Source organism: Diadema antillarum, unplaced genomic scaffold, assembly GCF_040938485.1.
Source record: "Diadema antillarum isolate AM-2024a unplaced genomic scaffold, OU_Dant_1.0 seq00000191_RagTag, whole genome shotgun sequence".
Taxonomy (NCBI): domain Eukaryota; kingdom Metazoa; phylum Echinodermata; class Echinoidea; order Diadematoida; family Diadematidae; genus Diadema; species Diadema antillarum.
The window spans coordinates 190001-333355 of record NW_027271255.1 but is presented as its reverse complement, the minus strand read 5'-3'; the positions used below and the strand labels follow the sequence as shown (position 1 = coordinate 333355).

The following is a 143355-nucleotide window of genomic DNA, read 5'->3' as shown; positions in this document are numbered from 1 at the left end:
TTTTCCTCAAGCGTCCATCTGACGCAGACATGAAAAGCCATTTCGATTCGAGGTCGATAAATATAAACAGTGTGAGAATATGGAAACGTTTCAGACCATCCAATCGAATCTTGGAGACAAACGAGTTGAACATTAAAATCGTCAGGCCTCCAGGATTAGTGGTTGTCGTAGGGTATACGGACAAACTACACGTTGTAGATGAGCAGGGGCTTCATTAGTCGGCAGAGGGCCTCGGATTTCATACAGTCAGCGTAAACAAAAAACTACACTTCAGGTACCAATCCGCATCGTGCGTGCTGTATTAATGCATATCGCTTATCTTGACAGTCACGTTGCGGAAGACGATAGTTTTTCGTTACCAGGTAACAGGAGTGAGGTTAAGAGAGTAGACATCTGCCGTGCTCTCCCTCTTCAACCTCATCAGTCGAATAGGCTGGAGTGGAAACTGCATCATTTAATTGACTTTTCTTGAACGTGGGCTCCTACGAAATTCCTCGTCCCAAAATCATGACATAGATCATAACGTATCCCTTCATTGATCATAATGGTAATTTCTTTCACTGGGGCCAAAACCAATCAACTGTGGATGCCTTTTGTGGTTCTATGACATTTGCTCCTGCGACATTTGCTCCCATGAAATATTTGCGCGCTAAGCCAAATATGAAGTCTACCCACAAACATAACCCTAACCCTAATCCTAATCTCCACATCCCACTAAACCCGGAACCCTATCACAGCCCTAACCCTACGTCCTTGGAGAAAATAAGACAGGAGCAATTATCACAGGAGCATATGTCGTGTCACCGGCTGCTACATACTCATTCGAGATTCATTTCATCATTGCACGTGTAGTAGGATTCTGCTGCTCTAACGAATACATTGCTGTTACTCCACCATTGGCGAATGTCACTGAATAACAAACAAAACTGAAGAATATCAGTAAGGTTTGCAAGGTAGGTGTCTTGGTTTAGATCACTTAGTCTACATTAATTGATACTCTATATTACCTTGTCATTAGGCAGCAAGTTTTCGCACAAAGAAATGTGACTCTTTTAAGTGACGAAATTTTAAGTTACGGACGATAGAATCAATACAACTCTGCAATAACAGATCATATAAATATATGAAATGACATCTGTATGCAAGTGCGTGTGTATGTGTGTATGTATCATGACTTTGCGTTTTTGTTTTACCTATATTTCCGACGTCCAATTGATAGTGTTTGCAAGTTGCAATATTGTTAGTCTTTTTATTTATATCTATATTTTTTGTTATTTCTATTTCCTTGTACTTTGAAATTGGTATACAGTTTACAATAATGATGTCGTTATTACTTGCAATGCACTTAACAGCTATATTTTGACTCTACATGAATAGGTTATTCGACAGTTATAGCAGTGATTTCGTTCGGAACCGTCGCATTAAAATCCTATGTGTGTTTGCCTTGAAGGTGCTTCCGCAATTATTATTATGCGCATGTAATGCCATGGTGGGCTCGAGTGCGTGGTCACGTGTGACTAGTGGCAATGCCATCCCTGCTTTAGGATTGAGATGTGAAGGCATAGGAGCGTGACCAATCTGCACTGCAATGTACATACATTGTATTATGAATTATGAGCTGCGTTAGTATGGCATGGTGGAAAAAAAAACAAACTTGAAACGATGACATGCCTTAAAGGTGCATACTCTTCAGTTTGTGAAGCAGTGAATGCGACATGGAATTTGAATATCTACCTTAAAAAGAGGTATGTTTTCTTGTTTTACACGTCATTATAAGCCTATTCCTTAAAATGTCTTGTAGTGGCAAGTCGATGATTAACCAAAAACTGTATGTAAATCGGTCCATTCGTGAACTCAACAAAAATATCCATGTAAAACATACAAAATGCATTGGAATGTGTTACATCTAGGAGGTAGGCTTTAAGGCAAGCTTGCCTTGTGAATTTCATTTAGTGAATCATTATGCTAATGGAATTTTACTCAATGAATCCATAATGCTAATGGATTGGTTGAGATTATTTAGTGTTGAAACAAACAAAAAGTTAATTGTAACTTTAATCCTAGAAACGATACAATTTACGCATTTTGATTTACGGTTTGCGATAAACTCCGTCAGAATGTCGTGTTTACTTAAGGTGCATGCAATTTTTGATTTAATGGTTAATAACTCACATCATGTTTGAATACATGAAGTAAGGAACTTAAACACTTTGACACAATTCAGTAGTTGCTTATATTGGTAATTTGCGTATAAAACAACAGTTAACAGCAGATATATACGCCGTGTAGATCTGGCTGTGTTAATACCACGCAAACGGTTGATTTGTGTAACCGATGTTGTCATACTACAATGTTATGTTCGTATACATAAGCCCTATGTATCTGTTGACATTGACGCGATTGAATATCAAGATGATATTCAATCCGCCATCCGGTTGTTTGCGGACGACTGTGTTGTCTACCGTGAGATTGTGACTGATGATGACTTTCACTTACTACAGCATGACCTTCAACTACTATCGGTCTGGTCCCAAACTGGCTCATGAACTTCAACGTGAAGAAATGCGGCATCCTCTCAATAACTCGCAAACGCGCTCCCAGTATTTATCAGTACACCCTTTCCAATCAAGTAATTCCCAGAATCAACGAGTACAAGTACCTAGGTGTGACGTTTACGACTGACCTTCGGTGGAACAATTAAGCACTGCCAGACCATCAGGCACAAGGCAAGCCAAACCCCGGGACTCATCCGCAGAACCTTGTCTCCATGTACTAAAGAAGTAAAGACCAGAGCCTACACTGCACTAGTCCGCCCACAACTAGAATACGCCTCTGCAGTGTGGAATCCTCTTACTTTTATTAATATCAACTCACTAAAGCAAATACAAAAATCCGCAGCCCGCTTCGTCCTATGTGATTACAGCCCAACGTCATCCTCCACAGCCCTAGTAACAGCACTTGGATGGGACAGCCTTCACTCTCGCCGCCTTCTTGCACAATGCACACTTTTTCACAAAATCCAACATCACCTGGTTGCCATGCCCCTCCCACCCGATATCACCCCAGCTAACTACATTGGAAGACAAGATCACCAACTCAAATACACAATCCCTAGATCCACCATTGACTCCCACAAGTATCCATTCTACCCAAGAGCCATAAGACTATGGAATCGCCTGCCGGGACCCGTAGTAAGCACTGCCAACCCAACAATATTTCAAGGAGCTGCTTTACCCATCCTCAGGGCAATGCAGCCTCCTGCTGGATCTGCCACTGTGTAAGAGGATCGACGCTGTTTTTACTCGCACTGAGCACCTATACTCACATTTTATTATATGATAGTGAGACACCTGTACATACACTGAATGACACTCCCTCACGACACACAGTTCGAGTTCATCCCAGTATAGCTTCATGTACAAGCTGCTTCAAGGGATTACTACATCAAGGTATCAAGGTATCAAGGTTTGTTTCTGTTTCTGAGCAGTGAACCGCGCCGCATGCACGAGGTTACACAAGTCTCGTACACTTACAAGAGGGCGCAACGTCTCGCTGGTTTGTGTCATGTTTCCATGGCGATGGAGTGTGGAGGAGTGCTGGCCGCGTGTTCACGACGTTTGATCTAAAATGTGGAAAGTCAAAGCTACATTCTCTTATTGATTACAGATGAGAACATTATTGTTAATCTGTCATTTTATTCATTTACACAAGTGGAGAAATAAAACAAATGAAACTGAAACCGAAAACTGAATATTCATAACCATTTCAGTATTTTTTTCTTGGCGGCGATCAAATGTGACACTTGCTCTACACAAGGCTTGATATTCACCGCAATATTTCGCAATGGTTGTCATGTTTTCATTGTTAGAAGATTGAAACATTTAGGCCTATAGATTTCGCTCTGCGTGTTTTACGACAAGCTTCAAACATTGTCAGGAATGGACAAATACAGAAATAATATGACCGACCATTTTCACTGGTCTAACGTCTTCACCCTGGTTCGGAAGTGACGAATTAAATGCCCCGAGTTTCCTTTTAGATTGGTTTGACGATTGTCTTTTCTTTTTAATCACTTTTTAATTACGTGTCATGTCAATGATACATTTTCATTGATTTCCGAGGTGAATTCATTGAATAATTCATCCAAATCACCTTAACTCTACTCCGTGTTATGATGACATATATAAGTGAGCCTTCATAGCGACCTTGGGAAATGATTGATGATGGATGGAAGATGTTCCAAGATGACTGGATAAATATCTAAGATCGCCCACACAACCTCGACATATTTCACCAGGGCTGGCATATGCCAGAGGAGTGAGGATGGGCACCCGCTAGCTGCTCCACATTGAGTACCTTTTTCAAAGCAGATGATAACTATAATCCCTTCAGCCTTGTGCCTTCCACAGCGCTCTGCATGTCATTGGTGACCTAAATTTGAGCGAATGCTCGTAGCCTACCATACAGGCGACTTGGTTGTTCCGTCAACCTGAATGCGTGTATTGTTATGATAGTTCATAGTTGAACATTCACCTTTCCAGTTTGCTCCAGCAATACGTAAAACAATAGGAAAACAAAATGCAAATCTGTTAGGTTCCCGTGGGCAAGCTGGTTGAATACCTAAAATTGAAAGGCAACCTTCTATTCCCACTTTTTTTTTCTTGAGATTTTAAATCGGAGATTCCTGTGTGCATGTATTTTCATGGGTCTATAGCTCTAAAACTGCCAGTAGATATTCAGCTACATCATGACTTTCATAGGGTAAAGTGCAATTTTTCCTCATGTTTTAGTCGAGTTTTCTTCATTGAATAGTAAAATCATACGCAAGGGAAACGGAAGTACAGTGTAAGAGGATTTCAGAATTTCACACTTTTCAAAGAAGTAGCGAGTAATTAGTAAAATCCACTTTATCAAACTTGATGAGGTGATGATCTCAGTGCCTCTGAAATTTCCCATTCGCCTACACACAAATCTCCAGTTACCCAAAGAAGAAATCTAAAAATACTATCTACAAATACTAAATACATTTCAAAAGAAAGAGAATAATAGAGAAATTGTGATAGCATGACATCTTCAACTTGCTGATTTGAATATTTATAAGGACTGGTCATGAAATGTTCAGAAACAGAAAATATAACTTCTGAACATTCCTAGCTAAAGCAACTGGAAAAACAATTTTGAACCAGCTCAGTTACTTTTGTCCTTAGACCATCAAAGATTTTGCTCTGATTTAACCAGCCGTCCGAGCCAAATAGTATACGGAACCGTTTTTTCTGATCTTGCTGAGACGGACGGACAGACAACTCAAAACATAATGCCTCTGTCAACCTACGAGGTTGAGACGTAAAATTGTCTTCTTGGCACCAAATTCATTCTATAACTATATTGTAATAACAGGAGAATTGTGGAATGTTTACAGTTGCAAAACTACACACTCAAAACATAATTTTCATGAAATGTGTTTGAAGAAATCATCGAGAGGCTTGTGAGATGATTTAGATATTATGAGAAGAAGTTACCAGTCGTATTTCACAATTGCACACGTAAAAACTGTTAAAGGTATAAAACAGGGGCAATTATCAAAGCAGGTCGAGTGAGAAAGGCTTGCTAGTGAGAATGAAGGAGAATGTGGTGGAGTTTCGGCAACATGCACCAGGTCCTCGAAAAGTACCCCCCCCCCCCCCCCCCACACATACCCCTCAAATTGGCAATCAAAACCATATAAACCTTTCTCAAAAAGTTTGTGAGATTGTCGTAAACAATTAACAAGTTTATCTTTTAAAGCTGTCTTGCTGCTGCCCGAGAAAAAGAAAGAATAAAATTTCATTTTTTTTCTGTGAACTCCCATTCTAGAAAGTGCCATGATTATTGGTACAAGGGGTGGGGGATTCTGGAATATGTAATTCTCCTGTGAACCAAAATTTACCGTGAACCTCACACAGAATTCAGAATTTAACTGCGAACTGTATAAGGGATGACAGGCTCACCTGTCAAAATCCATGTCATTACCGGCCCTTGAACCAGAAGATGAATTGATTTGGCCATTTGCTGTGCCCATTAACTGAGCGATAACAAAGAAATCAACTCAAGCACATTTGTAGCCCAAAGATTTATTTACCATTCTGTTGCCCTTGGGTAATGTATATGTCCGTCAACAGTCACAAAATTTCTGTCGAATCCACCGTAATCCCCCGCAGATCTTTGTTCAACAAATTGCTCTCAGCTTGACTTAAATCCTGAAACCCAGAAGTCTTGATTCCCATTCCCGATTATTTGTAGCTCGAATGCCTGCCTAGAAGTAGAACAATGACGCAATGGTATATCGTCGCTGGGGTGACAAGACCTCGTATCTACAAAATGTCAAATGTTCAGGAGAGCAAAAAAACATGGCAGCCAAAGCACTGTATCCAATGGGATAGACATTCCTTCGACATGCAGTGGTGGCTTCATTTTTAGGGTAAGACATCTAGGATTTAGACAGGACATCACTTAACTGATTATCTGACCATTAATCCAAAAAAGTCATTTTCACCAAAATGGCAGATACAAGGTCTTGTCACCCCAGCGACGATATCCTATTTCTTTCTTGATATTTTTTTTTTCTTAACTTGAGAGGGTTGGGGTCAGTGTTTCTTATTTCTTTTGCCTAGTCGCCAATATCTTCTTTTAGCACACAAATAGTTTTCTAACACTCCAACTATCTTTTTTTTTGGGGGGGGGGGGGAGGGGAGGGGAGGTCTTCAGTCACTTTTGATATTCAACTCTTAATACTGTTCAGAGCATCAGTGAAGACGACTAGCATTCTGAATTTTCAAATGCACATTGCAAATGAGGGAAAGAGAGTTGGACAAAGACAGCGTGGGGGATATGAAATGTGCAACTAAAAGTCTAACCATTTTTGATATATAGCAAATCATTGGCCACGAACCAGAAGGGCGCTTTCTGATTTTATGATTTGAGCCTAAATAAAAACAAAACAATCAGTTTTTCATAAATATACAAAATTTATTTAATCAAAAGTGGATAGATTTATAAGCATTGTTCCAAATATCAGATGAAATAGGGCCCTTGTGGTTTTGATTTTTAACATTTTACTGAAAATGAAAATGATTTAAAATTAACACCATAATGTGGTGAAGATCGGGCTCAAAAATGTGATAACAATGATTCAGTACCCCTCAATGTTGCGATAACGGCCTTTTGGTTCTCATATCGGCCAATATTGTGAGTTTCAAGATTCTTGAAGTAGTAGCTTTGGACAGCACTTAACAGCTGGGTGTATTGATGATCCTATAGTGAAATAACATCTGTCCAATCAAGTCGTCAAGTGTGATGAAAGAGTCGGGGGGGGGGGCAAGGGTTTCCTGGATTGAAACAAATTTCTTGATCCAGGACCAGGCACAGCAGGATGCAAAGCTCCAGGTCTTAGATCTGACCCAAATACCGAAGCCCTTACACCCCCCATAGTACCTGTCTGACATCTCATTCGCCCCCATCTCCCCCTCCCCTTCACCTCTTCCTGGACCCCCTTTACCTCTCCCTCCTTCAGCTGCTCTTTTCCCTTTCCCCACATTTTGTGGATTATAGATGTGATTTTCTACCTGTCTTCTTGCTCATCCATTGTGTTCTTATTTTTCATTGTTCAATTTCTCTGTAGTGTGTCTTATTACCTTCTTGATCTGTCTTGGATGAAGTCTTTGTTGTTTGGTGAGGTTTGACATTTCAGTTTCAGTTTTGCTTTGTTTAATTTCTGCACTTTTTCAAATGAAATCATTATAAGAAATCAGCAATGTTCTCGTCAAAATGAAGATAAAAGTACTTAAATAAAGGGAAAAGATATAGTTATGTGTGTTAAAAGTACTTAAAGAGTCCTTTAAAGGGAAAAGATATAGTTATGTGTGTAGGCCTACACATTTTGTGTAGTCAAGTTGAATGTCTTGTGATTCCAGTTTGTGTGCATATAGAAGGGTCTCTGTTTCAAAACATACTTAGAACTGCCTGTCATAATTCTCCTCCCCCCCCCCCCTGCCATCCCATCCCTTCCACCCCCTGATGTTTGGGTGATGAACTTGGCCGACAGTGACATTAACTAGATTATGTGGGATCAGCCCACTTCACTGCGGGGCGGCCCGCCTTCCATAGCCGGGAGGGGATTGCTGCGGCATGCAGTGGCTGCGCTTTCTCCCGGAGCCGATACTTGTCGCTCTCAGCGGGGGGTGGGGGGTGACAGGCGACTCCATTTGGTCCTCCCAGAAAGTGGACGATGTTCCTTTCGAGGAAGATCTGTGGGAGACGGTTGAGATATATACTAATGCCATCATGTCGGAGACGGTGATAGCGATGATGGAGCAGGAAAGAGCATCTCCTTCTAGCTGCTTCTGGTAATTTCTTGGGACAAATTACCATCATTATTCACCAGATTGAAAGTCTGTGGGAGTCCGTCTGATTGGGCAAAAACCAAAAAAAGATTTCTAGATAGGAATAACGTTCAACATTCCATGCCAAGAGACAGTGATTAATTCCATCAGTAGGTACCACCAGTCCCAATTAGTAGATATATATAGATATGTAAATATATAGATATATAAATATAGATCAATATATAAGTATATAAATATATAATATGAATATATGACAATATGAATATATAAATATATGAATATATAAATATGAAAATATATAGATGTATAAGTATAAACATACAAATATACAAATATGTAAATATATGTGTGCATGCCTATATATCTATCTATTCATCTATCTATCTATCTATCTGTCTGTCTGTCCATCTATCTTTATGTCTATCTCTGATTGCATTCCAAGACACATATTCTACAGAAATCTATCCAGGCGCTGATATTGCTTCTGTTTTTTCAAGGTGCCGTGTTTTGCGTCAAAGACCGAATTGCGCCCACGCTGTCATGGCCAGGTGTATATCGTCATCCTGCATTAGCACCGTGCCCTGATGACCAAATTAGCGCATTTCTATTTTCCTTGTGCTGTATGGATTAGTTTAGCTGTCGTAATAGCCTGCGGCACCCAAATTCTGTTGTATGAAAGGTAAACAGGGTTTTTTTTCCCTTTCCATTGGCATGCAATTATTCTCATGTACTTTTTTTTTTAATAAGTCTTCTTAAGAGCATCATTGGCAGTTGTGTTAACTCTTGATGAATGTTCAGATGCCATAGTTTGTTTCTTTTCCAGCTTCCACAGGAAGGTAGCGATTTATGTCTCATGTTTAATTCTTTGTTACTCATTTTTTCAAGTATTTGATGAGTGCTGTAAAAATAGACTTCATACATTGTGTATCGATTAATGGGTGTAAAGTCAGTAAACATGTGTTATGAGATAAAATGGAATTCCATGCAAAAGAAGAGCAAACGAACTAAAGACATGCTCTTTCTTCAAATGGGTGCTTGGAAACATATTTAAATGCTTCCACGCTGGCTGCATAAATGCAATTAAACATACACACACACTGTGAAATTCATTACTTTGTTTTTGTGAATTATGATAGGACCTGAAAGCATGGTCACATTCAAAACCATTTCTTCCATATCATTTTCAAGATTGAGAACTGACAAATCTTCGCATATTAACAAAAATATTCATTTTCCTTTTTCATCTGAGGAATTGCTGTATGTGTGTCTGTCTGCATGTTTGTTATGTCACCCAACATAATCATGCACAACTGCCCAGAGTTTTCAAAGTATGGGGGGGAGGGGTTGTCTTTCTGAACATTCAGTAAAGTCCAGCAACTCATGGATGATGTGAACTTTGGTGTAACCAGTCAGAAATGTCAGGCATATATATATATATCTAGTCATGTGACAAAATACACACAAACATGGAGGGAAATTTGATAATGCTAATCTGCTATCCTGTGTTGACCATGTGTTTCTTTTACCAGTTTATACAGAGTTCCTAGTGGGGAGGAAATGCAGTCCTAACCACATTTTCCTTCTCTCTTTCTCTCGCATACACTGTCTCTTTTTCTTCACTTTTCTTGTTCTGTTTCATGAGAGAAATGTCCTGAAATAACCCACCTCACAAATTGCTAACATTATTTCAAGACAGGTGACATTTAACTCGCAGTTTGTGACGTCGCCACGATGTTTTTTCCTCTCCCTTCTCCCTCTTTCTCTTTTTTTCCTTTTTTTTTTGGGGGGGCTGTTGATTTCCTTGAGGCAAATGAAGCCTACATTTCCTGACCGCCGACGGTGTGTAACTCTGTTGCCTTGCTTTCCCGCTTTTTCAAGCTTTCCCGTAATACCGGCAAATGTTGATGGCTGACTATATAACACCATCTGCCAGTGGTCAGAGCGGTCAGAGCATTTCTCTTTGGCCGGATGTATAGCAATCAATATCGAGTAGATTCGGACTACCGGCTGACTGTTGCTATGGACATTTTTTTTTCTCTCTCTTCTAATTTCTTTTTTTTTTCTAATGTGAGATGGCAGAACTTTGTGGAGGGAATTCTAGCCTCCATTTTCTTCTCAGCCTGGATGTGCTAACACGGTTCTTTGTGGCTGGGACTGAGACTAAGACCTCTCTTCGATTGAGAAATATTAGATAAAGTATTACAGGACTGTGTCAAGTTTGTGGAGTTTGGATTGTGTACTATTCTGCTCATATGCAGTGTAGACATGTTTGTCCCTCGACTACGAATGTAATAATGTGATTGCCATTGGCATCTTCGTAATGTTTTTTAAGCGGCAGCTGTGACAAATTTTTTTTCTTTTGGTTTCTCTGTGGTTTCAGAGCTTTCAACAGTGTTTAGCATTCATAAGGGAGTTGATTGAGTTTGCCTTATGAATCAGAATGCTGTTGATGTTAGAATATGATTTCAAGCAAAGATCTACAACAATCTGCAGCATCTATAAACTAAGTGCGACCATTACCATATCATACTGTAACACAGGGTGAGGAAAGGAGCTTATCTGTGCATTCAGCGTCTTCTCGTTACAGATAATTTCCTTTTATAGAGGATCAAGTAACCTGCAGGATAGAAATTAGGAAGGTATATTTTTATTGGCGTTGATGAAACATATATGAGTAGTATTTATATAAACTAGACTTAGAAAAAGATAAATTAGTTATTGCAAAATGAAAATTATACCATTTGGATGGTTGTGAAAGACGTGGCAGGAAACTCCAGAAGCCACATTTGTATGATTTGGCACTTTATCTTTTTATACATTTGCTTTATATCATTTGTTTAATAGTATTTGTTTAATAGTAGTAGGTAAAAGAACTTGTGCTGTTATTTTTTATGTGGTATTGATATACCAGAAGTATTGAATAAATTGAAATTGAAATAAATTGAAATTGAAATCGAAATCGAAATTTCATAAGGTAAGGTTAAAAAAAATATCAGTGAACACTTTTTAAATCAATATCAATCAGCTAATGATATCAAGCAAATGGAAGTCACTTAAGAGTGAATCATGCAAAGGGGATGAGAAATAATAGAATTGACAAAAATAATGTGTGTTTTAACCCTCAGCTAAAAGCAGATGTCAATTAGACAGGTTGAGAATTTAGAGACATACCTTTCTGTGTTACCGTATACGTGCTGCCTTTGGACCATAGGTCTAGTGGGGTATCAAGTGGAGGTATTGTACCTTTAAGACGCATTTGATGTCGTTTGTTCACGGTAACGTGGAATAAAATATCGGAGGAGCAGAGGAGATGTCCGCAGGGTTTTGTAGTGACTGCTGTAGTGGGCGAGGGCTCGCTAGGTCGCACCGGCTGAATATTTACGATGCATCGGACTTGGGATAACAGAAGGGGGAGCGAGGGGGATAAAAGAAAAATTGAGGATGTTTAAAACATGAGACAAATCGTCTCTGGGCGCCGTCCGATGGTGTCCTTAAAGGCATGCACCGCGCTCGCGTGTTTTCAGGGCGTCTGAAGCCGAGTGTGTTGTGATAACATTTCGAGCCAATTCCCAGCGGTTGAAGTCAAGTTGATGCATTTTCCGTAGTAGTGATGCAAGCAAGTTACCTTCTATTATGCCAAGAGAAAGGGAAGATGTGGTAGAAATGGTGTTAAATTGCCAGTCCTGGGATATTAAGCCCTTTCCCATGGAGACTTGTGACTCTCCAAAGACTCTGGTAGGACTCGGCAGATACCACATAATAGCAGGGAGTTAACACCATCAGATGTTACTGAAAAATGTATAATCATCTCGGGAAGGTATGTGTCCTCAATGTTTGCAGTGTTTTTTCTTTTCTTTTCCCTCTCACTCTCTTTCACTCTGGGCAATTTTCCCCGCTTTCTGACCCATTCTTGTCCAAATAGGCACGGACAAATGCATGCATTCAATATCACACAGCTCTCGCAGGCATCCAAAAATGCTCCTCTCGTATTATAACCTCCAAAAAAAAAATGCATTCAATTATGAAGGGATCATGTTTGCTTCAAAATTGACTCTTTTTGCAATCCGATGGTCTCTTCGAATTCTGCGAGGGAAGCTTATTTGTAGATCTCCTCTCCTCTCTCTCCCTCTCTCTCTCTCTATCTCTTTTTCTGTCCAATGGTTATCCTCTTACCAGCTTGTATCTCGGCGTTTTCCTCGATACATTTGTCTAGCTATCTGTCCATCTCGTCGCCGATCACATGACCCGAGCCAAAATAGCGGCGGCCAGTTTTTGCTTGAGTCAGGATGTCTGCGTTGGCGAGTCCGCGTGGCTGATGGGGAATTGGCCGTCGACTATGAAATCGCTACCTACGCTGGCGTCGCTCAGATTTTAGGCCCGCATTTATGACTTTACCCATTACCGTCTTATTGTCCCCCCGCTTTTTTCTCGTCCTCTTTTTTGTCTCATGAATTCTGTTTGTCTGTCTCTCTTTCCATCTCTCTCTCTCTCCGTGCATAGCAGTTTATGTAAACTAACATATGGCACCTAGCATTTATTCCCCTTTTTCCTTCTCTGTTTTGTTCAAGGAAGAAAAAAAAATGTTCTTATTCTGAACCTTTCTCCCAGACTGCTACTCCTCAAAATTTACACATTGGATTTGCATTTGGTTATCACCTTTTAAAGCAGCAGAATACCGTGATACCAGTCCGGACTGGTGATGTTACTGTGCTTCCAGTAATTAACTGCATTAAACCTCCCAGGGATCCACTGGTCTCCAAAATGTCATTGACATTGCAGAGAGAAATGGTGTCAACAGTTTATAGGACAGCAAACAAATTAGCAAGAGTTGAACAAGATGAATGTGAAATTGGGGACGGGGGAGTAGGGATGGGTTACTGTCCGTGTCAGGAGTGGGAAATGCGAGTGCAAGAAGTGCATCTGAATTTAAAGCAAGATATTCTTTATTTTCATTTTTTTTTTGGTCTTTTTGTTATCAATTCCTAACTGAGGCTACTCATCTTTTAGAGGTTCATTCTACCATGTAAAGCTACAAACTTGAGTGCATGGCTTGCATGTGTGTGCTCATCTGGTATGACTCCCCCACCCCTCCCCCCCCCCCCCCATGATGCCTGCTCAAAGTCATACATTGGTGAAGGGCAATTACGAAATGAGGGGGTGTGATTTTTAAAAAAAAAGAAGAAGAAGAAGAAGAAAAAGGTCTGGGTTGGATGGGGCAAGTAGGAAAAGCTCAACTGTAGACTTATCACTTCATTTGTTTTCCTTCCCGCCATCTTGATGTAGCCATATTTAAGGAGTGGATGCACACTTTTGGAGACCTTCGTGCACATAAGTTGTGGCTTCTTGGATGTATTTGCACTGATCTGTAATGTAATCATGGTTTTTGTCATGAAACAATAGCAATGCTGGGCTCAGCTCAAATCATTTTTTCGAAAAGAAGCAGAGTATTAAAAAAACATGGAAGGATTTCTGTGATAAATGTTGTAATATACAACTAATGCTGATATATTATTATTTTGTTGCGCGTGCTGTTGTAGGAGGGGAGGATTTAAGTTTTTTTAACTCTGGGGGGATTTCTTTCAGATGACAATGCGATGATAGTAGATGGAAATTTGGCTCACAAAACTCGAAATACATCAACTTGGATTTTGATACCTCTCAGACTGGATTGAAGAAATTGATCTACGGGGGGGTTTTATGCTCATTAACCAGTTTTTCATAAGAGTTTTGAGCAACAAACATGGATCTTAACTGCCTATTTGGTTTCTTTTTACTACTAAATTTGGACTGAAATGCAAAGAAAAATATTGAAATCTCTCGACAAGTTATTATTTGCTACGTGGAGCGGCAAGGATTTCAACACGTCTTAAAGGCAAAGTAGGGGAAAAGATTAAAACGAAATGATAGCCATTTTATTCATCCCCTGGAAAATAATAGATGAGAAGAAGCAAAAAAGATCACACCTTTGCAAGATGATATTTATGGCATCAACATCTCACAATGAACAAGGTCTCCCAGTGTTTCTGGGGTGTACCTCTCTCCGTCCCGCGTCCTTTAAGGTTGATGCATATTTCAGCTTCCACCTGTCTTGTTATTTTGTAATCTTTCTCATTTCCGTGTTTGTCCAAACGAGGGAGCCACACAAAGCGCTAAAATACCATGTTTTCCCCCCGATGTTCCCCGATGCACCCTCTGGACAGCCTCCCAGAGTGGATGCGTGTGAGAGAGAGAGAGAGAGATAGTAGAGGGAGAGATGGAGAGGGGGAGCGAGCGAGATGTCAGAACGAGACAAAAATATCTTGTAAAAATCTCTGATGTCTTCTTTTTTTTCTCTCGTACGTTTTACAGCCCAGAAAATGGCACGGGGTCGCCAAAACGCAATATCGGCTCACGAGAGAGAGAAGGGGAGGGGGGGGGGGGGAGGAGGGGAATATCAGGCAAGTGACACGCATCTTATTCGAAGCTAAACAGGGGCAGAGTTGAAACTACATGAAGTCTTATCTTAATTTCTTCCCACTTTCGGATCAGTCATATGCTTTATAGTGCGAATGTTACATGAACCGTATCATCTTTTCCCTCAGAGAAGAAAGGAAAAGTAAATGCCATGGTGCAATTATGTTTCTCAGTTGTAAAAAAAGTCATTTCCATTCATTTGTTTTTTATTTCAAGATATTGATGAATTCTTTTCCTGATTTGCCAAGGGAAATATATCTGTATTTCTTTCTCCTTCTCTCACTTTCTTTCTCTCTCTCTCTCTTTCCTTTCATTTCTTCATCTGATACATCATCCAAATCCCCTCTTCTCATTCAACTTTCAATATCTCATATTTGTTCCATATGCCATCATGAAAATTTTGGGAGAGCAAGAAAAACACCACAAAAAGAAAATAGATATTAAATTTGAGAAGGCATTCCTTTGTATGGTATATTTTTCATTAAAGATGTCCCTTTTTATTATCTGCAAGGGCCATCCTATATCTTACACCGACCTTGATGCAGAATATCTTCCTATGCGGTGACATGCATTCCAGTAAATGCCAGGTTTGCCGAAGACATCACTGGCAGAAGGCTGCAAGTACGGAAAAAAAAAAGATCAGAGAGAGACGCATGACAGCGTGATTTGTGTGATTTTAGTACTTTGATTGCATAGTTGGTGGACGGGAGTTGGAACACCTATGGAGATATATGGTCCTAGTGGCACTTATGGGGTTAAGAAGAGATTCTGTGCACTTTTTGCCTCGATGGTGGGGGGGGGGGGTGGTGTAGGAGAAGAACCTGTTATCTTCTTGTCAATGCGATTGAGTGGGTGCTGTATCAAAACAGTGCCACAGGACTCTAGCTGTGACATTAACCCTACCTCTTCCAAAGTCCCCCATTTTTTTAAAGAGGCTGTCCTCCACCCGTGATGTCGAAGTCTTAAGGCCACCAAGACCTGGAGAGAGTGCCGGAGGGTTAAGGTACAATAGATGATCCAGACGGGACCCGGCAGGATGCCAGTAAAGCACCTCTGCGCTCCTTTGTCCATTACCTCTGCCAGCTCCACGGCTGGGGACGCGGCACCCTGGGAGGGGAAAGTGTTCCCCCCTTGGTTGCCGGAGCTCTGAGAGCGTGAGGAATCGATAGTAAAGCAATTATGTTGACACACTTGTTTGCTTGTAGGGCTCCGTTGAGGTGTCCGGAATAGCGTGAAAAACGCCCGCAATTTGGCCGCGTCACATGTTTCCCCACGTTCAAACTTTACGGAAGGGGGGGGGGGAGGGGATGATCGATGTGAGATAACGTGTGTGTTAGTGAGGGGAGTGCTTTCCCCGCAGTATCGCTAGATGGCATAACTCTTGTCTGAAACCCCTGTAACATCCCTGTGCTTACGCACTTCTTGAATGTTACACACCTCTTTTAAGAGTAGAGGGTAGAAGGCATTGATGTGATAGCTGTCACACTACTTTTTATGCTCAAGTAATGATGTGTTAGATCACCCCTGAATTAACAAGTCCATCTTTGTGTTTTTAATGTGGGCGTCATCCCTTAAGTGTGAAAAAGGCCCGTGACATTCCACAAAAAGCTTTATATCATTCTGCACATTAATGTCTGTCACAAACTGTATTCTTATTCATTTTTTGTTGTTCAAATTGTAGTTTAACTCTTTGAAACCATGACCATAAATTGTTTTCTCTCCCTCTAGATGCAAAGTGAAATGACTCATATTCTTATTGATGTATCTGTCAAAAAGAAATAGACATAATGGCACACACATTCATCTTGCCCATGCAAAACATAAGACATAAACCTGTCAGGGTTTTTGAATTTTTACATACAATTTTATGGAAATAGGAGTAGCCTTTAGGAAAGGGTGATAGAGGGAAAGATAGATGGACAGAAAGATATAAATGGTGAGAGATAGAGTCAATATATACAGTGTGAATGTATATATAGATATAATGTAAATATACACAAAAAGATATAGAAAGAGATATAAAGAGAGAGAGAGAGAGAGAAACATATGAGTATGTCACTATTTGGTGTTGCATATGCTTGAAATACACAGCAGGAAAAAGACTGCATAAAAAGATTAGACGTGAAAGCAGTATTTTTTGTTAACTTGATGGGGGAAAAAAGGTCATTTATAGATGATACTGCTTTGCTAAAAAAGAAAAAAAATAATAAGCCTTACTGTCTGGCCATCGCAGAAACGAAAGTGGTAAAAAAGAACATTTGGACAAAAGGCTTTGGAAATGTCAGATGACCTTGTGCAAGTCTTATCTCTGAGCATATTCAGTAGAAAAAAGACCTCCCCCCCCCCCACCAAAAAAAAAAAAAATGCTTAGCAAAGATCACATAGAGCTGTATCTGTTATAGGAGAGTACATTGAAGATGCGAGATATATGTCTGGTCGTAATACTCTTCTACAAAATTCTACAACCCAAGTTTGCTTGACAAGCTCCATGCTGTTGGGGAGCTGCATTCTATTTCTTGAGAGACAGCCTCGATCAATTCTTCCATCTTCTCTTTCTCTATATATATCTCCCTCTCCTTCTCTATATATATCTTTCTCCCACTCTATATTTTTCTCTCTCCCCATCTCTATATATATCTTTCTCCTTCTCTATATATTTCTCTCTCTCCATCTCTATATATATCTTTCTCCCTCTCTATATATTTCTCTCTCTCTCCATCTCTCTATATATTTTTCTCCCTCTCTCTCTCTCTATATATATATATATATCTCCATCTCTCTATATATATCTTTCTCCCTCTCTATATTTCTCTCTCTCCCTCTCTATTATATATCTTTCTCCCTCTCTATATATTTCTCTCTCTCCATCTCTCTCTATATTTTTCTCCCACTCTTATATCTCTCTCCCTCCCTAGTACTATCCTTTTTTTTCACCTAAGTCTGTCTGCGTCAGTGTTACACTGTCTGTGAATTTCTTTGTCTGCTTGAGTCATATTACCAAATTTAGTCATATAGTCACATTCCATCTTTATTTTTTCCAAAATATATGATTTTATTATCGTACACTCGGGGTATTGCGTGCAGATTGATCGACTCATGCATAAATTAATAACCCACAATGACACACGTGCTATGTAAACAATTGGTAATATGATCTCCAATGTTTCTTTGTCTTTACTCAGTGCTGTCCAATTATGTGTATAATTTCTTTTTCTGCTGTGGTCGTTTGCACTTTTATCTTTGATTTTGAAAAGAAGACATTTCCCACAAAATGACATTAGCTATGATGAAACGCTTTTTGTTTTAGTGAATTCTTCTTATAAGCAATTGATGACTTGTTAATGTACTGGTCTGTGTTCTATTTTTCATTTCAAATTATGATTACTGTAGAGTTGCATACGACAAAAGGACTGAAGTCAAATTACGTGAGCCTGAAATATGCCAAGTATGTTTCTGCCATTCAATGTTTTTTGTTTTGATTATATGACTTGTATTACAGAAAATTGGGAAAGTTTACATATGCTACCCATTTTCAAGCAGAGATACACTCATGAAAGAGGTGCCCCCAGCTCAACCCCTCTCTCTCCACCAGTTTTTCGTAGCTCCACTTTTGAAATCATTCTTGTGTACGAACTAACATGTGTCATGAGTGTAATGGCTGTGATACTTTACTGCGCAGCTCCATATCTTCAAGAGTTGACTATGGCTGGAGCGAGAGTCGTACGAGAGGAAGTTGGTTCTTGACCGTATCATTGGAATCGCTCCCCGGCCTTCCATTCATAGCCAGTAGATAGCCCTTGGCCATTCTCGTACCTTCCTCTTCCTTCTTATTTTTCAAATTGATGCTGTTGTTTTGTTTTTGCTTCCACCCCCCCCCCCTTTTCTTAGGCCGAGGACATTCATCAAAAGTTGAAAAGTTGAGCATAAAAGACAGCTGCAGTCGAGGTATACATATCACACGCTATGGCCAAGGGCATTTTAAGCAAGGAGAGAGAGGAAAAGGCCCCTGCCACATCAGTATTAAAGAAGCTGAATTGTATATGCAGCCTTGCCTTGAGTATCTCTTCTCATGTAATGAATGCATCCTACCTTAATATATGAAAATGCATGCAAAAAAAAAAACAACAACAAAGGAGAGAAAAAAACAGGAACACATTGCAGCTATCCAATGCACTGTTTTCCTATGCCATTGTGAGGTTGTGAGATGTTTAATTGATAACAAAATCCCCAATGGCTTTATCGTAACCATGCAGTATCCCAAGAGCGTCGTCGCTCGACTTGCCCCACGATCAGCTAGAGAGTGAGTTTCATTTTTGGAGCTGCTTTTTTTTTCTTCAAATATTGTTCACGAGCTTCCGTGTGAAGGATCCAGCCATTGATATGAAACAGTTACCATGTGCGTGCTGCTGATATTGAATCACGCCCGTTTTGTCGTAGTGTGCCGATAAACATCAAGGCATTGTTCTGCCGCTGAAAGTCAGACTCGATTCTGTAGATTGTCATTGGTTTGGAGAGCAGAGAGATTACATGCGACTCTGTGTATATTCCAATTCCCACCCCTCACCCCTTCCATGTGAGGGGAGGGGGCTTGTTCCTTTTTCTTTCTTTTTGTATTGGAGAGAAAAATTGCAATTTTATGCCCGCAAGCCCATGACAGTGGACCACATTGTAGGCTCGAGCCATCCATCATTGCGGTCTGTCGCCGAGCGACAATAGTGCATTATGATCGGCTGAGAATAACGTGGTGTATAGAAGGGCTGGGGCAGTGTTGTTGTTGTTTTTCATTTTCCTTCTTTTTTTCTTCTTCTTTTGATCCCGGCTTTGACTTCTCGCGGAAGAGTGAGCGCCGATTATGCCCTGCACCGTGTGTGCGGGTTCGCATTGTTGCCGCATGCACGTGGCACGCAGCTAGGCGCAACAGGGCGGCACAATGCGCCGTTCCTGAAAATGGTCGGGCCGCGGCTCTGGCTCCATTAGCGACTACTAAATTATCGCTGCCTTTCATGGCTACAAAATGGATGGGATTACTTGATGAAAATTGAATTATTTCTCTCCCTTGCTGTTTTTTTTTTTGTATCATGGTTGTATTTTTTGTTGTTGCTTTTGTATATATATTGCACTTTCGTATTGTGGGCTTGTGTTTCCTTCAGTGGAAATATTTTGTTTTCCTAAGCCGATATACGTCAAGCATTGAGATCATGTGCCATTATATGTTGGCAGGCATTCAGCGGTTTTATTGTGAGTAACAGTCTGCTATGGGAGGGATCAGTGCCTCTTTCAAATCCACACCTTTTTTTCCCCTTTGTCTGAGGCATTGTTTTGATTCCTAATTGTTTGCGTCATTTGAGTCATTGAGACGTAGTTGAATGCGCATACATTAATCACAGAAGCAGCCAGACTTCAGTACAATGTGTTCGTGGCATGCTCTTTGTTGTCCTATGGACTTAAAATGTTTAACGAGGGTATCGGTCTACAGTGAAAGCAACGCAATTGCAGACAGGTGTAATCTCATTCCAGACAGATTCGTAACTATCGAAGCTGCAGAGGGCGCCACCACTAGTTGGGAATGCACTAATGATGGGCATGACTAGTCTATATATCAGCCGCTCTCACTTTCTACAAGATGCTAAAGTACCCCTGCCCTCTCTACATCTGCTTGTGCAGTGGTTTTAATTTTCCTTATCACTATCTCCTTTCAATGGATGATCTTGAACACCAGCGAGTTTTTATGGTCCATTAGGGAGTCTGAACCACTGAGACTAACATTTGCATAAGAACCTCTCCTCGCTCTCCGAAATGGAAAAAGGCTTTCTGGCGAAAAGGGGGCGTGTGACCAGTAAAACGGGGATCAGCAAATGGCGGTGCGTGTTTGTACACCTGCGCTGCGATATCGACGGATGCTTTTCAAAAAATCAAGGAATGTCACTCTTTCTACCCTTCCGCAATTCCTTCTTCTTCTTTTTTTCGGGGGGGGGGGGGGGGAGGGAGTTCCTAAGACAGAATAGAGATGATATGTATGTTTTGTAAAAGGTCTATCAGGTTTGCGTGGGCAAATACATCAAATTTGTGATTTTGTCAAAACAAAATCGTGAGACATTTGATTCCTGCAGCGTAGAGTAGCCAACCCAGAAGAATCATTGACAATTCGCACGTTTAGAGCAGGACGGATCCCATGACACTGATGTAGTGCTATTTTTGTTTGAAGTGTTTACCTTTGGTTAACTTGGGGGTTTGGGAAGAGATCTTGAGTGCTTTATGATATGCCATCATAATTATAACAATTATATAGATCACTTTGCTACAAATCCCATAATATGAACATGGCACTCTGAAGATGAGGGGCAACTATTATTGTTTTGATCCATTAAAGAAAAAAATGAAGTTTGCCATGATGTTTCTGTTCTTTCTGTATCAGAGTGAAGTGTTTGTTCCCTTCTGTTAATCCTTTGAGCACCACTTACTCAATATGCCAGTGATGTTGTATACACACACATTGTCAGTTGGGCATGTCAGAGTTAATGTGAGAATTCAATGCTTGCTGTATGCTGGTACCGCTTTGTTTCAGAATCCACGGCAGATGTTTGAAGGTGAATATAAAGATTTCATACAAAAATGTGTTAACTCGGAATCATTCCTGATGAAAATTCATATTCTTCCTGTTGTTTTGAAACATTCTAAAAACAGCATGCCCTTGCTAAACCATGATAAAGATGAAGGAAATTGAAGGAATTTCTTTAATCACTACCTAAAGTACCAGTTCATTTGATAACTGGACTTTGTAGGGAGTTGAGGTCACTGGGGAAAAAAATGAAATTATTTAGGCTTGAATTGCATGAAGATCAGGACGAAAAAGTTGTACGAAAGGATGATATCAATTGTGATGTATTAAGGAATGAATAATGGATCAAGTGTGATCGCAAGTGTACGAGTTGAACCAAACAGCTACACAAAGATGACTAGTGTTTGAGCAAGCTGACGTATTAAAGGGAATATTGGAAAGGTCATCATCATTACACTGTTCCTGCAAATTGTGCAGCTTTGGAATGGATGATATAGGCGATATGTTTGAGTGTACACAAACTCCGCTCATCTGCACCCATTAGTGCCATTGGTTTGGTGGTAATGGATTATCTGATGTAGGGAAGTGTTGGAAGGAAGGAGAAGCGTTGGGCATGCATGACAGAATGTGTTCCATATTGTATGCCTCCTTGTGCTGGACCAGTCCCTGTTTCACCTGTCCTGGCAGTATATCAGGCAGCTCTCGGGGCGGGCTCTCTTGCCATTAGAAAGGCTGGCGGGGATTAGTCTTGAAATGCTCGACTGTACCGAGAATACTTCAAGAAGGAAATGCCGATTTGCTGAGGGGACCCTGTCCGTGTTTAGCGGCGGGTGATGTATCACTCACAAATTGTAACCTTGATCGCAGGAATTCCGCACAGGGATGAGAATCAATCTTCGATGTCAGTGCGCAAAAGGCGAAACTATTCTGCCGTTTTCCCTAATTGCATCCATCTTCCACCCCTCCAATTTAACTATGAATTGCCGCAGCAACGGTGTGTTTAGAAGTAGATATAGAAGTGAAGAAGGAGTGGGGATGAATATGCTGGGGGGGGGGTATTGGCGAGAAAATATGCGAGCGAATGAAAAGGCCATCTTTGTTGCTGCGACTGGCGACACCATGAAAAGGAGTTTGCCACATTCCGGCGTCGAGCAGCGCCGGCAGTCCACTTCACGCACGCAGATGGCAGACAGCTCGCGCGGTAGTTAGCCGAAGTTACGGGGGGATGAGTTTTGACATTTGTCATGTCACGCTTGTTGAACACCAGGGTTCCAAACTACATGTGCAGATGAGAGACAAAGTGGTGGAAGGTCTCTTCCCCTCTTCCTCCTTTTCTCATCTGGCGCTGATTGCACTGGAACAATTTATCAGTGGCAGTGCTTTCAGCTCGACTTTGGGATGGGGGCATCCACACTTGACTTTGATATCGTGAAATTGTCTCTGTCTCAGTCTCTCTCTCTCTTTCTTTCTGATCTCTCCCTCTCTCTTCAGATGGTTTCATGAGCTGCTAGAGGGATGATAAATAACCCGTTGAGGATGGACTGATTTTGCTACAACACGCATTTCCCATAGACACTTGCCCAAGTATACTGGGGACTCGTACTCAACGGGTTAAAGATCTGTAGTTGTCATTCTTCAGTATAGTGGGGAGTTACTGAATGCTAACAGTATTTGGATACTAATGTTCACCTCAAAATCACCCCATCCAACTTTTCTGGTGATATTACTCCACAAAGTCACTGGTGATGAGAGCATCTAGCTCTCTTTATTTCTCATTCTGCAGGATGATATATTCAGGTTAGGTTGCTCGGATCTTTACATGTGAGCTGATGTTATACATACATTGTAATCTGTAATTGTGAGTTTACCTATTGATCCATTTTAGGACAAGCTCATTTTGCTGTAACATGGATTTCCCTTGAATAGGCATCTGCTCAAGTGTACACAGGAATATAGTCTTAAAACAGTTGAAGGATCGCTGGTATATATCATACCGGTACTTGACAGGGGGATGATCTGGTATCTGTCATACCAGTACTTGAATGTATGTTAGTCATCTGTGTGTATGTACTTGTAATTCAGGTCTGCATCTCATTTTTGATTAACCCTCTGTGTGCATTGAGTGCTGATTGACACAGAAAACCCCATAGCATTGTACACACTGTCCAAAGTCCCTGGTATGGAGCAGGTTTAAGAAAAGAAATGCGTTAGAGAAGATATTGTAGCTGCATTATTCATACATTAGTGCGTAATCCTTTGCCTCCAGGCTATGATTAATCCCTGTGGAATTGGTACATGTGGCACAGTTGGTGTGCCATGAGCAGTGGGTTAATCTAGAATCAAGGACCTTAAACTTTACTTGACTTTATTGGAAATGACTGACTTGGCACGAGTATAATTACGGCAACATATTCCAGAATGACCCTCAATTAGGCATCGGAAAGAATACTCTTTTCTGAAAGTTCGCAAGGAAATCCATCAACTATGCTCCGTAGTTCCAAGTTCACCTTTGTCGTCACAGATTATTACGCCAAGATTTAGGTAAAAAGTAACAACAAAACACAGACAAGGGGGGAAAAGAATCCAGTATGTGTGCTATCGGTCACTGCGGGCTGAATAGCGCAATTATCGGGACATCTGGATTCTCGATTTAAAGGAGCATGGGAGGAGGGGAGGGCTCTTGTGACGGTTACGGTAAAGCAATCACCAGGGACAAACCCCTCCAATTACCTGGCTGTCTCTTCCGTGCCTCCGCGGAATCTGTTGCGACTTCTCGTCCCTTTTGAGCAGTCAAGGGCAGGTCTTCCGCGTGCCATCCCGTTTCCCCCCATCCATTCAGCCGACGACGGGAACGACGGCACGCGCCAATTAGTCGTTTTGTCTAAACCCCCGTGCCAGAGAAAGGGGCAGAGCGTGACGATTCCGCGAGCCTTGGAATGAAATTGACTGCATTCCTCAAGTTCATGTCAGACCATTGTTGCTGCACTGATCGCTCCGCCAGAAGTTTTGAATCGTTCGTCCTCAAACGGCTTTGTTCACACTGGATATCAAATCCAGGTGGACCTATCAAAAATGGCAGTATGGAATATTCTCTCTTCCATATTGTTTCATATTCGTCCTTCACATATGCTTGTAAATCATGTAATGTAGATATGATTCCAGGTATTCCCGTTTTCCCCCTGCCAGCATGGAATATAAAGTGCTATTTTCATCATCATTCCTTTATCCTTTGTTGCATTTTAGTATGAAAAAAAAAAGAATACAGGTTATGGTGCATGTACAAATGTCCACACATTGTTCCACCAGTTTTTATTTTCCAAATGCAACTCATTCCTAAATCGTCTTTTCTTGTTTTCTTTTCTCCTTCACATGTACTCTCCTGCCCCTGGTGTACGTACTCTTGTCGTGTCCGTCTACAGGTAAGAGCAGTGGTAACAGTAGCTGAAGTGTGCTACAGATTACTTGTTGGAATGATGGATGGATTGATAGACTGACTGACTGATTTATTGATTGATTGATTGATTGATTGATTGATTGATTGACTGATTGAGTGACTGATTGATTGATTGACTGACTGACTGACTGATTGATTGATTGATTGATTGATTGATTGATTGATTGATTGATTGATTGATTGATTGATTGATTGATTGATTGACTGATTAGCTGACCAATGGATCGATAGTTTACCAGCTTTGGATTGCTTCTCTGTTGATCTGAGTGAATGAAAGATTGAAAATTTCAGTGAAAAAAAAATGAATGAATGTATGAGTGAACGAACGAAAAAATAGATGAATGAATTTATTTGGGAAAGCGCAAGTGAAAGGCCTTTTTTTATTTAAAGCTAGCTTTAGAAGAGTACTCCGTCCATTTTTCCTCCTAAGGCACGTAACACTGTCATGAACATTAGAAATGTGCTCATGCCTTCAAACCAATGAAAACATAATGTCATTAATCCCTCATGAGTATTGAAAAAAATATAAGTGATGCCATTACAGTTTTCATCATGCTGTCTTCTTAACATTTAAGCATCATCAAGAAAGTTTTTCTGATACCACATGCCAAAACTAAACCGTACCCTTAAAAAAAGTGTGGTGCAAAGTCGACAAGAGTTCTGTGGCGGTGGGAATAACAACATCAGCCGGAGCTGGGAAAGGATTTAGTAGTAACAGCAGGAGACGAGACCAAGCAAGATAAAAAGGCTGTGTGTTTTTGTGATTTAGCGCGAGTCGACTTGCGATCCGGGGCTCCCTCTTTTCACACCTCCGTCACAGCTTCCATAAATCATGCATTGATTTCTGGCTCCGGCGTTCCCCCCGCGCGGCGACCGGCATACGTCTTTTGCCTCCCCCGCACGGGAAGCCGTCTTAAAAATTTCATGCGAGCTAAGTGCGTGTGTATGACAATTTTTGGCCCTGCTTCCCTGCACACGGCACGGCGGAGGAATCCCGTTTCAGCAGCATGTCGCTAGGAAGGAAAGAAATAGGAGAGCCATCCTAATTATTTCTTGTAGATGCATTATACATGTCGCACCGTTTCCCAGCCAAGCAATAAATTTAATGGGGATGTAAAAGAATAACTGCACCCACAAATGCACTTGACTCTATAAAGTTATGAGGGATTATATGTTCACAGTTCTGCAATATGGATAAGGGTGATAATTTGCAATAATGTATATTCAAAAAGAACTTGACATCTTAGAGCAATAAAAAAAGATTTTAGACTGTTGACTAGTGAAGAGTGAAAAATAAAATGCCGACAGAAAACATCATACTGTAGAGGTGGTTTTGAGGAGAGAAAACAGCCTTTCAATGATTACACCCAATATGTTTAAGAAATAGTAAAAGAGGTAGAGAGAATTTTGTGCAATGCCCCATTTCATACAACCAGCACCCAATATTTCAGTGTTATCAATTTGCATCATACTTTGTGGCTACCATAGCAACATGTATGCTCTGGATCCTCTTTACAAGGGACCAACAGGCTGGCCTTATTATTTTGTCAGAGTAATTCCAACTGGTGCTTTTCCAACCCCCATCTCCTCAGCCTCTGTTGCTGGTTTATTCGTATACAGTCAAATCTTTTATACATTGTAGATAGTGCTAGAAGCCATTTTGGATTCATCCTCCACATGTTTATTTATGGTTTTGAAGTCAATTACTGGCTGCACTGAATGGAGTGAAAAAAAAGAATAAAATTCTTAGAGAGAACAATGCATAAATTTTGGCTTGGTGGTGGATCTCGATGAATTGGGGATATCTGTTAGTAAATCGTGCTTGACAATATTCATGAGATTGCGAAGTTTTGTCGATAAGCCTCACATGACCCGCTGATCAGAATTATCACCAGTGCATTGTGATGCAGTTTGTGTCAGTGCTAGTCTCGTGACCAGGCTGTCAGGTGTATATATTCACTTCAGCTTCATGTTGTACGAGGAAACAGCCGTTTCAATTTTTTTCAGGTATCCACCATTTCCCCGGCGACCAAAAATATTGAATCAGAAATATTCTACTGTGACTTTTAGTATGGCATCTTCCTTGGAGCTGCGTGTTTTGTGAAACTTTGCTCAAACTTCTGCCCTCCTTGCATGCAAAGTATTGGCAAGGGAAGGAATAAAGTGAAGATGTGGTTTAAAAAAAAAGGAGAAAAATGGAGAAGGGGATGTGGATGAAGTAGGCTGGGGTTAAACCAATAAACAGGAGAAGATTGCTAGAGACATTTATGAAAGCAGGGGGGAAATGAGGTGGGAGCAATTAAGGCATACGATGACGCTCCTTCCCCATACATTTTCCCCAGCTCCAAGGGTGAAGATATCTCGCCGCGGCCAGTCGGCCAGTCCGGATGAGTTCTCTCTCTCCCTTGTTTTGCCGAGACTTGATATTCCCTATCACACTTAGCTCATTAGGGGTGTCAAAGTCCCTCCCCGCTCCTTCATCTGTGATGGATGAAGGGAGGACAGATAGCCACGACCGGACCTCCTCGCGTTTGGCCGAAACACGGGGCGACAGAGGAGGAGACTTGATGAATATCGTTTGCGAAGATCCGAACGGTCATTCCACTTAAATTGTTCCACACTCTCCTCGGCGGATCCTGTTTATTGTGCTTTCAGAGAAAGGATAAATACTTTGTGAAATTGAATTTGTGCAGCGAGCTGATGGAGCGCATTTCTTGGGTTGTGTTGGAGGTCGGAGGAAACACATCTACAAGCAAGATGGCAACAGAAAATCCCGTAATCTGCAGAGAATATGCTTGAAACAAGTTAACATGGCAAGATTAGACTGTCTAGATGCGCGAGTTGCCTCTAGATTCTTATGTGATCAAGTTTTTAGAGGCAACTTAAGAAGAAAAAAAGAAATGAAACATATTTACTCAGAACAATTCTATGTTGGCAAAATGGCAATACCATTGTGACTCGAAGGGCAAGAAGTAGGATTGCTTTTCTGATACTATCAAATTGTCGCAGATCCCCCTATTGTCCAGAAAGTGCCCAGTGTGCTCTTTTTCAATGAAGATGCCAGGATTTTTTTTAAAATGTGATTATGAGTTCTCTTCAGCGACTGTATCTTTCGTACATAGACAGTGCCGAAATATGGTAGGAATATATCTTGACTTGTCGATGCGACCCTGTCACAACAATGACAAGCACAAACAGATCGGAAGTAGAAAGAGAAAGAGCAGAAGAAATATTCACTTTAATTCAATATGGATGCAGGAATGTTCATCTCTCACTCTTTGTACAAGTTTTTTTCTCTCATCTTAAATGCCTTTCAAGCGGAGAATATGTTGGAAAATATTCTTGAATGTCAAAATATGAAAACAAATGTGCAGCTCCCTTCCCTGAGGGGAAAAAACCAATCCAGTGGAAGAAAGAAAACAAAGGAGAAAATTGAGAAGTGATGTTGGAGTACATATAAGAATATGAAGAAGAAGAAAGAAAAAAAAAATCACACACACACAAAAAGAAATACTGCCAAAATCGATTTGCCAACTTCTGCCAGTGTTTGTGTAATCTCCGCTCCGACCATCTCAGCTGCTGCCTGGCCAGTCTGTGCGGGGGAGGCCAAAAGCATTTTGGGGCTTCTTGTCGGCGTTCTGGTCGAATCCACTGCGGATTCGGTGGTGAGAATATGAAAACACAGATGCCGTGTCCACAAGTGTGATGCGTGTAAAAGGAGCCACTTTGCACGGACCAGTGTTCCAGAAAGTCTGGACAAAGCCAACAACATTATCCTCTTCCCCAACCTCCTTCCCTTCCCCACTTCTGTTTGGATACAGAGGGCAAAAAGCCTTTTCAACAGGTGCGATGATTTGCTGCCTTAAGAGTTTGTGGCCAAGAATTGAGAGAAGAGGGCAAAATAAGCTAGTATTCAAGCAAAGTTGTAAAAGTTACAGCTTTTTGCAAAAAAAAAAAGAGAATAGAGACCCTCTTGATGTTAAGTGATGTGAACAATCTAGCCAAGCTGTTCCAGTGAAAATAACGTATATGTAAAGGAGGTGTATCTACGTCAAATCTGAGAGGTTGACGTTCCTGACCATCCAGAGCATGTGAAGGTACAGCGCGATACGAAGTTGTATTGAAATTTGTCTTTGTCAAATTTGTTTGACAACAAATAAACCATAGCAATTAGAGTGCAAAAGACATATTTTCGGGATTAAGTGCTGTTTGCATTTATTGTTGTTGTTTTTTGTTCCCCGTTGTATGTTCGACGTTCCTGTAGGGGATTGCGCTTCTGCAAATCGCGATGCGCGCCGGTGTCAAACCTGCCACAAGAATCTCAAGTCAGTGCAAACAGTCAGCCTTTGCTGTTCGAGGTTTTCTCAACTCTTTTTTTCCCCCCAGCGAGTTAATTTGCTGAGTCAACATCGAAAATGGAAACATCATCAGTGGCATAATTCGGCATGTTGGCCATTAGCATTCCGGAGAAACGAAAATTCACTGCGTATAAGCCTCCCGCCAATTCTCCCAGTACCGCGGGACAGAAAAGGCAAAAAAAAAAAAAGGATGAAAAGGGGTCGTTTAGGGAAATTAGCATCTCCATTAGTTATGTTTATACAAACGTGCATGCAATCTTGATGAGAAGTAGAAAAGGAGCTCTAGAGATCTTCTGCTTGTGTTGGAGTTATTTTGTTATTCCTTCTGTGGTCATCTTGTGTCCATCTTCTCCCCGCTGATGGAAAAGAAAATGAATATCGCCGACGAACCCATGCCGATTTGTTTCTGCTCGTTTAACACCATGCATAGCCACATCTGCTCTGTGAAGGGGTAGACAGAAGTTAGAATGTCAGTTTTATGCTCAGGCTGCTGAGATGGGCATAATGATATACATGGTTTCGAGAGATCTGTATGATTGTGAATGGCAAGAGGGAGGGGATATGGATTTAACCCCCTCAGACCCAAGTCCTAAATATGCCATTGACAATGTGTGCAGAAAGTTTGCCAAAGGTGTTCGATAGGGCCACCAAAGATGACATATCAACTCAGTCAGTTGTATGTGTGAGGGAGGATATGAAAATGTGAAAGAAATATGAATCACGTAAGACATATGAAAATCAAAAGTATGATTTATGATTTATGATTTATGGAAAGGAAAGTGCTTTTAGTGCAGTGTTGGAAATGTGAGTCTTTTACCCCCTGAGAATCAATGTAGGAGTTATGACTCAAAAAAAAAGCAAGAAAAAAAAAATGGAAGTAACAGGGAAAAGTTATTAGGTGGAAATATCTCACAAAATGCAGCCCCTGTCATTTATCAATCCTGTGGTTTCTTGAACAGTGCAATTTGTTTTGGTGGCAATGCACTGAATATTGACTTGCAACTCCGCTATAAACTACCAGTTAGGGGAAAAGAAATAAGACCATGAAAAAAAAAAACCAGACAGGAGCATGAAGATGATGGAAGGCAAGTATATCCAGCATTTGAAATGGCATCTATTGTGCGAATTATGCACTTTTGACTCGATTTGTATCCATTAGCAGAAGTGTTGAAAGCTTTTGATGTATACATCAGTATGCTGGAAAAGAAGAAGAAGAAGGAATATTAAAGAGTGCGTGCCCGTAATCATGAGCCCATTACGAAAGCCATCAGCTAGCTGTGTGCAAGTGTCAAACAGTCAGCAAAATGTCAGGCTCACACGACCTCCTCTGGATCGATGTATTCGTACCACAATCAGAGGCAGAAAACAGTTTTTGATGGAGCTCAGTGTCAAGGCGCCGGACATTGTATTTTAAGTTCATTTAATTGTGTATTTCTCTGTATGAATGATACATAGCTTCCCCATCTTCGCAATGGAAGAAGAAAATATGGCTGAATTTTCAACTGTAGCAGCGGTTAAAAGGTTCACACTATAGAAAAGGAACAAAAAAAATCTCTGTGGGATGAATATCTGAATGTCAACATAATGCATGTCATCTTGGAAATTCGAAAACATCGTATTTGCCTGAACTCGTTGGAATGCACTTTCACCATAATTGTTCCTAATCGCAAAGAAGCATCGAGGAACAATCGTACGCACAGGTCGTAGTAGATGACAAGAATAAATATCGTTATAGCGCACATTAGAGCTAGTGCATCTGGAGTTTAGTGCATCTGTGATGATAAATTTTGGCGTGCTGCGTTGGCACGGGGAACTATTCCAGAATGTAATGAAAGCGGGGGTCTGCTCTGACAGCGAGCGTGAGGGGAAAAATATCAAAACAGAAGAAAAAACAGGGAACTAGGAATTCCAGTCTCAATCCCCTCTTATCACACATGCCAGCTTGGACTAAAACAAGTCGTTCCTCACTGTTCAGAAGGCGCAAATGTTGTCATCCATCACAGACGTATGTAGCCATGTTGTTCAAATTTCTTTTTCTTGTATGCTTTGGTCGATTATGTGATACCAGCCATTGTTGAAAAAGAAAGAGAAAAGAAAAGATGTGGAGGGATTCATTTAATTATTATATGCTGGTAGTTCAAGAGCTACTAGAGTACAGGTCAGAAGACGAAAGAAGCATCGAATCGTAGACCTCACTTGATACACGTCATAACATAACAACGGCCATACTTCAGCATAACGAAATGTAAAATCAAGGTAACGTATTATAGGATTATGTAACATCTTTCAAGTCGTTTACAAGGTTCTGACAAATGTATCGCACAAACAGCAGATTTTCACTCATATACATAACAAATGCATGTCCGAAACTTGGAGGATAGTTACGTAAATTCGGCATGATTTTTTTTTTTCATAAGATACTGCATTGTAGTCAAATGAGAGAGAAAAGAAAAATGGCTCAAAGAGTTTAAGTGCATTATTTGATATACACTATGACCACGAATTATGTTACTACATGTTTTATGGGAAAAATGGAAAAAAAAAACCAGCTCCTATTAAGAAGTAAAGAACTGTGTACACTATTGTATATCGCTTTCTCTTCTTCTTGGCTTTTCTCTGGGTATCTAAAGGGATTTTAGAAATGTGCGTGTGAGAGGCGGCATGAAAATGTTACCATGGCAATCTAAAGTCTAAGTGCATCAGCACAAAATGGGGGTGATTTGTGGGGAAGTGCGCTCTGTGGATTTTGCGCTTTGTCACTGTTCGTGCAGTGCCGGAAGCCAGACTTGCGCGGCATTAGCATCTCCCCCAGAAGATGTGGGTCTCTCTTTGGCGTTCTGTTGTTTTTCAAGAAAGGGAACTTTTTTATTTCTTTTTTTGTGTGTGATATAGTCTCTTTGTGATGAGATGGTGTAGAATTTTCTCACGGTTGAGGAAGAAGATCCCGTAATGTCCCACCTGAGCATGGTTGAGCCCCCGAACTGAAATCATTTTTGTTTTGACTCCTTGCTTCCCTCCCCGTGTGACTTGTGAAGGAAGAAGATGGAAGTTTGGCGAGGGTTACCATGGCGATAAGTGAGAAGATGAGAGGAGTGGTGAGGTAGGAGCAGGAGGAAGAGAAGGCAAGTGATGATAGCTTTGCCTCCATTGCTCATGGAGATTTGACCAGCAGTTTAAAGTGCTGCACAGAAGCTTAAATAGCAGGGATACCATTATCTCTTTCACCCCTCCCATTTCCTTCTTGTTCCTCTTCTGTCTTCTCTTCCTGTTCTTTCTTCTTCCCCTCTTCATCATTCTTCCTCTCAGACCTTGAAACTACTTTGAGAATTCAATGTCAACCACATCAGGCAGAATTCCCTCCATCGTCGTGGCAACAGGAAACCCCAATGGATGTTGGAGTGGAGCAGCCACTTATTGTTCTGGACACAGCAGTCCTTGCGATCAGCTCCTCCCACCCCCTGCGGAGGCTGTCTCAAGCCCAGGGTTTTGGATTGTGGTTGCCATGGCGATAAGGAATGCCAAATGCACCGGAGTGACCCACTTTTCCTGCTGGAGGTTTTCCACGGCATTGGGGAATGGGAGGGAGTTGACGATGATCACATTTGAACGATTACCTGTGGTGACGAGGAAAATAATCCGTCTGCATGGTATCATCTCGTCAGAATCCTGCATAATCCGCATACTAAGATATAGGCTACTTGTGGAGTGCTGACACAGAACGTATGATATGCATCGTTCCTGTTCGCAAGACCTTGGAGCATGTGTTTTTGTAATGAAGCAGAAAAGTCCTCTTATCCACTCGATTTAGTCAGCATTGCAGGGGTGTCATATCCAATGCATTTTTTTGGAGGGGTGCTATCTTCATGATTTCGAATAAATTCATGGAAATTATAATGATGGTGTTGTTGTTGTCATTGCTATACGGCTCAATACTAATCTCACTCCCCTACTCAGTATGTATATTGCCAGTGTTACTCAGTCACCTTGGTGTGTCATACAGACACACACAAACAGAAGATGATATTCCTTGTGTTGATTGACATTATTGGGCCTTTAATTCTGCCTTGTTTGCTTCTGCCGAAACATAGCTGACCATGAGAGTGGTAGGATGGGTCCATTTGTAACTCGCAGAAGTCGCCAAGAAGGCTTCTCGGTGTATGAAGTCCTCCGATCCTACCCTCATCCCAGTATATATTCCTCCTGCATGCTCTTAGCTTTGAAGACTTTGCTGATGTACTACCACCATTACTCCTAGAGTCTATACTTGCATCATCTCCTGTCTCAACCTCATTGTCGCCAAGGCAACCTGCTATTTCACAGACAGCACGCATTAAGAGGTAATCCAAGAGCTTCTAAACCAAGACCACAACTGTTTGAATACAAAGTATCTCCCACACTTGCAAGTTTTGTTTATTTGTGGAATCATGATATTACTGTAACAGCATGTAGGCTGGTAGCAAGGTTTGTACCATTTCTAAAATCTATAAACTCTTGTCTTGCAGAAGTCACTCACCTTTATGAATTTGTAGAGAAGTGAAATCTTCTGGCTTGAAGTATGACAGTTTTCTTTTCCTGGATTTCTCTACAAACAAGAGCAGATATTTTACTTGTTTCGGCACTTTATTTCTGTTTTGTTATATTTTTTTTTTCTTCTTTTTAACTTTCCAATGATAACAGTGAGAGTATTTTTCTCTTTTCACTCTCTGTTCAACCAATCCTTTTGTCTGCAAGACATTCATAATGAAATAAAGTTTTGATGCCCGCAAGCTATGCACCTTTCTTCTCCCTTCTCCTTCTGCGTAATTTCTCAATTATCTGATGATAGTCAAATGAAAATGGGGGAGGAAAAAAAACAACAACAAATATAAACCAGAGGAAAACCTCAGAAAAAATGGAAATGTATAAAAGTGAGACTAGGAATGAAGGAAGGGAAAAAACCAACAAGATGTTTTGAGACTGAATGAAATTTATCTTTGTCACTTGTGGCTTTCGTGTTGATTTCCCCTGCTTTCTGGTTTGCTTTGGAAAGCAGGGTAGAAAATAAGGGGAAAATTTGCAGGAGTAATCAACTCAGGATGCAAGTGTATGAAATACGATCGGTTTTTCCCCCGCATGATTGAGAATTCTGATGGTTTTTGCATCTCTCGTACCTTACGGGCAGTAGGGGGGAGAGCCGAGCGGCGGGCAGTGGAGAGCAGATGGGGGAATATCTTTTTTGGCCGCGGAAGCTGCGTTCGGAGCCTATAGAGAGAACAAGAGTTGGCAGTAGAGAGTGACATAGATATTTAAGAGTTCAACATCCAGGCTCTGTGTGCCAGCTACCTGTACGGGAGAGATGATACGAGCAAAGGAGGATGAGAAAAAGTAGGAGAGAGAGGGGGGATAGAAGAGAGTTAGAGAGAGGAAGGTAAGAGAGAGACAGTGAAGAAGAAGAAGAGAAAGGAAGAAAGGATAGTGGAAAGGAAAGAGGATAACATTGATAGAAAAAAAATCACCTTCGTTGGGTTTTTGAATGTAAGATACCTCCATCTCTGGAAGTCCTTGTGTTATAAACATGAGTAATAATCACCTAAGGAGAAAAAGAGAAAAATAGAGAGAGATAGAAAGATAAAGATATATATATATATATATATATATATATATATATATATATATATATATATATATATATATATATATAAATATATATATATATATATAAACAGAGGGAGAGGGAAAGAAAAGAAGGGAGAGAAGAAAAATTCTCTTCCTTGTTATATTCCAGATATAAGATCTTGATATTAAGCGATCTACACCTATCTCCCTCTTTTCTCCCTTTCTAGCTTTCTCTATCCCTGAAGAGACTCTCAAGAACCTCTTGTGGTATTTTTTCTAATTTTCAAGATATTTGTTCTGTTTTTTTCCCCTCAGCTCAGTTGTCACTTTTTTTCTCCCCTGAAACGTACAGATATCAGTAATCGTTTAAGTGCTGTATTTACCTTCCAGGTTTCGTGATGCATTTAGATGATATTTTTTTTTTTGCTGCGGTTAATGGAATTGAATATTTTGAGTTCTCTTGTAAACATACCTTCTCCGCTAGTTTCCTATTTGAGATTCTATTCAATTATCACCAAAACTCTTAAATGTCTGTGTGCTGGGGAATGGGGGCGGGGATGGGGCGAGGAGGATGGTTTGGATGAAGACAACTTCTTGCACCCCAACTGGGAAGGAAGAAAGAAAGAAGAAACTTGAAGTTCACTGCCATTCATTCTCGTTACCCTAACTATGACTAAATATCTCTGCACCATCTTCAAACGTTGGTCAACAGATGATGATTTGTTGCCATTTTATACAGTCCCCTCAGAATTGAATATCTCAAAATGTCAACGAGACAAAAAAAAAGAGGAAAAATCAATGTCGTGAGCCCCTTCAAAGAGATACAAAAGGGAAATTCTAGCAATGTATCAATTCATGTTAGCTGTAATTTCACCCTTGATTGGCCTGTAGTGATCGTTCTGTGACAATTCAGACGCAACTAGGATGAAGGGCGCTGCATTTGTCTGTGCCGCGAGAGAGAGAGAGCGATCGTCTGAGGAAAGTCTCGAGTGAAATTATGCATGAACCATTGTGCCAGACACGAACTCTCGTACTGCTGGCCTTGTTTTGAGAACCGCGTGACCAAAGAGATACAGGTTGCTTTTGTTGTTTCTCTTTTCTCAATATTTTCTCTCCCTTGCCTGCTAATGTCATGTCATCGGCTATAATTGACCCCAAAATGTCTGCTTCTTTTTCCTCATCTGCACTCCGTTCTTTACTCTTTTCCCAACTGGTTCTCTTCATTTGGTCATTCCTCATGTCCTTTCCTCCTTGCGCCACGTATCCTGTCGGAACTTGGTGGGCCTGGGTGTCGTAATCAGATTGCCGGCGTAATTTTTGAGCGTGGTCCTATCACTCGCTCTCCGCCAGCGCTGGAAATCATTGACAAAATTATGACGGGTCAGAATTCAACGGACGTCCGTCGGTGCCCTGGGCCCCCGGAGCGTAGAAACGTCCCCGTGGAAGCGTACAACCATCTGTGCAGTGTTCGTCCAAATCAAGCGCGGCCATCACCGTGAAATGCTATCTTTTGTTTACGGACATTGTCACAACGGAAGATGGAAAAAAATTGACGAGAGAGTGAAAGAGGCTGTGATTAAACCGGCGGTAAAGTCACAAGAGACCCGACCGTGTCGGCAAACACACCCAGCAATTTTGTGAAATAGAATCCCCAGGAAAATACCAGAGGGTGATAATTATGTCTGTCATTCAAAATATGGAATTTTTACAAAATTTGTACTTGTTTTTTTTTCTAAAATGAACACAATAATACATCTTCCTACATTATATTACATGAGTAGCTGGGGATACGGGCTTCTCATATTCAGTCTAGTTTTTCACAAAGTTCCAAAGATCCGCTAATGTATCCTAAAGCTGTGAGATTTAGTAAAAGCTTCAACACAGAATTATGCTGTCTAAAATCAGTGTGTACACAAGCGATGTGTGAGATTGTATACCAGCTGAATTGTTTAAATGCATTGATACACAGCAGTGTTCACTGTATGTGAGTAAGTGTTTGTTTTTTTGCGTGTTTGTTTGTTTGAATTTTGGAGGGAGTTATGCTAAATGTATGACACCCGATTTGTGAGATATGTCTGAACTGAGGGTGTTTTCAAATATTGGGTCCACATCTGTGAATATGGGAATGCCATAGCGAGTCGAAGTTTTCACCCTCGATATGACTGAAGAGTGTATTGGAAGATATTCTGAGGTCAAGGGGGGGTCAAGGAAATCCCTGTGCCACTATTCCCAGTCGAAAAAATGGCCCTGCGATGAAGATGGAGTTGGACAAAGTTGGATACATTTTGCCTCCTGGCTCTCAATATGCCAGGTGGTGGTGGTGGCATCCATCCTTTAACCCTCTGCATGTTTTGAGTGTTGATTGGTAAAGAAAATACCATAGCATGGTATACACTGTCCAAAGTCCCTGGCATGAAAAGGGTTAAATTATAAATTTTTTTTTTCTATCCCTGGGCTCTTCATCCTGCTTTCTATTTTCTCTCTATTTCTTTACTGTGTCCTCTTCTGTTTGTCTACTTGTCTTTGTTTTGCTAGTGTTGCTTTTTGATTTGTTTCTCTGTCTCTGTTGCTCTCTTCTGTGTATGTATGTGTGTGTGTGTGTGTGTGTGTGTGTGTCTGTCTGTCTGTCTGTCTGTCTGTCTGTCTGTCCTTTTCTTGTCTCTCAGTGATTAGACTCGGGGTCAGAAACACCTGATAAATCCTGTTGATAACCAGACTGGGCGCTGACTGCCATGCAGAGATGGTAATCTTGACAGTGTGGACAAAACACACATCTGTCGGCTGAATGTGATACTTTGAGAGAATATCAGACATTTCTCCTCATTTTATTATTATTTTTTTTTTTTTTGCATATAGATTTTTTTGGGGAGAGGGGATAGAGGATAGAGATAATTTTTATACTTGAAGCAAAAATCTTGCATGATTAATGGATGGAATATCCACAGGAATAGAGATTTACTAGAGTAGTAAAACTTGAATTTCTTTGTAGCCTCACTATTAAATGCAATGCTGAATGTTCAACAGGGTGTGAATATGGAAAGCTAAGGTATTTAAGTCTGACAATGTGAAGGTCTGAAATAACATTTCCAATATGTGCACATGGTGTGTTGTAATGTCCATGCTGTTAGGTTTTGATGCATTGAAGCAGACTTCCAAGCTTTAATGTGCAGTAACAACATCACATAGAACTGAGTTGTGTGAAATAACCTCAAAAATACACAAAAGTCTGGCTTTGTATGTGTGTTTTATCTTTTGATAATTTTAAGGAGGGTTCAGTTTGTTGTTATCTTATTTTTATCTCTGTTTATTTCGGAGGCGCGATGACAAAACACCAAAAAAGTGATTACCAATCATATTTCATATCAAGGTCTCTAATCCCCACCGCCGTATGTTTGTTCCATCAAGTTACTGAGCCATCCCCTTATCTCTCTCTCGGGAGGAGAACATGAGCACTCGCCTCACAAATATGAATATATTAAAGCGGAGAGATGGCTATATAGACCGATAAAGACAGATAAAGACAGATAGATAGTTTGAGAAAAAGGGAAAGAGATAGATGCATGAAAGATAAGAAAGATACAAACATAATACATGTGTATATCAGCTTATAAGTATATAATATATTTGTATATTTGTAACATATGATATATGTTCCATATATCATATGGAACATATAAACATATAAATGAGAGAGGGGGATATAGGAGAAGTGGGGCAGATATGAAGAAGAGACAAGACAGATTTGGACTGAGAGAGAAAGAGGGCAAATCTAAATTGGAGATATAGGACATATGGTAGACAGGAAGATATGAACATGATATGAAATGATATGTGCATTCTCAGAAAGAGAGAAATATAAAAGTAGAACGAAAATGAGGTACATTGATGGGGGTGTTAGCTGGGGAAGAGTGTGAATCATTCGGTAGGAGAGGGTAAGAGATGTTTGGGACAGATTTCTTTAGGGAAGAGGATGAGGAAATGGATGCTGAAGAACTTGACAATACCAACCTCAAAGAACAAAATGAAGTACTGAAAAAAAAAAACCAATTTAATACCTTTAAGGAGGGATAGATTTGAACTTTCAGTGAAAGTTCCAAAGAGATGAAGGGATAGAGAGGAAGAGAAGGAACAAGGACAAAGAGGAAGAGAAGAGAATGGAGACAACTAAAAAAAAAAGAACAAACGAGCAAAGTATGTGCAGGAGAGATTGATATGAAATATTTGGACAGGGTAGCTAGGCCTGCCTAAGCCCATAAATCGCCTGTGATGGATGATTTCCGAAGCCGGGTAGTTGCCAGTCCTGTGCGCTCGCGTTACGCCGGCGTCGGCGCACCTGTCGCGGCGGATGCATTGTGTTTTTGTCTTTTCGTTATCCACGAGTCTCCATGAGCGCTTGGCTCTGTATCTCCTGAGACTCCCATGTATCTCTCATGTAGAGTTCATTGTCTGCTGGCTTGATAAGCTCTTGCTTATTTTGTTCCTTTTTTTTTCCTTGATCATGTGACTTTCCCATAATCATGGTAGTTTATTACCTGATGCAGTGAGCACCAGATATTTCTTTTTGTTATTTATCGCCCTATTGCAAACCTTCTTCAAATGTTTGCCTCACACTAACACACCAGAGAAAAGGTTTTTTTTTTCCTTCCCTTCCTTTCCTTAATATTGGAATTTTCCCCTAACAATTATGACATTTTAACTTCTACCCTACTCTGGGGAAATCTACCTTTGACCCTTGCTCATGTATGGGCTAGTCTCCTTTGGACAGGCTTTTCTTTCGTTGAGGCTTTCTCAGCATGTTTGGGGTGTTGCGCTCTCCAGTTTCAGTGTGAAGATCAAGGTGAAGGGTGTTGAAGTCTACCAAGGGGGTAGGTACCCCAGTCAAAGAAGGGATGGGGACTGGGTTTGAAGAAGAAAGTAATTATGTTGATTTCCCACCAGAGGGACCATGTCGTAGTCACATGACGGAGGGGGGGGGGGGGGAACCAGACGGAGGAGCAACAGAGCAGGGACGAAACACCAGCGAGAGAACAAAATGGATAGGGTTACAGGGTTCAAATGGGTTCAGGAGCAGGAGAAGTTTAATGTGAGGGAAGGGGAATGATTACAGTTTTTATATATATATATATATATTTGGTGGGTTTTTTTTTAATGCGCCTGAAATATATTTCTTCTGACAACTCAGGAATTCGAGAACCTTGTGTCTTCTTGAAGTGAATGTCGAGAGTGAGGCGAGGAGGAGATAACTTGTGGTGAAAGTTATTCTTCTATTTATTTTCCATCTCGTTCTTCACTCAAACTTCGACCTTCTGTGCCAAATGTTCTTATGTGTCTGCTGGCTGATAGCGTATTCTGACTTGTTCTGTTTTGATATCAATCCCTTTTATCTTTTCTATGTATATGTGAATGTGTATACATATAAATATATATACACATATCGTGATATGAAAACTAAATTGAGTTTATGTGTTTTTCACTGAAAGCTTTAAGCTTAAAACTTCAAAAGGAATTGAAAACCATGACAATTAAAGGGATGGTACAGTATTGGTGGAGATGAGAATTGGGCTTTTAACTTTTTGCGAGATACCAAGAAAACACGTATGATATTGTACAGAACATACCATTTTAAGAGGAATTCAAAGTTTATTTGATGAAAATCGGGTTTGGAATGACTGAAACATCCAAAAACATAGTAAAACAAAGTGATTGTAATAAAGTGTGGGTCCCACACTTTATTAGAATTACTCTTTTAGGGATATCTCAGCCATTTCAAAACCAATTTTCATCAAATAAATGTTGAATTCCTCATAGAATTACATGCTCTTTCATATTTCATAAGATGTTTCTCGTTATCCCACCAAAAAATGTTAGAAATCTGAAATAAGGTCTCAACCAAAACTGTACAATCCCTTTAACTAAAGAACGTCACGTAACTGGTGTTCATGCATTTCACGTACTGATGGGTGAATAAGGAGTCACACCATCCATGCATTTGATATTAAAATTGATCATGCATCGCTTATGAATTTAAGAAGAATGCAAAGGATTAAAGAAAAAGAAAAATAGCGATTCACTGCAACATGCGATTAATTTCAAATATAATCTTGTTGTCATAAAATTTGTGTAAGTGTAGATGCATCATGCGGGGAAAAAAGTAAAAGGAAAGGAAGAATATATGGCAGAGAAACATATTTTATGTATTTCTCTTTTACTTGTCATTTGGTGTGAGTGATTGACAAACAATGCTCTCGAAATCCCCGCGGATGTGGACCCAGAACTCCGCCTAATGAATTGAAATGGACAAGAATCGAGGGTGAATAGAATCCCTTATTGCTTACAGAATTGTAAGCCAACCCAAAATCCACACTCACTGGAACAGAGATGGAAAAGAAAAAAGAAAAAGAAAGAAGAGTGTATTTGAGCAAGAGGCAGTGCAATCGGTTTTTTTTGGAGGGAAAATTGCTTAAACATTTGGCTTAGTGACTTCTTGGACCGCTCCACAGTTTGATGTGGCAAATACACTTAACATGAATTATTATTGTCATTTCACACAACTGATGTAGGCCAAATTGGGGTACAGGGGGCACTTTGGTTCCTTGTTGCCCTCCTCCGATCCTCCCCCCCCCCCCTTTCTCCACATGGTGTTTATAGTGGCAGGTTTGACTTCTCCAGCCTTTTATGGAGGGAAGGGGTTGAGGAGAAGGGGGAAGGAGGGGAGATGAAGGTGTAAGGGTATGTGAGAAAGGAAAAGATGAGAGAGGAAAAGGTATGAGAAAGAAGATCAAACGAACCAAATGTAGAATAGGAGAATATTTATTGACTTAACCGAGAATACTGCGGGATGCATGCAAATCTGGGTTCATGTGTAGTATGCGGTTAAACTTGTGGTATCTGAGATCTGATGTTTTTACATTTTATCGATTCTCTTTTCCCCCTGTACTTTATATGCTCTTAAGTGCTTGCGTAATTACAAGAGGGAGCAATTTTGTTCTTGCTGTCTTTTTTAGATATCATGTTCATTGGTGTATAGCACACTTTTGTTTACAGCATAACTGCAGCTTTGATGACTTGGCAATCAAGCACCTGGTCAGTTACGATTAGAAATTGCGATATTCCAAGGATAGTCCAATGATACTCCAGTGATATTCCAGTGAAGTGTTGATACCATGACAGAATAACAACTGCAGGATCCTCAAGAGTTAATGGGGTGGTGACATTTTTGAAACTGCCTACCCGTGGTAACATTAAGAATGTACGTGTAAGAGGAGGAACAGGTCTATCTGGGCGTGTATTTTCTGATGGCATCTCCATCTCGATCACTGAAAGTTGAGAACGTCCAATTTGAAGTGATGAAGATGTCAGCGGTTGAGGGCCGACAGAAACTCGCTTCGGTGGGGAATGTCTCTGTGCTTGTTCAAGAGTCATTTTTGGAGGTGTAAAGTTTTTTGGTTTTTTGTATCATATGAGGAGAAGGAGGAGGAGGAGGAAGAGGAGAGAAGGAGGGTGGTGGTGGAACATGAGAGGAGGATGGCAGAAGGGGGATGTAGGTAATGTTTACTCAGGGCCTCCTCCAGACCTCCAGACTCGGTAGGAGGAGGAGGAAGAGGAAAATGGAAAAGTTGTTCTCTGGCAGGATGGGGGTCAAGAGAGGTCAGCCATTCTGGGTCTTGGATGATTTGGGAACGAGGCAGGGATGGGGATGGAGGAGTGCTGATAGTGGCAAGGTAGGAGGATGGAAGATATAGAGAAGAAGTTTTCTCTACTTCGACTTCGACTTCCATCTAAAGAAGACCCGGTTCGGAGTTTGGTCAGGAAGATTTCTAAATCAAACCTGGGTTAGTTTTGGGAATAACATGAAGTCTCCTAATCCGCTTTGATATCACTGATTACAAGCCTTTGCAAAAGCATTAATGAAAGATCCAAGACTTGCAGATGATGTTAAATGTATTCTTTGCTCGATGCTTGACTCTGAGAATTAGTGAGAAGTTGGTCACAAAAATGAAAACAGAGTATTAAACCTAGCATGAGCTATGGGATACATGATCAATCAAAGCTACAATGATAAAAAGGCCAGATGTATGTTAGACATTGTACCCCATGCCGCATGACATTGATAAATTTGATTACATTTGTAAACTGGTTTTGTGGTACAAGCTGTCACATTTTCCTACATTTTCGCTCTTGCTGTATGTACCCCCCCCCCCCCCATCATCCCCAAGGGAATCAACTTTAGCAATCAACTATTCCCACAATGCAACTCCTCATTTTCTCAACATCTGCTGCATGTTGAAATCTACTTTGGCATTCAGAACATTCGCAGAAACAACCATCACCCTCCCTCCCTCCCTGTGTTGTAAACAAAAACCTGTCCCCTTGTTAATTTCGGGAGCTACTGAAAGTTTCAATCAGCGGCATTTCAGCAATTTCTCATTATTCTCGTTGAGCAGGGAGGAAAACTCGGTTGTGAAATCCAAATCGTTGACCAATCACACCCGATCATATCTGATAACGAAAAGTGTCGCTCCACACTCTACTTTCTATAGCTTAAGTCGTTGTGGATGTCATTTTCAGCACACTCTTTTTCCCTGCCAACGTGATGACAGGGACAAAATTGTTGTGTGATCATATATATCGGAAAAAGAAAATTAATTTGTATTATGTTGATTTTGTTTTTCTTCCTTTTCTTTGGGGGAAGAGGAGAGAGGTGGTATGCAAGCTCTGTGAGATTTCGTAAGCAATCACTGCCGATTGACAAACTTGGAATCTCTCTCTTTATCGATCTATCTATCTATCTATCTATCTATCTACCTATCTATCTATCTATCTATCTATCTATCTATCTATCTATCTATCTATCTATCTATCTATCTATCTATCTATCTATCTATCTATCTCTGTTAGTTGTCATCATGAATATGTTGTCCTAGAATACCGCTGGGGTTTCATTTTCTATATATTCCATCTATCTCTGTCATCGTCTCCTGTTTTTTCCACAATCATATTTTCTTTTCTCCCTCATATGCTGCCCTTTTCTGCCACTCCCCCGATCAATACTGCAACTTCTTTCGATTATATCATATTGAGATATACAATGCGGTTTAGAACGAATGTAGTGGAATTCATATATCTGTCTGTCTATCTATCTATCTATCTATCTATCTATCTATCTATCTATATTCAAATATATTCCTCTCTCTCTATCTTAAATTACTTAGCATGTCTTTCTATATATATATATATATATATATATATATATATATATATATATATTCAACTGTCTTTCTCTGTCTCTATCGTAAATAACTTAGCATGTCTTTCTATCTATCTATCTATCTATCTATCTATCTATATTCAAATATATTCCTCTCTCTCTATCTTAGATAACTTAGCATGTCTTTCTATCTATCTATCTGTCTATTTTCAGATATATTCCTCTCTCTCTCTCTATCTTAGATAATTTAGCATGTCTTTATGAACCCTAATCTGAAGTATCTGATAAGTGTACGATATTTCTTGCTCCCTTTCTCTTTATGTTTCTCAACGGCTGTTTTCTTCTTCTCCCTCTTCTTCTGCATCATCTTCTTTTACTTTTTTTTTTCTCTGCTCCTTCTATCATCCACCTTCCCCATTTTTCCCCCTGGTATCTGTCATCTCATCACCAGACTAGCTGCTATTGCTTCTCCTCCCTTTCCCCTCCCTGTGTGTCATTTTTTCTCCTCTTTGTTCGATCTTAGGGTGCATTTGGAATCCAAACACATCCCAAGTCATCTCGTCCCCCTCAGCTTGATGTCTCTCTCTCTTGCTCCTACGTTCCCCTGATTCCACAAATGGATTTTCTCCTCTCAGCTACGCCCAGTGAGCGAAATTAGTTTCTCAGGGTCCCCATTTCATATCCACATGTATATCCTATCTTTGTGTCTGGAATCATTGTCAAAACTTTTGCAGTTTTGTATTGAAGATGAATTAATTCAGTTACATGGAAAACCATTTTAAAAAAAGATGATGGATGTGCTGTGGGATTCCTTAGTTACAGTTTGCCATAAATTGTCATAAAAAGGAGAAATGCATAGTCTAGGCAAGTACTCCAGAGATTGATGGTGTTACCATGGTCCAATATAGGATTTATGTCAAATTGATCTTTTTTTTTAATTCTGTTTCTTGATCTTATAGAGCAAAAAAGTTATAGAAGAGTATTTGTAATTCTGTTTCTTGATCTTATAGAGCAAAAAGGTCATTGAAGAGTATTGTAATCAATGTTGTCCAGCAGACAGGGAACGCAGTTATGGAACAAACAATGAAACGTCCCAATGATGCCATACATGAGTAAAACCTTAATTGATTCTAAGTGTTTTGATGTGACACTATCAATCTTTGAGTAAATTATTGAATTAGACAATGATTATAAACCTATCTAATTTCAATACTTCAGATAACAAAAAAGAAGTGCATTAGTTAGCAAACTGCATTTTAGATATACAAGTTTCAAGTGCGCTATGATAATAAGTTGTGGGATTTCATGGGAAAAGCAAAGCACTCACGGACAGTGAGCATTGGTTGATTAGCATCGTCCGCTTTTCCTTTCCATCTTGTACTTTTAAAATCCCTGCTTGATGAAGTGGTCACACATTCACCTGTCGCTTCCAAGGCGGCCAATGAAGACGAGTGCGGCACTCGTTCGTGGCCGAATTTGTCTCAGTGCCTGTCGGTATTTGCACTCTGCAGTGTGAAGAGGGGCCCAACTAAGTATCACAATATTGTGTTTTGGAGAACGAGCGAGACGCACACGGGGGTGAGTCATGAGATGGAGATATAGAACGTCTGGCGGGATGAGGGAGTTGGAGAGGGGGGAGGGAAGATGAAGATGATTGGAAGAAAGAGTTAAGAGATGAGAGAATGAAGGAGGAGGAATTGGACAAAGGGAAAATGAAAGATGAAATGTCATGGTGGAGAGCGTAAAGGAAGAGGGAGGGATGGAGAGAGGAAACGGGAAAGGGGAGATGAAGAGGATGAGGATGAGGGTAAGGATGCTTGAGCCCGATACCAGTGGCTGAGACGTTAATGTCCGGGAAAACAACTGCCGGCTCTTTATCAAGATGATTAACCCAGAAGCCTGGGCATCCCCAAAAGAGCTGATGAGAGAATGGTTGGCCGGTTGGAGGATTTGGGTGGGGTGGGGGTGGGGAGGGGGTTAGAAGGGAGGGGGGTTAGGAGGAGGAGAAGATGAGATGAGGAGCGGATTGACTCGGTGGTCCTTTGTTCCTCCAGTGAGCGATGATGCCTTAGTCACCGACACCGGAGCTTGTTGCATCCTCCCATCCGAATTGTTGCATCATCGTTTGAAAATATCTGTAATGAGCATCTCGGAGGCAAAGTATGTGCATACTTGAAGAATTTGATGCGTTCATCTATGAAAAGATCATCTTCCAGTTACATAAGAGCCAATAAACCATCTGTTCTCCATGATGGCATTTAACCATAAAGATATAATTGGAATGAATGGTAAAGATATCTCTGTGTGTGTCTGTGTGTAATGTATATATATTTCTGAAAAGGATGTTTACCACAGAATTTTCGTAATCACTTTCTACACACTGTAGTTGCATCTATTTCTTGTGCCTAAAGGAGCTTGACCCTTTGAGGACGGTTTGATTTTGCTACAACATGCGTTTCCCATAGACGCTTGCCCGAGTATACTCAGGACTCGTCCTCAATGGGTTAATGCTCCTTTCTGGGCATTGATTAGATTTGAATTATTCAAAAGCCAGTCGAAAAAAATGGAAAAAAAAGAAAAAGGCCAACTTCATAGAAGGTGGATGATAGAGGTATCATTGCTTGGATGAGACTGAGTATATGCATGGGGGGGGGGGGGGGGGGGGAGTGGTGGTAACTACACTCTTATAGGTTAAGGTATGAGGAAATCGATACAAACATGATAACACATTTAAGGGGAAATGCGTGGGAAAAAACAGTGAAAATAATGCAGATGAATGTGAGAAGATGATCTTGTGATGAAATGCAGGTGAACCGTCTTGGGCAGGTGCAGTAGCAGCATGAAACAGTTGGATGTGATCGATAATGGTATGGTCCTTGGAGGGCAACCTCGTCATTATGAGAACTGTTTCAAGTCCATTTTCTCGGCTGAGCGTTCTACTTTTCCTTTTTTTGAGAGAGAGAGCTTCCCTTACATTTTCGATATTTTGCCATGGCAAAGACAAGTTTGCATACCCAAAACAAATAGAAGAAGCGTGTGGCTGGGTTGTTCAATATGCAGGCATATACGAACGCAACCCGTGTTTGTGTACTGAATGCATTCAGAACAAATTGATACAACGCAAGGAGTGTTTGCTTGCTCTAATTAAAAGTCTTGTGGCTTTTCACAGAAAAAAAAAGTTGCTTTGTACCCGCCTTTCTTCTTTCTCCTTTAATAGCTCAAAAAGGTATGAAGTCTCAGCAAACAAAGGAAACCCATTTTCCACTTCAACTGCTAGTACAACTGCTCCTCCTCAAAAAAAGAAAGAGTTTTGATGTTTATTCATCTTGATGATAATTACAATGTCAACATATGGAATGGAGATAAGATCTGTGTTAATCAAGCTAGTTTTTAACAGCAAAATGCCACAGCATTTTCTGCACACAGCCTTTCATTGTCATATCATTTGGCAAAGATGCTCCTTTTTTCTTTACATCATGTTGCAAACTCTTATCAAATTTAGTGGCAAGATTAGTTTGTTCAGTGGTTTTATAATTTTGGATAGCATAACAAAGCAATAAAGTTTCAGAAACCACAGTTGGCCTTGTTATTGAAACAATGATAATGGAGTACATATATACATATTTTTCTGTCAGAACTTTTCTATCAATGCAAGGAAAAGAGGTGAACCAAAAGTAAAATTCAAAGAGTCTGATGATAATGAATAGCAGGTACTTTGTACAGGGGATAACTTTGAAATTGACGCAGGTGATAATGTCGCAGAAATGTGTAATGAGCGCGATAACGGGGAGAGGAATTTGGCGATCAGAAAGTTTGCGAGTGTTTGAATATTATGTAAACGCCAGCCACCAGCATTAGAATGCAAGAACGTGGCGCGGGGAGGCTTCGCAAAATCAAATTTGCTGAGCAGAAAGAGTTTGTGAAGTGTTTAACTGCCCCAGTATTTGGGATGAATTTTAAACCAAGATAAATGTGGGAGAAATTGCCCCCCGGAGAAGAGTGCAGAGATGTACAGGAGTGCCAAGAGGGTTTCTCTCTCTCCTCCGCCTAGTCCCACATTCCAACAGTCCACACAGCCCCGAGATTGCACTTTTCTCCGCTCGCACCTTTTTACGTCGAAATCTCAGCCATTCCCAAACTTAAGTGCACACACACACACACACACACACACACGCCCAAAGCACGTGTGAGAGTGGTTTCTGAAAAAGCGAGAAAAAAAATCTAATTTTATTGTGATTTTTCTGAGATCATCTTTTAATCATCCCAATATCACATAACTCACTCCCCCCCACCACCTTGTGTTGCCCCTCCCTTTTCACTGCCAAACACATGCAGACGTGATGTTGAAAACAAGGAAAAAGAAAGACAGAAGAAGAAAAAAGAAAAGGTTCACACTGTCCAGCTCTTGCAGTTGTTCTGGCCCGACAATTTCTGATTGGTTGTTGTGATCGACGAATGAAATGGGAGAAGAAGCAAACACAATTAATAGGCTGCTAGGATGGGTTTCCGATCGAGGGGGGGGGGGAGGGGGGGCTGCCATTGAACTCACACCCCACCCCCGTCCCGTGTCGTGACCATCATGACGAAATGATCCCTTGCACGAGGATATGGACTTTTGACAGAAATGTAAAAGGCAGATAAAATGGAGGAGTTTTGAAAAAATCAAAATGTCACCTGCGTACGACTGCTCCCGCTCCGTATGAAACATCGACCATCGGGAAGGGCAAACAGCGTTTTGATTTCAACGCAAGCAAGCGCCCGCATCTCGCCGGGGCCTCCCTCTCCCCCTGCCAGGCACGGTCCAAATCCCGAAAATGTTTGCTCACCAAATTGCGCGGGGTAGTTATTGGATTCGCCCGCGAGAGGAAGGTGGCGCTCCCAGAGAACCGTGTAATAGATGTAACATTTGCCAAACCTGCCAAGCGCCGGGAAAAAGTGCACGGGCACCGCAGTAGCTGTGCCCATCTGGGGCTGCTAACTCTGCCCTCCTCTTTTTTTTTTTTTTTTTTGTCATCAGATAGAAGGTGAAATTTAACCTAATTTTTTGTTGTTGTTGTTGCTCCTTGAATCCGTGCCGGAAGTGAAATATGATGGTGTTGTGCATCTTGTAATCGGTGCCACCAATATACCAATGTTGTGTCTTGTGGTATCATCATACTCCATCTCTTAACTCCTCCTCTCTATCCCCCCCCCCCCCTCCTAGTGTTATCAAGAGCTAAGTTGGGTTTTTAATTACAGACTAGCCCACATTGAGAGGAGGAGAGAGATATGATGAACACTGGTGATGGTTGCCTGCAAAGTGTGCTGGGATTGAACACATCAAGGATTGACCGATTACGAAGAAATGACACTAAAAACTTTGAGAATATCTCAAAATAGATTAAGAGAGAGAGAAAAATGGAAGAAGGGAAGAAGAAGGAGAGAGAGAGTGGAAGAAATTGAGGAGCGAGATGGAAAAAAATAGGAAGAGCAGAGTTTTCTATCTGGGTATAGAAGGAGGGGGCAAATCCTAGAGTGGGGGAAATATACTCATGATCCTGACGGTGGAAGTTAATTCCGTAATTCCGAGTGGTTGTCTCGGACAAAGACGCTGCACATGTATGTCCACTTGGGGGTGAGAATGGAGAAATATCAGCTGCGCTAATTAAACATGATGAGGTCATCGTAACGTCTGCCCGCGAACACGAGGGCACCGATTGAGATGAGTAATCGCTGAACGGTCAGACGAAGGCATGATCCAGTAGTCTCACTCCGGTGCGACGTCGTCCCTCTCTTATTAATTTCACCGCTCCATCCTCCTCCCCTTTGCTATGCTACATCCTCCCCGCCTTACAAAGTCCAGGAGATGATGTATTGGAAATGATAGGTTGAATGAATGAAATGAGCGAAATAACATTTAGCAACTCTCCTCACCTTTAACAAAATGAAATGGAGCAGAAATGACAAAGGGGATTATACCAAGGAGATATTGATTGCACCCACTGGTATTTTGTTTTCAGTCTGCGAGGGAATATAATCATGTTTATTTTCGTGTCTCTCTTTATTTTGCTTTTCTTTTCCTTTAGTTTAATCATTTAATCTCATGTCTGCTCGCGTTTAGTTTCAGCAGTTCATCAGTTTAATGTAATCAAGTCGGGCTATTAGCATCCTGAAATAATGCCAGCATACGTGTGCAAAAGCAAGGCAGCAGTGTTGTGTATTAACGGAACAAAATGGGGATAGCTGTGTTTACACTGGGGGAAGAATCTGAGCATTTGCACCATCAAACTCTGCATGCGTTCTCATGTTGCTAAATGAAAGAACATGGTAGTAGTTGCATTGAGAATAGGTAGAAATTGGGGCCTGGTGTAGATGCTCCATAGTAGTTGTAGCAGTGTTTCTTCCTTTAATACCATTGTCACAGATTTGATTTGTGGGTTTTTTTTTCTAATCTATTGATTTCATCATGCAACTTTTAGTCAAGGGGATGAAATTATTGCTGGGACCGTGCAGATTTTGTGTTACATTGGATTATTGCTTATGGAACATGGTTCGACCTATTTTGAATCCGTAGGAATTATTAGTACTACTTCTGAGAAGGAGTGAGTCGATTTGATCCACCAGGGTCACCTTACCATCTGAACATGGGTCACATTCCTCTCATCTCCACGGCAACTGTACAGAAGTCGGTCACTTTGCACCGAAATTTGCTCAGGACGCTCTGCGATACCACTTGCATTTTAGTAAAGAGAGAAATATGCCAAAATTGCAGTTTACTGTATACATTACGGGATTATCCGGAGCAGCCATTTTCCGGCCATTAGAAGTGATCAAATTTGCTCCCGAACATTGCCTGGTCCCCGACAAGCAAAAGTCAGTTGGGGAAAAAAAATAGAATCTAAGCTGTGTCTCTATGCACGGGACAAAAAGGAGAAAAGCTGAGGAGTCAAATACGACTCAAGATATTTTGAATATTTGCCCGCCGTGTCAAATTATTCGAGGAACAATTAAAGGGTTGACTGCGTTAAGCTGTGCGGTAAGGAGCACGCTTTCATTTCAACCGAAGTGGCACAAGAGCAAATTTGTTAATGTAATTTGTGGATTATGATTGTTATGGAAACTGCGCTCCACTTTTCTCTGCCCCCTCTCAATCCTCTCCCATGACATGTTGGGCGTCGGTATTGGATGATGGGGGGGGGGGGGGGGGAGGAAGGAAGGAAAAGGGGGAGGGAGGGGGATGGAGGGTGGGTTGCCAGTAGTGGAAGCAAGGTCTAGTGTGCAGTATTAAAGAAAATGAAGAGTTTTGTGATTTTTGTATGCATTTCATAACCAGCCTTGTGATCATCCTATAAACATGGCTCTTTAAATCTTTGATTAAAAAACAACAACAACAGCAACAAAAACAAAGTGAATACATATCTGGGTGTGGGCATGTGTGCCCCTGTGTGTGTGTGTGCATGTGTGTGCACACTGCCATGTTAGGTAAGGCTGTAAGTCTTCACTACGATCTCAACTGCATGTTCGGTGTCCTGGTCGACCTCCCCATCCTACACACCACTGCCAAACTTTCTTGAAGAGAGCCTGCACACACACATATATACCACACACTTCATAGGGAATGCATCATTGATGCGGTTGAAATTTAAGCCCCCCATTCTTTGTCTGTGCTCTTCGCGCTGGCTGGACCCAGGGGTACGGCTCTCAGTCGACAATGTTTTGTCTCGACAACGGCCAATCGCGCTAATGGAGTGCACGTCCAGCACCCAAAGGGAGGGGGCGAGGAACGGGAGCGCGGAACGCCGGTGTCGAGTTTCACCCGCGCGACCACCACAGCCGAGGCGTCCTAATGCTGTCTTGCGGTGGTGTTGGAGGGGGCGAGATAAAATTTTGAAAGACCACTGCTACCACCCCCCCCCCCCATACTTTCTCCAAAAACTTCCTTTTATTCGCCCAGTCCCCTCCCAGCAGTGTTGGAGGGCAGCTCGCAGATCGCTGGACGTTCTAATCTCCTTTTTGACAACTACGCTATTAAGTTCGTGTCCTCTGGACACACACACAAAGAGTATTGGTGGACAATTGATATCCTGTGACAGAAGATAGCAATAATCTCTTGAGAATTAGGGGGGGGGGGGGGAGGGGGCATTGTAGGTACTATCCCAGACTAATAACAGAATATATGTATGACCAGTAATGGATTAGTGTACCAGGGAAGGCCTTCGAACAAGAGTTGTTGGGGGTGATATCCACTGAATGAAAATTATTATGATTATTTTTACTGTTTGTGGGGGGAGGGGAGGAGGGTTGTTAGATCATGTCGTAAGTTTTAGCAAAGGGCTGCATGATTCTGGCAGCACCTGTCACTTTTCCCTTGGCTTTCAGTAATGACCTCCGTCTCTGTGTGGGTAGGATGCTGTGATGATATACAATGTACGTCATTCGTTGATTGATATCAAGTTTCCTTTTACAGAAATCATCCCTCATCCATGCACTCTCCTGGTACCCCCCCCCCCCCCCATCAAAAAAAAAAAAATAATAACACATGAAACTGGCATTCCATTAAAGAAGAAAAAAAATGTTTAATGCTTTTCCAGCATATATAATACATAGATGATATAAACAAATGCTTACCTTTGAAAGAGTACCCACCTCTAACACTACCGCCAGGAATGTTTTTTTTTTTCTGTTTGCTTGCCTGTTTGTTTCATTTCTCTCTCTCTCTCTCCCTCTCTCTCTCACTCTTTCTCTATTCCCATCTCCTTCTCCTCTTCCGTATTCCCGCTCTTCGTAAATTATGCATTGATTTCTCTCGTTTTATAGCAGCGCAGCGGGCATTATCTATCCTCCAGGAGCGCGCTCAATTTGTCGTGGAATTACGTGTAAAACAACGGGGATATAGAGATCTACTGTTCGGTTGCCGGTGGAGTGTGTAGGGAGTCCATTCGTCTGCGTATACTCACTCCCAATCTCCCGACTTTCCTCTCCCTGTTCTATTTGTCAGTTTCGTTTCCATTCCTTCTTTCTATTTCTAGTTGTTCTCTTCTTATCATTCAATATATATATATATATATATATATATATATATATATATATATATATATATATATATTCATTTATGTGTATTTATTGATTTATCATATATTTTTTCTCTCTCATAATCATCTCTGGTAGCTTTTCTCTTCTCATTCAAATATATAAGTATTTAATATATATATATATTTATATATATATATCTTATTTTATCTCTTTCTGGTAGCTCTCCTCTTCTCATTCAAATATATAAGTATATATATATATATATTTATATATTTATCTCTCTTATTTTATCTCTTTCTGGTAGCTCTCCTCTTCTCATTCAAATATATAAGTATATATATATATATTTCTCTCTCTCTCTCACACACTTGGATATTGTTTGTCTCTTTCTCTCTCGCATTCTCTTACTGAGTCATCGAGTAGCGTCTTGATCAGTGATAACCACTAATTTTCTCATAGCTTCTGCTTTCCCTCGCCATTCGGGCTGTCCGCTTCTGTCTTCCGTTTCACCGTTTTGTGGCATTCAAGGGTAATCGAAACATTTATTTTTGGTGGAAATGTTAGATGACAGCGCCTGGAGGCATGAAGACACTAATTTGATTTTCTCATTTTATTCTCTCGCTCCATCTTTCCCTCCCCCCCCCCCCCCTTTCCTTCATAAACCTGTAGAGCTCAAAACTGTCCCACCCCACCAATCAGTGTGGTCATTCAAACACCATTCTGAAATTTGTCATTCAAGCCTTAGGGGTTTCTTCTCTCTTTTTTTTTGTTCCTCTCTATTCTTTTTATATCATTTATTTTTTTCCATCTCCAGTTTGTTCTATTGATTGTGTGTTGCGTTGATCTCAATCTTATCCTTCCTTTGAAACAAGGAATAATGCCTGAATCTGTTATGATAATAGTATTAAGGTAGTGGAGTGAAAAAGACAAAAAAATGGACTCCTACGGCTACCCTAATAGACATGAACGTGTGCCGAATATCTTCTAGTCATGTCAGGTGTATTTTAATTGCGGCTGTGGTGTCGGTGGCTAAGGTAGTGCTGTCTTTTTTTTAATGACATTTACATGAATTTTTCATTCCAGTTGTCGATGGGAAGGTCATTTTGAATAGTTGTTGCGTTCTTTTTTTTTTTCCAAATAGCTATTCTCACATGGCCTCGAGCATTTAATGTAGCTGTCAGAATTGTTGGTGCAGAAGTGAGTAATGCGTGCATAATTTGTTTGCGAGAGTCAACTGCGTATGAATGCCATGCGCTTTATGACAGACCTGTTAGATTTTTACTTGAACTCCCAACCTAGTGCCCTACCTGTTATAAGATGAGCAATTTTTTTTTTCTTTTTTTTTTAGCATGTAGTGCCTGCAATGCATTTAGGTGGTTGATGTGCAAATGTGATTTATTGCAACTTCTTGCTAGCATCGTCTGCACGCGATAGGTAATTTGTATTTCCCCGATATGATTATGCGCAGGACCTCACGCAACTTTGGTATGTAGCGGCAGTGTTGTGTGGGAGCCATTAAACATCAAAGACCATTATACTAATACACATGTGATATTTACATAGAAATAGACAAAGATATATACGTCATGAATGGGGATAAGTAGAATTTGTATTTCTATGGTTATTTTGGATGTTTTGTTCACTTTGTTAAGCTTAGATATCATTATCACTTTGCAGCCACTTTCCTTTCTTTCTCTCATGTTGTTTTTTACAATCTTCTATTTCATCCAATATTTGACACAATGCTTATAAATCTACCTATTTTCGATGAAATCGAATTGTTATTTCATAAAAATTGATTGTTTCATTTTTATTTACACTCAAATATTAGAACACGATAGCGCCCTTCTGCTTCTCTGCTGATGAGATTAAAGGACAAGTCCACCTTCATAGACATGTGGATTGAGTGAATGCAGCAATATCAGTAGAACACATCATTGAGAGTTTGAGGAAAATCAGCAAGAGAGAGAGATATCGAGTAAGAGATATTGTGGGGGGAAAAAAAGGAGATAGAGAGTGTCAGAGATATACTGAAAAAAAAAAGATGGAGACATAAAGAGAAAAAAGAGAGAATGGTGGAACTGAAAGGGTTAAAATGAATTGAAATACAATAGAGATAGATTATACAAAAGAGAGAAGAGAGAGAAGGGAGAAATATATAGAGAGAGAGATGGGGGAGAGATAGGAGGAGAGATAGGAGAGATAGGTATACGGGGATGACAAGAGAAGAGTGCCAGTCACAGCGGCATCAAATGATTCGTAACAATTGGTCAGCAGGGTGTGAAATCTGATTGTGTTCGCCGTTATCCATCCAGCGAATCACCCTCCCCCCCCCCCCACGAGTTCGTCGGCACGGTTACAGAGATTTATCTGACACCGCTTCGCTGAAGTCTTGGCTAACGCATTCACGTGAAAATATTCAAAAGTGTCTGAATAATCTTCATCTCCTATCTCTCTCTATCATTTTTGCTTTTTCTCATTCTTTGTGATGAGTTTGATTGCAAATTGGGCTTGGTACCATTTTCCAAATTTTAAAGTAAATCCATCATCAGATAGAGCAAAAGAAAACAAAAACCTTTCCAGTGATGTTTTACTTGTATTACATAACAAAGAATATTCTTGAAGTTACTGATTTATGAAACCCTCTTAATGTCTTATCATTTTCTTTGTGTGTTTTTTAGCAGCTTTGATCACAAATATCTCAGCTTAACAAGAATGGAGTTAATTCCTTTTTGTGATCATATCTATATATATCTATATATCTTTCATCTGTCTATCTATGTACAGTATCTGTCTATATATCTATCTGTACCTTTATCTGTCTATGTATAATGCAACTTGTAATATTATTGTTAATACCGGTATATTCCTGTTTATGTTTGACATCCCTTTCTACAAAAAAAAAAAAAAAACCAGAAGAAGATACAATTGCAAGTTGTTACTGGTGGCCGTAGCTTGTGCCTCTTGTGTTCTGTGTAGATGGCTTGCTTTGATAATATATGTCTCTCTTAGTTGATAACTCATAGGATGGATAAGGTATGAATTATTCACTGTGGCCACAGAGAAGAGATGCATATCTCTCAAACCCAGTGGGATAAATACGTTAACAGGGACAGCAATGCCTTGTACCAGTGATCAAGTAGGTTCAACCGATCAGACAGGGGATTTTTTTTTTGTGTGTGTGTTTTGTTTTTGTTTTTTTCTAGGCCGTACAACTGTAGGTACTGGATTTTTTTGTCAGCAATAGAAACAGAGAGTTCAAGTATTATCACATTGCGATATCAAGCCCCAGCCTAATTTGGGGGTACAAATTTTTATTGTGAGGAAAAATGTGAAAAGCAGACATTATTCCAAATGGCTGATATCTTTTCTTTTTTTTAAATTCAATTCAATTCAATTCAATTCAATTCAATTCAATTCAATTCCATTCAATTCAGTTTGATTTAGTTCTGTCCAATTATGCTTTATTTCTATCCAAAAAAGATGATACATAATTCAATATTTATGTGAATCCACTCAAGTTAATGATACTGAAGCTCTGCGATGTTCTGGTTTGTAGTGTATTCATTGCATGTAATGTCCTAAATCATAATGATAAACCTGAGCATGGTGTAGAATATGTAAGAAATGAAGAAAAAAAAATGAGGGAAAGTCTCATAATCATTGGAGGAAGAAAGGTTAGGCAATATACCACAAGACTTGCATAGTGCAAGTTCAGTTGAGAAGGTGAGTGGTATACAGAATGAGCCTGAATTGAGACGGTGTATTTGTGTGTGTGTGGGGGGGGGGGGGGGGGGATAGCAGGCTGATGACTTTATCGGCGATATCGTTTCCCGTGATGTTGGAGCTCTTCTCTCGGTGCTCGTGGGTTAAACAGCAAATAATCGAGGAATTACGATGATGTTCACGTCGTCAAGGGCTCGCCAAGTCTTGTGTTGGCAGCAAACGGGAGGATTACACCGAACCAAAGCACTCTTCGACTGAAATTAGGAGCTGTGATCGTTGTCGGGATTGGGGAAGTCGGGGGGGGGGGGGGGAACAGAGCTGTGTTTGCGGAACAGATCTTCATCGTTTGAGCAGGGTTGCGCCGGCCGCGCCGATTTCTTCATTTCATGGACGGTTTGCCGCGTCGGGAGGGAGAGCTCGCCAAATTTGTTCTCCGCATCTTTAAAAGTTCTTCTGCACAAATCGTCACCTGTCTAAAGAGAGAGGAGAGGAGAGGAGCGGGAGATGCTGTGTGTGAGCTGCATCTTACTAGCAGAGGGAGGGGAGAAAACCAGACGTTGTCAGAATCCCGAAACACCACCCTCTCTCTCTCTCTCTGCTTTGAATAAGCCCTTGTCTCTTATCTTGTGGCCTTTGTTTATAGTGACAAAACCTCCGATGTGGCCATGCCAAACAGGGAGGATGCTGTAGATGCACTGTATACATCTTCTAAAATCATTCGACACTCTTTTTATTGTTAGGAAGAACAATTAAAAAACAAAGAGATGGGACTGAAAATGCTGTCTGCATTCTCATAAAGGCACTCCCAAGATATCTTAAAAAGTACAAAATCAAAGGTGCTTCTTTCAGTTATTTTTGTCTCCACCCTCCTGCAACTATTTTATGCCTCAAGAAAAAAAAAGGATGGCATTGCTTTTTCCTCATGCGACTGCAAGTCTCTTACATAAAGAGAAGAAGAAACAACGATCGTGTCACACGTCATTATCTCAGCTGCGGGCCATAACGGTTTCAGGTGAGAATGATGCACTTTCAATAACATAAAATTTCCGATGAAAACAACAAGCCGCAGACTTCTTGAGAAAAACAAAAAACGGCAAACTTGTCGGAATCTTTTTCATCTGACCTCGGAGGATGACTGCCTCCATTCTTGTTAATCAATACGGGCTTGATGGACTGGTCAAGAAGCTGTCTGGCCGATATGATTACAAAAGATGCCCCTCCCCTTCTAGTCCTCCCCCCCCCCCCTTTACCAAATGATGGAAAGCATGACGAGGAATGAATTCCGATTTTGGCAGATCTTGAGCACATTTATTGATTTTCACACCCTAGGTACGGCAAATGGGATGCAACGATTTATACTGTGCTCTTACATGTATATGATACGCCAGCCGCATACCATTCTATTGCTTACATTTGAAAAAGATACAGAAGATACATAGATGTAGATAGAAAGATAGATGGACAGATAATTAGATAGACAGTTAGATAGATAGATGGATAGATAGATAGATAGATAGATAGATAAATAGATAGATAGATAGATAGATAGATAGATAGATAGATAGATAGATAGATACAGAGAGTCAAGCAATGCTAGGGATGCCAGCTTGCGCCTGTTGAGTTGCGGGGGTAAGTTGCTGCAAATTGGAAGGGGACGAGACATGGAAAAAGCCAAAGCCGTCAAGTTTTGTTTGGAACGTCCGCCTGTGTTCAGCTGTGTATGAACCTCTCAAACATTCACGTATTGATTACCTTCGCTATGTGACCTTACCATCGGCCAGGCGCGTCCTGCATTCAGCCAAGTCAATTGTAAAATTCTTTGCCGACAAGGACTTTTCCGTGTCTCATGCGAAACTGGATACATGGCAGGAAAATGGCGTGATCAATACCGTGTTGTCTCCTGATTTATACATCCTCATGGCACTATTTTTGAAGTACTTGACGGCAGTTTACTCTGAATTGTTGGCATTTTTTTCTCTTTTGTCTTGTTTCCTCTCCCATCCTCCCCCCTCCCCTTCATTCTAAAATCAAAGATTGTGTTATGCTCTTTGTGATGTCAGAACAGCATGTATTGCTTTCATGTTCTGTATATTTCGCCATGTCCTTATACGTCAGTTAGTAGAATCGTCATGTGATATCAAGGAATTCATCACTGTATCCAATTCAACACATAAGTGTAATGTAATTAAGTTGATTGTTGTATGAGAGAACTGATACCAGTATTTCATAATGCGGCCAATCCTGTCTTCTTCTTCTGTATAGGGTTTGTCTGTGTCTGTCGTTTTGTTGTTCTGGTTGTTTTCCAACCAAGCTACTAAAGTAAAAAGGATAGTATGAGTACTCATAGTTCACGCTATTTCCCCATTTGTTGTGTGGTTGCTTGGTTGCTCAGTCTCGCACAATGGAATGTTCAAGATGCTATGAGAATGTGCTAATCGCATGTACATTTATTAGAAGAAGTAAATCTGGTGATGTTTAGGTGGATGTTGAGCAAGGTTATCATCAAAGGCGCTTCCAGGAGGACATGAATCGTGCCGGTGACACCAAGTCATAATTAATGCAACTTTAATGTGAAAAAATCTCCTTGGATTGAAATCTGGGTAGACATCGAGACGCTTTATTTACGCCATTTTGTAGATTACGAAGTTACCAAGGAACACGATGGGAGCAGGGTTTCCAGCCCCAATTTACGGGGAGAAACCTGGAAAGTGTTGATGGAATTTTGGCCGAAGGATCCAACCCCGCTCCAGTGACAGTCTGTCGGAATCGGACGACTGCGTGCGGTGGCAGACACAAATCGGTCCGATGAATCCATCCCGTTTGTGGTTTGTCCCTCCAACAAGTCGCACTGATTGAAAACAAGAACTACAGGGGCTTCATCCTAGATATATACAATATACGGGACAGCACCGGCATTTGCCGCCAAAGAGCCACTCGCATGAAAGCAAGAACACAATACCACTGTGTGTGCTCGTGTTTGAATATGTAAAGGAAGTTCTATGAAGTTGATGGGGCCATCCTTTTCAGACATGTCCCACACCACAACACGTCGTTTGGAAAGCGGGACAAAAGAGACAAGGCATCCCACTATGGAGAAGTAAAGATCTCTTGATGGATTGGATTATTTTTTTTTTTAATATAGACTCGGTGATTAGTTATGATGGAGCCTGAAATTAACTTAATTGCCAAACTACAGAAAAGAAACTGACAAATAAAGACGTTGATAAAAATGAGCAAAAGAAGGTATCTATCTCAGTCCAATATATCATGCAGAAATTTGTGAAATTGGCAAAGTGGTAGAGCAAAAATTTCAGAGAGGTTAATCCTTGATCCACTGCCATTTGCACTTTACGGATTTCCCCCCTTCATCAAGAGGAGGCAAGTTTTCTCCATGGACCAGGCGACAAGTGAAACCGGACCGAATTAATCCCTGTTTGTGGACCATGACCACGCCCTGGGTAGTCTGTGGCACTGCCGAGGACATGAAGCATGATGAATTTTGTCTCTTTCTAGTTCTTTGGAGAGAAAAAGAAATAGAAGCAGGTGTAATTTGCCACCCCACCCCCAAGAAAAAAAAATAGAAGAAAATCCTGTGATCACATAAGCGGAAGGATGCATTGACAATAAAGCCAGAGATGAGAGACATTAAGGGGTCTCAACTTTGGGTCTTCTTTCTGTTTGTTTTTCCAATGATGGTTTGGGTGAGAGAGCTATTTTTCAAGAGATGGTCACAACGAACGCATGACAAGCCAACTACATGGCTGGGTACTGAATGACCCTGGAGAGAAGATCCACCCCCCCCCCCTTCCAACCAACCACTATCCCACCGACAGCAATCCCCCTCAGGCTACGATTAACACGGCCGATGGTGTGTGTGTGCGCGCGGGATTGGCAATCAATACCTGCGCACGAGGGGGTGATCATTCACCTTCTTCGGCGAGAGAGGCGCTCTCACGGGCGAACACTACTACGCAAGAAGAAACCCCCACGACAATCTGACAATCGGGGAAAGTGTTTTAAGACAAACACCCCAACTCTTCATTCACAGTACGTATCCTCCTTTTGTGGCCACAAGTGGCTACTCTTGCGGGCAAGAAGCCCTTCATCTTCCCCCTCCATGGAGTCACTCTTGTACCTCCCTTTATGCCCCCCTTTTTCCTCCTCGTTATTCATTCGTTACCCCCCTATTATGTAAGCCTTGTCCCCACCACTCCTGAGGGCTCGACGTCCTCATTGAAAGGTGGGACAATGGGCTGGCGTTTTTGTGAACCGTGTTTACAAGAACACATCACAGCCACAATTGGAGGCTTTTAATGGAAATCTAAATGGTAAACAGATTCCGACAGCCACAGGTCGTGGGATGGTTTCATATAATTTCAAATGTACTTTCAGTTGTGATAGTCGAAAGTGAATTGGTAATATAGAACTGTGGAGATGGAGCATTCATCTTAGGGCATGTAAGTTGTCATCCTCTTATCATATCTGAGGTTGTCATAGATATGACGATATCATACATATTCCCATGGAATTCACTGAAACTTTTCGACCACTTAGAGGGAAATGAGTGTCTGCATATTTTTTTTCATCCATATATTGAATGTTGAATTGAAAGTTACTAATTATTATGAGAGGAGAATGAAATAGAAAATGATGAAAATGACCAAATGTAGGAGATAATTATTACAGTAATTAACTAGATAGGCCCCTACTATTAAAAACAAAGCAAAATACCAAGCACCACCACAATTAAACATCACAATATGAGATGGTACAAATGAAGATGAGAGATAAAACACTGTAGCATATAGACTAGAAAACCATGAGTCTGCTCAGGAAAAACAATCTCCAGTTAAACTGATGTCTCATATAATGTAATAGGGATGTTCTCTCTTTCACTTACAAAGATCTGCATGTGTTCAACCTCCAGATTTTTAACAAGATATCTTTGAGAAAGGAACAGTGGAAAAGCTAGAAGGGCTTGAATGATCACATGATTGTCCAATTCCAGCTTATCGATTTTCGGCCCTCATGTTTGTGAGCGCTTGCACCAGATTGATTTTTTTTCTCCCCCTCCCCCTCCCCCCTTCACCCGACCATCGGAGCCGTGAAGGGGTGGTGTGGCAAATTCTTGTTTACAAGGAGCCAACACCTTGTAAACAAGAATTTCCCCTACATCTTAAGCCTGTGATCACCACTGGCAAGACATCTGTACACTAACTGAATGGCATTTTGGGTGTAGTGATCTGAAAAGTATTAATAACTCTTCTGAAAGTGTTGTTAGCTGGAATGAGACATTACTTTTTATAGAGGAGGAGGGGAAATGGAATAGAAATTCTTTAACCAGTAAAGTTGTAGGGGTATTGATGCAGAAGTAATTAACTTTGTAATATGTGAATTGGTACATGTGAATTTCACCGTATATTTTTTATTTATAGAAAAGATTGGATCTGGCTGATTATATTCATTAGAATCTGCTAAAAAATCAGCAAAAAATTGCAAACATTTGCCAATCTGAAGGAGAGCCAGGAACTTTAATCTTTTAAAAATGTCTCGACAGCTTAAGAATCATAGTAAATATAGCAATTCATGGGCTTTTCAACATTCTAAATCTAAAACAACTATATGCGAGAACAACGAATTGCCCGAGTGGAAGATATTTCTGCGCAGTACCTGGATGAAACACTGAGAATGAATAATTAACCAGAATTATGGTGAAAAGATGCAGCATTGAAATATATAACTGAGGTCTGAGGGCTTGATGGGTACAGCAAAAACAAAGAACAAAAAGCAAAAACAAAATGAAACAAAACAAAGAACAAAAAGCAAAAACAAAATGAAACAAAACAAAACAAAAAACAACCAACAACAATAACAATAACAACAAACAAAAAAATAATGATATGGTTTGTCAAACCTCTCAGATTCGTTCTAGTTCGTAAAAGCTAGCTGAAGGCGAGAGATTATGGCTGTCTGTTGGATGGAGAAGAAGAAGAAGCAAAAATACTTAACTTTTAGAAAAACGGAGGAGGAGAAACGGAGAGATTTGGCTGCGCAGCTATTATTCAGATCCAGCCGTGAGCGACGAGTTCTTCTCGTCGCGGAGGAAGATGGCATGCAGGAGATGTGAGTGACATCTTGGGACAATACCACTCTAAGAAAAAAGGTTCAGACAAAAGGACCATCTTTACTTTTCACAAATGCTTCTTAGAAACACTACCTCAGGTCCCAAATAAGAGTCATTCTCCCAGTTCAGCACCAGGAGGATACTACTTTATGTTTTTAAGTTGCCAGTTCTTAGTGAAAGAAAGATTGAAAAAAAAAAACAATAACAACTTGACACAAGTCCATCTGGACTACGCATTTGTTTTGTTTGTTTTGTTTGTTTTCATTTTTAAAACTTTGAGCATAGGTGATGATGATAAATAAATGATTTGATTGTTTGATGAGGGTAAGAATCATACAATAGATAGAGATTCAGGGAAGTACATGTATGTTCAGGAGTGTATTCTTGCATTAAGTCTGTCGTCCCCGCTGGCAGGTATGTTGCATTCGTTGTTCAATCCTTTTCTCATACACTTGTCCTGAGAGACTTAATTGAACCAGGAACAAAAGTTGCTTTCTACCCCTCCCCCCTCGGAGGGGGGGGGGGGGGGGGGGTTGGAGAGGGGGGGGGGGGGAGTAGGGGAGGAGAGAGGGGAGGGGATGTTAAGGAGCTGAATACATCAAAACAACAGAAGAGAGAGAGAAAAAAAAGATGCTTGATTCTGTTTGTAATTATCTCAAGATCCTTCCCCGAGGCACTTATCTCGGAGATGTCCGTTGCTCGTGGAGAAATCCCCCCTCAAGGGGAGAGTGGGTCGCCGCCACAGAGTTTACGTCACTCCAATTATATGAGAAGGTGACTATAGAGGGCGGCATTTACCTGTGAGAAAGAGAGGAACAGGTAGAGCAGGACAGGACACGTGAAAAGATAATGGGAGTCTAGCTGAAATCTGTGATTCTGATTTGAGTCAGGAGGTAAGCAGACAGTCCCGATTCTACTAAAGCGCCCCCTCCTTCGCTTTTCAGGGACAGTGTTTCAACTGTCGCCTAATCCAAGACCATGACATTCCAACATGCAACATGCATTGCTGTGGTGACGATAATGAACATGACATATTTCCTTTTCAAACATTCCTCGATTTGTAACTTCTCGGCACAATCATCATCAAAAGTAGCGGCCAGTTTGGATGGAGCTTTAATCCTGCTGAAATCTGTCACTGTACGTGCATTGATTAGATGTCATGATAGGCAAGTTGAAATGTAAATGCAAATCACAAGCTGTGACTTTTTGTGAGGCTCTTTTCTTTTTATTTTTTTTTAATTTGCATTTTGTCTTTAAATGCTCTATTTATCATGTGGGGGAGAATTGTCATATCGCTATTTATAGAATCGGAAGCAGGGATCGTGTATGCAAACTAGCACAAGTGTGTGATTGAAATTCTGGTCGTCCCGAAGCATGCTGTCATTAACTTTCATATCATGCTTGGAGAGGCAATCTGACAGTAGATCTTATATCATTGGCTGATATTCCTTATTTTTCTCTTCTTTTTTTTTTTTGGCTGAGAAATATATTTTTTCTTGTAAGAATCATCATGTAGCATGACATAGATATTTAACTGTTATGTGGTATCCAGTTAATGATGTCATGCTCCACTTCGGTGGGGAAAAAATATTCCAGGGCATGGGTCCCAACATCTGCTGTCATGCCCCTTGTAGAACACATGCAGCAGCCTCTCTGGCTGAATTACGTGAGATGAAAGTAACATTTTTTTCGTGATGTACCTTCTCCTATCGTATTTAGGATAAGGTATAATTTCTGTTAAGAATAACTTGACGCTTAAAGCAGATATACATGCCCCTTGTAATCTGTTTGCACCCAGGAAGAGTTTTGGACTGGTAGAGGGGTTGGACATCGGTCTTGAGATCTGCCCCCCCCCCCCCTCTAAATTCTGCATCCTCACTCAGAGGTCCGCCACCGTAATTTTTGAACTTCATTGACCTCTGGAGGTCGATTGTTAGATCAAGATGGCTCTTTACTATTGTCATTACCTTTTAATATTTAACAGACATATTATTTAGATAGTCAAAATATAGTGCTGATTATGACAGTATCATTCTTTTACATTTCTTCTTATATCCCTCTCCCTTCTTCATCACCATCATCTGATGATGATGGTGATGGTGGTGAAGATGATGATGATGATAATAACAGTGGTGATAATGATGATACAAATAATATTCTTATGGTAATGTTAATTGAGATTGCACTGCCAGAAGAAAAAGAAATGACTCTGTGCAACTGTATAATCACAAAGGAATTCAATACTGACACATAATCATCCAAGTATCACTCAGGGGGTCGACTTGAATACGAACGCCGTTCGAGGCGCTGCGAGGAGTGTATTTTGTCGTCAGTATTGATCAGGTCCTAATCATGGACATCCCAGCGCTTGATGGAGATGCTTTTTCTTGCTCTCGAGATCACTGTCACACTCATTTTCGGAATCCTGCCTGTAATTAGCGGCGCAAAGCAGGTAAAAGTTCACCTGTCGATTCTCCAAGCCAAAGCCGTTTGCAAACTGCCCGGCTCTTAACTCTTTACTGCACTGATATCGAGCCTTAATGCCTCCTCTCTTGGCCATGTAAACCACCTTGACCTTTTGCGAGAAGCTCCATTTCCACTTTCATTGTTTCCGTCGCCGGAATAAACTTCGTTTAGATCCAATTTGGCAACCTCTGCCCATGCGCCCTGTTGCCGGCGAGCGACACTTCGGTCGGGCCTTGCTGTCTTTGCGAGGCAAATGGCGTAGTCGATCGAACGCTGTCTTGTATGTGGTCTCTTCGCAATTTTTGGGTCATGTTTGACTTGTTTGTAAGGGGAGAAAATTCCAAATATGATCAGTTTATCTCTTGCCTCTTGCGCAGGTGTGTATGATTGATGCGAGGATGGAAATAGAGGGGGGTGTTTATTGTCTTTGTCTCAGGAGGGTGCAGTTTACGGAAACCCGAAAAGCATTCCCATGAATTCTGGGGAATGTGTGTGTGTGTGTGTGTGTGTGTGTGTGTGTGTGTGTGTGTGTGTGTATGTTTCTGTGTGTCTGTCTGTCTCCATGTGTGAAGTAAGGTGTACGGAATTTGAATCGCTTGAATGTCGGCAACGATCATGATGAATGCATGGGAAAGTGGTCAGCTACACACGGATAGCCATTGATGTCAGTTGTTATTTTGAGAGTTGAAAAAAAATGCATATGCCCCATATGCTGGCATAGATACTTGTCACTTACAAAATCCTTTAAGATATAATTAAAAAGTTATGATGGTTACCTAGCCCCTTTTTTTAACGTGAAGCAGCAGAAGTATTGATTGAAATATGCTAAACTGTTCTTTTTTACGTCTTTTACTAAATCATAGTTTCTTTTATTTAACTTCTGTTACTCTGTACAGAATGCCAAATCGGAACTTTCAAGTCGGAGATCGGTTCGTCAGAGTGTACTCCGTGTCCAGCGAAGAGCCATGCGGATACGGTCGCCGTTACGGTGTGCACCTGCATCCCCGACTACTACCGCGCCCCAGGAGAAGAGGCTTCCGAACCTTGTACAGGTGAGTTTGTTTGAAACAAAGAAACAAAGAAACAAACACACAAACAAACACACAAGCAAACTGTAATGACAGTAGCTGGTTTGGCATATAAAATACCAGTACACATCAATGCAGTGGAAGAGTTAAGGTTGGACAGTAGATACTGTAAAATACAATATTTTCGCGGCATGACATTTTCGCGAATTGGAGCCAACGGCCTTTTTCGCGACATGAAATTTTCGCGAGTTGCCTCTGTCATTCAACGCATATAGTGTAGACAAGAATTTTCACGTGCATTTTCATTTCGCGAATCTTGGCTCTTCGAGAAATCAAACTGCATGCGAACATTCCTCGTTTTACAGTATGTGTTTGTGTATGTCACTTTAGTGTTGAGGGCGCTCGTCATTTAGCAGGCATCAGCAAAAGAATCTTTGTCTTTCCAAGGCTGAATTTTGATTATGTCAGAAACACATCTCTGATCTTCTAGGGAATATTTTGATGTCATTATCGTTGATATCTTAAGGTGGGGCATTATCAATGAATTAGAATAAAGGAAAAAGGAATTGAAAAAGTGGTATTATTGTCGTGCAAAGGGGAAAGATGTAAGCAGAGCACGTCAGGGTTTTCGAACTTGAAATGAAATTGGGGGGGGGGGGAGAAAGGAAGATGTCCAGTTTTGTTACGGGGGCAGTAGGAATCTGCAACATTCTGTATCTAGCTTTTCCAGATTTGAATAACTTGATTAAAGTTTACTTGTCGAGAGTGAGTCACCGTAATAGGAGCCGAAAAGACTACTCTATGATGCCCTGAATTTTTTTTTCTGTTTTGGCATGTACATAACGCCCAGTTATTGTGTCTTTGCGCGAGTAAATATTCGCGCCTGCCCTGTATTTGTTTTGTAGTATCGCGTGAAGGCTGAATTAGATCACTTTGGTTGTCGGGTATTTACATCTCTCCATTTTAACCCCACCCCTTGCCTTCTTTTCTCTTTTCTTTTCGTCAAATCTGCAACACACTTTCATAACTTTTGGTGATGTCCGGGTGGGGGGGGGGGAGGGGTAGGGAGAGAAGAAGGATGACCGCATAAAGAATGCCTCCACTGCGTTTCATAGGAGGTTTGGTTAGGCACAGATTCTTGTTGGGTATTAACCGTCTCCTCTGTTTGCGCAGATTGAAACGTAAGAGCCGAGTTCAAACTTGAAACAGTGCTGCGGAGGAGGATGTTTTCCCTGCTCCCCGTGCCATCAGCTTGGTGTTGCCATGGTGAATAGAAAGAAAAAAAAAAACGAAGAAGAAGAATAGTGTGCGCATTTGAGAATGCTTTTTTTTTTTGTTCATTTGTGGAAGACAGAAAGAGAGAGGAGAACGGGGTGATTAAAGTGCAGAGTAGGAGTGGAAGTTGTAACTCTGAGGGTGTGTGTAGGAATGATGGCAGCCAGTTACCATTGAGCAAGTGGTAGATCAGCTAAAGTATTGGGTTGGAGAGGGAGGGAGGAAAGAACCAATTGTTAGTCCCAAATATGTGAATTGCTGTCAGACTGGGTGTTCTGCTTTCAGTTCAATGGCTTATTTATTTCCATCAAAGAAGAAAAAGAAAACATGATTCAAAGCAGTACAAATTGTCAATTTAATTTTCATTCATCTGATAAGACAGTTCATCGAACACAATATAAAGCATATGCATGAATGATATTATAAAAAAGAAACAATGCACACTTTGTCATGGTAACAAAAAAAAAAGTAAGTAATCATTATGACAGAAAAGAGCTTTGCCAAAAAAAGGGACCGAGCAGGGAGGAATTGATTTTGTTTTTTTCAAATTGTTATCAGGAATTTGATGAAAAATTGCTTTTCATGGCTTGTTTAGGATGGATCATTATGTTATCATGTCATGATGGAAGAAGTGCGAAAAAAGTACTATGATTATGCTGATACCACTGCTCTTTTAGAAGAATATTATGGAAAAGACAGTACCTCCAGGGAGGGAGGGGTGAGAGATGGCCACCTCCCCGGTCCCACCGAGGTGGTGGTGGTGCTACTGGTAGAGGTGATGGTGAACGTGCACAGCTCCGCAGGGATGACTGGGTTAATATCAGTTAACCCGTTGAGGACGAGTCCCGAGTGTACTCGGGCAAGTGTCTACGGGGAAATGGGTGTTGTAGCAAACTCAGCCCGTCCTCAGCGGGTTAAAGTAGATGACTGGTTCCACAATGATCAACCCGAGTGAGAGATCATGTGCCCAAAGAGGAGGGTGGGGGGGGGGGGGGGATGGGAATGAACTGTGACAGAATCACCCTGAACATAAACTCAATTAGAGAGCAAATAACATGAGCACCATGATTGATATTAGGCCAGCATGAAAGATGGAAAACAAAGCTTGAAATAGATGAGCCAGCCAGCCAGCTTTCTAGAAAGACGTCAGGACCATTTCAAGAAAAAAAAAAGCTGTAGAGAGGAAAAGGAGATATGTATAATTATACAGGGAGGGATGGCAAGAGATAGAAATAGAATGTGTATCACAAGAGAGAGATGGCGTGGGCGGGAGATGTAGAGCTGTGTTTAAGCTGCAGCAAACAAATTGAAGAAGTAAACTCTCCCATTGCAGCCACGCTTGTTTCGCCTCTCCGGGTTCGCCGGTCAAGCACAGATGAAAGATTGTCGCCGTGGGTATTGGAAAGGTTTCAGCCTGTTCCGATAGGCAAGTAGTATCCAAAAGCCATCCCCCGTTTTCTCATCTGATAGAGCGGGAACAGCAGTCTGGACATGATGCTGTTTGTGTGAGGCTTTTCCGTTGGAATTATGAAAGGCTATTTTTAAGGCTATTTTTGGAAAGATTATTTTTGGTTCTAATTTGCATGGGTTGGAGTTACTTTTGAGCACAGAGTTTACAACCTATGTTTCTCTTCTTTTTTATGTCTTCTTCATAATTTTGATATGCATGAAGAAATATGCCCCAAAAGAAATCAACACTTTCCTCTGAAAATCAGTTGTGCACATTTTTTTTTTCTGATTGACAATCTTGAGAAAAAATGAAGGAAAAATGGCAATTATGAAATGTCCAGGAATTGATACAGAGTCAGCCACAATAGAAATATAATAGTGAACAGTTTTTCAAACTCAAAATTTTTGTGTACAAGCAATGTCTCAGAATTTAGTCAAGAATGAAAGACTAAATCTTGACCTATCAATGATCCTTGCAGAAGTTAATCATATACTGAAAATGAATTTCATTTATTTCTAATCATTTTAAACTCCTTCAGAAAGAAAAAATAGAATGATAGGAAGATTATTGGTTTTCATGCAACGTTCGTGCATGCAGCAAAGAAAGAGGTTGGATGCCAGATATGCATCGTTAGCAGAGACAACTCCCCCTGCATGCATTGTTGCCGACGGCAATGACAACATCGGCTTGAGATTGATGGACCACTTGGGCAGGGGTCTTAGAGAGCATCAGACAGGAGGTCAAAGGTCAGGAGGAGAGGGACTCCGTTGATGACCTGGTAATCGGGATTCTGTCATGGGTGGGATCTCCTCTCAGCAGACAATGTTTGAACTTGGGAAGATACAGGGATGAAGAGAACATTCTCGCAGTAATTGTTGTTTATATACCATTACAGCACGATATATCTCTCTCACAAATATGTTTATTCTATCCCATCCCCGCCTTATGAGGGGACTTAAAACCCATCTTTTCGAGTCTTTAGAAAAGCAGATAATATTATTCCCTGTGCCATGATAAAGATGTACCTGTACTTTCTTTTTTTTTCCAACTGGTGTCCTTCTACATGATGATAAGATAAGAGAAAACCATGGCCATTTCTAGGTGATATCGAGCTCACCCATATCGGGGGAAGGAATAGACCTACCACACGATCAGAGTGTTTAATCAACTTTGTGGCAGAAGTTCTCTGGAACTGGGATGAGGTCTTTGTCCTCCCAATCAGCGTTCATTGGGAACAAGAAAGGGGGGGGGGGTTAGGAAACTAAACTTTCGAAAGGAAACAAAAGGCAAGGGACTCTGCGGGTGTTGGCCTCCGCCAGAGCAACATCATCATCGTGGGGGAAAGATGGATAACTCCTCGGCATTGCCGATCTCCTCAGAGAGATGAAAATGTTCTCTCTCATCGGCATTCTTCCTCGATCTCCCGCCTCTTTCCTTCTTGTTTCGTTCCGCTGTAGTATCTCCTTTGTTACCAAAGCTTATAGCATAGCTTGAAGAGTTGTCAAGTGTCTGAGGTCCACAGAGAGATGGGTAGATAGATAGAGGGGGGAGAGATGGGGGGGGGGGGGGGGAAGAGAGATGCGGAAAGAATCCATGTGATTATCTATCCGCTGGTGATTTTTCACTTTCAACTTGCAGGCGGGAGCGGTTTTAATGGGCTGGTTTGTTCGTTCACCCAACCCATATCTAGCGGCCATAGACAACAGGTGCACTGTGAGATGCCCTTTCTTTCACCTCCTAGGTGATAAGCCATAAAACAGATTAAAAAGAAAACCAAAAAAATGAAAATGACCAAGGAAAGGTTTGACCAAAAAGAAAAAAACAAATCACAAGAGAGGCCAGAAACAAAGACTTGAAATGTTTGAGAAAGCAAGCACCAAAAATACATTTTGAATTTTCGTGGACAGACAAACTTTCAGTGAGATTTACTCAAGATTGTCAAAGGCCACTCAGGTTTAATAATAAAAAAACAAAAACCTAAACAAAACAGTATTAACCTAAAAGGAATATTGCCATTTGAGGTGAATTATCTCTTTTATAGAAAAAGTAATAGTTAAAAAAAGTAATATTCAAAAACAAATTGGCTGACACATCAAAGTTGTTCTTGTAAAAGCATTTTTTTTCCTCTCTCTCTTTTTTTTGCCTCTTGGTCTGACCCTAATGTACAGTATCTTTATTTATATGATTGTAATAGAGAAGAAGTGATATTCATATGATTTTCAGTTAGGTTTCTTTTTTATGCATCATTCTCTATTTTGTAGATAAACAGAGAAAATCAAGACCATGTAGGCTTACAATTCTTAGTGTGAAGGGGGGGCTTTTTTAACAAACTATTGGAATATGTCATTAAGTTTTGAGGCAGCTAATACATGGGATGTCGGAAAGAGAAAAAAAATAATAAAGCTGAGTCTACTGTGACTCTTTAATATCCTTGCCTAGAGATCATGCATTCCACGTCTCCGCTAAAAAAAAAGACGAGAGAGAAAGCACTGCCCCCTATTTCACCCCTCTCTCCCTGATATCGAATGCACATTAGGGAAAGATCGGATTGATCGTTGCACGCTCTTACTCATTCGGACCTCTCCTCATAACAACACTGGCAGACGGGAAGCTGTGAAAGACATAATCCAACTTTGGAAGGAACAAGGGGATAGGATTATTAGAGTGCTGCAAAATGAGATGACATTTTAAGAATAAAAAAAGAATTGTATCACTGTTATATGTTAATGGAGAGTCGTAAGTCTACTGCATCTCCCACTGTTAATTACTCATCGTCCTTGCCTCTGATGACCCTGAGATGCCAAATAAAGATGATGTTTATTATGAAAAAAAAAAGTGAAGTGGTCAAATTAGGGAGTGAAATGGTATCTGGAAAGCAGAGATCATTTCTTGTCAATGTATCATATAAAGTTATGATTAGTCAAGGGGATCAATGTGGCTTCCTTCTTTTTTTTCTTTTAGTGGTTTGATTTTTTCCTTTTTTTTTCGTTTGATTTTTTTATTTGACTTTAAGCTCTTATGAGTTGCAATTAGGATTTTGCTGGGTGTAATTATTCCTCACCCTAGCCACGTGTTTCTTTTTCTGTTTCGAGTGTACGATAAAAGTAAAGCTCATTGAATGTTGCATCATGATTACACATTTTGGAAGCCACTAACAGTGGTTTTGATCTTTAAAGCATGACAAGATGAGTCGCAACGAAGGCTTCTATCTCGCCAGCAATCTGCTCATCAAGTACGAATTTGTTGGTGAGCGAGGGCGCCCCTCTTGCTGGGCAGTCCGTCTCCACTGCAAATCAAAATGCGGTCTGGGGGAAAAAATAATAATAAGATAAACTGAGGGGAAAAAAGGAGGGTGCATCCCTCTAACGGAACGTGGCTTAAAGTCTGGCAGTTGAGACTTGGGGGGCGATTGACCGGAAGAATCGAAAACGAAACAAAAAAGCAATGCAAAGGACATGATGGGAAAGGGAATTGGGAGTCCCCGTCTGCAGAAGAGTTTATCCGCTTTGGTTCGCGCATACTCCCAGGTTCTTTTTGCCATGCCCACTCAACACATGAGTCAAGTTTACATCTAATCCAGCAGCATCCATGTCCGAGGAGGCGATATGGGTGTCACAATGTCTGAGTTCTTATTGGACATCCCTGGCCGTGTTGGTCTGCGGGGAAGGGGATTGCTTGAGGTATCATTTTGACTCATTTGTCAGAATATGTGTAGAATTTTGCTTTCTTAAAGAAGAAGAAGAAAACAATGTACAGTCATTCATACTAGCCAAATTATCCTTGCAGCCAGTTGCATGATTCAGCAAGTTTTTCCTCGTCTGGAAGTTTACTTTTATTTTGTCTTTATTGCTTTTTATTGTTCATGAGAATAGTTTTCATCCCCCTTAACTGCTCATGTAACCATGACTCAGACCCTTAAGAGGACGACAGACGATTAGGAGAAGGCACAAAAGACCACGACACTATGGCGAAGAAAGCAGCAATTGTGCGCCAGCAAAAGAGACGCAAGTACGATTGACTCGAAACACGGCGGAGGCATGGGTGTGGGGCGAATATTAGCGTGTCTGTTTTTCTGTGCTGCGTCATGTTTTCTTTGAGGCGAGAGGATGCGATGTTACAGATATGGAGAGAACGAGAATGAGACCCAATGTCTGAAACTTGTCTTCGAATGTACTTTTTTTTATTTGTTCTTTTCTTTCCATGGAAATTTAAGCTTATCACCCCTATGTATCCATGCTCTTACTGCTTACCACAGAATGAATGATGTTGCCATGGTAATGACAGTGTATTTTTTCTCTTGCAAACAAAAAAAAAACAGACATACAAATGAACAAGGTCAGTCTGTCTCCATCTTGCCATTTTCAGGAAAGACATTACAGTAGTGCCTACATTCCAGGGTAAAAAGATACATTGAAATTTTCATCCCTCCCCTCCTCCCATGCTGTGGAGGTTCAAGCACAAAGGAGAAAATGGTGGTCAAAAAGATGACTGGAGATGGGTTTGTTAATAACATTCTTGTCGCATCTTTTCACGTTTTGTCTGAAACAGCTCCCCCTTCTGCGCCGACCTCGCTCGTGGCCGTGGTGGACGAAAAATCGTCGGTGGTCACCTTGATGTGGCGCGACCCCGAGAACAACGGCGGGCGTGACGACATCTCCTACCGGATCGTCTGCTCCCGCTGCCCACAAGACGTGGTCTACTCGTCCATCCAGCCGAGCGGTCAGGGCTACGAGGTCAACGTCAGCCGACTCTCCTCCCACACCACCTACGAGTTCCGTGTCCACTCCCAAAACGGCGTGTCCAGCCAGAGCTCGGTAGACAACTATGCTGCGGTCAACGCCACGACATTTTCATCAGGTAAGGAGATGCCCCACCTCCACCCTCCAGTTTCGTCAGCATTCTCAGTCTTTGAGGTAGTCGTAGAAGACGAGGGCGTAACTTGTAGTGAGTTTAGATCTTTCGGAGCTGTGTGGTGCCCTTTTCTGTAGTCTCTTGTCTATTTCTGTCATTTCAACCTAACGATAAGTTGCGCGGTTATCGAATGAAACATCTCGGTACATAAGTTTGCAGAGAATTGTCGAATCAAAAGAAAAATATAAAGAAGATGGTGCTGTAATTATGATCAAGTATTTGTTAGTTGTGGAAGCCGAAGTGCAGTGTGCAATATTTGTGGGCGTGCTGACAGACTTTTAGAAGACAAAAAGCCGGGAGGTCCATGGTCCACTGCAAGGGTTCATCCGTTTCCCCAGCACCGTCCCTTCTCTCTCTCGCTGCGCATCAGTGACGTGCGTGACGAAGATCAAACGAGGCATTTTTGCGAGTTTGACAGGTAGTGTCCAACAACACGCCCCAGAAACAATGGCACGCATGCATGCATGCCCCCACCCCCCTTTGCATTGGCAGTGGCACGAGAGTGCACATCTGCAAAAACATCGCCCAGTCCAAACAGTTTATTCTTTAATCCCGCTTCCGTTTGTTTGAGTGTTTATCGCAAATGAAGTCACCGTACCACTCTCCCCAACCTCTCTCTTCCCTTTCTTCCTTCCACCTTTTACCCCTGTGAAGGGAGCCGATGAGACTCTCCCCAAGATGCAAAATGTAAAAAAAAAAGAAGTTTAGTCTCTTCCTGTCCAACTCCCACAGATGATGGATTCCCTTGAGCCAGCTTCAACATGTACTGCAGGCGAGAAAATGGAGTAACAGCATGAAGTTCACACGTTCCAGACAGCTAAACTGAGATTAATGGTGTCTTTAAAAAGAACAAGGGAGAAGGAAAAATTCCCTGTCATCACCAACGTCTCAATGCAAGACTGGAAGACGAGGCAAGGGAAGAAGAAAGAATGAAAAGTAAATGACTGGGGCCGGAAAGGAAGGGAATACGAATAAACATACCCAAATTTTGCTGAAAGGCATTTTGTCGTTTTGAAGATATTTTCGAGATTTTTCAAGAGAGTACTTTCTTAAAAACTACTTGCATGAAGCTCACTAATACACTGTATATACAAAATCCTTTTTTTTTTCTCTCTCTCTAAAGACTGTACATTGTTATGCTTCCGTCAACAATTTTCTGTTCTTTATGTTTTGGCTGACATTGACACTTTTGGAGACATAGTTTTGAGTTCAAGATACTAAATATCAAATGGAGATGAAGAGGCATGTCTGAGACATTATTGAACACTCAGGAATTTTCTATTGTTGAGATAAAGATTGAGACAGAGCTGGAAAGGAAGGCAAAAAAAAAAGGTTTTACACTTTGAAAATATAAAGCCTTGAGAACTGAATTGTAAAGGAAATTATTATCTAAACAAAATGATATCTTTTCTCCTACCTGTGTGTGAGAAATTACAGTAGTATATCAGCATATATCCACAATTTATGTAAACTAGTGCTTAGTTCAGTCAAAATTTAAATCAATTTTTTGTTTTAAGATTAAAGATAAAATGTATTAAGTATACCTAATGAATGCTGGCAGCAGTTGCTTCTCTGAAATTTGATCACCAGAATGCAAGAAACCTCTCCAATATAGGTCTTCTTTCTGAAATTGATGATGCTACTTTGCGCTTGGGGAAAGTGTAGGGCGTGTAGTATCTGTACGTGGATACATACATGTATGTATGCCAGGGAAAGTCAAACAGTGAAGATGAAAATCCGTGCCAGGAATGATGTCTTTCGGTCCAGCTTATTAGAACGAGTGGGAGGGGGAGGGGGGCGAGGGTATCCGTCCAATATTTACCCGCCTTTTTCCTCCGGCACCATCGTCAAGCAGGGAGCGAGCGCAGAGGATGGGGTCTGCACTTTTCATGTGGGGACAGACCCCGTAATGACAATTAGTGTCTCTAAGTGCGCCGTTTTATCATTTGGTTAAACCATTTGGAGGCAACCATAAAGAGCGGCAATTGCAGCTTTTTTTCCCCCTCTCGTTCTTTTTTTCCCCCTTTTTTGTAGTCCTGTATAGTGTGTATATGTACGTATGTGTGTGTGTGTCTTTGTGAATACATGTGTGTTTTTCTGGTCATCAAATTTAAGAGAATAACAAGCGGAGACTGTGGAAAAGGCCAAGGGTAGGGTTGATCGTCGACTGCGCAGAGTCGGAATCGTGTCTCTCTCTCTGTCTGTTGCTCGTAATGGGGAAGACATCTCTGGGAACGGCAATTTTGCCCGCGTATGATCTTGCGGATGTTGTAATATCGTAACCCGAGGGGATCTGCACTCGGCATAGACATGATCTTTACCCAACCCATTCCACTCTTTAGTCTACCACATGCGCAAGTTAATTTTTTTCATTCATCTATTTAAATCTCTTTATATGTCTTTTTCATTGTATATCAAAAGCACATATTTGTGTGGTGTTTGTGTATATGATCTAAACAAAGAGACAAGATATATGATAGGTAAATACCAGGTGTTATTCAATAATTGTCTTAATATGATTGGGAGGAAAAGCTACAAAACTTTAGACCTGCAAAAGGGGGTGCATTTCACTGACTCCTTTGCCTGCTTCATCCAAATGCTTACCATTCATATCTGATGGTTTTAGGTAGGATCAATTTGAAGAGAGAGAGAAAAAATATGGAAAATTGCATCTTAGTTCTAAATTTTTCTATGGTGATTAGAAATGTTTGATGGTCAGAACCCCATCCAAGAAGCACCCCCATGTGGATGCGATTTAAAAAGCTAACGCATCCCGCCTAGGCACGTTTTGCGATCGATTGCGGGAAGCACAGTCTCCACAAGATCGCACCACACTCCAAACCCTTCCCCCCACCAGTCAGGGTCTTGAAATGTTTCCCCCGCATCCATTACTAGGACAGCCTCATCAAGATCACCAGTAAATTGCTGATACACCGCTCCCCGCACTGCAGTGCTTAACGTCTGACTCCGCATCGATGGGCTTAAATCAATCAAAATCAATTTGTGGGCGAAATCTTGATAGTGAAGCAGAACAACTAGACTATGGTACCTCCCAAGGAACATTTGGAGTCATTTTTGTGTCATATCTGGACTCTCTCCAGCATGAGCAGTTGATGTACAGAGAGACAAAAACGAAGATGACTTCCAGAGTCATGAAGGATATTCAAAATTCATTTTTATTTTTATGAGAAGAAGACAGAAATAGATAGAGAAAGAAAGAAAAATAGGATAGGAAGAGATAGTAAAATATAGATGGAGATTAGAGAGATACAGTTGTGGGAGAGAAAAGGGGGAGAGAGGGGGAGGGAAATATAGATAGCGAATAGAAATATTCAAAGTTGCTGGAGACGGACAAAGAAGTGAACATGAGAGAAAGAGAGAGAGAGATTTTAAAGAGGTAGATATAAATGGAAAATATAAAGAATAAAAGTTGTAAGAGACTGGGAGAGAAAGAGAGTGAACAGGTGAAAGAAAGAGAGAGGGAGATATAGATGGGGAATAGAATGATTAAAAGTTGTGTAGGAGATAGAGAAGAGAAACATATAGAGAAAGAGAAACATATACAGAGAAAGAGATGGAGACGGTGGGTTAGATAAGTGATGAGGATGGTCTGGTGTACAGGGCGGGACGGGGTAGATGACTCCATATCTATGGGAGGAAGAATTTGAGTTTATACTGGAGGGGTCCAATTCGGTTGCCGTCAGATTCAATGTCGAGGGGGGTAAAGGCGCATTCCTGCCGTTTGGCTCAGGAAATTAAATCGAGGGTGGAAGGGAAAGGGGCTGAGATCAGTGGCAGGGCTTGACTATCGCAGCGAAAAGACATACATGTATAAATGTATATTTATCTACTCCAAGATTGATGGATCGAATAATTGGTGGGGTGAGGCGGAGTAGAAAGAAGAAATGGGGGGGGGGGCGATGGAGCCAGGCATTTGGCTTTTGAGGATGTACTCGTATTTGGTTATTTCCAAGTCAGGTGTATACCATTGCTGCCATAGCTGCCTTCACCTTTTATAGATGTTTTAAAGGTCTTTCTTCTACCAGTATCTTTTTCTCCTTCTCTTTTGTCGTCTGTTCATATTCATCCAGTCATCTGTATAATATATGTTCATTCCTTTCATGCACTTTAATATTTAACTTTCTTTGTTGTATTTCCTTGTTTATGTTTCGTGTATCCATTTATCTATCTTCTGTTTGAGTGTTAGGTTTATATGTTTCGTGTATCCATATATCTGCCTTTTTAATTCTGTGTCATGTTTGTATCTCTGTATATCTTCCTTGCATCTATTTCTCTCTCATCTCTCTGCATCCCTTTCCTGTTTCTATAATTTCCCATCTGCTTTGGCGTGGACTTCATGTAACCTCTGATTTCTGCATCTATATCAAGTTGCTTTCTTCTGGCCTCTGGTTAGTCTTTTTTCCACTTTCTTTCCTTTTGTTGTACTCTGGATCAAATTCATTATTGTTGCTATCATCCAAGGTTAGCTTTTGATGAACATGCAGTAAATTCAAGCTTAGCCTATGACAAATTCAAAAGGCATGCAAGGGAAAAATGTTACCACTTCCACTGAGTTGTTGCTGCTATTTAGTTGCTATTAAAGTTTCGTGGGGACTCCTGTATACATTTAAGGAGATGGATAATAACTTGAATTACCAACAGAAAATCAAATTGATGCCACTCATGTCCAAGGATGTAGAAAGAGTGGTGTATCCAGTGGTTCCCTGCACTTTCTCTGTGACTATGTTCAGCCAATGGCATGACGGGGTTTTAATGGAAAGGGGAAAGGGCTCCCCCTCCAAGGGCAGATTGGCAGGGGAGCATTCTGACCTGATAGCAGGGCAGGAAAAAGTGTCTAGTTCTCCGTTCCTTCCAATTCTGGGTTCCCTCCGCCGCCGCCATAAATAATGTGCCATCCAACACCTGGTCAAAAGTGCAATTATCTCGACACAATACAATGCATGTGGGACTGAGGAGGGGGAAGAAAATCATATTTGCACTGGGGCAATTACCTCATTCTCTATGCCTATTAGGGAAGTCGGAACAAGGGCGATATCAGGCGAAAAGATGTAACTAGACCACAGTGCCAGAGATTCCTCGCCCGTCTTCTCGTGTATTTGCTCACTCTGACAAATCTGTAGCGGAAGTCAAAGGGGGGAAGAGTGAGAAATTGAAGTTTTATGGCTCTGTAGAGGGAGGGAAGGGGGGGGGGGGGGGACAAAGTGGAGACAGACTGCTAAACTGCAGCTGAGAGGTCATAGGTCACTACCAACTGGCAGGCCAAAATGTTTGCATTCTTCACAGACCTGACATTTCTGTAAGTTATATCTTTACGTATGTATGTTGTATATGTGTGCGTGTACAGTATGTTTGTGTGTGTACCACCATACCTGCAACAGGTCATTGTAGCATGCTCGGTTGCTTGGTTGTATTGAATGGAAAATGCCTTAAGGATTTCAAGAGCTCATAATGAAGATGATATCAATTTGACTCCTTGAGACTATAGTTAGTAGACAAGAAAAATAGACAGTATTACAGATTGAACAAAAGAACAGTTCAAGAAAAGGAAGATTGAATAGTTCAAGGAAAAGATGATGTGATTTTGATAGTGACCATGATAGTGGTAGCTGTATTAGTAATGATGATGATGTTAATAAAGCTAAAGATGATGGTGATGATGATGATGATGATGATGATATGGATAATGCGAGATAAAGAGATATAGAAAAGGATGGGGGGGGGGGGGGGGAGAAGTAATGGTGGTGAGATATCCAGCTCTCCTTTGCAGTCAATTTCCATGGTAATTCCATTGTCCAAATAGGCATTTGAGCTCAGCTCCCCCCTTGTGCAGTTCATTGAGTGTTTGTATGGTTCGGGTTTCTATGGCGCTCGATAGGTCATCCTGGGGAGAGTGTCAGCCCCCTGACTGACTCATCCCCATCCCAAAGAATTAGCAGAAGAGAGATAAAGGGGTGCAGAACAAGAGGGAGACCTCTGCCGTGAACTTGAGTGAAATGTGAGAAACGTCCAGGGAACCCGGCAGCAAGAGAACGGAGGAAGAATTAGGCGGGTAAATTGGCGAATTCGGTTTCCAGACGTCGATCGCCTCATCGATCCCCTTTCAAGTGGACCCGTATAACCCTACCCCACCCCCTCACACACACCACCGTGCATAGCATGTACCCCAGTGACACAGCCATCGGTCACCAGCGATGTTTGTGGCGGCGAAACGTGCGATGACCTCACCCGAGTTAAATACTATTAATTTCATTTTCACCTTACACCCTTTCCTCTCATCCACACATAGAAAAAAAAATCCTGACAGAAACCTGTATGGGTCATACCACACTCTCTGTGATGAAGCCACAATGAAACTAGTGGTGTGGTAATGATACATAGCTAGTGATCACAAGGTTAGGCCTATAGCCCATAGGTTCAAGTCCCAGCTGATGTCAGCCCATGTTCTTTACTCGGGCAAGAGAGCACATCAATTTTTGTTTGCTCCTGCTAGCACGCAGGAACCTCAGAACTTGTGCGTATTGTTTGCCTATTGCACCAGTTTCTGTTAGCAAGGTGGAAAGAATGCATGTTACTAGTATAGTAAACCTCCTTATAGAGAATTAAATTTAAAGATAAGAATACAAGCAAAGAAAATGATAAAAATGTGGTCATTGTTTCTTGATTTTAAAGCAAAGTGCAGGGTCATAGGAGGGCCCGACACCTCCTTCAGATGTGTGATGGGCGGGTCAGGAAATTTGAAAGTTTCGTGTTGGGCAACTAGAGTCGTTGAAACTGATCACATTACCTCTTCCTCTTAGGGCAAGACAGAGAAAGTGATGATCGTGCATTGTATTTGCCGAACACTTCGTGACGAAGTCTGCATCACTCTCCAGTGCGAGATTCCTAGGACTTTGAAATGGAGTGAGTGTTTGTGACCACAGAGGACAACAAAAAAAAGCCGCTTTTGAGCTGTCATGGATGTTTTACATAATGTGTTAGATCCCCCCAAATTTGGATGGGGGGAAATGAGTCGCATTTATTAAAATTCCTTTGGAAAGAACAGAAAGGGGGCATGATCGTGAGGTTTGTGAGCTAAATCGCCTGATTCACCATTACCGTACGCCGGGAGAGTTTGCTTCCAAGGTTATCGTCTTGTCTGACAATTCTTCGTGACGAGTTGCCCCGTCACAATTTGTCACACCCTTGTGAGTGGTGTCTGTGTCCCCACAAATGGAAAACTTGAAGTTTTGTCTGATGCTTTTGCTCTTCAAATACAAGGATTTTAGGCAGAAATGTTAAGAGGACAAAGGAAACCCAATCACTCTTACTCTTTCTCCAAATGGGCTTTTCAATTTTCATGAAGTGCATTTTGCGGCGTTTTTATACTTGCAAATTTCGGATGACAAACTGTGATGTCATTGTAGTTTGAGCAGAAAGAGACCCTAATTACCCATTCTTCTCAAAAGATATGCAGGTTTTATCACTCTTTTAGGCTTTTAGTAGTATCCAAAATGCCATGCTGATCGATCTCGAGCATCAAAGCAAATGTCCACAGAAGTAAAGTGTTTTTATAAAATTAGTTCTTGAGTGTCTGCCTCAAAAGGAGATATGGATATTGGACTTGTCATTGCACTTGTTAAAGATGTTTGCATCTTTCCGAAGTTTGTAAAGACGTTGTCACGTCAAAACTCTCGGCTGTGCCAAGCACCATGACCTTATTGATTGTAGTACCTGGATGTCATCCTCTCAGAGGATTCAGTTCTCCTTGCTGGTTGTCATGGCAACATCGGAGCAGATAAGACACAGTAGTGAGAGACAGATCTGCTAGAAGCTTGCTGTCCACTGTTTGATTGCCTGTGTCATTGTGTTATGTTTTGTTATGTAGTTATGAATGCCTTCTCATCCGGCCACTGAAATTTGCTTTCAAAACCTGGGCAGTGAGCACTACTTCATTTATGAAAGTTGGTGTAAACTTTTAGGCAAGGGATAACTGACTTCCACCAACACATAGAGTCATAGAGCATAGAAAAAAAAAAATAGCATCGTAATCTAACCAGCTTTAACATGCCCATAAAAGGGATAATGTTGAAAGTTTAATACCAATACTGAAATGATACTTCAGAGAAGTAGGGCCTATATGCATCAAAACCCTGCTTGCTTAATTAAGCAGGTATGCTGTTTTGGTAGTAGGGCTAGTGTGTATTATTCTTTTTCATTTCATGGTCATGTTTGTTTCTTTTACTTAGATGTCACGCCTTCGACCCTTTAAAGTTTGATGCAAGAGACCCACATTGCAAAAGCTGTGCCCCTTCCATTTGGATGGTCTGAGGTGAAAGAGGAAAAATTGAATGATCTAAAACTTTAATGTTTTAACAAATTCAGTCAGCCACATCTGCTACCCCAGTGCTTTCTCAATGGCATTCTTCTGCCTCCCCATTCCCCCGACGTGCATCTCAACATATGGGACTGAGAGGATTGATTTACGACATCTTCTGGACGTGTGAGGGAAGTGTGGCGGCAAGGTCAGGCACAGACGCGCAAATATTTTGTCGAACATGTGTTTGAGATAAACCTGCTTTGTGGCAAGAAGCGGTGTGGGGGTGTAAAAAAGAGGAAAATTGGACTTTGAGGCCAAGATTTTGTGCCTTCCGTGGCCATCGTTCAAAATTTTAAGAGCATCTCCTCCTGTGAGAAAATTATTATACTTCAGCGCTCTGTGCGTCAAGCAATAATTTTTTTACATCAAATTCTCTCAAGCTTTCTTGTGTCTTGTGTGGGAATGGAAATGTATTGTGCCATTCTCTCCCTCCCTCATTTTTTGCCTTCGATGGGGATTTTAAAGGATTTTGTCATCCTTTGATTTGCTTGGGGGGAGGAGGGAGGAAACAGGTTCATTTTGCCTTGGCCTGATACAGTTCTTGTCTGGTCTCTTCTTTCACATATGAATTGGCAGGAAAGTTGGGGTTTTTTTTATGTATTTCTTGTAAATCTAATATTTCATAATGGAAACATATGGATAGGAATATATAGTGTGAAAAGCATCTTAAGAATGGACCACACCCAAGTTCTCTGACAGAAGATACAAATAGCTTTTGATATTGCCTAGCATTGTCATATTCTCCTTCATAATGGTGGTTGGGGACAATATTAGTCTTGGCCAGCTCGGGGGATTGCAGTCCATGACATTCTTAGTGACTGCATCTTTTCAGGGTTTTTTAGCCTTGTTCTCCAGCTGTTTGTATATAATAATTGATAGTTTTTTTAAAACACAGCAAAATATAGATTATTGTCTGTGTAAAAGTTTGAGAGAAATTGGAAGAAAATCATGGAAGTTATGACCATTTTGATATCTGTCAGTCTTATAACGATGCGATCAGTGTGCGTCTAGAGCAAATCATCTTTGAGCTGAATGCAGGGGTAAAAAAACAAAGTCCCCACCAACAACCCATCCGAACACCCTTGGGCAAACTCACTACCAAACTGTCATAACTCTTATCAAAAACTTGTGCAATTGCATTCAAACTTCTGTCTTTCACATTGTTCTCTCTTTTCCCCCACTGACCTTCTGTTTGGAAACAAATTTTCCCTTTACGGAAAAGTCTCTCTTCGCTCCATCTCCCCTCTCCTCCGACTGCTTTCCCTTATCTTTGCTGCCCATCTCGAGGAGAGAAAAGAAAAGTGCAGCGAAGGCTGGGAGCCCCAGTAATGTTTGGCAGGTGTGACGTGAGATTTACAAGTGCTAATACCGGTGGAATGCTACCTATTAATCAGACTTGGAACTGGGGGAAAGTCTGGTTTACATTTTTGCTGCGAGTGAAATTAAGTATTCCCTTCCCCTACCCGCCCAGCCGCCATCGCCATCGCCAAAGCCACTGCGGAAGACGAGGAGAGGTGGCATTCTTCAGCGGGCAGCCTCAATCTTTGTTTACCAGAAGATGCGACACCTCACAAGACAGGTTCGCATCAGACCGGGCACCATACGTGCAAACTCCGAACCTCTGCTGCCGTCAGATTCTTCCGGCAGTGGTGAAAACTTGTAATGTCAAAGCCCAAGTTCCTTTTAATAGTTCGCGATGACTTCCGGCCGATGGCTTTACACTAGAATATCAGCAGTAGTGCATGACTTTGAAAGTTCGAACAGTAACAAACTAGAGTCTTGTAAGTTCTACAGTGGATATAATCTTGAGTTTTCAAACGGGAATGTCATAGAATTAGAAACACAGCATTCTGTTGAGTTTCCAATACAAACAACTTCGTTTCCCCCCTCAGTATGAACCAGAAGAGATAGGAGAAAACATCTCACGTTTTGTACAGACTGACCGCTCCACGGCAGGTCAGTGCCTTGGGAGGGCACCTCTACTTCACACAAGAGAGGAGATTTATTGGAATTTCCGATAGAGGGAGCTGACTTCCAAACAAGCCATTTTACCCCCTTTTTCTCTCCACAATTCTGGCCTCTATCACGTTTTGTGGCCGCCATCAAGCCCGCCTTTTCATCAATCCCGGGCAGTTATGAGCCTGATCTGTTTGTCCGAGGGTGTTTGGATGAGTTGTTGGTAGATCGTTTTTTCTTCCCTGCCAAATCATTTTTCAGGTGCCATGACATTTTTGTTTCTCTTCTTCCTCGTCTTCTTCTTCCGTCTTTTTCAAAATTTCATGAGGGCTCCGTGACTTGTGGTCAATCCCCTGTTGTGTGATATGAGGGCTGCTAGTGCTGGGTTATAGATGGGTGGAAATAGACTCCGGTATCCAGTTTTATCGATACCACATGTGGCAGGTCATCGGAGAGCTAGACATGCATGGTTGGCTTGTAGTCCACCAATATTGCCGTTGTCAGTTGTTATCCATCTCTTCCGGAATTTCATCTACAATAGGGCTCTCGATGACAATGTGTACGTACATACGTGATGTAATTGCTTCTCAGTGGAAGAGCAGGTCCTCACTTAGGTGTTGGAGCCTCTTTTCTACTCCTTGCCAGAGAAAAATGCATCTCCATATGCCCCCTCACCAAAATTTGGGGTGTTATGCTGTCTGTCCCTCTCTTTATTTACCTGTCCAGATAGATCACTTTGATATGCTTGTCTGTTTTATTGATGCAGTAAGTACATGTTAAAGCATTGGTTGCAGTTGCCATTTCAAAAGTTTTGCTTTGGTACTGTTGCAAGAAAGGCATGTCGTTTGTGAGAGATCAAAACAGCAACAACAACAAATGTCAAAGCAGAAATATGCACACACACACACACACACACACACACACACACACATAAAAAAAAATAGAAATTCAGTAATAAGACATTCAGAGGGGATGTTCAAAAGTCTTATAATTGTCATAGTCTCCAGGAACTTTTATGATCTACTACGAATTTCTTTAATAACATTGAGTTCATGAAGATTTAAGTTTAAGCAGAAAAGAAAAATGATTGAAAAGGGGATACAGAGGGAGGGGGAGAGAGGGAGAGAAAAGAAACGACAAAGTTTAGTGGAGAGATGTCATCAACTCATACGGAGGGTCGGGGAAGGTCAAGTCATTCCACGAGCTGAGAGATGGAGCCCTCTGCTAGGAGGCCCTCGTTAGTCCACTGACGGATGAGATGGGAGCACTGGGGAGGGTCCAGAGACAGATGGGATGATGTTGGGGGGGGGGGGAGGGGAGGAGGAGGGGGTGTACGAGAGATAGAGAGAGAGAGAGGTGAAAGAAACTAGAAAGGGGATAAGGGGATGGAGGGAGATGTGCTGTACAGTTTTGGTGGAACCCTGATTGCCTCCTTGCCCCTCTTCTTTTACCCCTTCAGATCTCTGCCTACCCTCTCCCTCCTCCTCCCCCTCCTCCTCCTCTTCCTCCTACCCCCTCCTTCCCCTCCCTCTCCCCCCTCCCCCCACCTCCAAAGGGGGGTAAAATATGAACAGAAAAGAAAATCAAATTCTCCTCAGCCAAAGATTTTTATCAGAGCACGCCTCCAAATTGCCAGGAAATCTTTTTCGGCCGGAATTTGCTGGGTGTTATTGAATACTTCTGGGCGAGCTTGTGCGTTATGCGTAGCGTCAGCAAGACTTAGGCAATGTGATACAAGTATTTTTGTCTCTCTCTCTCTCTCTGTCTTTATATCTCCCTCTACACCCCAAAGAAGTCGCAAGCCGCCAATGTATATGCGCAGAGCTCTCTCTCTCGCTGATGCCTCCAATGCGCCCCGCAATCTAACGTGTCGATTGAGACGTAAATGCGCCCGAAATTGGATGTTTTGCGAGCGAAGTGCTCGGGCAGCCCGGCAGGGGTGAGAAGACTTAAGGAGGAAGGAGTAAATGTTTCAGCTACTTTTATCACGGGCTCTACCAATTGAGCATCAAATTTCTGCAGATGTTGGGGATCCTTCTACCCTTGTTACACACACTGTAGATCCTACTTGATTTTTTTTTTCCTGCTCCCGCCCCTAGCTTAATGCCAATCAAAGTCAGATGGATGAGATGCCAGAATGTAAACAGGCATGTTAAGGGCGAAGATCTGAGCCTCTCTTCCACATATTCTCAACATTCATGAGCCCCAGTAGAAGCATGAAGATTACCTCCTTCTATTTTGTATATCTATGTATGTTTGTGATGATGTATCAAACATAGAATGGAGACTGAGAACTGTGCATATTAAGTAGATACATGCTGCTGGATGATAGACACAGTTGTGGCAAAATATGTGACCCTGCACCTCAAAACAAACAAAAAGTCGCCAGACATGAATTTTTAGTTGAGACCATATTCTGAAAGAGCAGACTTTAAGCTTTAAAATGATGTATAACTCAAATCAAATGGACTCTCCTAACCTATCTAAATATTGGAAAGAAAGCACAAACTCAGGAAAAGTGGGAACTGAGAAAAGAGGCTCTGAAGTACAGTGTCTATTCAAGCGCTTAATCTTTACCAAACCGTGCTGGCTGTGCGATGAATGGGACAAAAAACAGGAAGTAAACCACCAGAGTAACAACAATGAAGGAATTATCAGATTATAGTGAAATTAAGCATGCCTCATTAACACATTCTTTCCATAATTAATGCCAACTTTCAAAGCAGTAGCACTATCCTTTCAAAAGTTATTAAAGTTAAAAGTGAAGAGTGTGGACAAGGTTTTTCAGAAATGAAAAAGGGATTCTAAAGACACACCTAATCACACTATTCTACCAAAAATGTTCGAGATAAACTGCTAAAAAACACACTTTCCTGCCCATTTTATGATACCAAATTTTAGGATAATGTAAAAGAAGACCCGCTCTTTCAGAAAATATGAAAAAGTCAAGTTCGGCTAGGTTGACCCATTTCACATATTTTCAGTCCTCACCCAAAATCAGTGTGTGCGACTTTATGTTCGTTTTGAGGTGCACGGTCACATATAGTAATAGATTATAACATTGATGATGATATCATTTTCCCTTGGCTGCATGAGGCCTACTCAAATGGATCTTGTAGTGCTCTTGTCAGAATGGTTGATTATTGCACCATTGGGATACATATCAAACATTGCTCAATGTTCACGACAGATTTTTCTGTTATGACCAATGCCTCAAATCATGATGCTTATACAGTGAACTTTCTTCTTTGTTTCTTGTCATATTCATCTCAACAAAGCACAGCATCTACTGAGGAGAAAAAGTTCTCAGCTGTGACACTGTTCATTTTTGTCATGCTGAACCCAAATATTTTCATTGAAAAATGGTATGGAGTGTAGGTCACTTATGTTTAAAACAAAGCTGTCAGAAGACAGGCTAGATATACTTACTACTTGTTCTAATGCCATAATCCCCAAAGAAATAATACTAGTTGTGAGTTAAATATGTGGCACACACACACACGCGTGCGATTCTGGTAAGCACCAGGTAAGAGCCGTGACAGTGATGATGATGGTAATGATGATGGTGATGGTGATGGTGATGGTGATGAAGATGATGATGGTGATGGTGATGGTGATGGTGATGGTGATGGTGATGGTGATGGTGATGGTGATGGTGATGGTGATGAAGATGATGATGATGATCTAGAGGAAGATTCATTGATGATTTCATATTGATCCACATCTTTTCTCCAATGTTTTCTCTTCTTCACCCCAGTGCCTTCCGCCGTCCGAGACCTGAAGGTGGTGGAGGCCGACACCAAAGACGACTCCATCAAGCTGCGCTGGCGCCAGCCGCTCTTCCCCAACGGTGAGATCATGAACTACCAGGTCATCTACCGCACCAGCGCCGAGACCCAGGAGAGCGTCAAGTACCACTACCAGGCGGTGCTGGATGGGGAGGTGCAGGAGACGGTTGTACGCCGGCTGGAACCGGGCACCGACTATGTCTTCAAGGTGAGTGCCACCGCTCGTGTACCGCCCAGTTGGAACCGCCCCATATCCCAACCATCTCTGCTCCTGGACGCCAAATTCTTAGTTTGTTTGTTTGTTTGTTTGTTTGTTTGTTTGTTTTGGGGTGTTTTTTTTAAGAGAGAAGCTCCAAGGAGTCCTGTCTCTGCCGTGTTTTTAGTGATCTAAAGGTGTTTTGTATTTGAAGGATTTTTTTTTGCAAGAAAGTCTAAAGAACTCGCAGACAACATGCTTACCATGTACGCAAGATCAATGCTCCAAGATGAAGTCGAAACAGCTTCTCTGCTGATACGAGCCTTTCCACTTTTATCTCTTTTTTTTTGCTCTAATCAGATGAGGAGAGATTCTGTAAGATAAGTTATCTTCCAGTTTTGTAGCCAGCCATTATATGATTTGATTTGCAGGCCATTATTACAAGGATTTTGAAGACTTTGTAGAACTGTTTGACCTTTGACAGCAAGGAGAATGTGACATACGACTGAAATTTTCAGCATAAATATTTCCAGGAAAGTCTTATACTTCAGGCCAGAATTGATGGGCTGCCCAATGATCCATCTTCAATGCATAACTGATCTAGGCTGTGCCAAGAAAAGAATTATTTCACACTTTTAAATTAAGAGATCTATCCTATAAGGGCTTGAGCCAGGAATGTCCTACTGCCTTGTGTTTCTGGAGAGCTACAGCAATTCCACTTATTTTTTTTCTCAAACAAATTGTTTATAATACTAGATAGGGTTTCATACAAAGCACTGGGCTGAAGTTGAATTAAGTTGAAGAAGTATTCGCTGCTTGAGAAGCAAGTCCTTCTTGGGAAGAAATGCAACAGTGCCTGGGGGCAGATCCTGCATAGTTCTTTCAAAGGCATAACTGCATGAAATTCCCAGAAACTCCGTGATTAAGTTTAGGCGCAATCCTGTGCTGCCTGTCTCACTGATGAGATAGGGATGACAATTTTCTGAAATAGATACCTTTAATATGCGATGCCCAGCTGCAATCTTCCAGAAAATAGGAATAAGATAAAAAGCGTCTATTCCTCTTGTTGTCCCAAAACGCAGAGTTATAAAGATGGGGATTGAATTGATTTTCATTTTGACTTTCTTTTTGTCCGTGGTAATAAGAATATGATTCTCACTAGGGATGAAAAATGGCTTCACTTGTGATTGGTGCCTATCCCTTTTTTTTTTTTTTTGCTCCCATCCAACAAGGAGAGATTCTGTGAGTTTGTTATCTTCCATTTTGGCAGCCAGACGTAAAAAAATGATTTGATTTGCAGCTCATTATGTACCTGAAATAGAAAATTTTGACGGTGGCATCGCTGTAGGAATAGATGCTCTCTGAGATTGGCATATCACTCGTTTGTTTTATGCTTCATATTTATTTTCTTGAAGCGTTTATTTTTTCCTACCCCTTATGCTGTAAATATGAAATGCACCCCACTGTGGAAATTTTCATGCAATAGGACACCGGCATAAAAATAAGAAGGTGCAAATATTTTGTTTACGTGATTTTGTCCACATGAATTTAGGCTAGTCCAAAATTAGAACCACACACAAAACTAACCCATCTTCCATGGCCAAATTCGGGGAATGAATTATTTCATGTTTTGTGATATGTTTGTGCCCTTTGTTCTTATCAATTTTATAATTGTTTCAATCAACAGGTTGCAGCAAACACTGCCAGTGGTGTTGGTGCATACAGTCAACAAGTATTAGCGACCACCAGTGGTAAGTTCATCCCCAATATGTCTGACCTTAACCAGTTAAGGACGGGCCGATTTTAATACAACACGCTTTTCCTATAGACACTTGCCCGAATGTACTTGGGACTGGTCCTCGACGGGTTGTTACACCACATTGAATAAGCACTACGGATGACTCAGAATAGGGTTCAGTTGACCATCATACCACATACATCTGCACTTTTTTTTCTTTCGTTAAAGTAGTCTGTTAATAGATTGTGTGTGCAATAAGTCATCATCGATCCAGGTATTCAGTATTATTTTTGATGAGTTGCGAATGTAACCAGTACATCTTTTAGCCAGAAGGAGGAGAAGAAGAAGAAGAAGAAAAAGACGATAAAAACAAAGGGAAATATTAGATGAGGAAGGAACAGATAATATAAAAAAAATCCCATCCCTGATTAAAGACAGTGAATACTTCTTCATGGATTTTCAACAAAGGAGATTGAGAAAGTACGAACAAGAGTTATTACATTCATCTACTCTCTATTCCCATCCCTTTTCGCAGGGTCTGAGCCGCATAGTGTTTCTACGGTGATCCTCGCCGCAGCCGTCTCGGCAATCTTCATCATCGTCGTCCTCGTCGCCGTCGTCATCTTCCTCGTCTTCTGGAGAAGGTACGTTGCACGTATGACCTTTGACCCTCCCCTGCTCCACAGAGCGAGATATTTCTCTGCCACGCTGCAAGTACATGTGTATGTGCCATGAGCAGTTATGCTTTTTCCCCCAGAATTTTCACACGGTACAACTTTTTGAGTATGACCAGCAGATATTGTAAACTCAGTTGTTGTTTTTTTTTTTCATCCTGTTTGCCCCTTAGCAAATGGATTATTAGAGGAAAAACAAATCATAGAGAGAAAAGACACAATTTGATGAGTAGAGTTGTTGTTATGCACCTGCTAATGATGAAAACAATTTAACAACCATTTGCCGTGAGGAAAAAATACAGTACCCCTTTCGCCTTTCGTTTTATTGTGATTGATTAAACTAATAACCATGAGTTTACCGAATGCTGTGTGGATGTAGCTTTATGCGAGCAAAACCTGAAGGAACTTGTTTCTTGGGATAATTTGTAAATGCTGACCCTTTTTTTATGCTGTTGATATATTTTTCTCCACACCGCAAAGCAGCGATGATATTCTAAGGGAGAGCGGATTTTTTGATTGATTGTTATAACTGCTTGGGTGGCATCATCGTTCACCGCTGTTTGTAACGAGTTTTTATTTTTGTTGCCGTAAGCTTGTCCGTGTGTTGATCGGTAGCAGTAGGCAGGGCAATGAGTATGTGACGACGAAGCCCATCGTCATGAATGATGACATCCGCATGAAAGTTTGTCTGCCCATTGCATTTGAGTGGAAAATAAAAAGTGTTGAAGAGCATGCAAATAATAAAGAAATAGAATATATGTCATCAAGGGGGTAGATTTTGATTGGTCAGAGCTCAAAATGGGCGTGATCGACGTGACAGGCTGGTCGGTCACGGGTGGTAAGGAATGTAAAGAATGTCCGCGATTGGAGAAAAACAGGTGTAAGGATCGTGTAGGAAAATAAGGTCCTCATTTGCATCATGTACTAACTGTAATCCCTCCCCCCCGCCCTAGACACATATCCACTCTAACATAACTAAACAATTGTATTTATATATCAGAACTGATCTGTTTTTATTACTTTTTTTTTTTCATAATGTAATACCTTCAGACCCAAAGAGAATTCCATTAGCATATCGCACAGTGGATCATTACACTTAAACTAATCCCATTTTGATAATTATAATTGTTGTCAGTAATAATCCTACCACATAGGGCTGTCTGATAGGGGTTTGAGACGGTACTGTATTTTTTAAAGACATCACCACACGCACAAATACATTTATTCTGTCTTTTTTTAAAGATTTCTGAAAATCGCATCTGTTTGATCATATCTGTGTAAATGGGGGTGGGGTGGGAAAATGACGGGAGTTTTTTTTGCTTTGTTTATTTTTTTTTTTTTTTTGAGGGGGGGGGGGGGGCAAAGTGATACAGCATGGGATTATAACTACCGTGGCCAGTTGCAAAATACAGACAGCTTATATTCAGTCTAACAATCATCAAACCATGCTGATGGTAGCTTTTAACCTCAGAGTGGCAGCAAAAGGATAATGGACAACTGAATCTACATGTGTGCATTTGTCCCCAAGAAAGATTATGATTTTTAAAAGAAGCTTTGATTCTGTGTCAGTTTTTTTCTCTACAGTTTGAATGACAGACATTACTTGTCACAGTTTTAAAAATTTTATTGCACATATTATACTCACAAAACAGCTGTGAACACATTTTTGTGTATTTCCATATTGTGTGGGGACAGATACCTCCTTTCAGTATGGCATGCATGTGATTAAATCTTTATTTTCCTGAGATAGATAGAAGTATGTACCAACAGTTTTGATTTGTATGTTTTTATAAACAAACAGTGAATGGGCCGTCCCTTACGAGCGTGCATGTAACTTTTTGTTGTGTTTTCATTTGTGCTTTGCATGTTTTTTGTTTTGTTTTGTTTTGTTTTTGTTCTGGAATCGTTTTGTGTGATTTGTCAAAGCTGTGGTCAAATGGTAGAAGGATATTTTTTTGCCTGATGCATCTTGATCTGGTGGTTGGATAAAAAGGTGTGTAATAAACTCTGCGTAGACTAGCATTCTCGGGCATAATACACTCTCTTATCTTTCTTCTGTGTGTGTGTATGTCTGTCTGTCTGTGTCTGTGTGAGTCATCACGCTGCTGTGTTTTGAAAGTCTTTATTTAATGCGCCAAGACGTGGTAAACTGGGAAAGCTAGGGGATTGAAATATTGAAATTGAAAGATCAAAAGCTAGACTTTGATAGATTAGGATTTAATTTGACATGATGACAGGACCAGTTTACGTGATATTGGAGGAAGGTTAAATGTCATATACCCTTTTTGTTTTTGACCTCATCAATTTGAAGGGGGTGGGGTGAAGTAGGCTCGTGTAAAATGAATAATTAGAAGATGTTACTGAGGACTATTTAAAGGAATACATAAATAGTTCAGTGAAATAACCCCAAAATCATATATCAGTAAAATATTTTGCACATAAACTGAAGTTTCTATGACTGCTTTGTGAGAAAAAAATGAATGCAAACTTCACCATTAATTTTTCAGTTAGATAGATGTTTAAAAGATGATGCTGTTGGGCTGTGTTTCCGTTTAGCATATTCATGTAAATTAACCTGTTGAGGACGGACTGATTTTGCTGCAACATGCATTTCCCATAGATAGACCCCTGCCCGAGTATACTCGGGACTCGTTCTCAATGGGTTAGGCGAAACTATATTATTCTACACTTTAAAAAGACAGTGTTGTTGAATTGGTGTAAAACAGACTAAACTACTGTAATTCAGTTCAAGCCTTTCCCAAATGTTTCATTTTCAAAATCGATGATGTTTCGGCGAGCTTATTGGGGAGCTTGAGAACTTCTTTTTGAAGTGGATAATCGTTGTTGGAGGAGAAGTGGTATGCTTTATAGTTTGGAATGATCCATTCTTTAGTAAAAAGAATTGGCAGGAAAATGACTTCCATTCTGTTTGACAAGAATGGACATGAGAGGGCGCCAAAAAAGATGTATACGACGGATGATGTTAGAGCGCTAATTTGAGATTACGTGTTGGAGTGCTCTCTTCAAAGTTGTTTGGATGCATGTCATTGGTGATGTATATCTTCTCTCTCTCTCTCTCTCTTTCTCTCTCTTCTGATTTGTCCGTTGGAATGCCTGATTTTTTTGTATCGTCTGTACGTTTCTCTCTCCACCACCCCAGAAAATCCTTGAATGATTTGAGACAGGGGCTGTCAAATTCCCAGGTATCAGGTCCCGACGCCAACAAAGTTAGGTAAATAGACCACCCGTCGGAGAAATATACGTACATGATAATACGAAACAATGCGCAACATATGCCTGTATTTTTCATACTCGTACCCAGACGGTTAGTCAATTATCTCCTTATCTTGGCTAATTCTTCATTACATTCTCAGGTAAAACTTTAGAGGTGACAATGATACTTGATTGGAATCACCCTTTTTCTCCATCTCTCAACTTCTGTTTCATCGAACTCTATCTATCTCTATCTCTATCTCTCTCTCTTACAAGATTTTTCATTTGGGTCGACTTCTGTAATCAAACCGAACATTTTGCGTCTTTTGTCCACATTTCTGCTCTAGTCCTTGTAACAGCTTTTCTACTTTCAGTATACTTCAAATTAATTCTGTCAAGGTTTCAACTCACATTCTGTATGCTTTTGGTTTGTTGAGGAGCATTTGTTGGTGTCAGTAAATTCTTTTGCCCTTCACAGTTTTGAATGCCAGACACAATCAGGGTGCTCACAAGGGGGAGTAAAGAGGATCAGTATTCTTGTTTAATTATCTCTTTTTGTGGTCTTTTCCGGACATTTCTTTGTTTGAGTAGTGTGGCACAAGGGTTATTCTTCTTGCTAGAATAGCCAACACTTATATGGTCTTGGTAGCTAATATGAAATAGCTGTTCTATTGAGCAGTGCTAGAGCTACACCCTACTGGTTGCTTAGTGGAATCAGATCTATACAAGAGTTGACCTTACGAGGAAAGGTACAACTTGTAGTTCTTTCGTGAGCATTGCACACTCCAAACTTGATAAGCTATTTGAACATTGGGGTTCTTGCTTTCATTTCATTCAGGTGTTTTAGTCTTTGTGCAATACAATATAATGTCTTTTTGCATTGTTTAGAATAGAATTCGCCAGTAGCCAAGAGTTTTGAATGGTTTGGAATTTTGGGGATATTTAGCTGGTTTTCATGTGTGTACATATATTGTGTATATTTTCAAATCAAGGCCAGTCATGAAGTTATATGTATAATCATATTGATAGTATAATATCTACATTGTAGATGTTTCCTCCCCCAACTCACCATGCTCCATATATACAACACATATTATATATAGATATGTCACGCTAAAATTTCACGCAACACCGACCATGTAGTATCAAAGATACGAGCGTTACCGAGTGCCCCATGTAGCTCATTCAAATCTCACCAAGTGTCACCGAAAGAAACCGACATGCAACCACCACGTAAGGAGCTCTCAAACAGCGGCTTTCACACGCCCATGTCTGACGCTCTTTTGACAGAAAGAGCGTGTTTTCCTCTTTTTATTCGTTCAACTCTTTCCCGATTGTCCTGTTCCATGCTATTCCCACTCTGTGGTCACCACTTGTGTGTCATTGTTCCTGTATTCTTTTTTTTAAAGTGTATAAAGCGTCTTGCATGTGCCCTTCTTCTTTTTCTTTTTGCTTTGTTTTTTGTCTTGCGTAGACTACCATAGCATGTGTGTAGTAGATTGCTTTTAGCATGTTTTGCATGGTTAGCTGAAATGACAGCATGATTGTATTATTTTCATTATTCATTTTTTTTTTTTTTTTGCATGCAATGCATGACAAGCATGTGCCTGCCAAAAATTGACTGCATTTAACTATTTTTTTTAAACTTTCGTTTTGGCATGTTTTGTTCATTTTTGCAGTGAAAAAAAAAAAGTGTCTTAACACAAAAATGTGGGGATTAATATGTTGTTTTATGTCAGTGGTGGTGGTGATGGCAATGTATGCAGCATAGCAAAGGGAAAAGCTGGTGACTAGACCAATTCTCACATTAAAAGAAAAAAAAATATTAAAAAAAAATGCTTACAGACTTTTCCTTATGGGCAATTCCGCGGTTAGTAACGTTACATTTGAACAAATTTAGATATTTGTTTTTACTACTAAATTACCATTTATTCATTTAAAGCCAAAATTATGTCAAAAACATGTTCATCAGTCCCAGGTTTATGATACAGAAAAGAATGAATACAATCCAATAAATAATAGCATTGCTATGGCAACTTAAAGGGCTGGTTAGTAACGTTACGAAAAAAGGACATGACAAAAAAATCAATGTCTTGTAACAAAAAGTGTGCAAAAATTCAAGTTACTTCAAATAAAGTGTTGCATTAATTTCAATTATTGCATCATGACAAATGTTCACACAATGTTTTTTAGCAGTTCGACCAATAATTTCTTAGCTAGACCCCAAAAAGCATGGTTAGTAACGTTACAGTTAGTAACGTTACATTTGTCCGGAGTAATTCCACAGGTCATTTCACCCTTTTGTAATTGACAAAATGTCACATGACTTCTGGAGTATTTAAATGTATTTATCTTTTACCCTTTAGCAAAACTTTGAGGAAAAAATTTCAAAGGAACCCACCGTAATTTGCATTTAAGTGAATTTCAGCATCCCCAGTCCCACATGTACATTTTAAATGATGGTTTTAGATCTCGCGAAATCAATCAATACGAAAGATAAAATCTACTGAATTTGAAAGACCTTAATGATTGGTGAACATCCATGGCAGTAGTTGATACCTAGATTAAAGAGTAAGATAAAGAGGCACATTTCTTTTATCCATGTCATGTCCACCTAACTGCGGAATTGCCCTTATGCACAAAAAAAAAGAAGAAGGCTTCATTTGTCTATTTCGTCTCTAACACACCATGAAATTTGCGCTTACAATTAATAGATACCTCCTCGTAACTCATCTTTACAAAATTAATTTCACTAATATTGTGAGGACCTTATTATGATAGAATTCTGACTCCCCCCCCCCCCCAAAAAAAAAAAGTAACGAAACGAGAAGAGTTTGAGTCATTTGGGTTACTGCTTTCAAGGGGATGTAGAATGATTCTTACTGTGAATAAGAAGTAGAAGTAAGGTCAAATTGTCAGCAATCGATTTCAGGTGCTTGTACATGGCAAATAAAATGATGACTTTTCTTTTCTTTTTCAGTCTTTTTTTTCCCTTTACTTTAGTTTCATTAGGGCTAAGTACGTTGATATGTTTGACAAGTGTTAAAAGAGGTTTCGCAAGTTACTTAACAAAAATCCAATGTTTGAAATAATGTGTTCATGGGAAAAAAAATGACACTAAGTTACCATCTAAAGAGATTGCAGTGGTGATTTTCCCTTTACCGTTCTGATATTCTGTGTTTAAGCTGAGACGCATTGATAGTGTAAATGCTGTTCCTCCTCTAATATGTTCCAAAATGATGCTTCCTTCCATTTCACTTTTAAAAACAAATTTTGGCACCTCATTTGAATATGCAAATGAGTTAATACTGCACTGCTCTGGTAGTGCAATCTCAATCCCAATCTTTAATTCAAAATCTTAGATGCAGACATTAATGTCAGTTAAGAGGGCTGATAGTCATTTCAGATAGCGTGAAATCTGAAACTGATTTAATTGGTTTAAAATGGCAGAGCATATCATGTACATGTAAAGTTTAATGGGTCTCTCGATCTATTAAGGACAAACGGAATGGTTCATATACAGAGGTGTCACAGTCCCAGGGTGTTCTTACTTCATGGTTTCATCATAAATTGAACGAATGCCAACTCTTTTAGGCTTGTCAAACGTTATCTTTGCCTTCCACGACACCGACTACCATATGTACAGAGTGTGCAGGAATGGTCAATTTAGAAGTAAATTGCCAAGTATATGTGTACAAAGAATATGATGTTCAAATTACCCTGAAATGCATAAATATGTGGGCTTGGTATTTGTGTTTTGTTTTAGTTTTTTTTTTTTTTTTTTGTAATAGGTGACTTTCATCCGTGTAGATAGAACAAGAGCAAACTGTTTGGTTTTTTTTTTTTTCTATTTTGATAGTGGTATAATTTTTGTCCTGACTTTCTTCAACCTGTTTGACGATTGACATTTTTAGCCAATTTTTTTCTTTTTTTTCTGTCTAATTTAGTTCACCAATAATTGTGAATGCAGTGTCGCTACTGCTATGGACACATGTGACATGCACGTAACGTTTAACAGCACCTCCGACAAAATGGCACAACCCATTTTGCACCAAATTTCTTTGATTTTTTTTTTTAGCCTGCACACTGCACCCAGAAATCAAAACTGCTCCAAATGAAAGTTTGAAAAAAAAACAGAAACAAATGCTGTCACTTCAGTGTTATCACCATCATCATCATCACCACCACCGCTATCACAACACGAGTGTGTTTTTTCTCTTTTTTTTTTTGTTCACCATTTCATCCAGAGGGAGTGAGTCCACCCAAAGTACTCGCTGTTGACTGACTTATGATTCCTTGTTTCTTGCCCTTCCACTTATTAACTCTCCTCCCTCAGATGGAAGGCCAAGCAACAATTGTACTATCAGATATCTACTGTTCCACCTCCTAGGTAACAAGAGTTAGCTGTACTCTTTCTTCTTCTTCTTCTTTTTTTTTGTATGCTTAACCGAAAATTGTTATATGATCACATCAAAATGATTTTTGATGCAACCATGAGTTTATTGTGCTTTGCCAGTTGGTGATATTCCTGAAGAAATAAAACTTCAAAAGATAGATAAATATTTAGGATTTCTAAAAAAAAATGGTATCTGAGAAAAGAAAATGCTATCACAATGCGACTTGTTCAGAGATTTCTCAGGCATCAACAGATCTTTTCTCGTGGATTGACGAAATCATTTTAGATGTGATGATACCTGCGTATGGTATGTTTCATACTCTCATATTCGCATGTTTCATTTCTCTGTTCATTTCAGCTTTGCAGCATATTACCGTGTTCTGTGTTCGGTGTCCACACTATACGCTTTGGACATACACATTGCATGCATGCGTATTTGCCTGTGCTGCTACTCGTTGTGTTTCATCTGCGTGTGTGTCCATAATAATTTTGTTTTGGCACCTAACACCACATCCATTTTCACATGCACACACTACTTTCACCCCACACACATACCCTACTCATCAAAGATAATTGGTGTATTACTCTGCCTTGTGTATGCAAGGTTGGTGTCAACACACACACAAACACCAGGCCATGCGGTGTTTGTGTTGGCAATCCCTATGTGTATGATACTGTAAAAGCAAAAAGAAAAGAAAAACGTTCCCTCTGTCACTTTCTGGTAGAGCAGATTACCCCGTAGGTAATCCTTTCTAGGTTCCCCAAAAACTTACCAAGATCTATCATTTGTGTAACCTCCGTTTATTTTCCCAGCAGCCAGCACCTTTAGCTAGCAAACCTGGAGTTTTTTGTTAACTGTTATGTTCTTCACACTTTGAGTAGAGTTTAGACAACCATTTCCATGAATTCATCATTTGCTATCTATGAGAATTCATAATTTGCTAGATATGAGATAGTATAATATCTCACTTTGCTCATATTTCATATTATTTCCTCATCTGCAACACATCAATGATTTTTGTCAGTTACAATGTTTTCATTGAGTACATTTTTTTTTCCATCACAGTTTAGTTTAGTGAAGTCAGTCGGTAATCTGAACAGTCTTTTAAGCCACTCTTTGCTGTAGATACCATCATTATGTTCATTTATCAAACATATGAGCGTATTTTAGTTTTCATTCTCTACCATCGTTTGTAGCATGTTCACATGTTCCGATCAGTCATTTGAGTTTTGTGAAAAGTATTGTGTAGGGTAGTGATATTCCCTTCATAAGTGATGAAAAATTCACTTGACAACACATAGATTTAGTACTGCTAGGCACATACAAGCTCATATTTTTCTCTCCTTGTGTACAGCAGTAAATTAGTCATGCTGTTTGTTGGGAGTGATAATGGTTTGTGATTAAGATTGGCATTTTGGCTAATAGGGATGTGTCGCAGAGGTTGAATTGAAATAAGCATGGGAGTATATGTTTCAAAATTTTAAGAGCATAAACATTTACTATTTCTCGTGGAAAATGTCAGATGTTCAATTGTGAGAATATTTCAAAATGTAGGGAATTATTCTACAATCATTGTGTACATTTCAAAAAAGAGGGAAAAATAGACAACGTCAAATTGGCAAGGCTGTCTGTAACAGTCATGAGAGGGTCTTGATTCGCCCTCGTTCGTGTACGTCAAACTTTGTTTACCGGTGGCTATGAATAGAACGGTATGCGCAAAGACTGCATTAGTGCGATATTGCCAATTTGTTACACGCATCTCCCGCTCTCTATGGGCGGATGACTTTATCCACCCCCGTGCGCAAAGACGCAAGATGCAGCACGCATCAAAGACGACCCGTGGGGATATGCCAACCGCAAATTTGGTGGATATACAATAATCAGCTCAGTTAAAGCAAGGGTTATGGGCTACTTACAGAGGTGCTCAGCAACTCATTTATGGATTTCATCTCCATTGCCATTTTTCTAATGCCAGGTACGTTTGCTTAATCCACCATTACGGGAGAAAAATAAACATTTTGGGCTTTTGCTCACCTTTCTTAACATTCATTGAGAGCCATCTTCTCAGACCATTTTCTCCCTTGCCCCCTTTGCTCTTTTTGGACTGGTATTTTTCTCTCATTTACGCCCACCAATCCTCGCATCATGCCAGTGAACTATCCATCTTTTATCTAGAGAGATATATTGTTGGGAGGAAAAAAAAAGAGCAGGAAAGCTAATGGGGTTGGTATAAATGTATAAATGAGACATTGAAAACCGATTAAAGGGCGTGCACAGGATGTACAACTGCAGCATTTACAAATCCAATATTGCTCACAATTTGGAAAAACAGGAAAAGTGACGTAAGGGTGACTATAGAAACCAGTGTCACAATAGAAGCGAAGTTTTCTTTATGTCCCGTTACTTTTGCTCTCTCTCTCTCTTTCTGAATCGTTTCCATTCAAATCTGCATGCTTGTCCCGAGACCTTTTTTCTCACTTTATAGATTTAAAGTAAGATGCACTCTTGAATTCATTCTTTGTACAATCTTAGAGGTCAGCCACCGATGTGAATTTGTGATTGTTTCAAAAAAATGCCGTTTTCAACTTTGAGAGAGAGAGAGAAAAAAAAGAGAAGACATTTGAGAAATATCCTGTTGATGCAGCACTTGTCAGCTCTTCTTCTTTATGCAGATCTGTTTGCACCACCGTCTTTCGAATATAGAGTAGCTGACTTAGTTCTGTTTGTTTGTGCGTAAATAGTCCCAAAAAGCACACACCGTTTTGTTTAGATTAGAATTTAGAACGATTCTGTTGATGGACAATTATTGCATTCTGTTATGTTGTCCAACACCGTGGAAAGGCTTTGCTTTTTCCGACCAAAAGGTAAAGGAACAAAGATAAATAAATAAATGAATGCAAACATGTTTGTAGGAATAATTTTGCAAGACAGAGTTTGAATACATCATAGAGTTGAAGGTGAGAATGTCAAAGAAGAAACTGTATTGTTTTTGGCTACTATTAGCACTGGTAAGAAGACAGAATTTTCAAAGAAAAAATTCTTTTTTTTAACACACTTTTAATAGCATTCCTTAATCTGGTAATGTTGCTAACATTTCCAATAGAGATACCCTAACTCTGTGCCCCATGGAGAGAACAATTTTCCCCGAGCAATAGTCTTTTCAGGCATGTGGAATGAAATAAAAAAGATTGACAAGTCTATCCCTTATCCTCTTAATCATAATTGTCCATTACGTATATCTTCTTTTACTCATAATAACTCATATTTTCTCTATTTTCTGACCAGGGTATGTGATATCTTTATGAAACTGTATGATACTTACATGAAGTGGTTGAGTAAAAGTATACATGACATGGTTTAACCTTCCAATGAATAAGAATTTGTTATCAATCAATTCTCCTGATTTTTTTGTTATTCTCTTTACTTCAAAACCAGCTGAAATTATAACCTGTTTCTCATGGTTAGAATATTAACTTTGAGAGAAAAATCAATCAGTTTATCATAAATATTGATGATTGTAAATGTTTTGTAACATATGCCAAAGTATTTTTTGCAAATCACTGTTAGACTGCTTAACTCAGTATATTTACTAATGCAAAATATTCATATTAAGAACAATAACAGTGTATTTTGTAGTGCAACTTGCAGATTAGGAATATTAAACAAATGTTATTTGCAGAGCTACATGCAAGGGTCCCATCCCTCCCCCCCCCCCCAATTGTCTAGGTATGTTGTTTCACAACATATAGATCAACAGTTTAAGCAGCTTATAATAGTTTATGAGGAAACATCTTATTTACACAGCAGTGATTCGAATATCAAACCTGTCCGAGTAAAGTAACAGATATGAGATTCAGTTAACTCCCATTGAGAAAAAAAGACAAGCTGATGTTAATGCAATTTTAAAGATGATATACTCCAGGGGTGCAGATTACTGTCTTTTTTTTAATGTCAAAAAGGAAAGGCAACAGCAAAATCAATAAATCATTGTATTCTAGGAATCTATTCAAGGAATCCATGTAGGATGTAATATATTGTTACATTGTGTCCAATATGAAGAGAGTTGAAATATCTATTCAAAATATAAAAAATAAATTAAAAAAGAAAGAAATTGTGTATTCTAATATTTTGTGAACAAAGCGATATGGAATGCATGGCGCACAATGCCACTGCTATTTCAAACTACTGTATTTTTCTCAATGCTTGCCAAAATTTTTCTTACATTTTTGCAGATCTTTTTCTATGATGAAAGTGATAAATCTCCTTGAAAGATGAAAAAAAAAGAAGAAAAATCTTCTTAAGGTCAATGAAATAAGAGAGAATATTTGCAAGGAGTGGGTTTTTTTCCCACATGCACTGAGAATCCACTTTTCGGTAGAAGCCCAACTTCCAATTCCTCCTTTAATTTATTCGAGCCCCTCTTCTCCCGCTAGTTGGCAGAGTAATATGCCGGAGTGAGAGGGTAGCAAAAGAGCACCGTCTGCTCCATGTACCGGGGCCTTAACAGCATCATCAGCATTTATGCAGCCTTACCGTCGTCATTTACCATCGACGACATAGGCCATTTCCCAGAATCCCCCATCCCTTAAAAGCCCCCTAAATGGGCATTACACTTCGAGGCTTCTTCTCTTCTTCCCCGAGACAGCTCGTGTGGCCATTTAGCGGGAACGCAGAAGGATGAGGGGGGGGGGGGGGGAGAGAGAATATATAAACGACAAAGAAGAATGCACCGCATACTTTCCATCTCGCATATAATCAGCCTGCTTCTAGTCGGCAGAGGGACGAAATATTATGAAAAGAAGCGTCGAGCATAAGTAATGTGGGAGATTTCTGATATAAGTGTCTTAAAGGTAGATAATACTTGATAGGATCCTGTAGGTGTCATTTGCATCTTCTTGTAATGGTATCTTTTAATCAACTTCTCTCAGCATATTTTATCTGCATCTGTATGTTTATATCCCATACTTTCGTGTAAAGCCTGCGCAAAGTGACTATCTTATCTGATTATTCTGCTTTGTAAATAGTGTAGAACCCATATCTGGGGGTATCATAAACCTCTACTGTCAATATATTGATATGCCAATTTATAACTGTTCTCTCGACTCATCTATTTCTGCAATATAACATAGATAATATTTTTGCAAAATATTATATATTTGCTCTAATAGAGAATGGTCTATCTTGTTACATTCTTGCTGATACCAAATGCCTTGTGTTCTTCATGGTTGAATTCTGCTGCTGTAATGAGTGGTGACATCTGAAACTCACTGAACTCTTTGGATCCCTCTCTCCGCAGGAAAAAGGAAGTCCCTCCAGCCGAAAACGGTCATCTAATCTACGCCAACGGTACAAATGGAGAAGGTACTTTTGACATTCCACAGATGTTTCATTTTATTGTTTTCATATGATGCAAACACAGTGATATGCTTGTTGACATACTAATATGGCAAACTACTCATGGATATGTCTACATTTGGTTTATTGATATCGTGAGACATTTTCAAGATACTTTCACATTTTGTTAGGTAACTTTTGTCATACTATGCTCACTGGCTACAAAATTGATTTGATCAACCAGTGCCAGAAGCTATTGTGGTAAAAGAAATCTCTGTTTGTTATTGCCAAGAGCAACCAGTGTGTTGTTCTTCTTGGGTTTGCAAATGATTCTGCATTCAGATTTGCATGTGTAGCAAAGAAAGAAAATTGGTAGCAAGATAATGTGATGGCAAAAAGAATGGGCAGTTCACATTTTCCTTGAAGTGGATTAGCTAGATTAGAAAGGCACTACATGCATGCTGTATGAATACAGAATATGGATTCAAGATTTAAACTTATAATGTAGTTCGTTTTGAAAACCTCGTTAATAATGTTTCGAAAAAAAAGTCATGTTTGAAAAGTTGTTTGGCTGCCTTTGTGATTGTGTGATGGTTTGCAGTGCAGCATTTCGTATTACACCATGGTTTGTGGGCTGTGTCCCTAAAGGGGATGCTAGTGTGACGTGAGGTATTTGCTTTGTAGTGCTGTCTTATAAACCTCCTTGCAAGAGACTGTAATGCTATCAGCACCTTAGGCAGCTTGATTGTATCTTTTAGTGACATTTTTTAGATAGTCATCCTGAAGGGGTTAAATTTGAAGAAAGAAACATTTGTAATTTGTTGGTAGTCATGTCCACATGCATCCATACATGTATATCCAAATATCTTCTCCATCTTGACATAACATTAGAGTACCAGTGTTTTGCAAACATTAGTATCCAACTCATTGATTCCTCATCCCAGTCAATTAACTTATAGAATCCCCCACATCATGAGCAATAAGAAGATTTTATAATAGGTTTGTGTCTTCTTCTCACATTACTGTCATGTCTGACAAGATGGCTCACTTAGCCAGCTGGAATATAATGGATTCTAATGTATACACTATTAAACCAGTCGTACTGCGATATTACCCAGTGCATTGCTCACTAGAAAATCTACAGAAGGCTTCTGGCTGTAAGATCCTCAAAACAAATTAACACTTTGATTTTACGTCATTGTGGGCAAACAAAATTACAAAAGAGACAAATTTTTGGCCTGCCCAGATAGACCCGAGTGCCTCTCCGGGAAAACATCATGTAAACTCTATTTATAGTCCTCAGTTTATTTCTCAAACTATATGTTTTTTCTTCTCGCTTCAAACCATCACAAAATTCAGCAGCGTCGCTGCAATTTTCCTACAGTCATTTGGGAGATTATATGGGCAGAGGAACTATGGGATTATGGCAAGAAGAACAGAATGGTTTAAAATCCCACCCAGGGAAACCAAAGTCATTACTTTTCTCATAGATTTGAAATGTTTTGTGCTGTAGCCTTTCATTGATTGATTTCCCAGTTGCGCATTTTGTATGTTTTGTAAAGTGCTACTAACACCTGAAACACCCCTTTAATCTTCAGTGTAAACAAATAACAGAAAAGAAAGAACATTAAAAGAAACTGTCAAAATGTTGATGTAGTGTTTGAACTGATTGAAAAAAAGAAAGAAAGAGAAGGGTGCTTACAAATCCAGACCAAAAATTAAGTTAGGAGTTGGTGTTTTTATGTGTGCAAGTTTAGAGCATTGTGCAACTAACACTGCCACTGAAAGAGGATATGGAGAGTTTGTTCGCAAAAACCAATAAGTCCATATTTGCCAAATGGAGATATTTGCGATTAAAGGCCAAGAAAAATAAAGAGAATAATAAAAAAAATTTGCTTCTTATGACCATAACTTCAAAAATGTACTTTTATATGTAGTGACCAATATATCATTTAAAGGGTATTATTTTGTACTTTATGACAGAGACCATATTTCAAAATCTTCAAAAATGGACTTATCAGTTTTTGCGAACAAACTCTTCATATACAGTATTATTATGATGGCTTGTGTTTTGCTTGTACATGCCTTAAAGATAGTGATGCATCTGTCCCAAACTAACAAAAGCGAGAGAAGATTGCTTGCAGTGTATGACTAACAAATTAATATGTTTCTCTTGTCTCTCTACCACCTCTCTCTCTTTCTCTTTTATCTATATCTCCATCTACCAACTCTTTCTCTCTCTCTCTTTTATCTATATCTCCATCTACCAACTCTCTCTCTCTCTCTCTGTTTTATCTATATCTCCATCTACCAACTTTCTCTCTCTCTTTTATCTATATCTCCATCTACCAACTCTTTCTCTCTCTCCCTTTTATCTCTGTCTGTAATATATCTATTATCTCTTTCACTTTTTATCTGTCTATCTATATATCTATCTATCTATCTATCTATTCATATCTATCTATTGATCTATATGTCATTCTTTCTACCTGTCTTATCTATATCTTTCTCGCACTATGTGTGTCTATCTATCTATCTCTCTATCCGTCCATACATCTATCTACCTATCTATCTATTTTGCCACCTCTGCATCGATTTGCCGTCTTGTGCCGTGTTGCCATTCATTCATCGCACTTGCCTCCTGTCACCGTGGTTACTGCCATCCTCTCCATGGCGCCCAAACACCATCTCTGACCTCATCTCAAAAATGACCACCATCGCCCGAAATGACCTTAAAAAAAAACAAAAACACAAAATCAGCAATCACATTTGGTCACTCCACAGTCATCCTACCACACATCAAGAAGGTGAAGACGTACGTCGACCCCTTCACCTACGAGGACCCCAATCAGGCGGTCAAGGATTTCGCCACGGAAATCGACGCCAGCCAGATACGCATCCTGGATGTCATCGGTGGAGGTAAGGAAGCTGGCTTCAGCACATGATATCTGCCTAAACTCCCTTCCTCAATCACTTTCTCTCTATTTAAAGTTGGTGAACAGATTTGCAGCTTCTCTGATGGCTAGGATGGTCAGTAGAGTACTACTTGTTCTGTTCTCTTTTCACTGATATTTTTGGGATACTGTATTAAAGTGGAGTTAAGAATGAAGTCAAGAACATCTGTTACAGTTGCTGTACTTATCAGCTAAAGTTTTTTGCAAGCATGTCTATCTAATCTCTATGGCCTATTTCACATCTGTAAAAGTCATTTCTGTAGCAACGATGTGCCTCGGTTCACTGTTGACTTTGGCATCTACGCCATTCAAAAGATTTGTCAATATCGCCATCACAAGATGTGTCATCATAGGCATTAGGTATTCATGGCACAGTTAAAACTCCCAGCGGTGCAAATAACTCATATTGATATATTTCCAATATTTTTCAGCTCAGAATGAATTGACAGCCCGGGGATAGAGAGCACAAAATATATCGCAAGTCGTTATTATGAGCGTGTTCGTCTAAACTCATCTTTATTTAATTTGTGGTGTCTATTATTCATAGTCCTGTGCATGAAGATGGGGGGCTTCGTTGTTTTTTCTCCTTGTTTTTTCTTTAACCCCCACGTCGGGGGTGATAAGTTATGGACGGGCGAGGTGTCATGACTCATCCAAAGGAATGTGACTTAGATTGCGGGGCAAATTGAGTTTTAGGACACGGGAGCTATGGCTGGGACAAGGGTATGAAAATTAATTTCGAAACAAGTCGGTATTGATTTTGTATCCTCCGTGCGCCGAGAGTTGATGCCTCGGTTCAAGGTGAGAGTGTGTCAGGTTCGTTGCAAGCAGGGAGTAAAAAGGCAAAAAGCAGATTTTGGTTGCTTCTGTTCTTATCTCCTACCCTCCACCTCCCCCCCCCCCCCCCCCTCCCCCAGTTGAAGTGAAGCACAAAACTTTCAGAGCTATGTACTGGCCACATTGGGTTTTTAGTAGTGGAGAAACAGTTCTCTTGAAGAAGAATTTGTCTTTATTCTTGGTAGGTGTGTGTGTGTGTGTGTGTGTGTGTGTGTGTGTGTGTAGGTGGGCGGGTATTGGTTGATAAATAATATGGTTCCATTATTTATTACTGTATAATTTTGCTGCATAATTCATTTGGATGATTATTAAGATTAATGCTAGAAGAATTGAATTATCACTGTTAAATTTAAGCAATTTTTTTGAGAGCATAGGGGAAGTGACTGTATGTAAATTGATAATTGTTCATGAAAATGTAATTTTTGTTATGTCATTATGTACAGCAATAGCAAATTTGCTATTATGATCACAAATGTATATTTTCGTCATTTCAATTGTAGCAGATGAAAATTGTTATTTTTTTTTCTATTACTTTGAATGGAACAGAATAAACATTGTTGAAAAACAAAAAAAAGTGTGTGTGTGTGTGTGTGTGTGTGTGTAGATGGATAAGGAGAGAGAGAGAGAAAGAGAGAGACAGGACTTAAATCCTTTTCTTATGTAATCCTGCTGACATCCCCATAAACTTTGTACTGATGTCTCCAGGCAACAGTTGGCAGTGGGTTAGTGGGGGTGAAAGTGCACAGGAGATGGGTGGGACTTATAAATGGGCGTGGTCGGAAGAGGGCTTCTGGGCTGGGGGAAGATCTACACCGGAGGCTTTTGTTTCAAGAAGGTCGTAACTCACAATCATGACAGGCGAGGGCACAATTTATGAGGTGTCATGACAGATGATATTTTAGGATTAATGGTGCCCAGGGGATATTCCATCCAACGTGTAAAATAAGAAGTATTAATTGATGCAGCTTGGAGATCATAGGGAGATCATATTCACAGACAAATGCACAGAACTACAAGAATATATGAATATTATCATATATTCATACTGACTAATCTATAGAGATTTTTCTTATCTTCAAGATACAGTGTGATGTCATGTGGCATTTTACCTATTTTTTCTTTTTTTATTTGCCCAAAAAGTACTTCTTTATTCTGTGCAAGGATTGATTCATGGCTATATTATAAAAGGCCATGGTATGCTTTGATTTTTTTTATCCAAAAAACAAAACAAAACAAAACAAAACACTGTACCCTATGTGTATCCAGTGAATCGATAATGCTTGTTGGAAGATGATATGTAGTAAGCATATTGTACTGTTAAAGATTACCGTTAGTCGATAATACAATTCTGTAGGTTTTTTACTCTTTTGTCATGTAGAAATCATGTGAGGGTACCCATTACAATGTATTTTTCTAGTTTTTGTGTGGCATTATTGAAGGTATTTTTGTGCTGGTTGTAAATCCCAGTATCAGCCATAGAAAGTCTTATGATCTATATTGATCTCCCAATCACATACTGGAAATAGCTGTGGGGTGTTTTTTTTTTATATCACATTTTGTCTTTTGTCAAAATGTCAAAGTGTCCTCCTGTATTGTTCCATGTTCTTGTTTTTGCTCATTTTTCTTGCATTTTTAACAGATGTGGAAGTGAAATTATACATGAGAAATTGGAAATGAGGAAATTTTATTTCTGTATTGTTTCAATGTTTTTCAGGATGTTCTTACATTCGTTCATTTTTTGCATATGTAACAGATACTGAAATGAAATAGAGTGAAAAATGGAATGATAATGTAATTAAATTTTAAAAAAAGGAATGAAAAAATGAAATGTAATGGATTGGAATGAAATAGAATGTGTAATCAGTCTTGTGCATTCCCTGTTTCTTGTAGGTGAGTTTGGCGATGTCTGCAGCGGGCTCATGCTTCTACCAGACAAGACGACCATCAAGGTGGCGGTGAAGACCCTCAAAACGGGCGCCACGGACAAGGACCGGTCGGACTTCCTCTCCGAGGCCTCCATCATGGGCCAGTTTGACCACCCGAACGTGATCAAGCTCATCGGCGTGGTGACGCGGACGCGGCCGGCCATGATCGTCACCGAGTTCATGGAGAACGGCTCGCTAGACAAATACTTGAAGGTGCGTGGAGGGGGGTGGCAATCGGTCCGTGCCTTTCAAACTTGTGAATATCTTTGACTGAGTCTGTAGAGCATATTTCAATAAAAATCACTACCTTTGCTGAATAAGAAGTTCCACAATTACTGATGAGTAAACTGAGCAAGCATTATCACTCTTTCCTCTGCAAATGAAGAAGGAGCACCATTTCTATGTCATGATGCATTCCATTTTCAGATATGTGTGTACAGTATTTATTTAAGGCATTTTCAAGGAGGAATAGGTATACTGATGAAATCATTCCATGAAGACTTCAGAACTAACATGCTTCTCTTTTAAGGACTAAAATCTGCCAAACGTAAAAAAAAAAAATACAGATGCTGCAAGGTTTGATTTGTCAGGATATACATATAGCTGATGCTTTGATAGTAATATTCTACTCAGTCAGCCACAACCTAAAGCAAATTGCCAGCATAAACCTTCTTGATGAAAAAATTAATGGATAATATCAACAAGTCATTACGAGAGGAGAAAAATTATTCAAATATTCATTGACAAGCCTAGTTTAATGCCAGCATCCTGTTTTGTTGTCGTTGTTGCCATGCCAACAGGATAATGACGGCCGCTTTACCGTCACCCAGCTATTGGGCATGATGCGGGGCATTGCGTGTGGGATGCGGTTTCTCTCCGAGATGAATTTCGTGCATCGCGACCTCGCCGCTCGCAACATCCTGGTTAACGAACATCTTATGTGCAAAGTGGCCGACTTTGGACTGTCGAGGCGCAAGGAGCTAGACGGAGCCTATGAAACAAGGGTAGGTTATGGGGGGATGCGCCATGAGTAATCCGGTCTTACAGGTGCCTGGGGTAGCCTTTTTCGGTGTTGAACATTACTATTACCATGGCTATGACCCAAGCATTTGCAAGTACCTGGTACTCATTTTTACACTTCGGTCAAGAGATATGCACTGATGAAACGATTCGTCCAGGCGATGTTAACTCCATGCTGGAGTCAAATTCAGAATCTCTTATATTATAAAGGGGAAGTTTCTCTAATGTAGATTCAGTAACTCATATATCATAGAAGAATGATACAAACAATGTAAGCTACCATTGTGACATTGTAATTGTTGTGCAATTTCTATGTAGAGAGGACAGCAAATGGAATTAATCAAGACATTACAAAGAATCGGTTTTTAGAAGGGGATGTACAGTGTACCATTTTTATCAAAACTTTTACCATGGGCTTCATCAATCTATCTGCATTTGCTGAATCCTTAAAATATGTGTGGGGGAACCACCCTGTTGAAAGAGGCTTAGGTTTTATCTGCTGCACCAAGATGTGGCCACTTTATACTGCAATGGGATTAATGCAATACCCCACTCTTCAGAAATCTGGTCCGTCTTTCCAGCAACCAGTTTGTATATATCTATGAGAGTTGAAGACGGGCTTCCATTTAGACCAACATCTAAGGTTTTCCTCTCTCATCATACTGATGCTGGTGTTGCCTTGCTGGTGTAGTTTTTGTTTATTCATTTGTTTGTTTGTACTTATTTCCCAACTTTACAAGGTACATGTATGTCTAACTTATGGAAGAACCTACTAAAGCAAAATATCAACAGCCACTTTTAGGGTCTGTGATCATTGATGAGGCATTATATAAATGTTCTGTTCAACTGAGGGCTATACTTCTAACCAGCCTTGTCCGTAGCTGACCCTATATTGTTATTCTCGCCCTCTTCTCGTCTGGACAGGGGGGTAAAATCCCTATTAGGTGGACAGCTCCTGAAGCGATCGGATATAAGAAGTTTACGTCAGCCAGCGACGTGTGGAGCTACGGCGTTGTGATGTGGGAAATCATGTCCTACGGAGAGAGACCCTACTGGAACTGGCCCAACCAAGATGTGAGTAGCGACGGAACCAGGAGAGAAGTGTTGCCATGGCAGAGATGATGGTGGTGATGATGATGATGTTGATGGTGATGGTGATGGTGGTGATGATTGTGATGGTGGTGGTGGTGGTGGTGGTGGTGGTGGTGGTGGTGATGGTGATGGTGATGGTGATGGTGATGGTGATGGTGATGGTGATGGTGATGGTGATGGTGATGGTGATGGTGATGGTGATGGTGATGGTGATGGTGATGGTGATGGTGATGGTGATGGTGATGGTGATGGTGATGGTGATGGTGATGGTGATGGTGGTGGTGGTGGTGGTGGTGGTGGTGGTGGTGGTGGTGATGGTGATGGTGATGGTGATGGTGATGGTGATGGTGATGGTGATGGTGATGGTGGTGGTGGTGGTGGTGGTGGTGGTGGTGGTGGTGATGGTGATGGTGATGATGATGATGATGATGATGATGATGATGATGATGATTGTGGAAGTGGTGATGGTGATGATGGTATAGTAGTGATAATGATGATGAAGATGTTTCTAATGATGGTGATGGTGATGGTGATGGTGATGGTGATGGTGATGGTGGTGGTGATGGTGATGGTGGTGATGGTGATGGTGATGGTGATGGTGATTAGATGGTGATGGTGATTATGATGATGTTGATGATGATGATTTGATTTTGATGATGATGGTGATGGTGGTGGTGGTGGTGATTCATCTTTCTATGAAGTCCTTTGTTATTACAAACTATGAAGCTTCTGTCAAGTGGATATTGTTAATGATTGTTCTTTTTATGAATTGGATAAAGAGGGTCATTCATGTTGTACCGAAAAAAAAAAAATTGTGAAAAACTTTGCATATAACTAAACTTTAAACTCACCTGCGTCTGTGTGTATCATGCGTGACTGCCTCCACAGGTGATCAAGGCAGTGGAGAAGGGTTACCGTCTGCCACCCCCGATGGAGTGTCCTGAGGCCATCCATCAACTGATGCTGGACTGCTGGCAGAGAGACCGCAACCACCGGCCGACCTTTACCACCATCGTCTCCACCCTGGAACGCCTGATCAGGAACCCCAACGCTCTCCGGCCCCTGGCCAAGAATGGGTGCGTAGTAACTGTAGCATAGCCTAGGGAGCAATGCATAGACCATATATGCCAACTGATACTAATCTAGAGCTTTATGTCTTACTGTGTTTTTCTTTTTACCATGAATACTGTAAAAGCTGTTAATTTTCATGAATCACTGTTGGGCCATGAATTTAACAACACACAAAAATATATCGCCACCTCATCTCAATCGCTTTGAATTAAGGAACAGGCATTGGTGTACTTACGATAGCTTGGTGTCAAATTATGCTCCTGTAGACTGAATAAAGTTGAGGATATATCACTGTCCAGTAAAAGCTCTCCATCTCTTTTTTTTCTTTTGCACCATATTGGAGAGAAGACATTTTGTGTGTGTGAGGTCATAGAAAATGAAACTAAAACTTCTCATTCTCCTCGACTTTTTTTGTTTTATTCATCATCCCCTATTCAGAAGTCCCCTTGGTTTGAGCTCAAGCCTCAACGATCTCAGCCGCTTCAACTCCGTGTCCGACTGGCTCGACAGCCTCAAGATGGGCCGCTACAAGGACTCGTTCAGCCAGGCCGGCTACGTGCGGCTGGAGGACATTGCCCGACTATCACAGAGTGACCTGCCCCGGCTGGGCGTCACCCTGGCGGGACACCAGAAAAAAATCATGAAGGGGATCCATTCTATACGAGCCCAACTCGAACAGGCTGCCGAGACACTTGTCTAGCCCCGCGCTGGCGGAGACCTCTCGCGGTTCCTCTTCGATCTCTTCTTTTTTTTTTCGTTTCGTTTCCGTTCTGGAGCATACATCTGTAAAATTGTATATTTATATGAATATATATCTTCGATGTGCGTTGCGGTCAGTCGGTCAGCGGACTGCACGGAACATGGTATTCACGTAAAGGGCTAGGAATGCGGCAGCATCCCGCTAGGAAAGGAACGCCAAAGATCAGAGATATCTGTGATTTGTTGTCGAGTACTAGGGATGCGCCTCCGAGATGGCTCTGGGATGGACGCATTTGTCCTCTCCTGTGGACTCCCGAAGCTTGTGCGACACCTGTTGCTGCGAAGGTGGGAGGCGGAACCTCAGATGGATGGAACACTTTCGTCGTGTCAGACAGAAACTACGAGGCACAGATTATTACGATGAGACACGCTTTTTTGGCTCTCAACACTCTCTGGAGAAGAGATTAATCAGAGATGCGTCTTTTTTTTTCTTTTAATCAATTGGTCTGCCATCCAGACTTTAATCCAAATTGCTGTTTGAGTGAATGAGAATGACAGGGATGATACATTCTTGTTGCCCATGTCACACTCTATAATATCGAGAACAAGCTGAAGAAAAATTGCCAAAAACTGAATGTGAATGAGGTGTAGTGTTCTTTCAACTGAATTCACATTTGAGCTGTTTAAGTGAAACCTAAAGATGCTTCTGCGCACTTAGGCTCGAGTGTGCTCGTCACTTTCAATAATAAGCAAATCTCCACTTCAATACGAGGAGTCTATTTTGGAATATAGTAGCGTATCAGTAGGATCTTATTAAGAGATGTTCTATTCTTAGAAGAAGAAATTCAGACCTATTTATCCCATCCGCCGGAGAAATCTATTTGGATGTAAAACCGATTGATCTCAAAGAGACAGAAAAAAACAAAAGAGAGACACGCGAGGCGTTATCGAAAAGAGCATGCATATTTTTCCAGAACGAGAAGAATTTCGTCACGGAGCGTGTGTGTGAAGGGGGTTGGTAGGGTAGGCAGCAGCTGACAAGACGAACATTTTTGGATTCCAGAATAATGTCTGTACTCCTCTTACAATCAGCAGGGTCACAGCCATTTTGCTTGGTTTCAATTGATACTGCCAGTGAAAACTTTTCTCAAGGAAGAGAAGGTTAAAAAAAAAAATGAGAGGGGAAAAGAGGGAATATGAAATGAGGATGGGCTATGGAAGATAAAAAATCCTCCAGAAATGAAAATAAGTCCAGCTCGTCCAAATTTGCCCCCATTTGACCTTCCCTCCCATCCACAGCCTCCATTGAGACGAAATTCACTTGACGACACTGCCATGTCATATATGGTCTAAAGTTGCATAAGGTCGTAAGTACAGAGACAACAGGGTATTTTTGGTGTGTCAGTTGACTATGACACAACTTCTCTGAATCAATCTCTATCCCAGTTGTAAACTGAGGGATATTGATTAACCAAAATTTGAATGAACTTTGTTTTTTAATAAGCAAGTTTGAATAAGAGAGAAATTTTACACAAGGGGACATTTGAAGGTCTATTTCTTACAGTCTTTTTGCTTTATTCTAAATTCAACCTTTTTGTTGCAATCATGCAAATGATGTGGGGCACTCTGGATAGAAATGGGGGAGGGGTCCATTCCTTCCCATCATGGGATGTGGTGTTACAGAGTGTAGGGTTACACGTAGCTTGACTGACGTGTGCCCAGTCCCAGTCTGGAAAGAGGTTCAAGTAGTTTTGGAAATATTGCATCGCATGCCAGGGATACGAGCTCTGGCTTAGTGCCTGACCATAGATTTGGAGGCTTATTTTCTTTCTTTTTAACATCAAAAAGCAGACGTGTCCATTCACTCTACACGAGTTCTTGGGTTTGAAAAGGAAAGACCGAACGTGTGAAGCCCGCGTGTGTGGTACAGACGGAAACTCCAAACTCAGACGATTTGACAATCAGTTATATTGCGTACTCCATTGTTGTTTTGTTTTGTTTTTTTTCTCTCCTTGTGCTGTTTTGTTTCAACCTTTGTAATAAATTTGTACATAGAGAGCATCTGTAATTAGCAAAGTATTCTTTTGATATTTAGGAAATGTCAAAGAAGGAATGAAAACTCTCATTTCCGTTTCCTATCCCGAGAAATTCTTGTTGCTTTTTGATTTTCGAGTAAGATAGCTCTTTGACTCTTCTTAGATATGTCTTCATTATTTACTCAACTCATTTTTTTTTCTTCTCACTATGTAAAGATGCTCAACTTAGTTAAGTAATGAAATTTTTACGAGAGTATTCATATGCAGCGGTATTATTATACAAACACGGTCTGTGGAAAGTCATCATTTTGATTCAGAGGGAAGGTTTGGCAAGGTAGCGACTAATAACCAAGTGCAGTTTGAGGAATTCGTCGCTAGAATGTGAGTAACGAATTGTATCGCTCATACCGTGGTCTATCAAATTTTCCCCCCGAGTACTCTGTTTCATCAAATATATTTTTGTACATGTGGGACTTCAGGGTGTTAAAGATATGTTCCAGATCATCGGCCATGACGTGAAACGGAGGAAGTGTGCATTTGTGGACTGCTTCAGACGCAAAGCTGGGGCAGCAGATTCTGCTCATAATGAATATTGAAACAGAGGGATAAGATCACGTGCACAGAGTTGCACCCGACAAATTACTGACCAACGCTGTTTCAAAGACTTTGAATTGACCGGAGAGGAAGGGGGGATACAAAAGTAAGATATGAAAAAGTATGTGTACATACCAAACTGATTTTTGTACCAATCAAGTATTTGAAATATGTTTGGTAAAAAAGGTGTTCTTGATAAAATATCGTTGATGAAGAAGCTCTGGTGTGTGAGTTCATGCAATTTTGCTCTCTGTTGATTTTCCCCCGATGTGTGTTGTTATTCTATCGCTCTGTTTCAATCAAGAGTGAAAAGTCAAGTTAATACTGATCATTGAGATTTTAATATGTAGTGCAAGTACCCCATTGATATTAGCTTTGTACATCTCTTGTGGTGTTCCACTAGTAATTTTAAGTGTTTGTGTCCAAATGGTCTCAAGGTTGTTTATGTCCTAAGGTTCTTATCTCTCACAAGTTGGACATGTCCGTAAAAGATAGAAATATATGTAACTTGCCAGTACTATAAACTGTAAAAAAAAATGTTTTAAAAGTTTTTAAACTTCCATGTTGATTGATGTGCTAGCTTTTCCTGGAGGATGTCGACAAGCCGAGGGAAATGCGGCATCGTGGCAAATTGAAAGTGTACTGATCTCCGCTCTGTGAGGACAATCGACGACTGCTTGCTTGTTTTAGGAGCAGGTTTTGGAATACCTTTTATCTCTTGTCATTCCCTCAGGCGATGATACTGCGAAAGACATCAGTGGTATCTAATACCTGTGATTCGCAGAGGTTGAAATGAGTGACACACCATCTTTGTGTTTTTCCCAATATAAGAAATGCTGAAATCAGTGATGTCGAGTTGTATTTTATATCCTCAATGTCCGTGTCGATGTGAGATGAATTGGCTTTTTGTCGGAACACTGTAGATAATCTTTGCACGGAGTATGTTATTCGGTAGCACAACCCTGTTCACACTTGGTACAAAAGCTCACCCTCTTTGCACACTGTAACAATGATCTGCATAAGACTTTGAAAACAGTCCCTTCCTCAAGACATCTGCCGCAACTCGTGAAGTTACTGAAAGCAGATGATTGCGCCCTCTTGGCACAGCCGGGCGAGGACTGATAAGACTCGTATGTTTTCATGAGTACAACAGGAATATGTGCTGGCTTATTTGGAAGGTTTTTTGTCATCGTTGTTTTTGAAAATTTGCCTACAGGAAGCTGGTATGTCCTTTATCATGTGTCTGGAGATTTCAAAAATTTGTAGGCAACAGGTGCCATGAAGATGTGCAAAGCTGTTACATTCATCAAACAAGTACTTCTCCATACACGGCACTCTAGTGATTATGCCTTACAGTTTTAAAGGCATCTTTTTTTTCGGGTGGGGGTGGGGGTGGTGTGTAAAAGCTACATTCTGTCATTTTAACAAGACTTTTGCAATTACCAAAATTCTCTTACAATGTTACCAATGATTAATGAAATCCTGACCTTCCAGAGTACATAAGCTGCAATTGGCCAAATTACTATTTGTCATTTTAAAACAGAAACGAGTTGTATCTCACGTGTGGATGCAAACGCTATGTGTAAACGAGAGAATCACGGACTCTACCTCGGTTTAAAGAGTGGACAATGGTCCCGGTGCTTCTCTTTGCTCTGATTTGGTCATGGCTGCCTGCCATTAGATTATTGCATCTTCATCATTCCAAGCAGTAAAACCACATCACCATGGTAACCACAGTTGATCTTTTTTTTCTTTCCTTTTCCTGTTTTCCTGTTGGATGTGGTGCCATACTCGATCATGTAATAGATGTGCTTGCTGATGATGTTAGATGGTAAACTGTAAAACACTTTGTGAATTGAGAATCATAACATTGTTTGAGCGTTTGAGACACTGAGGCATATTTTTTTTTTTATCCCCATGCACACATATCATATACCCCCACATCATCCCTCTATGCAAGTATTTGAACCGAAATAGATGCATGGTACTTTGGAATATTTACGCTTCTTCTGTGAAGGAAGCTGCATTTGAATCAAGAGAACTATGTGACGAGTGTTCGTCAACGTTGTTGTACTCACAGTAATATGCTTCCATTTTTGATGTTGTGGTGTTATGTGTTGCTTTCTCACACTTTCTCTCTCTCTTTCTCTCTCTCACTCTATCTATCTCTCTATCTATCTCTATTTTTTTTTTCATTGTCTAAAGTGCTGGCAGTGAGTTTTGGAATGATTTTTGTGTTGTGTGTCCACTGTATACTATTGTGAAGCCTAGCTATTTTACTATTGAATTTTTTGAATATGATGAACGTCGAGATCGAAGTTATGCTTTGTAAAGTGTGTAAAATACTTGAGAAAATATATATATAGATATAAAAAAAACATTATATATCCTGCAACAGCCGCAGCTGGTTTGGGAGGCCAGTCGGCCTTTCAAATCAGCCACGTCCTGTGCGCACGATCTCCTCTTCATTATGCATTTTTTGTGCGCGTCGCTCTTATTAATTAATATGTGTAGTTGAAGTGTTGTTAAAAAGACATTTTTCTTAAGAGTGATGAATCTAACTGGCAATGCGTTAAAATTTGTAATGTTTTGTGCTTGGGTTTTTTTATGGCACAATGTGCAAACTAATCTTGGAACTGCTCTGTCTCTCTCTCTCTCATGTCGAGCACTTACTAATATGAAGAGATAGTTACCTTTAACAATGTTGACAGTGTTGACTCTCTAGACCAGAGGTAGATTAAAGGGATGGTATTGTTTTGGTTAAGATGGGGCTTCAGTTTTTTAACTTTTTTTTTTGTGAGAAAGTGAGAAACCTCTTATGAAATATGAAAGAGCATACAATTCTAAGAGGAATTTAAAGTTTATTTAATGAAATTGGTTTTGAAATGGCTGAGATATTCATATCCTCTTAAAAGGTGGGATCCATCTTTTATTAGGATCACTTTGTTTTACTTTTTACTTCAATATGTCAGCCATTTCAATACTGATTTTCATTAAAATGAACTTTTGATTCCTCGCAAAATTGTATGTACTTTGATAATATTTCATAGTGGTTTCTAACTATCTCACACAAAGTTATAATCTGAATCTTGCATCTCAACCAAAACTATACCACCCCCTTTAAGGAAGAGAAAATCCATTTAGTATCATAAAAAAGCTGCAGCTTTATTGATCGGTCAACTTGAATTGAATGGTGGGGGATAGTTGATGAGGGCATTTTTTTTTTTTTCTGTGGGGGGGGGGGGGTTGAGGGGGATTCTAAATGTGGTTATGACATAGAGTGCATTATCTTACTTCAACATTGATAATCAGTATTATGTGCTTGAGGGTATATTGGCTTTCACAGAAGCATATTGCGCGGTTATAATTACAGTCATGGATCATACTATCTCTTTTTCTTTGTCTCGATACATGACGATTGAACCTAATTGTTGAGCACCTCCATTTTTTTTTCTCCATGTGATGTCATTATGCCAGTTAATGTCTTTGTCTACTAGTAAAATCAAGAGAGGAGAGAGAGAAAACACATAGTTAAAACAGCTCATTATCAATTTTTATGTAATATTTCTTTTTTTATTGTCAGTGTGCACGTGTAAGAAAAGCGACATTTGCCCTGAACAAGTGAAAAGTTCGCTGGGCAAAGAATGAAGTGATAGATGTCTCTCTCATTGTGTTGTTGCTCTGTATTCAAACTGCAAATTTTATGTTTGCAGTTGTGTCCAATTGTTTTTAATCCTATCAATTTTACATATATCGTGAGATTGAGCATCCAGGCTCATTCCACTTTTTTTATTGTCATCATAGTTGTGTTATTTCATTTTACTTTTTATTATTATGCTCTTGTTTTATTTAAGTTTTTTTTTTAATCTTGCATTGTGCTATTGCGTTGTCTCAGCTTTGATTGTGTTTATACTCATAAAACTCCACTTGAATGGCCACTGAGGCTGAGTGAACACAAATACTACTGCGTGCATGTGTGTGTGTCTGCTTGGCACGTGGTATCGACAATAGCTGTTGTCAAAGACTTATCGAGCAGCGGTTTATTTCCTTTATTATCTGCCTTTCCAGGGTTTTATACAGAGAATGTATATAGTATTTCCACTTGGACAGTTTCTAAAAAAGCGTCGAGTGCGGCCAAGCAAACACTGTGCTAACGTAGCAAACCTTGATAGCATGAATTGAGTATTTAGGGGGAGAAAAAAACCCCGACTGACACCTTTGCAGTATATAAAACGTAATCTAGAAAGATAAGAATTTTACTAACTCACATTCAGTGTAGTGATGTAGGTGATGTGGTACATACACTGTACACTAATTAGGAATGTTCTGAAATGTCTTTACCTAAATTTCCCATTTTGAAAAAAAACTTGAAAAAAAACTTTGAAAAAAAAAACTTACGGTTTCAGTTTGATTTTGTCGGTATTTTTTTGTGTGATCGCCACGTGGACATCTTCACTATTGAATGATTGGTTGTAGTCTGTACTGTTATATTTTTGACAAAAGATTTGCTAAAGGGTAGGTTTCACCACGTTTCTTGTCCGATCTGAAACGGTGGTGGCCAGAGTTTTGGCAATGCATTCCTGTCATTGGACTCTTTACCGGGGAACTTGGAATTTTGAATTTTTGAAATTGGAAACCAATTTCAATATTCTTTTTTGGGGAAAGTGGAAATTCGTATCGCTCTGAAGCAAATCTGTTGAGAAGAACGTTCAGTGTCCAGTAGCAAAATAAATGAAACTCTATTTGTGTTTTGTTTACGATGATGAAGATGAAATGTTCATTGTACTGAGATAAATCTGACAATCATGTTTTTGGTTTTTTCTCTTTCTTTCTTTTTCCCTTTTACATGTTGTGGTTTTGTTTAGCCATGTTGATATCCTTTTTAATATTATTGGACTTTGCATGTCTATGAACAGTTGCGTTATTTTCTCTCTTTTTATTTCCATGCCATGTAGATAAACAAAAGATATGTAAAAATCTGAATTACCTGTTATTTCGTATGTGATTGTACTAAATCAATGCATTATAGCTATTCTACTTGAGTATGTTGGAATATATGCTGGAGTTACGTTGGTTACTAATCCCCCCTGGAAATCTATTGGACTGTATCATAATACTGCAGGCTATATATTGAAAAAAAATCATTTGTTCAAATTGAAAAAAAAAATGCTGAAAATGTAATTTTTTCCAATAAAAAGCTATTGCAAAACAATCTTGTGAATTTGGGTGTGTGTGATTTGTATTGTGTGTAAATGAAATATCTAGTGGGGCAGCAGAATAAAGTGCTACAGAATTCTCATCATAGGAGAATAATCTTTTGATTATAATAATAATAATAATGATAATAGCTGTTATTATTGTTATTATTATTATTATTATTATTATTATTATTATTATTATTATTATTACGATTCATAGAGCGCAAAAGCTATGTACATTTATTCATCTGTGCTGCGAAGGCCTCTGATATGCTTGACAATAATACACAGTTAAATACAACAACATATACATGTAGAATATATCTTAAGTCTTGATTTGAAGACTGGTACAATTGGGGATTTCCTGACTTCAAAATTAATGGTAAAGCCATTCCACAGTTTGGGAGCTGCACTGGCAAATGTTCGTTCTCCCAATTCTGTTTTTGTTTTTCATGTTGGGCTAAAAAGAAGAATGTCTTTCAGAACTGCACAGATCATAAGTCTGTTTGAATGAAATGTTACTTAGAGGCTTGACCAATGAGCGCTTTTTATACAATCAGCAATATCTTATTAAGATATTCGTTGACGAATCGGGAAGCCAGTGTAGCTCTCTCAGAAGAGGAGTGATCCTCGAGAACATGTACCAAATTTAAGTGACTGAAATAAAGACAATCAGTTAAACTATCATAAATATATGAAGGGGTCGGTGCAATATAGTGCTAGTCATTTTGAGACAATCGCTGTTGAATGTTTGGAAAATCCATACATTGTACATTAATAAAACATGAATGCATGCATACCATCTTATTGTAATTCAAACATGATATTTTCACTGAGGTTAGGGTGAAGGATAAGGATTATGTGCATGTAACTCAATTCTGACAAAAGTGTGGGTTAGCACTTTATTGCACCGACCCCTTCATACTCAGTATATAGATATATATGTGTGTGTGTGTGTGTGTGTGTGTGTGTGTGTGTGTGTGTGTGTGTGTGTGTGTGTTTATGTGTGGTGTGTGTGTGTATTAATACTGATATTAATATATTTATATATCCACATATTGATTGACATTTACACATTCATGGTCAAGAGAAAAACAATTACTGCATTCTTATCAATAAGTTATTTTTATTGCCTTTTTTTTTGGGGGGGGGGGGGGAGAGGGCCTTGGCCTTCTTCAAGGCTTTGATTTTCCAGTCCAAGTAGAATTAAATATACTAAATTTATATACATAATGATGAAAATCACATGTAGATGTACAGCTAAACCAAAACAAAAACATATAACCATAACATACGAGGGAAAATAACTTTACAGCAAAACATTTAACTGCTCTTCTGCTCTTGAGTATTACACAGCAAAAGACTGCAGAGGTAACACCGAGGATACACATTGGTTAATGTGATCATTAAGCATGAATGGGGTATGGGATGATAACTTTGTTGAGAATCCATTTCAGAAGAACATTGATGAAATCGTGTAAGAAAGAAAGATAAACCCCAACACCTAACGGCAATTTAATATTTCACAAGTATTGTATTCCCCGGCCCTAGTGTAAAATATTTCAGGGAACAGGCGTGCAAGTTCCTATGAGTGGAACTCGATCAACCAAGCTATTGTAGTAGTGCAACACTTACGCTTCTTCACTTAGAGGGTTTTTAACCTCATATTTCATTTTGTCGACATAATTATACACAATCCAACCTTCATCTCGACCACAGTATACCAAGCAAATAGAATGATGATAGTAATTGATTGACAGGAACTTTTCCCGACACTAACATTGCTGTTAATGTACATCACCGTTGCCCATACGAGTTTTCAATTAAGCCTCAATACTTCACAGTTTTCTCCGTGTGTTACTTTTATATTTTGTTTGTGTTACCTGACGGGCAAAATATCGGTTTATAAGCAAATTTACCTAACGTTACAGAGTATAAATATAACAGTTGAACGGAGATTCAATAATAGTAAAGTGTCTTAATTGTTAATAAATATCGTAAAGAAAGTTGAAGTTTTGCATTTCCCCCTCGTGTCGGCATTATTGTATGCAAAATGCTAGAAGTAGTGCATACATGAGGAAACATTAATATAGTACACAGATACAAGACATAAAGCGATGAACATACACTAGAAGAGGGAACACCCTATAATGAAGAGCTAAAGTTTACCCCCCCCCCCACAAAAAAAAAAAAAAAATGAAATGCATGTTGCAAACCATCTTAGTAGTAAGCATAGCTTTACTAGGAAGATAACTCTATGCAATGATGCAACATAGAATAAATAAGCTATCGTATATATACTTCATAAGCCACTCGCCATTACCACTTACCATTACCACTCGCCATTTGTGAAGTGAAGTGAAGTGTGCGTTGTGCATATTCGCTGTGATGATGTTGCTCTGTAGAATTGACAAAAAAAAATGATTGTCTCATCGTACCGGTGGTTGTGACATTTTTGATTTCTCTCTGCTGGGTTGTTCTGTAAAAAAACAAGCAAACAAGCAAACAAACAAAAACAAAAACAAAGAAAACAAAAGAAAAACCATAAATACATCGCTGACATTTATGAGACTGTTCTGCTTTATTTTCAAAGCTATTACCTCAGTCTCGAGTACTGGCGTAGCCAGGGGGGGGGGGGGGGGGGCGATGGGGGCGGTCGCCCCCCCCCCCCCCCCCCCCCCCCCCCTAAGATTTGGACCGGGGATTTGGGAGGCGGAAAAAAAATGCGTGTATACTGTATGCATGCACATGAAGCGGGTCTCCTTTGCAACCTTTCATGAAATAAGATATTTTTTTGAATATTTCACTCAAAGTGTGCACCAGATCGTTGAATTTCAATTCAAAATATGCAAAATCTCTCGAGCTTGGGAGGGGGTATCCCCCTCCCAAACCCTCCCCCTCTGTGCCTCTTTCCATATACTAAGTACACTTTTTAGATTTACAAAAAATCATGAATAATTCTGAGTGCACAAGACTTATCACTTATATTCCGAAAACTCAAGGTTTCCTCATGTATAAGGGGAATTTCCCCTTTTGATCGACCCTTTCCTCCCTCAGTCCCCCCCCCCCATCAGTTTTTTTTGTGATTTCCTAAATGTTGATTCATGCGTATACGAGATATCTCAATTTCAACCTTAAAAAGGCAAAAGCTCCATCGGAAGGGAAGGGTGGAGATAACACTCGCCCACGCCTTCTCCCTGCTCGCCCGCCCCTCCCCCCTCAACTCGTTAAAACACCCAAAAACATGCATCAAATTGCACCATTTAAAACATCAAAATGCAAAAAGTTCTTACCATGGGAGGGGGGACGCCCCCCCTCCCACACCCTCCCCTCCCCCTTCTCTCGCTCCGCTCGCTCGGGTTCAGTCTTGTTCATTATATTCATTGAAAAGAATTAATACTAAAAATGTATTTAAATTATGCCATTTTAAAGGCAAATTGTACAATAATAATCTACACTAAAATGTACTGCTACCTTAAACAAGTAGGACTGTTTCACGTCGATAAAATGCGCAAAAACATGCATCAAATTGCACCATTTGCAAAATCAAAATGCAAAAAGTTCCTACCGTGGGAGGGGGACACCCCCTCCCACCCCCTCCCCTCTCCCCTCGCTAGCTATTCTGAAAAGCTCGGTCGGGTTCAGTCGCGTTCCTGATATTCAGTGAAAAGAATTAATACTAGAAGTGTATTTGAATTATACCATTTTAAAGGCAAATTGTTCAATAATAATGATCTACACTAAAATATACTGCTACCTTAAACAAGTGGGACTGTTTCACGTCGATAAAACGCGCAAAAACTTGCATCAAATTGCACCATTTGCAACATCAAAATGCAAAAAGTTCTTACCGTGGGAGGGGGACACCCCCCTCCCACACCCTCCCCTCACACACCCTCCTCTCCCTCCTCGCTCGCTAAGCTCGCTCGGCTTCAGTCGCGTTCATGATTTTTCTATTCAGTGAAAAGACTTAATACTAGAAGTGTATTTCAATTATACCATTTTGTAGGCAAATTTTTCAATAATAATCTACACTAAAATATACTGCTACCTTAAACAAGTGGGACTGTTTCACGTCGATAAAACGCGCAAAAACTTGCATCAAATTGCACCATTTGCAACATCAAAATGCAAAAAGTTCTTACCGTGGGAGGGGGGACACCCCCCTCCCACACCCTCCCCTCCCCCTCGCTCGCTCCGCTCGCTCGGGTTCAATCGCGTTCATGATATTCAGTGAAAAGAATTAATACAAGATGTTTATCTAAATTATACCATTTTATAGGCAAATTGTTCAATAATAATCTACATCAAAATAAACTGCTACCTTAAACAAGTGGGACTGTTTCACGTCAATAAAACGCGCAAAAACATGCATCAAATTGAACCATTTGCAACATCAAAATGCGAAAAGTTCTTACAGTGGGAGGGGGACACCCCCCTCCCACACCCTCCCCTCCCCCCTCACTCGCTCCGCTCGCTCGGGTTCAGTCGCGTTCCTGACATTAGTGAAAAGAATTAATACAAGATGTTTATCTAAATCATACCATTTTATAGGCAAATTGTTCAATAATAATCTACATCAAAATAAACTGCTACCTTAAACAAGTGGGACTGTTTCATGTCGATAAAACGCGCAAAAACTTGCATCAAATTGCACCATTTGCAACATCAAAATGCAAAAAGTTCTTACCGTGGGAGGGGGACACCCCCCTCCCACACCCTCCCCTCACACACCCTCCTCTCCCTCCTCGCTCGCTAAGCTCGCTCGGCTTCAGTCGCGTTCATGATTTTTCTATTCAGTGAAAAGACTTAATACTAGAAGTGTATTTCAATTATACCATTTTGTAGGCAAATTTTTCAATAATAATCTACACTAAAATATACTGCTACCTTAAACAAGTGGGACTGTTTCACGTCGATAAAACGCGCAAAAACTTGCATCAAATTGCACCATTTGCAACATCAAAATGCAAAAAGTTCTTACCGTGGGAGGGGGGACACCCCCCTCCCACACCCTCCCCTCCCCCTCGCTCGCTCCGCTCGCTCGGGTTCAATCGCGTTCATGATATTCAGTGAAAAGAATTAATACAAGATGTTTATCTAAATTATACCATTTTATAGGCAAATTGTTCAATAATAATCTACATCAAAATAAACTGCTACCTTAAACAAGTGGGACTGTTTCACGTCAATAAAACGCGCAAAAACATGCATCAAATTGAACCATTTGCAACATCAAAATGCGAAAAGTTCTTACAGTGGGAGGGGGACACCCCCCTCCCACACCCTCCCCTCCCCCCTCACTCGCTCCGCTCGCTCGGGTTCAGTCGCGTTCCTGACATTAGTGAAAAGAATTAATACAAGATGTTTATCTAAATTATACCATTTTATAGGCAAATTGTTCAATAATAATCTACATCAAAATAAACTGCTACCTTAAACAAGTGGGACTGTTTCACGTCAATAAAACGCGCAAAAACATGCATCAAATTGAACCATTTGCAACATCAAAATGCGAAAAGTTCTTACAGTGGGAGGGGGACACCCCCCTCCCACACACCTCCCCTCCCCCCTCGCTCGCTCCGCTCGCTCGGGTTCAGTCGCGTTCCTGACATTAGTGAAAAGAATTAATACAAGATGTTTATCTAAATCATACCATTTTATAGGCAAATTGTTCAATAATAATCTACATCAAAATAAACTGCTACCTTAAACTAGTGGGACTGTTTCACGTCGATAAAACGCGCAAAAACATGCATCAAACTGCACCATTTACAACATCAAAATGCAAAAAGTTCCTACCGTGGGAGGGGGGACACCCCCCTCCCACACCCTCCCCCCCCCCCCCATAGGCCCATGAACAGAAGGCGGACAGCCCTGCCTTATTTCCCGTTTTATTTCAAGTCTCTCAGATGCTCATTCATCGAATAGGTACATCTTTATTTGGGTCTAGGGCGTACCCCCTGGGCAATTACCCCGGACCCTTCCACAGACCCTAACCCTAATCCTAATCCTAATCCTGAACCAAACTCTATACCCTAAACCCAACCCTAACCGTAATCTTTACTGTAACCTTATCACTAACCAGTATTTAGCCGGGGGTAATTACGGGGGGGGGGGGGTTAATTGCCCTGATACGCTTTATATTTATGCACTTACATATCACGCTTACTAATGTATAATGCTTAGATCTATGATAATGGATTATGTACTTACATCCACAAAAGTCAAAAGTCATGGCTCTTGGTCATAAGAGAAAAAATAGGCAGGAAGCTTTGATTTGGTGATGAAATAAGGATATCCAAAATTCATTATATAAATTGTAATCAAAATAAAATAATTGGGTGTTTAATATACTTGACTCTGGTATGATACGAGAAGAACGGGTTCCAAGCATTGTTAAAATGTCTCGGATGATAGTTTGCGTTAGGGATTTCATACATTTTGTTTCATTTAAAACCACCATCATATTATGCCATCACCACGTGACTACGATCGCGTTGCTCAGTTGGGCGGCACCTATAATATGTGCCGCAAAATCCAACGTGTCGCTGCTCTTGACTTGAAATAATCTTTGAAACCAAAGAATAAGATGCAAATATACTCCACGTTAAGTGTCGCATGGATAATTTCAAAGAAGATACATTTTACATGCCGGTATTGCTGGTTGCGCACACATTAGCTGGCAATTCGTGGAAGAGCGTATCAAAATGATAACAATATTGTGTTCAAGCGTTTAGAATACACAATGACTTATAGTACCCGCCGATTTGAAACCATTGATATACAGTAATGTGATAATATACTCTAGAAAAGTGCCCCCTTCGTATACCCTGTCCAATGATAGAATAAAAGAAAGCCATTTACACACCTTGCCGCTGTTTTGTCCAAGATCGTGAAAATGCACACTCCCTTGTTACAGACATTGCATTTGGAGACTAACTATTTACAGCTTAGTTTGCACATATTTATGGTGGAGTTGTTTTTTAATATCATACACATTTTTATCGGATTCATTTCGTTATCCTAAAGGTTTATTGATATGAAATTGAAATTAGGTTCATTATTCGGCAGGTTCGTTAATCCGACAGCGAAATTAGGTTCGTATGCACGCACCTTCTTTTCATTTTCAGATTAACGAATCTTATTTTATTTTCGGATCAACGAACCTGAAAAAACCATACGGAAATAATAATGATAACGAAAAGTTATAATAGGGCTACATGTAAATACTCATTACACACAATGTCGATTTCCATAATCTCCTTGACAAAGAGTATTCAACATAAATACAATTGACAAAAGTAATACAATATTCAAACTAATTTAGCCTCGGCAGCCCTGGAGTAAAAAGATGGACACTATATAATAACAGTTTTCATTTCATTTCATTTATCCATATCAGCACGGCACATGATTCAGCCAGCACGGCTGTTTGTTTGTTTGTTTGTTCGTTTGTTTGTTTGTTTGTTTGTTTTTCAAATAATATCTACTCATTTCCAATCAAATAATACAATATACATCAATTCTCTTTGGTATTACTGTACAAACATATAAGGGAATAATTCTTTTAAAGATAACTGAAATAACTGTACATTTTCAGGTTTCAAAATGACAAATACAATGGCAATAGTACAGCGATGACCGAAGAAAAAAACATGAGAGTATATTATTTCTACCTAAAACTCATCCCCTAACTAACCTCCTTATCCCACCTAACCACACAATATGCTACTTTACTATACACTATCCCCCCCCCCCAAAAAAAAAAAAAAAAATAGAGGGAAAAACCACTCCGCCCATGCATAATTACCTATGATCCTTTCGTTTTCACCCTACCTATTACAATTTTACTATTTAAACACTCACATATCGCCGTTGTCATGTTGTCCGTATGTCCGTTCATACACACACACACACACACACACGCACACACACACAACACACACACACACACACACACACACACACACACACACACACACACACACACACACACGCACACACACACACACACACAGTCCTATTCCTGATAGCATATACATGTATTATGAAGATAGCACAACGTTGTATTGCATATACTGCAATCGTAAGTGGACAAGAGAGAGAAATCAATACCGGGAACCGACATCAAAAGCGGAACTTGATTTAGATGAGGACCTATCATATCCACTCACGTTACTCTTATACCATTATCAAGTTTACAATGATTTACTGTACATGTTTTCCTAAAGAACGCCCACAGGTAGTGGGATGTACTTTTCTTTGCTGTACCTTTCTTTCATAATTTCCCCATTCACCACTTGAATCTAATAAGAGAGAGTGCAAAAAAATGGATTTTAGTTGTTCATTTATATTGTTTGTTTATTATGTTTTTTTTTTTCAAAAGCCTATACAATGTATAGTATCTTTAGCAGTGCTAAATTAATGAATATTTCTCTCATTGGCCACACGTTATTATTGAAAGATTAACGTTTCTAAGTCTCTCTTAAAGTGGCAAATTAATTAAAATTTCTTATTGATCTTGCGCAGAATTAACTCTTATGTCTGCTTTGAGTGCCTACTAACTCACACACACACACACACACACACACACACACACACACACACACACACATAGAACTGTACACACTGTCCAATGTATAAGGCAAGGAAAGAGTTAATGATCTGTAACCGTTCCATCAAATGCTTTATCCAATATAAGATATGCATTGAATTTCAGAAGTGCAAATTTTAACCCGTTGAAGACTAGTCCCATATACACATATACACTCGGGCAGATGTCTAATTTTTGTTGTCGCAATGTGATGCCAAAATGACTCTGTTTTTTTTTTTTTCCTTTTGTTTTCGATAAGTATGCAGATGTATATTTTGCCCATTTTCTTCTTTTTCCTCTCTTTTAAGGCTGTCGTACCTTCAAACTATATACGCTTTTTTGACAAAAGTCTTCTGCATTCATACTCCCAATACATGCGCCATAATTCAGTCAGATCATTTGATTCACTGTTATTATTATCCAGAGTGGTTCCCAATTGACGTGTTTTCTTACTCTTTTCTTCAATCTGTACACGTATATCTCAGTTATGTTTGGATGTACCCACTGTATGATTAATTTTCTTGGAAATAAAAAGAATGACTGTATATCATTTGTAATGTATATTCAATGCAGAAAATTCCTAATGAATTCATTTGAATTGAATTGAAATTGAATTGAAATGCATATTGGTAGGCAAAATCAGTCTGTCTTCAACGGGATGGCAAATGAGATATTTCTGCAGCAAAAATTTCAGCACCAGAACGAAGCTAGTATAGGCCATGGTATCATGTTTCCTTTTCATTGTCGTTGAGTGTGTCCGCTGAGCCGAGCGGGTAATGTTGATTGTTTGTTCACCACCGATTTACTACTATATACACATCAGTGGCTATTAAGACCCAGCCCACTTCTGTGAATTCGCGTTGTTGGATACGAGGGAGAGAGAAAGAAGCGGTAGCAGCGCGCAAGGACGTATTACCGTTTATTATTATGGACAGCGAACTCATGGGAATGTGGTAAGTCTCATGGGAATGTGGTAAGTCTTGCCTTCGCTTTACTTCAGTAATCATATACTTAATAAACCATTTTTATTACACATGCATTTCGTCGACTTGTAAGATTTGTTGTAGCGATAGACCTATCCACTGTACGCAAACCGCTTATTATACTGTTTTATAATGTTCTTCATACTTTCGCTGCACGTTTGATATGTTATTAATGGAACTGGGAGATAAAGAAGTTTCAAATATATTGTGCTGGCCATTATTTAATATAATTTAACATAATCTATTCAGCGAGAATCTAAGGATATGCCGTCATTGATGTGCTGTATTATATAGTAAACACGCAGAACGTTCTGATATCTGTTGTCTGATTGTATAGCGCTACTCAACTTCTCATTATTATGGAATTATGACTGTTTCGAAAATGTAAGCTTGTAGGCCTACCTGGCTCCTGAAATGGAGGGGTCTTAGTCCATTACGGTATCAACCGGCAAGCTGAAAATCGAATGAGCAGAGAAGAAAGCAATGCTAGCATTTATTTATCAAATTTTGATTTAACGCAAAAAAAAAGAAGCAATGTGTAGCGCCGAAACTTTTCGGGTGGGGGAGGACCTTTCATAAAACACAGATATTAATACGCAGCGGAAGAATTTTTGTTGGGCTTATAGTTGTTATGTGCATGTATTATGTTAACATACACTAACATTCAAAATACATCCCCACCTTTCGGTCTACGGGAAGGTTTCAAACATATGTACAGTGTGCAACAAGTCACATCAACATCACTCAGTCACAACTATACACATTCACACATACAGCATGGTGAAACACTTTCATCTACACTCACCATCATGCATACTATGCTCACCAGTAAGGAGTAATTTAAATAAATTTACTACCATGACTGCTAATCAATAACTATTAAGACAACTGTCTTTAAAGGAGATATATAGCTTCCTTTAATGTTCATATAAAGAAACGTATATACATTATTTACAATGTTTACAAAAACTTCATGCCAGTGGCATTTCCAAACTCTTGATCACATTATCTTATATGTGTGTATCTACACACGGCAAATCTAATCTTCATTCATTCCTTATTCTATTTGACACTGTTCGAGGGTTTTGTAATTATTTGCATTTCAGCCAATTAGGTCTGTTGTAAGAGGGCCATCCTCCTCATTGCTGGATGAGCTGAAAGGAGATCAAAGTTGAGAATCTTTACTAAAGAAGTTGAAATCGCATCCTCTTCCTCCAAGAGGCAAGTTCAGAAAGAGAGCTTATTAGTATTACCAATTATGGTAAATCAATCATGACTCCTTATATTTCTGAAATATAATTATCAATTATCACATCACCAATTCTTATCAATTAATCCAGTTAGTATAATTTTGTAACATGAAACGCATGCAGAAATAAGTATGGCAGATGCACAATCTGTTCAGCAAAGCTTTCGAAAAGATACATTCCGAGCTTGATGTAGTATTGCTGCCACAGGTAGATAGCTCCAGTCTAACTGATCGTCCTGACAATACCACTTGATTTGGTTTATCCAAAAAGTTATGTGACTTTCATTTAAAGTCATGCAATTCCAGCATAAAATTGTTGCATCACGCGCAGCATTTAAACCAAACTGAACAAATGTACAAATGACCATGTACATGTCTTGAGGTATTAGTATAATATACTAGTGATAGTATATTCCAAATAATCTACTAAAATTATCGTTCACTCAATTTATCCATATGCATAGACACGTGGTAACTAAGTTGTTACGATTTACATCACCAAAGTGCATCTAAAATCTTTCATATCCCTATGCAGAATAATCTAAAACGGCATACGAATGATAATTCTTCAATTCGAATATCATAAAAAGCTGATTCAATATGGTTTGCTTACCTGAAAGGAGATCAAAGTTGAGAATCTTTACTAAAGAAGTTGAAATCGCATCCTCTTCCTCCAAGAGGCAAGTTCAGAAAGAGGAAGAGGGATGGCTTGGCTGATGCAAGATGGGGATGGCTGTACCATCTTGCTAGATGAATAGGGGTAATACTGTACTTGAGGGGTTATTGGTTGTTCAGGTAACGCAAACCAAGAACTCAATCGATCTCATATCGACATACATTATTCTTTATACATTATCAATCATAACAAAATGTATTTCCTGATTTCTTCATCAGTAAAAATACTCAAATAAATTGTTCTTCCGAACTTTTAACAAAAATGGAATATTCCAACTTCATAGCTTTGTTCTCTCCCCTTTGTTTCTAGGAAACAGACAAAAAAGTTACCTGAGATGGAGAGAGAAAAGGGAAAGGGGCAGAGAAAGAGAGAGAGAAGGGGAGTGGTGCAGTGACTCACCATCCCATGGTCCAGTCTGGCATATATCATGTGTGCGTTGCCATGGGAACCGCACTGAGCACTAGAGTGTGCATGGTCCACTGTAGACTGACCATGGCATGAGTGGCCAAAATGGAATGTCCATTTACTGCACAGTAGCTGACTTTCACTTTGGAGTTGGCACATTCATACACGTAGATTTTATGCTTAAAGGTACAAAACATATCTTTAATGTTGCACCTAACAGGGGCTACATACTCTTCCCCCCTTAAAAGAACACTAACTCAAAATATACTGTGCCCACATCTTGCACAGACATAATTATAACAACTTTAACGTTGCATAACGTTACAACATTAACGTTCCAATGATATGAAAACAATAAACAGCAACAAACATTTCACAACAAATTTCCTCTCTATCCACTAACACTTGCTTTTCTGCATTTGGATAGATATACCAAGGGATGACTCTCATCCTATAACCATAGTTCTCTGTACATTGTACAGCATAGGGTAGGTGTATCTCCATGATAACACATCTCACAGGCAGTTCATCAAAAGGGCTGCTAGTCCATCTTGGAGGTTTACTCAGTCCTTCATAAATGATGAAACAGTAGCAACAAAACAAAGTCTGAGCGAGTTCTGGAGCAAATGATAGTCAAACGAAGAAATCTCTGCTTCTTCCAGTATCACTATGAATGTTTCCGGCTCAGCTGACACGGAAATTAATACAGTTGTACTATTCCTGCAGTTAGTAGCATCAAAATGTGCATCTCAGCAGTGTCCACACACTATGCATCTGCAGTTTACCTCTGTAGTACGCTGCATCCAGTCTCACTCCAATATCTGGCACACAAGTAGCAGTAGTCTCCTTCTGGCAAAATGCAGAATTAATTTCATAATCAAAGTTTATGACAGTTACTGCTAAACAGGATAAGTATGGGACTGGAGATCCCAATCCAGACTGATCAAACGTCACCCAAGCGTTCACCCTAGCAACCGTTGCTCAAACGCTGTCCTCCTCTGGTCTAGCGTAGCATAAAGGCCCTGCCCTCAGTATAGACAGTGATGCCTTTCTGGTCTGCTCAGTGGCTGGTGAGTCTGCCTTCCGATCAGTCAGTGCGCCGTGGTTGGTCTGCCTGGCACCCTAATTTGGCTTCCACACTTTAATGTAAATACCCTCATTGTGTCTAATCCTACTTTTAAGGGCATTGATTTCATGACTTAAATCTCGTTTTAAGCCCTTCTATCAGTACGTGATAGTTAACCTTATCACTGGATATTTAATCCTTTCCAATCGTACTAAACCAGAGCAAAGTATTAGTTTTCTAATTGCCGTGGTCCTTACATTATTTAAATTTGCACCAAAACTCTACTATTTCTGATTTAGCAATCTGGTGGCTCACACTCATTCAAACATTCAAGCACACTTTCAAAACTTATCGGAATTAGTTCCAATACAGCACAGATAACATACTAATTAATGCATCACATAATTGGGATGATTCAATGGTCCCTTCAGTCACACAAATTACTACAACAAATTTTCCATGAATGCTCTCATTTGTTGGACAAGTGCTAATTTGAAGTCTGCATCAGACGATTCTCCAGGGGAATGATACTCAAGTTTGTTAGGGCCGACACCCTTATTGGTCCTGGCAGAACGTCTTACTTCTGGAGGTTTAGCTTGACTTTCACTCTCATTGACTGGTGGATTATTTTGGCTATTACCAGAATTATCAACTGGTAATTCTTCAGCTACCTCATCATCCATATGAACATCATCATTTACCTCATTAATTGATGGGGTTGGGGTGTCATTACCTACAGTATTTTGGGTTTCATCACTCACTTGAGCGGGAGGTTCGACGTTTTCAATTACATTTTCTACCACATCTTTCTTATCTTCAGGTGTTTGTACGTTAACGGGAATGTCGATGGGAGGAGTAATTTGCGTTTGGGTACTTGGGCTTTCCTCAGTGTCGCAAGGGGTGGGATGATTTGGAACGAAGATGCGTTCATCATCGTCATCACTATCACTATCCAAAACATGACTACTCGATTCAGGTGGATTGTGACTAACCTGTGTCTGTTTTGGTTTGAAACTTTGCCTAGTGGTAGGTTTTGGGGGAGGGGCAGGGTCATCTTGAGGTTCGGATGGCAGGGGACCGTCATATGGCAGCAACAAATTTCGATGGAGGACTCTGGGAGCAGCAGTGCTCCCTTCCTTCTGAACACGGTATACCGGAGAGTCACCTATTTTAGATAACACTACATACACGTCGTCACCCCATCGATTTGCCAATTTGTGCTTTCCACGCAAGTGCACATTTTTGACGAGAACCTTGTCACCCTCGCTCAAGACAGGGGCCTTAGCCTTTTGATCATAGCGCTTCTTGTTCGCGCTGCTCCTATTTGCCATATTACGCGCTGCTAAATCATAGGCCTCATGAAGTTGTTCGCGCAATTGTTTCACATAGCTAGACTTGTCTTTCTTTGATGACCACTGGGGATCGATGCCTAGTGCAATGTCGATAGGCAATCGTGCGTTCCTACCAAACATCAAGAAGTATGGGGAAAACTTGGTGGTGTCATGTTCACACACATTATATGCATGCACCAGTGTACTGACGTGTCGCCTCCACTCAGCCTTACCTTTGTCCGAAAGGCAACCTAACATGTCGAGAAGGACACGATTGAACCTTTCAGTGGGGTTTGACTGCGGGTGGTAAGGAGTGGTGCGGACCTTTTCAACTCCAGCCATAGCACATAACTCTTTGATGAGCTGGGAGTTGAAGTCCTGTGCCTGGTCAGTCAGGATCTTAGCAGGCCAGCCATAATGGGCAATGAAATTGTCCCACAGTGCCTTGGCAACTGTAGTACTGCGCTGGTCTTTCGTTGGTACGGCCACAGCGTACTTACTAAAGTGATCCGTCATGACCAGGACATTCTCCACACCTCCACTGTCAGGCTCGATGCTTAGAAAGTCTAAGCAGAGCAACTCTAGTGGCTGAGTAGTGACAATCGTCGCCATTTCGCTTCTCTCCTCTTTCTTCTTCCTCTTAGTGCACCTCTCACACTTACCAATCCATCGATTGATTGTAGTGGCCATGAAAGGGAAGAAGAACCGAGTTCGAGCAAGCGAGACGCACTTGTCAAAGCCAAGGTGCCCACATTCATCATGGATGCCACGCAAGGCCTTGACAATGAGACTATTGGGAAGCAAAATTTGATATCTAGCTTCCCGGGACAAGGGGTCTGTCGTTCGACGGTACAGCACACCATCTAACAATGTGAGCCTCTTCATCTCACGGAAGAGGGTGCGGAGTTCAGGACTTGCGTCCTTCCGCTCCCGTGGTGATGGCTGTTTCCCAGTCTCAACTAAGAGGATCACCTGAGCTAGGTCCTTATCCTCCCTTTGGTACTGTTGCCACTCAGCATGGCTCATACCTTGGAGGGAACCGTCGCCTTGCAGCCCGTCAATATACGATTGAGGAATCGATGACGGCTGCATTGCCAAGCAAACTGCTATGGCAGGTGACTGAGACTGTACTGGGCTGTTGACATCACTTTCACTCACATAGCCTTGGAAAAGTGCACTTACCTCTTCAGTTTCAACTTGCCTCACACGGGACCGTAGGAACTCGACCTGGCTACTCACCTCATCTTGGATTATGTCTCCATCCGGTTGTAAATCAGGTCGCCTACTGAGGGAGTCTGCGTCGTTCAGATTTTTTCCAGGGCAGTAGCGGATCTCAAAATCAAATGTAGACAAGTTTGCAACCCACCTTTGGCCAGTGGCATCAAGCTTGGCAGATGTCATAACATAAGTAAGGGGGTTGTTGTCAGTTATGACAACAAACTTGGTACCGTACAAATAATCCGAGAACTTTTCCGTTACTGCCCATTTGAGGCAGAGGAACTCGCGTTTCCATGCGCAGTAATTCCTCTCAGACTGACTGAGGCCGCGTGAAGCATAAGAGATGACTCGCTTCACGCCATCTGCCTCCTGGTATAGTACCGCTCCCAAGCCGTATCCCGAGGCATCGCAGTGGAGTTCAAATGGTTGGGAGAGATCTGCAAAGCCAAGTATAGGTGCAGTTGTAAGGACCCTCTTCAACTCATTGAATGCCTCTTCACACCTACTTGTCCATCTCTCCCTGAATGGCTCCAACTGCGCCCTTCTTGCCTTTGAACGCTCGGCGGGGGTACTGGCAGTCTTGCGTGGCATGGACTGGCCCACTAAGAGGTCTGTTAGTGGTTTGCAGATCTTACTGAAGTTCTTGCAGAACCTCCTGTAATATCCGCAAAAGCCCAGCCACTGCCTCAATTGTTGAACGTTATTTGGCCTTTGCCAGTCGAGAACATCTTTCACCTTGGTTGGGCATGGGCGAACTCCCTCACCACTTATCTCATGCCCAAGATGGGAGATTGTCTCGTACAGAAAATGGCACTTACCCTTTTCTAGCTTCAGGCCAAAATCACGTACTCTCTGGAGGACTTTGACGGTGCGCTCGATGCACTCCTCCATTGTGGGAGCATGGATGACAATGTCATCTATGTATGCGATGGCTTCCCTCAGAGAGCAGTCGCCAAGGCATCTCTCCACCACACGTTGCATTTGTGCTGGACTAGACTTCAATCCCTGGGGCATGCGCATAAACTCAAAGAGGCCGAATGGAGTGTTAAATGCACTGTACTTCCTATCTTCCTCACGGAGGGGGACCTGGAAAAATGCACCTTTCAGGTCCACCACCGTGAAGAATCTAGAGCCATGCAGAGCATTGAACAAGTCCTCTATCTTAGGTATGCTGTACGCATCAGGAATGACTCGCCTATTAGGTTGTCGATAGTCTACCGTCATCCTAAGCTTACCAGACTTTTTGCGTACCAAGCACACCGGGGAGCTATAAGCGCTCTCTGAGGGCCTGATCAGCTTAGCATCCAAGAGCTCTTGGAAGAGTTGTCTGGCCTCTTCATACATGTTTTGAGGGATGGGGCGCGCGCGGGCGTTCCATGGAGTCTTATCAGACAATTTGATGTTGTGCTCCACGCCCTTCGCACATCCGTAGTCTAGGTCATCTTTCGCAAATAGTCCCTCAAGCTGGTCTAATCTCTGCTTCAAGCAGTCAGACACTTCTTGGGGGACAGTGGGGGCAATGTCATAGTCAGTGGTATCGTCATTGTCATTGTCAACTTCCTTGTTAGGTGCGGAAGTGAAGTAACAAGTAGCAGTCTGGTCTGTATGTGTCGAGTCAGAGTCAATGTCAGTCATCATAGTTTCCAAGTTCATACATACCTGTTCGAGTGGTCTACTCCACATGACAGTGTATGCCCCAGCAATGATCTGTTGATTGCACAAGGTAATTGGCTCGGCTGTATTGTTTGCTACAATAACTCTAATCCTTGCCTTCTTACCTTGTACATTGTGGATGGAGTTGACCACGTGTAAGTTGATGGGTGTTTTCAACTTACCTTCAAACTCTTGCACGAGTATCTCATGCTCCTCTTCAGGGGGTAGGGTGCTTTGAACGGTGCTATTTACCCGAACCACACGACCGGGTTTGACCGTCAGAGGGCGCCTAAGCCTGCAACGCACTTTTCCTACCTCCCCTGATGTGGGGTTGCCGAGTTTGGAGTCGTGAACAGCTTTCTGATAGCATGAATGAACATATGTGGGTACAGAGAGTCTATCTAGGAAATGTGGGCCAAATTGTGCCTTGCACTGACTTGCAAGTTCACGGAACACATTAGTACCGATTATGATGGGAGAGGGACATGAGGTAGGACATGTGACAATTATAGCTAGCACTTCGATAGGGGAATCTGTCCCTATTGTTTGTTTGGGGAGGGAGATGGGGATTGCGGCATACCCTTCATATGTCACTGGTTGCCCATTTGCACCTTCTATTCGAAGGGGACCTTCAATTTGGTGCATTGGGTACCTGTCGCGCAAATACTTGTCAAAAAACGATTTCCGTATTGTAGTAACCACGCTGCCACTATCAATAAGACATGTGGTCTCTACATCGTCAATCATACAGGGGGACTCGCACGGTTCGCCAATTAATTTGGGAGGGATTTGGGTAGAGTTTGTTCTGGGGAGTTTACTTTGATGACACTTTCTAGGGCGTTTCTTTGTGGAACCTCTGTCCAGCCCTCCAGCAGAGGTCCTTATTCGTTTGGGGAATTTTGGGACTTCGTGCCGTTCATGGCATGCCAAGTTTCGATGATTTGATTTCTCATTCTGATATTCTCTTCCTTTCGTTTTTCATTTGGAGGGTTCTTACAATCACTTTGGAAGTGATTGAGCTCTCCACATTTGTAGCATACGAGAATCCTGGGAGGTCTGTTTTGAGCACTATGGGAGAATTGTGGAGGCTTGGGTGGATTTGTGGGGGACGATTTCTTTGGGGCAGGTTGGGTTGCCTTCTTGCCGTCTAGTTGCAGCGAGCCTAGTTGCTGCGCAAGATGCTGCACGGTTGGCTTGGGACTTGCCTTCCCCGCATGCTGCGCAAGCTTTGCTGCACGCGTCGCCTCTGCCTCGCGCACAACACTAATCAAGTGGCTGAAGGGAGGTGGGATTATTTGATGGTGGAGATTTGTGACAGACAAAATGTACTCGTCTGCACATCCCATTTTGAAGCGGTCCAAAAGTTTGCTGGGGGCACTGACTTCAGTAATTTCTCCAGCATTTATTAACTTGGTCAATTGTAGTTGCAGACGTTTTAGAAAGTCAGAAGGTTTCTCTAGTTTTGTTTGAGTCATGCTCATAAATTCCTGGAGCAGGAGATTCGTGTTTTCTAGTTTCCCAAAAATTTCTTTCAGAAATTGTACAATGTCAATGGCAGGGGCATCATGAGGGACCTGCTTGGCAAAGTCTCGGGCAGGGGACACAAGGCGGGTCACAATTTCCCTCCTCTTGGTTGCCTCATCCAAGCCAGGCACACTAATGATTTCTAAAGCTATGTCCATGAAAGTCTCCCATTCTACTTCCCCTTGCTTCACTGGGGTATTTCCCGAAAATATCCCTAAGCGGGGGAGTCTGGGGACAGTTGGGGCACTAACTCCTATCATGCCATTGCTAACAGGGGGTGGAGCTGGCGAAGGACTGGGTTTGGAGCTGTCTTTTACCAACTCTTCCAGCTGGTCTATTGTAAGGCCACTTTCCTTCAGAAATTTATCTAGCTTGTCTTCAGGGGGTGCAAGCTTGTCTTCAGGGGGTGCAAAGGTTGCACCTAGAGTTTCTTCACCAGTTTCAGACATTTTGATTATCAATACACCAGAGAAGATAGCTCAAAACAAAAGAATTAACAACAAAACCAGCCTACAACGCTAGCAATCCCTACACAATCAGTTCAATTCAATCTCAAAAAATATAAACGAACTGTGTAATAGGGACACAAATCAAAACTCAGTGTATTAATTCCACACAAAAAAATATCTGAGCATAAACAAAGCAAGAGAGTAAACAAAATGCCTTATCAAAATCACTCTCTCATTCAGAAAAGAGGGGACTCTTTGCAGAAAGAGGGAGAGAGAGAGAGAGAGAGAGAGGAGAAAAAATGAGAGTAAGTCCAAAGGTCACACAGGGCAATGCCAGCTACCAGCAGCCAAGGCCACAAGTGTTATGATGTCAACACCAGCGATCGTAAAACTAGGGGAACTGTGGCAAGTAGCCCTAATTCATAACCCGTAAAACTATAGCACTCTCTGTCCGAAACAAGTAGCACTCATGGAAAAAGTGAACAAAATTGCAACAAGTTGACTCATAACAATGAATCAACAACACTTAATAGACATTTCATTTAAACAATTAAACAACCTCGCTCTGCTACCAATTGTAGCGCCGAAACTTTTCGGGTGGGGGAGGACCTTTCATAAAACACAGATATTAATACGCAGCGGAAGAATTTTTGTTGGGCTTATAGTTGTTATGTGCATGTATTATGTTAACATACACTAACATTCAAAATACATCCCCACCTTTCGGTCTACGGGAAGGTTTCAAACATATGTACAGTGTGCAACAAGTCACATCAACATCACTCAGTCACAACTATACACATTCACACATACAGCATGGTGAAACACTTTCATCTACACTCACCATCATGCATACTATGCTCACCAGTAAGGAGTAATTTAAATAAATTTACTACCATGACTGCTAATCAATAACTATTAAGACAACTGTCTTTAAAGGAGATATATAGCTTCCTTTAATGTTCATATAAAGAAACGTATATACATTATTTACAATGTTTACAAAAACTTCATGCCAGTGGCATTTCCAAACTCTTGATCACATTATCTTATATGTGTGTATCTACACACGGCAAATCTAATCTTCATTCATTCCTTATTCTATTTGACACTGTTCGAGGGTTTTGTAATTATTTGCATTTCAGCCAATTAGGTCTGTTGTAAGAGGGCCATCCTCCTCATTGCTGGATGAGCTGAAAGGAGATCAAAGTTGAGAATCTTTACTAAAGAAGTTGAAATCGCATCCTCTTCCTCCAAGAGGCAAGTTCAGAAAGAGAGCTTATTAGTATTACCAATTATGGTAAATCAATCATGACTCCTTATATTTCTGAAATATAATTATCAATTATCACATCACCAATTCTTATCAATTAATCCAGTTAGTATAATTTTGTAACATGAAACGCATGCAGAAATAAGTATGGCAGATGCACAATCTGTTCAGCAAAGCTTTCGAAAAGATACATTCCGAGCTTGATGTAGTATTGCTGCCACAGGTAGATAGCTCCAGTCTAACTGATCGTCCTGACAATACCACTTGATTTGGTTTATCCAAAAAGTTATGTGACTTTCATTTAAAGTCATGCAATTCCAGCATAAAATTGTTGCATCACGCGCAGCATTTAAACCAAACTGAACAAATGTACAAATGACCATGTACATGTCTTGAGGTATTAGTATAATATACTAGTGATAGTATATTCCAAATAATCTACTAAAATTATCGTTCACTCAATTTATCCATATGCATAGACACGTGGTAACTAAGTTGTTACGATTTACATCACCAAAGTGCATCTAAAATCTTTCATATCCCTATGCAGAATAATCTAAAACGGCATACGAATGATAATTCTTCAATTCGAATATCATAAAAAGCTGATTCAATATGGTTTGCTTACCTGAAAGGAGATCAAAGTTGAGAATCTTTACTAAAGAAGTTGAAATCGCATCCTCTTCCTCCAAGAGGCAAGTTCAGAAAGAGGAAGAGGGATGGCTTGGCTGATGCAAGATGGGGATGGCTGTACCATCTTGCTAGATGAATAGGGGTAATACTGTACTTGAGGGGTTATTGGTTGTTCAGGTAACGCAAACCAAGAACTCAATCGATCTCATATCGACATACATTATTCTTTATACATTATCAATCATAACAAAATGTATTTCCTGATTTCTTCATCAGTAAAAATACTCAAATAAATTGTTCTTCCGAACTTTTAACAAAAATGGAATATTCCAACTTCATAGCTTTGTTCTCTCCCCTTTGTTTCTAGGAAACAGACAAAAAAGTTACCTGAGATGGAGAGAGAAAAGGGAAAGGGGCAGAGAAAGAGAGAGAGAAGGGGAGTGGTGCAGTGACTCACCATCCCATGGTCCAGTCTGGCATATATCATGTGTGCGTTGCCATGGGAACCGCACTGAGCACTAGAGTGTGCATGGTCCACTGTAGACTGACCATGGCATGAGTGGCCAAAATGGAATGTCCATTTACTGCACAGTAGCTGACTTTCACTTTGGAGTTGGCACATTCATACACGTAGATTTTATGCTTAAAGGTACAAAACATATCTTTAATGTTGCACCTAACAGGGGCTACAAATGGGTAGATGTTTACCAAGAAAATGACGCCAATACGGCATCACAATCTTATTCATATTTTGTTTCGGTAATATTAGGATAAAAGCATTCCTTTTGTTCGAGTAAAATATCGTAATCGCATGTAAAAATCCTAGGATAACCAAAGGTATTATGATTTCCATTCAAAAGAGAAATCGTCTTTATATATATATATATATTACATTGGTTACCTGTAGAAAAAAGGATTATTTTCAAGATTCTGTTATTAGTACATCATTCAGTTCATTCTTTTTCCCCAATATACATAAGTAATTCTGTTCAAAAATACAATCCGACACGAAGGCTACGTTCATCATCAGATGCATTCTTACTCCAAACACCCAGAGTAAAACATGGGTATGGTGATCGTGCTTTTTCCGTTATGGGACCAAAATTGTGGAATCAGTTACCTCTTCAGTTAAGGGAACTGTCATCGACAGAGTCATTCAAATCCAAACTTAAAACTTATCTGTTCCTTTCATACTGAGGA

The 143355-nt window shown here is 40.4% G+C and overlaps 1 protein-coding gene across 7 annotated transcripts; it reads left to right on the top strand.

Annotated features, from left to right (window-relative positions):
- The first annotated feature begins 66254 nt into the window (after positions 1 to 66254).
- Positions 66255 to 114440, top strand: LOC139728692 (ephrin type-B receptor 2-like). 7 transcript variants are annotated; one of them, XM_071639630.1, is made up of 14 exons: positions 66255 to 66388; positions 73638 to 73946; positions 88091 to 88329; positions 90005 to 90068; positions 90591 to 90699; positions 93890 to 93961; positions 98279 to 98332; positions 103636 to 103700; positions 106458 to 106592; positions 109355 to 109602; positions 110190 to 110393; positions 111334 to 111483; positions 112390 to 112577; positions 113011 to 114440. In XM_071639630.1, the coding sequence occupies exons 2-14, from the start codon at positions 73703 to 73705 to the stop codon at positions 113270 to 113272; spliced, it is 2034 nt and encodes a 677-aa protein (XP_071495731.1). In that variant the 5' UTR covers positions 66255 to 66388; positions 73638 to 73702; the 3' UTR covers positions 113273 to 114440. The 7 variants fall into 7 exon arrangements, with proteins under 7 accessions (XP_071495731.1, XP_071495730.1, XP_071495733.1 ...); XM_071639629.1 differs by having other exon boundaries at positions 106434 to 106592; XM_071639632.1 differs by lacking the exon at positions 93890 to 93961 and having other exon boundaries at positions 106434 to 106592.
- Positions 114441 to 143355: the final 28915 nt, after the last annotated feature.

Coding starts and splice junctions, on each gene's coding strand:
- LOC139728692 (XM_071639629.1), top strand. CDS start 73,703: ATGTGGCGCGACCCCGAGAACAACGGCGGGCGTGACGACATCTCCTAC. Junction 103,701..106,433: donor CAACGGTACAAATGGAGAAG/GTACTTTTGACA, acceptor ACACAAAATCAG/CAATCACATTTGGTCACTCC. Junction 110,394..111,333: donor ACGGAGCCTATGAAACAAGG/GTAGGTTATGGG, acceptor TCGTCTGGACAG/GGGGGTAAAATCCCTATTAG.